The following is a 136,500-nucleotide window of genomic DNA, read 5'->3' as shown; positions in this document are numbered from 1 at the left end:
CGAGAATAATTGACATTCGTATGAAATGTTAAAATTCCATTCATGAAGAATCTAATTCTCCCCAGCCCTTTTTAAGGTTTTGTTTGCAAAACAAAACCTTATTAAAATCGGTTCAATGTCTGTCTGCCTGCCTGTCTTTTTTTTATACGTTGGAAGGTGGAAAGGTTCCAAAACCTACCTCTGGCTTCTGCCATACGGTTATGTGAGACTTTTACTCACTAAAACCACCTCCTTCTCCCTCGCTTACCCCGCGGGACTGCCATTTCGGTATTACATCGCGGGGAAGGATCAGTTATGAACTGCGGTTTCTGTCGTTATTTGTAACTTTCCTCCGAAGCTCCTCCCTCGTCAGCAGATTGTGGATTGCCTTCAGTAATTTTTCCACCGCCCTCCAAGATGTTTCAAAGGCTAGCATGTGGTCTACGATATTTTCGGGTATCAACCGTGTCTCCGCGTCAATTTCCGCCTCCGCTCTGTGTGTGGCGAACCGCGAGCAGTTAAAAACAACATGCTCCGCATCTTCCGGAATCATCACGCATGTCGGGCAATACGGGGAGTCGTGATGCCCGAAGCGATAAAAGTATGCACGGTACCCTCTGTGTCCGCTTAGGAACTGAGTTAGGTTGTAACTAAATTCACCGTGCCTTCGCTTGATCCATTTAGAGACATCTGGAATAATCCTGTGTGTCCAGCGTCCTTTAGGTGAATCATCCCATCTTTTTTGTCATTCCAAAACAGATTCACTTCGTGCCAATTGCCGACGATATGTACAGTACTCGCCGATTGCATATGATGGGTCATAGAGGCTTCGACCCTCGTTCGCCAAGATGTCGATGGAGATCATGCCTGCTATCACTCAAGCTGCTTCATCTGAAGTTGTGTGGTAAGCGCATGACGTTCGCAATGCACTCAATCTATATGGGGCTGCGATTTTTCTTCTGTTTGCTTCCACCTTCAAAGACGATGTCCAGACTGGAGTTGCATAAAGCAAGATGGAGCTAATAACGTTCGAGATCGGGAGCCGACGGCTTTGCCTAGGGCCACCTATATTTGGTAAAATTCTTGCCAATAATGTAGCCACTCCGGACGCCTTGGTTGCTAAATTTTCAAGATGAGACTTGAATTTCAACCATAACTCCTAGGTATGCGACTGAATGATATGTTCGCCAATCCTGATCTTTATCGACGTCTGCTTCTTTCGCTTGGTAATCAAGACTACCTCGGTTTTATGCTCCGCAAGTGTCAAACCAGCTTCCTTCAAGATCTGATTTCAAAAATTGCCTCGTTTGTGAATACCTCGATCTCATCAATGTCTTGTGCCACGATAGTTACTCCGATATCGTCTGCGAGGCGAATGATGTCTGTCTGTCTGTCAAATGCACTTTTCTCAGAAACGGCTATACCGACTGACACGAAATTTAGTGAGAAGGTGGAAACTGTGAATGCCCAGACATGCAGTAAGTGATATCCTTCTACGTTGGATTTAGGGTGGGTCCCCATACATGTAAAAGGGGGGTGTAAACATTTTTTTCACCGAATATAGTCATGTGGGGTATCAAATGAAAGGCCTCGATTAGTACTTTTCGAAGCGGTTTTGAGATTTGTTAGAATGACGGGGAGTGGAAGGGATGGAAAATGATGACTTCTTAAACAACCAAAAAATCTAAAAAAAATCATGAAGGTGCCTCTACATGGTCCCCACAACCTGACCGTCATGGTATCACTCATAGATTTCATCGTTATGTACACTACGGAATCGTCCATCCTCATGTAGGGGGCCAAAAATTTGTCGGAGGATTCTTTTCTCGAAAGCGGCCAAGAGTTCCCACATTTTCTTGCTAAGAAACCAAGTCTCCGAGGAATACATGAGGACTGGCAAGATCATTGTCTTGTATAGTAAGAGCTTTGACCCTACGGTGAGACATTTCGAGCGGAACAGTTTTTATAAGCTGAAATAGGTTTTGTTGTGATTTTCGACCCTAAATAGGATAAATTATTAATGATCTCAAAGTTGTAGTCTCCATCTTTATTTTCCCCGTTTTACCAGTGCTGTTTGATGTTGTTGATTGGTTGGTTTTTGGTGTTGACGTTGCCACCATATATTTTGTCTTTGTCAGCCCAAGATCTCGCGCCAATCGCCGCCTGCTCGATCTGGATGAAAGCAGTTTGTACGTCTTGGGTCGTTCTTCCCATGATGTTGATATCGTCAGCATAGGCTAGTAGTTGGGTGGACTTAAAGAGGATCGTACCCCTTGCATATTTACCTCAGCATCACGGATCTCTTCCTCGAGGGCCAGGTTAAAGAGGACGCATGATAGGGCATCCCCTTGTCTTAGACCGTTGTTGATGTCGAATGGTCTTGAGAGTGATCCTGCTGCTTTTATCTGGCCTCGCACATTGATCAGAGTCAGCCTAGTCAGTCTTATTAATTTCGCCGGGATACCGAATTCTCTCATGGCCGTGTACAGTTTTACCCTGGCCATGCTATCATAGGCGGCTTTAAAGTCGATGAACAGATGGTGCAACTGTTGTCCATATTCCAACAGTTTTTCCATCGCTTGCCGCACAGAGAAAATCTGATCTATTGCTGATTTGCGTGGAGTGAAGCCTCTTTGGTATGGGTCAATGATGTTCTGGGCGTATGTGGCTGGTCGTGAACAGTTTTACTCTGGCTATGCTGTCATAGGCGGGTTTAAAGTCGATGAAAAGATGATGCAACTGACGTCCAAGAGTTTTTCCATCGCTTGCCGCACAGAGAAAATCTGATCTGTTGCTGATTTGCCTGGAGTGAAGTCTCTTTGGTGTGGGGTAATGATGTTCTGAGCGTATGGGGCTATCCTACCTAGCAAGATAGCGGAGAATATCTTATAGAAGGTACGCAGCAATGTGATACCTCTATAATTGCTGCACTATGTGATATCTACCTTTTTATGTATTAGACAGATAATGCCTCTTTCCCAGTCGTCAGGCATTGATTTGCTGTTCCACGCCTTGAGCACAAGTTGATGAAACATTTGGTGTAATTGGTTTCCTCCATATTTAAACGATTCGGCTGTAATTCCATCGGCTCCTGCCGATTTATGATTTTTAAGCCGATGAGTTGCACGGACTGTTTCTCCTATACTTGGTGGTGGCAGTATTTGCTCGTCGTCTTCAGTTGGCGGGACCTCCAACTCGCCGATGTTCTGGTTGTTCAGTAATTCATCAAAATACTCAACCCATCGTTCCAATATGCCCATTCTGTCGGAAATCAGATTTCCCTCTTTGTTTCGGCAGGATGAACATGGAGGTATGTAAGGCTTCATCCTGCTGACTTGTTGATAAAACTTGCACGTCTGGTGCGGTTGCTCCCTATACTTTTCGAGTTCACAGACCTGTTTGTTCTCCCAGGCTTCCTTTTTCCATCTGTGAAGTCGCTTCTCCACTCGATGGAGTTCGTGATAAGGCTCCGCACGTGCCCACGTCCTTTGAGAATGCAACATTACTCGATATGCGGCATTCCTCCGTTCCGTTGCTAGCTTACATTCATCGTCAAACCAGCCGTTCCGATTCTTTTTGCGGCTGGGGCCAAATATGTTTGTGGCCGTATTTATGATAACGTTCTTCAGGTGATTGTGAAGATCATTTGTTGACGCTTCATCTTCAGGATCTCTGTTGACTGCGGTTGTTGCGGCATCCATTTCCTTCTTATAGGTGTTGCGGAGGGCTGTGTTGTGAATTGCTTGAGTGTTAACTCTCACCTGATTGTGAGAGGGGATTCTGGGTGCAGTTGTTATTCAAGCTCGGAGCACCATACCAACGAGATAGCGATCCGAGTCTATATTGGCCCCCCTATATGTTTTGACATTCATCAAGGTTAACAGGTGGTGGCGTTCGATCAACACGTGGTCAATTTGGTTGATAGTGGTTCGGTGTGTAGAGGCCCACGTATGTTTGTGGACCGCTTTCCGCGCAAACCAAGTACTTCCAACAACCATTTCATGTGACACTACTAATTGAATAATCCGCAGTTCGTTATCATTTGTATTTTGATAAGTTGGCTCCCATGCCAACGTATCGCCTGAATACGGGCTCCCACCCTATTTGGCTGTTGAAATCTCCAAGTATGATTTTGACATCATATCTGGGGCAGGCTTCGAGGGTTCATTCTACTGCCTCGTAGAAGGTATCCTTCTCCGACTCTGTAGTCTCCTCTGTAGGGGCGTGAACGTTAATGAGGCTTATATTTCTAAATTTGCCTCGCAAGCGCAGAATGCATAGCGGTTCGCTTATGTTTTCAAAGCCGATAATGGCAGGTCTCATTTTTTGGTTGACTAGGAAACCTACTCTACTACTGGATCGCCGCTATAATATATGGTGTAGCGACTCTTCTCCAGGAAACCAGTCCTTGTCCAACGCAGCTCCTGCAACGCTGTTACATCAACCCTATATTGGGACGGGGTATCGGCTAGCGACTTGGCAGCTCCATCTCTATACAAGGAGCGCACGTTCCATGAGAAAATACGTAAATCGTTATTCCTTCGTCGTTGTGTTATCAGTCCAGTCCGAGGCTCCTGTTGTGGCTTCGTAACTTCGGTTTTTCGTGTCGGGTTCAGCCCTGCCCAACCCCAAACCTGGAGGGTCAGTTGGTACAATTTGTCCCGTTTTTAGGCGCGGGAGATTCGCCTTCATCCTTCTCCGTCTGCAGCTTTTCGTTAAGAAAAAGCTTCTAGCGGTCACCACGTGGCGGTGGAGATCGGGTTTGGTAGTAGCGCTGTTGGTGTTGGTTCAATGTCAATTATTCTCGTTAATTATGACGTCAGCATCTTATTTGTACGGCTTAGGACACTACTATAATGTGCGACTGCTATAACTGACACTAATGGTTGGATTTTCATTAAACTTGGTGTGCAAAATTTAGTACTCCTAGGATGAACTTAAGGGGGGTTTTTCATTATAAGATAAAATTCTAATTTGTATGGAAATAAAACATCAGACGAAATATTTTTTTTTCATTTCACTTTAATTTGTCAAATACTTTTCAAAACTGATTAATTTTTTCATGAATTTGTTGATTTCTTCTTTCTTTCGAAGGTATATAGTCGGCATTTACGGCTTTTACTTTTGAAATCATTTAAATTTTGTGGGAGTCTACATAACAGCAGTTTTATCTTTCGCTATATTTTATTTTTCCATTTTTTTTTTACTCTTGTATTTCAAATATCCAATTATTGGTTTCTAAACACTTGCGACTTGTTTATCCATTGATTCACTTTTACTTTATTCCACTTATACAAAATAATTATTATCAGATATTGTAAAAAAAACGTTTGTCTCACTAAAAACAAAGACGATAATTAAAGAAAAATTAATTACCTAGCAAAGTAGTTCGCATTTAAACAAGTAAATAAGAAATAATAGAACTTTAGTTTCTCATATATCTCGAATACATAAAATCTCTTCTTTTCATAATCATTCTTGCGTATTAGATGAGTGTGTAAACTATGTACAAGCTTATGGTTCTTTAGGGTTTAATTTCTTACTTACGAACTAGCTGCATAGTATTTTAGAGATACTTTCGCTAAACACTAATTACTCTGGACTTAAGTTTAACAGCTACAACTAGTATGCTTAAGTAATATATACAAAAATTAGATTTAATATTTAACCTCTAACTAAAGACGAAAAAGTGCAAAATATATCTTTCTTGTAAAACGGTTCCATGTGGAGAGGGGGGAAACAAAGGAGCAGGAAACACATGAAGTGAGAGAATTATAAAAATTCGTAATTGAATAGTATTGTTTACTTTTTGTGTAGAGTCGTTGACCTCTTTTTTTCATTTTACATTTGTTTTCATTCGGTTTTTCTATGTATTTATATAAAAGGATTGAATATTAATTAAATTTCAGACTTTAGAATTATTTAAATATTTTGTCGTCCAGTTTTATATTCGTTTGAAATTCATTTTCATTAAGATCACTTACAAATTACTTCACAACTTTATTCCATCGACTTAGATCGTAACCCAGATGGGCACAATCCAAATGTCAGTATTTCTGGTTTATTTAATTGTATTTATATTTATTTTACTTTTTAAAGATATTACACTTTTTCGCGCTTCCATTAACACATGGAAAGGCAAATTCATTTCATATTTCAGTGCACATAGTGATTAATGTGCAAAGTTTTAGACAGTATTTTTGGGTATTATGTAGGGTATAACATGTTTAGGTGGATTCATCTTATGGTGCATGCCACACATAACTTTGATGAACCGATGCAGTCATCCTGACAGTATGCGCCGCACTGTTGACAGACTACCATTGCGTTCAGCGAACAAGAGCAGTTCGGGGGAGTATTCTCGCCAGTCACACGTTTGTTGAATGCTTGTTGATTTGAAGGATGATGGTGACGATGCTGGTGTTGCAGCTGATGGGCTGAATTCGTGCTGCTCACATCACCATTGTATGTCAGGCCTGGAATAGGAAAGGCAGTTGTGGTTGTTAATTGCTGATAAATATTGATAGCTATTTAGTTTCTTTGGAGAAAGTAAAAAGCATAACTTATGCCCAAAATCGAATATATGAAAAGCAGCCAAAGGGGGGAGGGGTAAAAGAATTCTGGGTTCCGCGAAGGACTTCCCGAAATGCTCTGCCTTGCGTGTATTACACGAAATTGCAGATAAGCAAGATTGAAAATCCGAAGGCGAGTAACATAATTCAAATAATCAGGATGTGCAAAAATATTAGGACGCCTTGTTCGAGCTCAAATCAGAAGAGTGGTTGACAAAACGGAGCTTATCACCGAAGGTTATTCTAATGGCCAACGGATAGCCACCATTGGGATGAACCCTGGTCAGTTGATGGGTCAAAATTGTTGCGTTTATTACCTCAAAATTAAGCTTAACAATGACGAGTTCATCCGAAAATTCTACATTGTTTGACCAAAGCTCTGGGGGTAATGATCTTTGTTTATTTCCAAACTACGTCGACTCATGCCTTTCAATTGGTAGCCTCGGAAAACCAATAATCAGTCTGGCGGTGAACTAACGTGAGCGGCGACGATGACGATCCGGCATGGGACGGAGTTATGATTGGCAAAGGGTTTGGAGAGGTTACGTTTGAGCTAACACCTGTAGCATTCTTTTCTTTTAATACCTTAGAGAGACGTCTCCTGCTAATGGGTGCCTCCGTCCCGATAACAATTTCATAAGGCTATGTTACCATTACGCAGGCAATGCAGGCTCAGTTAAGATGGACTTGTTACTAGCGCCTGATCCCAGCTCTGGACACAAATTCGCATAAGGATTTGATAATTTGAGGCGACTGCAAATTTTTAGAAGGAACGGAAATACACCACTTCTTGTAACTAAGATAAAATAAACTCCGCCATAGCCGAGGCCAAGCCTGGTTGTGTTCGGAGGAGGGATAGATAGCTTCAGTCTGAATGGCTATAAGTTACCACAGCGTCTCAGGGAGTAGGCGAGGAAAGTGCAGAAACTGCAGAAATTTGAGGTCTGGTATGGATAACCGGCGCGAGTGGTCTGACTTGCTAACTGAGTCGAGCTCCTGTAATAGACAGCATAGCGTCGAAACCGCTAATCATAGGGCGGTTCGACGTCTAGGCGCCAAGATCAGCATTGCTCCGCTTGCTGCAACTGTTTCGTCGCAGTCTGTGACGACCACTTCAGCAGGCTGGCTTACGCGGCGGATGAAATGGACTGAGGATATGAACCTCATTATCATCCGCTTCTACTATGAAATAATGGTGGGGGCGAGTATAACATCATACTGCCCCTTGTTGTATCAGAGATTTATCGAGCGCTTCCCGCAATTCGCGCACGTGACTTTACACCGAGTCGTAGACCAGTACCGTTTCATTATTCGCAGCGACACAATCTCGGCTGCCATCAGGGAACCTGTTCGGCTTGAGATTTTAATACTCGTCAAAACACTGTCCTTCACCGTCCGGCTGAAGTCTCCGCTGAGGTTCGGGACGAACTCCAAAGAGCGCGTATAGAATTTTCGGAAATGGATCCTTTGCATAGACCAGGTATTCCCAGGCTCTGCATCTCCAGCAACTCCGAGAATTCTACCTCAAATCAATGATAAGATTGCATCTCGACTATGTGCTGATATGTCGCTACTGCAACTATAATCACTTGTGTATTGTGGAGCAATTACGGCTGTCAGATTGTACGGTCAGAAGATTCGCTTTCGCGTTATTGATTTGAGTGACTGGAGAGATCCAACATGGAAAATTCGCCTCGAAGCTCAGTGGGACTCACTAAGGCAGAAAGTTGCTAGGATTACACAATTCAGCTCTGGCAATGCAAACGGATCGAGGAAGAGTAAAGTGCAGAGGGTTTACAGGAACGATGCCATTCCCAATGAGACATCCTTGAAATTCTGGATACAATAAAGCAGAAGCTCTCTGTCGTATGCAGTCGGTTGCAAAAGTTACTCTGGACGTGTCCAGAATGCTACTTACGCAAGGAACCAGCGGAGCTTTTTCAGATCACTCAACGAGACAGTACAGTTTTCGGTGCAGGAAGCGAAAGAATATTGGGGTGGAATTGTGGGGTTACCCGCCCAACATACTGAGTATGCTGAGTGGATCGCCAAACTCATTATGCCGCTACGCTTGGCATGGATTTTGCGGATGTTACCGAAAAGGAGGTTCGACGAGTCATAAACACCTCGAAGAAGTGGAGGGACCCAGGTCGGGATTGGGTGCAGAACTTCTGGTATAAAAGGTTCATCAGTATACATGGTCGGTTGGCACACAGTATGAATCAGGTCATGAGTCAGCCGGAGGAATTTCCACCCATCCTCACTGCGGGGATTACCAACCTTATCCCTAAAAAGGACACGATACAGGACCCCGAAGACACGACCGATTACTAGTTTATCAACCTTCTGCAAATTCATAATGTCCAACAACGTTCTGTCCTGAGGAGTAGAAGGGCTGCCGAGTCAGTTCAAGAGGTTGCAAGAAGCAACTCATTATCGACTCGGTAGTTGTAGGACAAGCAACTAGAGGCCAAAGAAACCAATTTAGTAACTATATCGACTATGCCAAGTCTTTCGACAGCGTTTCGCATACCTAGTTAATCGATGTCCTACGTGTTTATCGCATTGATCCGAAACTAATAAAATGTTTGGTGACAGTCATGGAAGCATGGCATACCACCTTATCTGTGCCTTCATCTGAGGGTGCTGCGTCAAATCACGATACAAATTTCATTGCCAACAGTGAGATTGGAACCGCGACCTTCCGTTCGAAAGTCTTTTGCTCTAACCACTCAGCTATCCGGACAACTAAGATACGGGATACCAAACCAATCGAGCAACGTCTAAGCCAGCTACATCGTCAACAGCGCTAAAGAGAATGAGAAGGACGGTGGTTAGAGGCCCTTCCCATCAAGCCGAATGACGGAAGATCTTTCACAGAAGTCTTTCGAGAAATTCACAACAATGCCAAACCAGAAGGGAATAAACCTCAAATCTCTTTGGCGGACTCAAACCGACGGTATATTTTTCGAATTTGAATGAAAGACTGACAAACAAAATATGTTCTGCGAAACAGTCCAGAACATCCTAGGCACGAAAGCAGTAGTTTCCAACCAAGAACCCTACAAAATAGGGGATCTCGACTGTCTCGGGATTAAAGAAAAGGTAGAGGAAGCGATATAAAGGGTTATCCAGATGTTAGCTACCTCAAATTGGAAGTCACATCTGTAGATCCGGAGACATAAAAGTAATCATTGTAACAGTCTCTGAGATGTTCAACTTCTTCACTGCGGGAAAATAAATAATGGGGTAGATGATCTGTAAGATAAGATGAATGCGCAACTTTAAGCGCTGGGCCTAAGACCATAAAGCCGGTGTTTGCATTGTGCTAAATATTGGTAACACTTCGACAATTAGGGCAGGACAGGAGCACTTTGTGAAGATTTGTGCCGCAGAAAAAATGCTGTGTTCGTTGCAAGGATCACGGTCTGTAGATAGAAAATGTGGCTCATTTCTCTAGTTCTGAGCGGTTTCAAAAAGTGAAAAGCCAAGCGCCATGATCACATTCTGTAAGCGATCTGATGGGTAGATGGTACAAGAAAAAAGAGCTGACGTTGCTTTTCAGCAAGTAGTACTGAGACAAGAGTTTATCATCTGGCTGGTCAACTTCCGAGTGTGGAGTTTTAGTCGAGGAGATGGCTACGTTTATGTTCCTTGTACGAATGTGACTTTCTCAGCGTTCACCTCAGAGCGAATGTCCCAGACAGATTTTCGGTGCACACAAATATTACAGATGACACTATCCTTGACGAGCCCTTTGCTGTGCAGTCTTTAATGTCAGTGGAGCAACGATGAAGTGTACTAAGAAAGTCCATGGGCAGTGATCCCCAGTACATTTCCTTCAAGCTGATGTCCGGCAAGTACCTACCAGTTAGGACAAATTTGTCGAAGTTCTCTCAAGAGGGGTTAACGAGCCACAAGACCCGGTACTGAATAGCACAACTACAACTGAAGCTAGTGAACTTAATTATGATACTACTACTGTAGCTTGCGATGCATCGGCGTCCAAAACGAAACTTCGTCATTACATCAAACAGCGTCTAAAACGCAAAGATGGATCCTTAGATCCGCAGAATACAAGAGAGAGTGAAAAAGGAACTCCGTCACGAAGTCAACAGGCAAAAAACACGCTGTTGGTAATAGTTATTCAGATGGCTTGGGTATATATGAATCCAGTAGTAATCCTACTAAAAAATTTGGTGCTCATCAATCACCCTATTCCATGGAGGGAATAAAGATGGAAGAAATCGATAAGGTCGAAGTGCAAGCAGGCAATTTGCAACCTTCTACCGGGAAGATTTCTGCTTTTGACTTTTGATCCTCTCAAGTTGAGATGACCTTCAACAACATAGGTAGGCAAGGATTCGAATACGAATTCAACTATGTCTTCCCAACGTTAAACATATGCCAGAGAAAGTTCTACATGAGACAGTCAAACCCCTCCCTCCAAAGAATAGGAAGAAACTCGATTGGAGGAAGTAGGAGATCCTTTAAAAAACCCCTCTCACTACCTGCAAGATCTGAGATATTAGACCGGCTCTTGGGTGAACACAACCATCCTACAAACTTTTTGCATAGAGCAGTTCTGCCGAGTATGCGCGACAAAAGTTCACGGTTTTTGCAAAAGACACCGACCTCGACAAACTGGTAAAGACCGCCGATTGCATTCCTGATGTCCGAAACTTTCCAAATATATAAGAGGGTCACTGTCCCCAAAACGGGACATAGCGCGTCAGTCACACCTACACATCGTCACTGCCAGTTCGGTGAGTTGTACTGCAGAACTCTCCGGGTCTGCCCGAGAAGCTCGCACTTTTTCTCAATTGTTCTGTGGATCGGCCACTCTGGGATAGGTCTTATTGTAGGGAATAATCAGCAATGGAGTTGTCGCCTTTTATTAATATGGGACCTATCCACTGTCACTTCCGAATTCTCATCAGCACGTCCACAGGCAGCTGGCCTGTGCGCCGGCCAAGTACTTCATACGAGATATTCTCGAGACAGGTGTTAACAAAGGCTTGGAGCTTGAGAGTAACAATGGTTGCCGCTTTCTATTTATATTTTCATATAATACCACAGCGAGAACTTTGGTGTAGAACAATTTTAACTTGATGTTAATGTATCTGCATTTCCTGATTTTATGACAACAGCCAAATCTAGCACCGTTAATACGTCTAGTTACTTCGATACCAAAATAGACAAATTGATCAGCACCCTCAATACTTTGCCCATTGATGCAGGTTGTTGCTATTTATCTTCACTTTGATTTTGTTCACCTTTTTCTCCAAATCTGAATCTAGTCTGATATCAGAGTAGTCGGGGGGTTTATGAAAAGATGCCATTGTCCATTTAAACCCTCCAAGGCTCCGTATGCTGATCATGAAAAGGATTAGTATCGGTGACAGAATATCCTTCCGTCGGAAACTTAAGCCTTAAGTTCCTCAGAAAGTTTACCTCGATGTAGGACGTGACATTTTACACTATCATGTCGCCGTGACAGCAGGAGGCTACAGAGTGGAAAACAGAAGTGTTCTCTGGCGCGAAAGAAAGCACGGAAATGCAGGCAACTATGCAAATGGTTCAACTCTCAGTAGTAGTGAAACTAACCGAGTTGTCCCGCTTTTAGACAGCTCAGCTTCCTGAGAGCTGTTGTTTCAATAATTTCTGGTGGACTTCGGCATAAAACTGGAATGTTTAGGAGTTCTTTACTAAGAACATCGGTTGTTGCGCCGTTGATGACGAATGGTTTACTCCGGCATGATATCGCAAGTTGAGAGGCTGCAAAGTTATTTAAGTTTAGTCCTCACAAAAGCATTGCGTCAACGGATATTCCGAAAGCAGAGCTCATCGTTTCCCCTTACTTTTTCGAGCTCCAAGTAATGGCATTTGGCCTTTGTGATGTAGAACAAGCATTTCAGGCCCAGACATTACCCAATGAGGATTCACTTTGCTTTGCATAAATATACGATCGCTTGGTTATCAGACGCCAGAGGAGCATTACTCCTACTCCTACGAATTATCTCCAAGAATTTGGCTTTCACATTAACGTTACAGCGTGCCTTTGGGGCATAAACTATAATCTACTTTAGTTACCTGCCCGAAGAACACGACCCAAGTCCGCTAGCGAAACGAGTAACATCACTTCTCGGGTTTGAGAAACCAGCTCCCTTGGATCAACTTGGAAGATTTTTGAGAATGGTCCATTTCCATAGACGCAATTCGCAAAATGTAGCATAAACTTAAGTATTTTAACATCAACTGTTGGCAAGACAAAGAAGAAGGATCAAAAATCAAATCTCTTTGACTCCTAAATTCGACCGAGCTTTCTTCGAGACTCAACGATGATAACATTTGGGAATTAATATGCTTTTTCTCGAAAAACTCAAGCGAGACACAAAGATAATTAAGCACCTATGATGTAAGTTTCACGTTAGCTCTAGCACCAGTATACGGGAATTTGCTCCGAAAACCTGCAGAATTTTTAATCAGAAAATATGCCATTACATCTTCATATTTTTCTCGAGAAATTTAGAGAATAAATGAGTCAGTACAGTAGATATAATGCCCTTGGGAATCTAGAGAAAGAGTAATTGAATAATGAAAATGTAAAAAAGGACCTACCATGATTTGTTGTTTTCGTTGTAATAGCATTTAATCCTGAACTAGTTTCAATCACATAAACGTCCTGCACCGCGTCATCATTTGGCATTTCGACATCCACAGACGCCGACGCTGGACGCATTCTTATACTAGTGCTATTATTGTTTAGCAATCCATTCATTCCTTGAATTTGCTGCTACATATACGGAAAAAATATCGAATCACATTTCTATATCAATATTGAAAAAGACCTCAAAAGGGCCATCCGGCTATCTTTCATGACATACTTGACTTTGTGCCGGTGGAGCACTAGAAGCTCTTGGAACTTGGTTATCACTTGTTGCCAAATTGGCGCGTTGTATTAAAACGTATTGTCCAAATTGCTGTTGGGCGGTCGACAACGCCACGGTTGTGGTTTGATGGTGTTGCTGCAGCGGCTGCTGAGATTGGTACTGCTGTTGCACTCGCAACGGCACCGTCGTTGCTGTCGTTGTTCCTGTTTGCGGAACATTGGAAAGATTGGTATCGGTCGTATACAAATGGCGAACTATTGTTGGTGATGAGAATTGTCGATGTACGATTTTCTTACGGGGGAATCCTAGTCGGGGAGCAGTGATGACCTGAAATTAGGAATGTGTTATAAACTGTTGAGACAAATCTAGCAATTAACAAACAGTCAGAGCATCCAACTGGGTGCTTGCAATAGAAGCGAAAGGACACTCATTTCAGTGAAGCTCTGCCACCCTTTTATACTTGACAATAAACGATTTATCTACACAAAGTTGCTACCCTATTTTTCTACCTTAGCACAATTTAACGTTCTTTACCTTATAAACAACTGGCGGATTATTAGCTCCTAAAAGTTGATTTTCTACTTTAAGCGTTGTCGGTGTTGATAAAACCGAATTACTCGTTCCTACTCCCGACGTACTACCGCTATTCGAATTGACAATAAATGGTGGAGGTTTCAACTGTGCTTTCAGCTGATGTCGATTTGGACTGTTCTGTATTACAGCTTGACAGATTTGATAACTTCGTTCGAGATTCACAGCGCCCGGCGGTAAGTTACTTGTTGCACGTCGACCCCTACCATTTGAGCCCACCAATGCATTGAGCGCGTTCACAGACTGAATCGAAGTCGAGGCAACTGTTGTTTGGGTCGAACTAGTTGAGCTAACAGGAATTTTCACTATAGTTGCTTGCGGCCGAGACACTTCCGGCACATTTTCTACTTTGCCGGTTGAAATGACCTTTAGCTGTGTTGAAGGCGACAGCGCTAGACGATATATTGTCGGACTGCTAGATGAAGGTGGCCGTTGTATCGCATGTAGATATTGAGAATCGGATATTGATGAGACCCTAGGTTGTTGGCTCTGCATAATTTCACTAATTTCCATAGTTTGTGACTGAGATTCAAATATTGGAGTTTCAATTTCGGCTAGGTCTTCCGTCGAAGGGTCTATCTCGATGTAAGGCTCAAGGAGAGAATTCGACTCGTCCTGTTGAATTTCTTCGTGTAATATAGGCATAGGCATTGGCGACATCACAACTTCATCGACAGTCGTACTGACAAGCTCCTCATTGTCATCAACGTCTTTGGGTAGTTCAGCTGGTGACAGTGAGCTCTGGTCATCGGCATATACTACGCTCTCCAGCAATGGTGAAGGAGGCAGTGACACTTCGTCAATTAAGATGTTGTCATCTGCCTCTGCTATCAAAGACTCATCAACATCCGGAGGCAACGCCAGCTTGTCATCTTCCACTATCACTTCAGAAATGCTTTGATTACTGCAATCACTTAGTGAGTTTGAATTTGAGTTGCTTGTGAATGTACTGAAGACTTCCATTTCGGCGGCCGTCATAGGAATTTCGCCGTCAGGAATAAGCTGAAAGCGCAATTTTAACTTTCAGCGAGTATTTTCAATATTTAACTTACTAATAAAATTGAGAAAATCAAAGATGACTTTGTTATTATTCTTTTTGTCCTCTCTTGTTACCGGATATCAAGCAATTGAACTTACCTCATCAACCGTATTGCTAACATTATCGACACATGGTGGCTGTTGACTATCTACTTCTTCCCATTCCACCATTTCATTAAGTTTCATGTGTTTGCTTTCCCGATCTTCAGGGCTCGATGCACGTTTTTCCGCTCGTTGTGACCCCGTCGAATTCTCCTCACTCTGACTTGCATCATTAATATCAGCCATGTCCACCTCAATTTCATACAAAACCAAACCATTATCGTCGTGCAAATATTTTAAATCTTCATTTTGACTTTGATCTTTTTCTTGTCCCTGGTCCAGACTGTTTTCAATTTCTGAGGAAATTTCCACCTCCTCAACTTCCGAATCAATTTGCTTAGGAGACGACGTGATCATAACGTCCATAACCGAATCCCTTCCACTTTTACATTCACTTTTTATTGCACTAATATTTACTTGAGAAGGAATTTCCACCGCTTCATCATGAACGGATACGTCGCTCACCTCCAGCCTGTTTTCATCTTCTTGTTGATATTCTTCAATAATTTCCACTGAACTTGTGGACGAGTTCGAACTTGAAATGGTAATTTCGGCCACGTTTGTATCGGGCGATGAGTTTGACATCGAAGAGGCAGTCATTAGGGGTCTGCAAGGACTAAGGCTTGTTCGCGTCGATGAAGATGGGACGTCTGAACATTCAACTATTACGGAAGATCCCGAAGAACCTTGTGATAAAGGCGTTTCTGGTGTAGGTGGGGGAGCCGGGGCGGGTTCGTTCGTTGGTGTTACTACTGAATTCGAAGAATTGATTGTCGTCGACGTCGTCGTCGATGTATGCGTCGCATCGGCTCCACCTATTGTGGGCCGATCATCACTATTACTATCACTACTTATTTTCTTAGACCTATAGCTTTTATCACCCCAAATCGGTTCGAAATGCTTCAACTTCCATGGGTCGAGTTTACTCATTTCCCGTTCAGCCTCTGTTTTTAACTTATTTTGATTTTCCGGGGTCAATTCACCCCCGGCTAGGCGTTCACGCCAATCCAAACATGCCCTAGCGAAAAATTCATTATTGAGAGCGGACGCATTCAACCGAATCTGTGCCGAATCGCCATCAATTGCGGGCGGTCGGTCCACACTAGGCAATAGTTGAACTAAACTATGTTGAAATAGAGGAGGTAGGAGCGAGAACGTTTGCTTGTTCAAGAGCGCTCGGAGATTTGTGCTAACCAAAATCGAGTCTGGTGTTTCTAGGTCGATTTTTCCATTTTTCGTTTGTTCAATTTGTGCAGCTGTCGACATTTTCTTGTTCGAGCGACGGCGTGGTTTCACACTGAATCCCGGTAACGATGCTAAAACCTCTCGCATGGTGGATGCAGGTTTCCGTGGTTTCGCTGCTTGCGTTTGCGACGACGTCTTCGTACTGCTGTCCGAGGTAGGAGAGGTCGTCGTCTTCTCCTTAATGTCCAACGCCAGCGTTTTTGCGTTGATACGAGGAACATGTTGCTGTTTTAATATGCTCAAAGGCGGATTAATATCTAATTTTGGCGGACTTTGAAGACGCAGCAACTCTTCTTCGGCCGCGTCGTCTAACGCTAAAGGATCCCGATCCTCTTCAACCTGAAGCAGAGGTGGCGGTTGATCAATATCGAATATGACATCATCTTCATCGTCATCATCGTTTGAAATGCTCTGCGGATGCAAGGAGTAGTTGTGTATTTGATGATGATGATGGTGGTGGTGATGAATTGAATCGGGTGATGATTGGTAGTCATCGGACGATACAATTTCATGAGTTGCTAGCAGAATGGTATGATCGGATCCACGGTCCGGTGATACATCACAGTCCATTGCAAAGTAAGTTGATTTTGCTAAAATATATAAAAAAAAAGTCAGGTTTTAATATGTATATGGTAGAAATGATTGAAAATTTGAAATCCAACACTTATGCAGTACTTGAGAGAAGACCTTGTTAACTAAAACACACTTTTTGGAAGGGCTGAGGGAGGTAATTCCGGGGGAAGTTTACATAAGTCTACAGACTGCCTCTCCTGGGACGTAAAAATGAATCTCTCAAATCGAACGCTATCCGACGCGCGATAATGGAGACGAAAATGTTGCATTGGGCCATTCAAAATGAAAACATCCTCGATCGATATGGGGTGACATTCATCGTGGAAAAGTTGCAAAAAAGATGTCTTCGATGGTATCATGTAATTCGCGCTGACGAGTACTCACTAGCTAAAATTGGTCTGAGTATCGAAGGCGATAGGAAATAACTAAAAGGCCGACCACTGAATGATGATTTGAAAGCCTCTGTCGAGGAGCCGGTCCTGTTACCGAACCGGACAAAGAAAAATGAAAATGCCCCGAGTAAGTTCCACAAAGATGAATTCGATTCTGTTTGGAAGAACAGTCCGCATTCACATGTGACGGTGGGTTCCCACAAGAGTTGGAACCTCACCGGATGTTATACAATTGAGAATCCCAGTGAAGCGCTGATTCTCATAAGCTGATTGGTATCTTGGATGAGCAGTTCATTGGACTTCCCTTTTGGATCTTGGTCGGTCTGGTTCCTCTATCGTACGAGTACCCTGCAGAAACTCCTTCAGATGTCCCGTAATAACATCAATATTCTCGCATCCCAAAAAAAAAATTATTTGGGACAAAGTTACTGATCACGAATCCCGCACGATTTTTACCAGCGACAAAGAACGAACAAGGCAGGAAACCGGAAGCTGGACGCTATGAAAGGTTTTGTGTATTCCTTTTATAAATACATGTGAGTTTGCATCTGCTCTATTAGTACGTAGCACGTAATATATGCATATATTATGTGAAAATATCCGCTTTCAAGTGATATTAACATTCAAAGTCTTAAATTTGCAAAGAAGCGGCAACTTTGACCGATTATAACTTTGTTAAGAATGGTGAGATTTCCACCAAACTTGACAGGATCATGCTCTATATTATAGCCTATATTGCTGCATTTCATGGTTATTGGATGAACAGAAGGGTGTTTACTAGCTTCATTTGAAAGGATATAGATATGGAGAGTATTTCGGATTCTAGGCACCATATAGTGGCAGCCTCTTGATTTTTTTCAGATTTTTCGGTTGGGTAGTTTCTGAGAATGGATCCGTTAAAAAGATGATAATTTTCGAGTCCCCGTCTCCCATCTTTTCAACAAATCTCAAAACTAAGACCGGCTTCGGGAAGTACTAACCGAGACCTTTCATTGGATACCCGACATGACTATGTTTGGTGAAAAAAAAAATTAAATTCGACGTAAAAGGATGTAACTCACTATATGCGTGAGCGTTCACAGTTCCCATCTTTCCACCAAATTTGGTGACAATCGGTATAACGGTCTCCGAGAAAAAGCGTGTGACGGACGAGCAGACAGACAACCGATTTTAATAAGGTTTTGTTGACTCAGCTGTGAATGAGAATCTGAGTCAAATTAGGGTAATAATCTCGCAGTGCTGACCACATTGCCTCCTCAGTGTACTGTAGTGTATCGTTACGGTTTTGAATGAAGTGCTCTAACACACTTCAAGGCCCTGATCCAATATGGATTGCTTTACACAAAACCTTAAAAAGCGTCGCATTTGTGATAGAGAGAAATATTTAAAGCCTTCAAACCAACCAATACCAATCTGTTTGAAGATGAAGTTCTCTAATGTCTGATATCACAACCACAATGCTCCCATCGAGGGAAAACCCGATATAAATAAAGTCAAATCAACTGAACAACATTTTCGACAGATAGCAAAAAAGAAACTTATTAAATCATTCAATATCTTTGTTTCAAAATCTTTCTAACTTCTCATTCTAGGTGGGCTTTTGTAAGAAGATTCCTCTATTTAGATTTGCTTTTCTGTTCACAACTTTGGCATCGAAGATTGGCGTTTTCACCAGCTTTTAAGGAATTTGTATGAATAATTAGTAAATGATGATAGCCTTTCCATTATGAGGCTATATCTTCACACAAGTATGTGGTTGTCATTGCTCTCGGTTTCTAGGACGGACCCCTCGTCGGTAATTCTAAGGTAGTGATTTCCATTTCATGCATCGGGAGCAACGAAATTGTCGCCACTTTTTTTAATATTCACCTTTCGACTGCGACTTCCAGTTCTTCCGCGATTTACCATCACCACGTTACCGCAGCCAGTTCCTAGAGTACCCTGACGACACGTATTGAGCAACTTGATTTATAAAAATAAAAGCACATTCGATGGCAGTCCAGTGCACATCAATATACTCTAGCACCCTGTTCAAGATATTTGTTATCTGTTTAACAAGATAGTCCTTCCAATGCCGAACTAAGGCCAGATCACAAGAGCGTATGTTGAGCCCAAGCTGTCTGCCCCTCGAGTAGACGCGGATGCAATATGAAAGTGAAGGCAACGAGACTATTAAGTTATATCTCTCGAGACAGAAGTGAGCGGCGTTGATTGTAATATCCTCAATCTGATTAGATATTCTGATGGAAGCCCAAGCGAATCATCGTCTAGTACGATTGGTTCCCAAGTTATAAGCAACTTGACCCGTGGCTTAGCGCCGTTACCTTTTAAGAGAATCTAGCTATCGTTGAAATAATACAACTTGTTGTTTCTTTTTCGTTGGTGTGGGTATTTATTCTTGCAAATACCGATATTTCGGGAACCACTTGTTCCCTTCATCAGTGCAAACAAGTCTTGTTTGCACTGATGAAGGGAACAAGTGGTTCCCGAAATATCGGTATTTGCAAGAATAAATACCCACACCAACGAAAAAGAAACAACAAGTTGTATTATTTCAATTAATTAATCGTTGGAAACACCGTATAATTTCACTCTGAATAGCTATCGTTTTCCGAGAGCAAAATTTGAACGTAATCCCAAATCGTGAGTTATTTAAGACTAAATACGAGAAGTCCCAAAAACAAAATAGATCTCATCCCCTATACAAAGATAAAACTGACCCGTAATTACGGGCTTACAGGGATAGATTATACCAATATCAAAACTAATATTTTTCATTTCAGAAAGAAAAAGTGCCCGGGTCCTTGAACTTGATTGAACCACCAACAAATCTAATGACAAAATCCACAGAACTTCAAAGGTCAGCTGATAAAATTCACATAGAAGGTGATGTTTTTTGGATTAGAACACTATGGTGAAGATCCTACAACTCAGTGTCTAAAATTTCACGCCAAATAAAAGAGAATGGAGTTATACTTTGCTTAACAAGATTTATGTAGCATAGAAAAGAATATTTTTGCGGAGTACGCATCGCATTGGTTCACAACCGATTTCGACACTCTCATCGCAAGAACGAAAACCTAATTCTGAATACAGGAGAGCCTCTGTACATTCCCCCCACCAGATCTAACATATACTTATCTTTTTCTAGCAAGAAATTTCTAAACTATTAAAGTTTCTAGACAACGAAGCAAATAAATTAGGAGCCGGGGACCTCAATGCGCTTGCTAACTGCAACGAGGACCCATTAAACTCATCCAAAGGACGATAACGCAATGACAAACCAACATACTTCAGCTGAAGAAGAGATGGTAGGCTTTCTACGTAAGTGCCAGATGCCACCTTCCAAACTCCTTTTGTAAAAATCACTAGTCTACAAATGATCAAGGATTAAAGCCGAGACGTACCACAATATACAAGTTCACATGAATAGGTCTAAAGTGCTCATTAAATAAATGGATTTACATCCAAATGATGGTGACATCAGCTGAAACCTCTGCTCAGCCTTTAGAGCCACTTCTAACGAAGAAAATTTCGGCTAGTACAAGGTGGGGGCAAAGTAATTACTCTGTTGGAAAACACTATAACCTTTGCAAATAGCGCTAATTGTCAATTCGGTTTTGACATTTGTGAAGTAAACACGCAATGCAGAATACTAATTGATAAGCCAGGAATCGGTTTACTCCGCAAGAACGCGGAATAATTGTTTGCATTTTTTTGCGTAAAAATTCGTTGGTTCTGTTGGTGCAGCGTGAACTTCGTCGTAGATTTCCTGACTGTCCGACACCAACTGGAGAAACACTGCGGCGTTTGGCCTCTCGCCTTGAACAGACTGGGAAAACCCGAGATGTTCCCAAGGCTGGCCGGCCCCAGAGCTCCGGAACATCGGCCAGACGACCTGCCACGCAATTGGGCATTAGGCGGCGGCCCCTACGCAGAATTTTGCTGGAAGATTTGAAGATGTTCTCTTACAAACTGCAGACAGTGCATCAGCTGTTAGCTGTTGACCGCCAAATGCGTCTAACCTACGCTCAAGCCATCCTGAATCTCAAAGAAGAGAAGGAGGATTTTTCATCGAAAATTCTCATGAGCGATGGCAGCAATTATAGAGGTATCACATTGCTGAGTACCATCTATAAGATATTCTCCGCTATCTTGCTAGGCCGGATAGCCCCATACGACCACAACATCATTTACCCATACCAAAGAGGCTTCACTCCAGGCAAATCAACAACAGACCAGAACGGCAAGCGATGGAAAGGCTGTTGGAATACGGCCATCAGTTGCACCATCTTTTCATCGACTTTAAAGCCGCCTATGATAGCATAGCCAGGGTAAAAATTGATAAGACTGACCAGGCTGACTCTGACCAATGTGCGAGGCAAGATAAAAGCAGCAGGATCACTCTCAAGACCGTCCTCTTTAACTCGGCCCTCGAGAAAGTGATCCATGATGCTGAGGTAAATGCAAGAGGTACGATCCTCTTTAAATCCACCCAACTACTGGCCTATGCTGACGATATCAACATCATGGGAAGAACCACCCGAGGCGTACAAACTGCCTTCATACAGATTGAGCAGGCGCCGATTGGCGCGAGATCTTGGGCTGCACATCAATGAAGGCAAGACAAAATATATGGTGGAAACATCAGCACCGAAGACCAACCAACCAACAAGATCAAACCGCACTGGTCAAACGGGAAGAATAAAGATAGGAGAATACAACTTTGAGCCCGTTGATAATTTCTCCTATCTAGGGTCGAAAATCACAACCGATAACAGCTACGATGATGAAATACGCGCACGGTTGTTGGCTGCCAACAAACCTATTTCAGCTTACAAAAACTGTTCCGCTCGAAGCGTCTCACCATAGAATCAAAGCTCGTACTGTGCAAGACAATGATCTTGCCAGTGCTCATGTATTCCTCGGAAACTTGGGTTCTTAGCAAAAAAATTGCAAACTCTTGGCCGCGTTCGAGGGAACAATCCTCCGAAGAATTTTTGCGTCCCTACATGAGGATCGACGATTCCGTAGCCTACTCAACGACGAAATCTATGAGCGATACCATAACCGTCAAGTTGTGGATAAAATCCGGCTCAATAGGTTACGGTGGGTGAGTCACTTAATCCGTATAGATGAGGATGATCCAACCCGGAAAGTTTATAAGGACAATATCTATGGTAGGAAACGAAAACGAGGCAGACCCTGCTGGAGATGGAGCGATGGTGTAGGTCAGGACGCCAGACAGCTTTTAGGGATATCGAATTGGTGGACCTCGTCGAAAAACCAGGACGTCTGCAGTTCGTTATTAAGGCAGTCCTAGACCGGTTACCGGTTGTTGCGCCATTGGTGATGATGATGAGAACCAAGGTTGTTGGTGTTTATTTTTAGACCAATCCTCCTTACTTTCTTCAAATCCAGAGCCAATTGACCAAAGTTCATGATTCGGAGAGAAACTAGGCAGCGCTCACCAACGTAGTCTAGGATGTTCAAGGAACGATATCACATTCCATTACCTACGTCCTCCAACCAGGCAGGAGGAAAATGTAACCGAATACAAAGGCAAATACTATAAAATGGGGTTATGTATGGAGCAGATAATGCCTCGGTGCCAGTCGTCAGACATTGATTCGCTGTCCTACACCTAACATCAGTTGATGAACCGCTTGGTGTAGTTGGTCGCCTCCATATTTAACCGGCTGTAATTTCATCGACTCCTGACGATTTATAATTTATATTTAACCCGATGAATTGCAGGAAATGTTTTTTCCATGCTTGGTGGTGGCAACATTTTTCCGGTATTTTCAGTTGACAGGACTTCCAACTCACTGATATTTTCATTGTTGAGCAGTTCATCGCTCCAAAATCCCTATACGGTTCGTGATTGGATTTCACTCTTTGTCTCTACAGGATGAGCATAGTGGTGTACAAGGTTTTATCCTGTCGAATTGTTGGTAAAACTTCCGCGCCTGATGCGATTGCTCCCTACACTTTCCAAGTTCGTAGACCTCTTGGTCCCAGGCTTCCTTTTGTCTGTGAAGTCGCTTCTCCGCTCGACAGAGTTTGTGATAAGTAGGAATACAACATTATCCGATATGCAGCATTCTTCCGTTCTATTGCTAGCTTACATTCATCGTCGAACCAGCCGTTTCGACTTTTTTGCGGCTGGAACCAAGTATGTTTGTGGCCGTATCATTGATAGCGTTCTTCAGGGGGTTGTAAAGATCATTTATCGATGCTTCGTCTTCAGAAACTCTGTTGACTGGGGTTATTGGTGCATCCATTTTCCCTTTATAAGTGTTACAGGCTGTCTTGTGGATGGCTTCAGTGTTAACTCTCACTTGATTACCAGAGGGGAAACTAGTTAGTGTTGTTATGCGAGCCCGGGGCATCATGTCAACGAGACAGTGACCCGAGTCTATATTCGCCCCCCTATATGTTCTGACATTCATACAGATTGAAAGGTGACGGTGTTCAACACGTGGTGAATTGTTGTGGCAAATTGTTATTACTTTGTCTTTGCCAGATTCATCGTTGTATTATCCGTCCAGTACGAGGCTACTGTTGTGGCTTCGTAACTTCGCTTTTCCGTCCCAGCCCTACCCAACCCCCAACCTGGAGGACCAGTTGGTACAATTTGTCCCGTTTTTAGGCGCGGGAGACTCGCCTTCATCCTTCTTCGTATGCAATTTTTCATTCAGAAAGAACTCCCAGCGATCACCACGTGGAGGTGGAGATAGGGTTTGGTAGTAGAGCTATTGGTATTAGTTCAGCAGGCGTTTCCCAGGTTTCATGCTCCATCGTGGGTACCAACTCACGTTTCGCCCTGAGACCTATACTACCCTTTGACCGTTGCCGGGTTCGTCGTTTTAAATTCCATCCTGTCCGAGGCTCCTTCTGTGGCTTGGTAACTTGGGTTTTCCGTGTAGGGTTGTCAGCCCTGCTCAACCCCCCAGTTGGCACAATTTGTTTCGTTTTTAGGCGCCGGAGACTCACATTCATCCACCTCCGCCTGCATCTTTTCGTTAAGAAAGAGCTCCTAGCGGTCACAATGTGCAGGTGGAGACAGGGTTTGGTTTTATGCCCCTTCATGGGTACCAATCCACGTTTCGCCCTGGGACCTATACTGCCCTTTAAGGCGGGTTCATTGGTGCAAGGAAGACATACTTTCAACCAATCAGCAAGCATAATAGCATATTCCGGGGGAAATAATCTCGAAAGGGACTGCTATTCTAACCGACAGTGCAGCATTGTAAAGCGGCGACTGCACTTATCAGTCGTCGGATCAATAGCTGCAAGACATTTATATACTTCATACAAGAACCGTAGGTTGTTGGTGGGGCAGTCAGGGGCCTAAACTTCCAACATGCTGACCTGTTGTATGCCAATGGAAGCGGTCGACCCCGCACCTGCATGGTAGTCTCCAAAGACTTCCAGGCTAACCTGGTTACCGACCTATGTGATGGCGACACCACATCGGCTAAGCTAACCATAAAAAGTCAACAGGGAGATAAAGAGATACTATGGTGCTCTGCATATTTCCCCTACGACGTAGAAGACGTTCCCAGTGGAACATTCATCAGAGCTATCCAATATGCCAAAAGTAGAGGCATGGGAGTAATAGCAGGATGTGATGTCAACGCTCACCACATATGCTGGGGAAGTTCGAACATCAATGCAAGAGGATCGAAACTACTGGAGTATCTAGTAGGAACCGATTTGCAGATCCTAAATGTGGGTAATGAACCCACTTTCTTCAACGTGGTCAGGCGAGAGGTCATCGACATCACGGTGGCATCTCCTGACATCGCGGCTCTGATCGGAGAGTGGAGAGTATCAAACGATATCACACTCTCGGATCACAAACGCATTGATTTCGTTATGGGCATGGATCCACCTCCGTCCACTCCATTTCGGAATCCGAGGAAGACAGATTGGATAATGTATCAAACAGAATTGAGCGCCCGAGTCACGATCCCTGGGAAGCGCATCAAATCCATTGCTGGAATTGAGAAGACAACCCAGATGATCACAACTAGCATGAGAGAAGCTTTCGAAGAAAGCTGTCCACTCAAGATGCCAAAGAAGGGTAAAACACCATGGTGGAACTCGGATTTGGCAAAACAGAGGAGAACGACAAGGATGCTCCTTAATCGTGCTCTGCAGGGTGAATCAAGCACTAGCTGGAATCGCTATAAAGAGGCACAGAAGGCTCTAAAGAAGAGCATAAGATCCTCTTGGAGAAGCTTTTGCGAAGAGACTAATTCTCTTGAGGCAACCTCAAAGCTGAAGCGGATTCTGGTCAAAGAACGTAGCCATAAACTGGGTTATTTACGTTTATAGAATGGGAAGTACACAGAAAGCGATGAAGAAACGGCAAATCATTTGCTTGAAGTACACTTCCCAGGCAGCATCCAAAATCTAATCTCGGGGCCAACAGGTGCATACAGCCCTCAACCGAGAGACTGGAATCTGGCATGCAAAGTAGTATCACTGGAGCGAGTGAAATGGGCATTTAACTCGTCCCATAGATACAAGTCTGCAGGTCTGGATGGCATCATCCCTGCGCTAGTAATAGAAGGAATGGATGCCCTGGGTCTACACATTCGGCATATATATCGTGCATGCCTAGCACACGCTTATATTCCAATTAAATGGCGGGATGTGAAGGTGTTGTTCATTCCCAAACCAGGAAAACCCACCTACACAGACGCAAAAAGCTTTCGACCGATCAGCCTAACATCCTTTCTGCTAAAAGGACTAGAAAGACTAGTAGATCGGTTCATAAGGGATACATACATTCCTAAATGGCCACTTCACCATAGGCAACACGCCTACCAGAAAGGCAAATCCACGGAGACAGCACTCCATGAACTTACGGCAAAAATTGAAAAGGCGATGTCCGAAAAAGAATACGCCTCAGGCGCATTCATGGACATCGAAGGTGCCTTCAATTATGGCTCATTTGCGGCAATTTGTGATGCGGCAAGACAGCATGGAATCGAACCGCTGCTAATCAGTTGGATCCTTCACATGCTAGAGTGGAGAAAAATCCACATATCGGTCGGCCAGAAGTCTATTGAAGCAGGATGTCTCAGGGGCTCCCCACAGGGAGGGGTTCTCTCTTGATGATGGATACCCTGCTGTGGCTCCTGGAGGACAAAAAAGACTTCGCGCAAGCATTTGCGGACGACCTAGCCGTAATAATTACCGGCAAGTTTGCGGACACAGTATGCGACCGCTTGAAGGCAACACTGCATGAAATCCACAGTTGGTGCCTCCGCAATGGACTCACGGTGAACGCTAGGAAGACTGGACTAGTTATGTTCACTAGGAACGTAAGGTGGGGCAGCTATACGCTACCCACCTTAGCAGGGGCGGAAATCCAGCTGGCACAAACAGTCAAGTACTTAGGCGTACATTTCGACTCCAAGTTAACGTGGAAGCATCATATCCAGGAACAATACCAGAAATCCTGCAGATTGCTCTGGTGCTGTAGGAATGCGATAGGTAAGACCTGGGGACTTTCACCTAAACGGATATATTGGATGTATACATCCATAATAAAACCCATTTTGATGTATGCATGCATCGTCTGGTGGCCAAGACTGAACTTTGCTAACAGCAGGAAGCTACTAACGCAGATTCAGAGACTTGGTTGCCTAAGTATTACTGGAGCAATGAGTACTACGCCGACTGTGGCACTTGAAGCTATCCTAAATTTACCCCCCATTCACTTGGAGGTGAAACGGAAAGCGGCCAACGACGCATATAGGCTGGATACCATTGGGGCGTTGAAAGGCGGCCAATCCAACGGGCATGCGTCTATCTGGAAATTCCTTGAAAAACATCCGGTAGCCCTGGTGCCGACCGATCATATGGTTTCCAGATTCGTCTTTGAAAAGACATATACTGTCGTAATCACCGAAAGAGAAGAATGGTCGACAAGTGGCCATGAGTCTTTTCATATTACAGACATAATAATCTTCACCGACGGGTCAATCACGGAGGATGGATCGGGTGCAGGCGTGTTCTCGGAGAATCCGATTATAGAACTGGCCCGACCTCTCGGAAAAATGACGACCATATTCCAGGCGGAGATATATGCCATTTTATTGGCAGCAGAAGAATGTCTCCTACAAAAATGGAGGGGTCGCACCATTCGAATCTGTTCCGACAGTCGGGCGGCATTATCAGCACTAAATGGCAACAACATATCAAGCCAGTTGGTGTGGAGTTGTCATCAGGTGCTGCTGAAACTTGATCGACTGACCGAAACATTCCTGATGACTGACAGACTGGCTCGCCGAGGGTCTGGATCCACAATGGTGGGGCCAGAACCAGCTCTTGGAATCCGACCATCTACTGTCAAGTCTACTCTGAAGGGTGAAATTGCAAGGATTCACGCAACCGAGTGGAGAAATTTGGGCTCTTGCCGGCAAGCGAAAATCCTTGTGAAGGAGCCTAGGGTCACTAGAGCGGCATTTTTGTTGTCCCTTAAGAAGTGGGACATGAAAACCCTAGTAGGGCTTTTGACGGGACACTGCCCCTTAAACTACCATATGGAAAAGATTGGGGTAGTGGTTTCGGCTGTGTGCAGCCAATGTGAGGAGGAGACAGCCCTGCACTTTTTATGCAGCTGCCCGGCATCCTCAGATCTCAGACGAAGACACCTTGGCAAGGTTTTCTTCAATGAAGAATCTGCACACTCTCTGCCTCTTGAGAATGTTCTCAGATTCGCTAAAGCCTGCGAACACCGTAGGCGGGAAGCCATTGAATAGGCAACTTACGGGTATAGTACAATGGGCCTAATAACGGCCTGAGTGCTCGGAGCTGCGGCTCCCCCCAGTTAACTAAACTAACTAACCGACAGTGCAGCGGCTGTTAAGGCACTTAGGTCCAACCCAGTAAATTTCAAACTGGTATGAGAATGGCTTGACAGACTCAACACGATAGGCTTGCTCAATGTGTCCTGGACGAGCTGGCCAAGAAAGGAGCAGCGTTGCCGCTTTACTTGAAGTTGGACACGGATTACTACCCTAAAAAAACGAAGAGGAATGGCTGAGGGAACTTTACTGGGCAAACTAACCAGAAATGAAACAGTCCAGGGTGCTCAAGGGGCCCGAAAGTGCGCGACAGACACCAAGAAAAGCCTCCGGATTAATCTGTGGACACTCTCTGTAGATTCTGTGGGGAGAGTGATGAAACCTCTACAAATGTTCTGGGGCAGTGTCCAGCACTTGTGCAAAGGAGGTTGGGGCACCGTTGGCAATATGATTAGAGGCTGGTAATTATATCCCAACAATATGAGTTTTTTTATGTTCAAATATTCAATAGTTGGGGCAGCAGCAGTATCCGCCTTTTGTGCAGTCACAAAGTGGACACACTCGCTTCTGGTCGAAGCGTGATGGGAATTTATTTAGAGTTGGTAGAGTTATTTAAGATCTGGAAGGAAATCAAAATTAAAAAGACAACTTACGTGGTAGCATGCAATTCATGAGCCGCACATCTCGTTATTCCACAAGACGGTTCCAATTGTAACTGCAGCTGATGTCCAAATAGTCGCGCTCTGATGAAAAACGGGATCACTATCGGGCATGGATATCGACCAACAGGTCCGAGGAGGGCAACAAGAATATTTCCAGCTGGACAAGCTCCACGATTGAGCTACCACAGTCGATCACCAACAGAATGTCTGGTTGTCCGGATTCACGTCACGGAAAGGGCTCTAGCAGTGCTCGTCGGCGGGGCTACTCGATATTCCACTAGGTACAATTGCACACCGCCAACATCTGAGTGTTTCTCGTTTTACTTTTTGTATTCGCGTTCAGATACTCCACAAAGCAATAATGGTGCACAAGACAAAGCGCCGAGGGAACATTCGCGCGAACAGCAACAAACCCACATTTCCCTGCTACGCGATAGCACATAAATCGTGACTTGTGACGGCGAGCGGTTGATTGTTTTATTTATTCTGCTTCCAGCGGGCACACTCGCCATGCCACCGAGGAAAATTGAGACGATTCTCTTAGCGAATACCTGAACTTGCCGTCGCCGAAAAACCCTTCCTTGTCACGCAGTATTTTCAACTTGAGGCCAGGGTCCGATCGGAATTCGCGCATATTTCCATTGAGGGCCGGAATCCGTTTCACTTTCTGTTTGAATTGCTCCAAACTTTCCGAAGGCTTTTCCCGTGCCGCACGAGAAAGTTTTCCAGGGCTCTGCGGGACAATTGTTCGCGGGTCACAGCCAATCCTTTGTCATTGTTTATGTTCGAGTTCGAATAGTAATCAAATGGGACCGAGTGAGCGGGAGCGAAAGAGAGCGAGCGACCCAGCGAACGTGTGTGCGGACAAGTTTGGGGCTGGTTTGGGGTCCGATGTGGGTGTAGATGTGAGGAAATGTCACTTTTACTCGTGTCCCGACGGGGTCGGCTGAGTGTGGGAACGTCTGAGGTGCGTCGGTGTGAGTATATCTTTTGATCGAATCCAATTTTTTTGTTATTTTGCCGCAAGTAATTTACTTCTTTTTGTAGCCAAGATTTTATCGTTTTTTTCTCATTGCATGACCGGAGAGAATTTTAATTGAATTTATTTCGCTCATTTCGTATGCCGTCTATTCGGTTGCGGACAAAACACACAGAAGGGCCACATGAACTGAATGGACAACTCCGCGATTTCTAAGCAATTTTCCATTGATCGATTATTCAAACATTGCCTGCTTTTTCCATCATAAATCGCCGTGGGTATCACTCAGCCGCGCTGACATTTTATATCAGAAAAGCGAAACTAAACACAGGGTGCAGGAAATCGCCGATTTTAACCAGTGGCCAAGACGTTTTTTACGTCACATCGCGGCAATTTGATTCGATCCCGACTCCACGACATTCCCGGACTTCACTTTTGGGTCGGAACTTTCAAACAATCTTATTCGATGCCCGCTTCAACCGACAGGAAAACTCAAACGGTCAACGTACACTTATTTCATGAGTTACGAGAACACTTCTTGCGAATATGCTTAGGTAAAATTTAGAACACTCTTCATTCTATTTTTATTCGCGTTTCGGATTTTACGACGGAGACATCTGAATTCTGTACGATGGCCATTTTCGAAAATGCGCCGTGAGTTTGATAGTCAGAAGCAGATGGCGTATGGTCAATGCAATGCATATTGGAAATGGAGAAATGAAAGAGTGAAAATATTACTTAATTGACAGGGCTTATTTTGGTACATTAAAATGAGAATATACCAAAAGAATTAATGCTTTAAAATAGCCGAATTTTCATGTAAATTCCATAATTTTCCTCATCTTTACAACATCTCCAGCGCCTCTGCACATCGAACTCTAAACTACAACAATAACAATCATGACATTTGCGCAATTTATATAACTGTCATTGAGACTTGTCATCCTAGTCATTGTTCACTGCTGACTTTTGTGTACAAACAATAGGTGCACGCGTTTCATGCAAATCTCATTAGATATCTGCCTGTGAGTTCCAAGGACAACGTTATCAGTCTGTTTTTGAAAATTTTATCAATTCATTTCGGAAATCAAAACGGATCAATCACATACACTCGATATGAAACCAACACTTGTCGCCGACGAGATGTTCCCCGAGGGAGCCGGCTTCATGGATTTGGAAGAAGTTAGTTTGGTGGGTTTTCACTAACATTTCTAACAAAACAGCATTGCCGGGGTCAATTAGCTTATCTGACGCTGTTGTGCATTGACGTGTACTTCTGGTAATTAACATTTTACATTTCCAGGCGGGTGGTTCGACAGGAATTCTGATGGACTTGGCGACCAATGAAAAACACGTTCATTCGGATTTCTTCAACAGCTTTGAGGATTTGTACGATGAGGAGGAAGAAAATCCACAAAGTGCAGCCCAGCTGAATGCGCAACCGCAGCCACCTCAGCAACAGCAACAACAACAGCCATCGCAAAGCGGTGCCAATTAAAGTAGGAATTTAGTAACGCTCGTGGCTGTCGGTATGAGTCAGACGTCATTTACTTATTTGTAATCAATAAAAGAAATTAAACGAAATGCATTGTGTTCTTGATTCGGATTGCGTCCCAGACCTCTTGTTGCTTTGAAAACAAAGTCTAAATCAGCGAATTATTCGCCTTTTTACATTGTCATGGAAAGTCATTGTTGGTTGCATGCATGCATGCGTTTCCCTTTGTTATAAAAATTCAGTGTTTTCTCCACAATATCTATGCCCTGAGATGAGCCTTGAACTCTTGAAGTATGTTGTTCATGGCATTATACTTATTTTTTTTCTCGAAGGTGGATATCTTCCAAAGACACTGGTATACATGTTTCAGCGTGTGGGATTTTGATCCACTAAAACCACCTCCTAACTCTTGACGTCTTCCCCGCGGACCACCTCGAAGTATTTCGTTGCGGAGTCGACATGGCTTTATCCTCTCGCTTCGCCCATCGATTGCTTTCGAAACCGCGCCTTTCTCGACTCCTCTGGTTCTTTTAACCTGCACTGAATCCGCCCTACCATGTCGTTGACTGCATTCCAGTTCTCCTTCCACGGCATTATACCTACTTCATGTCAACCATTGGAATCACACATCGTTTCTTATCATCAAATATTGGTTTTCTAATTGGACTTGAAACCAACTCCAAACTGACCCTATTGGGGTAGAATCTTATGGATAAAAATTGCTGTTAGGTGACCAGTTTTTCAAGGCTTTATGGAAAGCAAGATCTAATTCAAATCGGTTCACTGTCTGAGTCCGCCGATCTGTCTGTAAATAACAGTTTCCTAAGAAACGGTTGTACCTGTTGATGCGAAATTTTCTAAAAAGTTTGGAACTCCACCATGATTGCCGGTGTTATCTGATTATGGTTCAGATTAAGGTTGCATAATTTGCAAGTCTTCACACGACCTCATCGAAATCGGTTTCGAGAGGGCTAAGAATGATGGAAGATGGAAGAATGGGGAATGATGCAATTCATCACAGAGTGAGACTCACTCGCCTAAGTGTCTCGCCTACGTGGGGGTAGCGGGGTGAAAGTCACGAAGTTGGCGGGGCAATCGAAAGAGTAAAAAAATGCAGAGAGTGATCGGTGAAAAAGAGTTGGATATATTACTTTTTGGCATAATGAGGGATCCTAAGTCCACATTCACTTGAAGTTGGACCGAACCAAATAAAGAGCAACTTACTCTCACGTTTGTTGGTCCACGGACCCCTCGTTTGGGGCGTAGCACCCAAGCATTGAAAAATGGGGACTAACAGTTTCGTCCAGGGCAGAGGCAACATGTCAAACGCTGCCTCACCTCTGCCCTGGGAGCAGCGGGACCGGAAGTGGCGACAGGTGGAAAACGCTCCTTTATCATCATCATCACCAACGACGCAACAACCGTTATCCGTTCTAGGCCTACCTTAATAAGGAACTCCAGACATCCCGATTTTGCGCCGAGGTCCATCAATTCGATGTCCCTAAAAACTGTCTGGCGTCCTGATCTACGCCATCGCTCCATCTCAGGCACGGGCTGCCTCGTCTTCTTTTTCTACCATAGATATTGCCCTTATAGACTTTCCGGGCTGGATCATCTTCACCTCTACGGATTAAGTGACCCCACCCACCGCAACCTGTTGAGCCGGATTTCGTGGTGGTATCGCTCATAGATCGTTATGTAGGCTACGGAATCGTCGATCCTCATGTAGGGGCTAACAATTCTTCGGAGGATTCTTCTCTCGAACGCGGCCAAGAGTTCCCAATTTTTCTTGCTAAAAACCCAAGTTTCCGAGGAATACATAAGGACAGGCGAGATCATTGTCTTGTACAGTAACGTTTCGAGCGGAACAGTTTTTGTAAGCTGAATTAGGCTCTGTTGGCAGCCAACAACCGTGCACAGATTTCATCGTCATAACTGTCATCAGTTGTGATTTACGACCCTAGATAGGAGAAATTATCAACGGTCTCAAAGTTGTATTCTCCTATCGTTATTCTTCCCGTTTGACCAGTGCGGTTCGATGTTGTTGGTTGGTTAGTTTTCGGTGCTGACGTTGCCACAATATATTTTGTCTTGCCTTCATTGATGTGCAGCCCCAGATCTTGCCCCGATCGTCGCCTACTCAATTTGGATGAAGGCAGTTTGTACGTCTTGGGTCGTTCTTCCCATGATGTCGATAGCCAGTAGTTGGGTGGACTTAAAGAGGATCGTAACCCTCGAATCTACCTCAGCATCACGGATCACTTTCTCGAGGGCCAGGTTAAATAGGGCGCATAATAAGGCATCCTTTTTTCGTAGACGGTTGTTGATGTCCATCTCGCCTTGCGATAAAACGATTCCAATTGCATAACTGAACGCATCAGTTGTTAATGTAAATGGCTTGCTAAAGTCTGGGAATGCTAGAACTTCGGCGTCGAGTTCCCTCATTTTTATCTTCTTTTTTTTAGATTGATTGACTTTTACTTGAACATTATCTTCGTGAATTAGTTGTGTTAAGGGCTTTGCAATCTTGTCTCTCACATTGCTTCCAAATTTTTTAGAGTGTCGTCACCTAGAATTCCATCTAACCAGATGAGTCTGGGGAGCACATAGAAATCCAGGATCGTATTGTTCCCTAAATTTTTAAAGAAAAAACCTCTAATTTTTAGTTTGATTGGAGAGCAGCAGAGGAGTGGATCTGGAAGGGTTTTGCTGTGAGTTATGTTCCTTGTGATATCCTTGTCGAAATAAAGTCTTTGTTTGCCCCAGTGTCTATGAGGAACTTTAAAATTTCGCCTATCGGCTATCATCCAAAGCTTCGGGGTCATTTTCATATTCAGATTCGACTGACTGCTCGTTATAGGAGCAAACTTCTACGAGAGGGTGATCGTCGTGGTGCTCACCATATTCATCCGAGGTTTGATGGTTAAAAAGTCTTTGCGATTTTTGGGGTATTGAGTGGGATTATCATTGGGACGCTTGTTCGGTTGGGGATGGAAAGGTCTATTTTGATAGTCAATTTGACGGGTCTGAATGTTTCTATCTATTTCCATGAGGACTGAGGATTTGGGTTGGGTAGGTCTTGATGGAGAGTAGTAAAGCTCGTAAGTACCAGGCAAACTTGGAATGGGAGTTCTTATGTATGTTATACATTCTAACTTGATCAGAGAAATTCCCTTGCCGGTTGCCCATTGGCATTTGATTTCCAGAGTCGTTTCGCCGTGGGTCGAATACTTGGTTAATATAGGCAGATACCGTGTTTTTGAATTTTCGCTGGTGAATGGGCGCATTTCTGAGGTTCAAATTTTGAAGCTCGAGACATGATGCGTAAACTTCGGGTAAAGTTTGGGGTTTTTGAATGAAAAGCATCCGAGCGAGATCTCCGTTTAGCTCACGAACAAAGAAATCAAGGGCCCTGTTAAGGTAATTCTCGGTTAGGGCTGCTACTGCCTCTGGTAAATGGTCTTCGGTTTTTATTTTATTTATCAAAAGTGAAAGTTGATGGTTTACGTTAGCGCAAAATTCATCAACGCTCATATTCCCTTGATACATCGGGTGGAGCTGGTGCTCAAAGGTCCTCACATTCGGCTTATCCGCGTAGTGGAAGGACAAACATGGCTTAATGCTAGACCAGTCCTCGTCAAATATGTTATACGGCACGAGAGATGCGTCCGCAGGACCTCTTATCTTTTATCTAACATGCCTTAGGATGACTTTGAACATGGGTTTGTCTTTTGCAATTTTATAACCCTGCAGTTTGGTCTCAACACCATGAATCCAAGCCACACACAGGATTGCGCTCAAAGGGCTGCAGGTCTCTAACGAAGTCGGAAAGTCTTTTGATCGCACCCAGATCATGCTCCGTTCTAGGACGTGGTAGGGTTACTTGTGGTTGCTGGGTATTTGTTCCCCGTTTTCCTTCCAACAATTTAATTCTTTCTTCGATATTCTTCACTTGCACTGTTTTACTAATATCTAATTCAAGCTGTATTAGTTTTGACTTCAGTTCTTTGATTCAATCGAATTGAGAGCTCACTTGCTCCAGCCTGGTCAACCCTTCTTCTAGGCTCCTAATTTGCTCAATCTGCCCCGGGCGATTGAACGAGTGTATTTCCGACTTCTTCCATATTAAGAGATTAAATTGAGGTGTAAACGTCTGATTGCGATAGCACAAGGGGAAAAGATTTAGGATATTATCCCCACTATTAACTTTAAGGCTTTGGAGCAATGAACAATAGCTTACACCAATCGTAACAATCCCTAAATGATAGCATTTCTTAAGACTAATGGAATTTAACGGTATTTGACTTACAGAAGATTTATTATGTTTGCTGCTACCATGACTGATCTATCGCAGCTTCCTTTTTAACCTGGACCGTTGATTGGTTCAGGTCTACGGGAATATGGCTTCAATATTTCGGCAAAGTGTTTCTTCTCGCTTCTGTTGGATGCACGTATGCCAACATCCTTCAATTGTGCTTCTTCGATGACTTGATAAATTCCTCTTATAAAGATGCACACTTTTTGACGAGTTACGAGTACGTAAATATGTTTGCGGTTTCTTATCATTCATTTGCCCGTAATTAACTTTTTAACGCGGGCGTCATAATTAATACATGGCTAAGGTGGCCCTCAAATATATTAGGATTGTCTTTAATTAAAAAACAAGTCGGGAAACTAGAAGCTTGACGCATCAGGTATAAACGGTTTTGTGTTGCATAATGCAGCCTAATGTAGTTCTCTATTGGCTGATAGCATTGACCTGAGATATTTAAATCGGTCAGTTCTGGGCAGGTTACTGCCATTACCAGAATTCAGCGATTGAAATATCTCGAGTGAATGCTATCAGCCAATGGAGAACTGCGTAATGAAATTGTTTCACGCAATAACGCAACCCAGATGGGGTAACATTCCACAACTGGTGTTCTTTGTGATCGACGTATCAGCGCATATCCCAAATCTAAAATTTACTGCAATGTCGTCCCCCTGCCGCTCTCTATAGTTCTGAGTGTTGGCTGACTATAAAAGACAATGAACGGCGTTTTGCGCTAATGGGAACGAAGTGATACGTTTTGATCACATCCTAAATGAGGATATCCGCGATCGATATGGGGTTGCAACGATCGTGGAAAAACTGCGAATGAGGCGTTTTCGATGGCGTGGTCACGTAATTCGCGTTAACGAGAATTCACTTACCAATATTGGTCTGAACATCGAAGTCAATGGTAAGCGAACAAAAGGCCGATCGAAACAACGGTGACTTGATACGCTGGATGGGTATTTAAAACCCTCGAGATTGCATCTAGATCAGGCATTTGATTGAGCTAAATGGCGAAACCGATCACGACTAGCTGACCCCGCTTGTGAACGAGACAAAGGCTGAAGAAAAAGATGTGAGGAGCGACGAGTGCACGACAGCTTCATGTCACATAGCTAAAAATTCCATTGCCCTCTATTTTTTAGAAAGCGATTTGAATAAATCATTTGATGGAAACCCCTGTAGTGATAATTGTCAAGCTCATATGCTTCACATTCTGAGTTTAATATTATTAGCAAATGCCAAGAATGTAACCTACATCAAATATAAAAAAAGGCTGAGGAGAATTAGACTCTTCTTGAATGAAATTTTAATATTTCACTGGAATGTCAATTATTCTCGTTAATTATGCTGATGCTGATGTTCTTATTCGTATGGCTTAGGATGATGTCAATTCGCACGAAATTGATGTTTGGACTGCTATAATTTTGACGCTAATAGTTGAATATTCATGAAATTTGGCTTATGTATGCACGAGGTTGTCCTCTATGTCGGTGCAGAATTTAGTGCACCTACAACGAACTTAAGGGGAGTTTTTTAGTCAATTTCTAAAAGTTGATAATATACTCTTAGTAAATTTATTTGAGCAGATACCGGAATGGGCCATCTCTCGAAGATTAGATTTCACATAAGTGTTTTACACAAAACCTTAAAAAGGGCTGCAGATAAATAGATTCTTCATAAATGTGACTTTAATATTTCACACGAATGTCAATTATTTCCGGCCTAGATTTCGTCTAAGCACACCACCCTAATTTTTTTCGGATTTTTAGGTTGGGTAGTTTCCGAAAATGAGTCCTGTCTCACTTTAAGTGCGAACATTTTGACTCCTCACTCGGGCACTTTGCAATTCACGACTAAACTAATATCAGTTACGGTATGGTACGGTACTAATCGAGACCTTTCATTTGATACCCTACACGACTATATCCGGTGAAAGATTCGAATCCATCCTTTGCAAGTATGGGGAGCCCCCCTTTAAACCTCACCTAAGTTAAGGCCACTCGCTGTATGCGTGGGATTTCATAGTTCCCATCTGTCCACCAAATTTCGTTCGGATCGGTTTAGCCGGTTTCGAGAAAAGTGGGTGTGACAGACAGGTAGACATTGAATCGATTTTAATAAGGTTTTGTTTTACACAAAACCTTAACAATCGCTCTTTTCAATCAAATGAAACCAACGTAAATTCGATTGCATTTATATATTTTTTAATTCACCTTAAAAATTATAATTAAAAATAATTTCATTTGATTCTTTAATTAAGTACAATATTTTATATGTTCATATATTTGTTTTGTTTTTATATATTTGTGATTATTTTTACTTACAGTTTACTTTGTGTTACAAATTTCTTTTCTATTAAATATTATTCACGTTTCTCCTTCTATCATGAGGAGAATAAATATTATCATATTTACTTCGCTTTCATTCTATTCTCTATAAATCATTTTAAAGTATATTACTACATTTATTTATTTCTAATCACTTAGAATAGTTTTCAGCGCACTTTCGTTCCAGACTTTCCATTTACATACTGAGTAAAGTCTAAATATGTTTATTTCAATTAAAAATAAAAAAAAAACAGAGGCTACCATAATTTTTTATGTTTTTTAATTTTAAATTTGAATGATTTGTTTGGTTTTATTTGTATTTACTAAAAAGTAATAGTTTTACTAGATTATTTGCTTATTCGATATTTTTTGTCTTTTGAATGTATTTGTTAGTTTTAATTCGGTCTAAGTTTAAATATTTATCAAATTTAAATTGTGTAATTTTCTTAAGGAGCAATTGTCTTGGTTTCCTTGCTTTGTGTTATTTTTTCGATTTGTTTCTTTTTAAAATGACATCGAAATGTAGAAAAATGTTCAATATATATTCATAATTATTTGTTTGAAAATTTATTAATTACCACAAATGTTATTGTGTAAATTTAACAGTCTGGTTATGTCTTCGTTTTTCTGTGTATTTTTTAATTTTTGTTGTAATTTTTTTAATTTTATGAATCGATCCAGAGCATATTTTCTATTTGTTTTTTTTTTTTGAAAGAATCTTTTTCAGAATGCATCCACGGCTTTTATTTCATTTGAATTGTATGCATTTTCACGATTGAGTTTTATAATTTGTTGGGATTACAAGTACAAGTACTTTCGTTAAAAAAAAGTTTTGACAAAAATGAATCGTTGTTAAGTTCGAACAGGTAAAATGGTTGATGTACTTTGTGCAAATATTTACGATTAAAGAGGCTTAACTGATTCCTAGAAAATTAAAATTAAAAGAACTTTAGGGCGAATTAATCACTTGTTTCGTGGGAGGCGTACACAAATAAGTGATATGTAAATATCAATCGTTTTATAGGAGTTGTGTGGAGGGCGGGCCACATCTATGTCACCTTCATCATAATTTCCTGGAAAGCTAAAATATTTGTTCGGCTAGATTACGCTACGTATTTGAGCGACCTCTTCAGGCCTTATAGGCAAGTTTAAATATTATGTTCACGGCAAACTGAAATTTCAAAATAGATGAAGTCAAAAATAGAGAAGTCACTGAAAAAATTATAGAAAGATGGGGCATAGCGCTTCCACCATACCTAAGTGCTATCATTACTGCTTCTCTAAGTCTTCCTATCGTCTATCGTTCTGCGCCATGTGCTTCTAGGGTGACCCATTGGCCGGTCCCTCTGAGCAATGGATTGATGGCATAGCTAGTAATGGAGGTGTTCCATTTCCTTCACATGTGACCTATCCACTGCCACTTCCGCCTTGTAATCAGCACGACTATCGGTACCTGGTCCGTACACTGCGCAGTTCTTCGTTTGAGTTTGTGTCGGGCCAGATGACAAGGCGGAAACAGGTATTAACGAAGGCTTGGAGCTAGTACAGAGAGAGAGAGTAAAAGTGTTGATCACTTTCCATGTGTTGCTCCCTTGTAATCGTACAGAGACAACATTGGCGTGGAATAACCTCACCTTCAAACTTGAAATGAAACAGTGAAAGCGCATCTAGTGTTGCTCTTGTTGCTCAGGTACCTCCATAAAACAGAAGCAGAATTTGATTGGGTTACAAAATCACTGAACTTGGAATTGGTTAAACATCAACTTTTCGATCTCTTACCAATTTTTAAAATCCTGATTGAATGTTTGCGTTTTTGTCTCGCTACTGTAAGTTTATCATTTGCATAGTACTAAGTGTGATGATTATGCTCTAATCAGTTCAATTGAAGCTGCTATAGAAAAAAATAAAAACAAGAAAGAAAAGGTTGTGAGGACTCCCTACGCTCCTGGAAGGTTGGCTGTCACAGAAAGTCGACACTGTTTCATTTAGTGATAGATATAGGATTTTTAAAGGTGCTCTATAAAAAGGATACTAAAAATTAGTAGCAATATTCCATGGTAAACATACGTGGGGTCAAAGGGTAGTATAGGTCCCAGGTTGAAATGTGGATTGGTACCCACGATGGAGCATGAAACCTGGGAAATGCCTGCTGAACCAACACCAACAACTCTACTACCAAACCCTATCTCCACTTCCACGTGGTGACCGCTGGGAGCCCTTTCTTAACGAAAAGCTGCAGACGGAGACGGATGAAGGCGAGTCCCCCGTGCCTAAAAACGGGACAAATTATACTAACTGGTCCTCCAGGTTGGGGGTTGGGTAGGGCTGACAACCCTACACGGAAAACAACTTTTTACGAAGCCACAACAGGAGTCTGCTGTTATCGGCTTTGAAAACATAAGCGAACGCTATGCACTCTGTGCTTGCTAAGCAAGGTTAGAGATATAAGCCTCATTAACCTTCACGCCCCTACAGAGGAGACTGCAAAGTCGGAGAAGGATACCTTCTACGAGGCAGTCGAACAAACCCTCGAAGCCTGTCCCAGATATGATATCAAAATCGTACTTGGGGATTTTAACAGCCAAGTAGGGAAGGAACCCATATTCAGGCGATACGTTGGCTCTCATAGCTTACACCAAAATACAAATGATAACGGACTGCGGATTATTCAATTAGCAGTGTCACACGAAATGGTTGTTGGAAGTACCTGGTTTGCGCGCAAAGCGGTCCACAAACATACGTGCGCCTCTCCAGACGGGACCACTTTCAATCAAATTGACCACGTGTTGATCGAATGCCGCCACCTCTCAGCCGTGATGAATGTCAGAACATATAGGGGGGCCAGTATAGACTCGGATCACTATCTCGTTGGCATGGTGCTCCGAGGTCGAATAACAATACCACGTAGAATCCCCTCTGACAATCAGGTGAGAGCGAACACTGAAGCCATCCACAACACAACCCTCCGCGACACTTATAAAAGGGAAATGGATGTCGCAATAACTGCAGCTAACAGAGGACTTGGAGATGAAGCATCAACAAATGATCTTCACAATCACCTGAAGAACGTTATCATGGATACGGCCACAAACATACTTGGTCCCAGCCGCAAAAGGAGTCGGAACGGCTGGTTTGACGATGAATGTAAGCTAGCAACGGAACGGAAGAATGCTGCATACCGAGTAAAGTTGCATTCTCAAAGAACGCGGGCACGCGCAGAGACTTATCACGAACCCCGTCGAGCGGAGAAGCGACTTCACAGATGGAAAAATAAAGCCTGGGAGAGCCGACAAGTCTGTGAACTAGAAAAGTACATTGAGCAACCGCACCAGGCGCGCAAGTTTTACCAAGTCAGCAGGATGAAGCCTTATACACCTCGATTCTCATCCTGCCGAGGCAAAGAAGGAAATCTGATTTCCGACAGAATGGGCATATTGGAACGATGGGTTGAGTACTTTGATGAACTACTGAGCAACCAGAACATCGGAGAGTTGGAGGTCCCTCCAACTGAAGACGACAGACAAATACTGCCATCACCAAGTGCAATTATCGGCTTAAAAATCATAAGTCGCCAGGAGTCGATGGAATTACAACCGAATTAGTTAAATATGGAGGCGACCAATTACACCAAGTGGTTCGTTCATCAACTTGTACTCAAGGTATGGGACAGCGAATCAATGCCTGACGATTGGCAACAAGGCATTATTTGTGTCATACATAAAAAGGGTGATATCAAACAGTGCAGCAATTATAGAGGTATCACGTTGCTGAGTACCATTTATAAGAGATTCTCCTCTATCTTGCTAGGCCGGATAGCCCCATACGCCCAGAACATCATTGGCCCATACCAAAGAGGCGTCACCCCAGGCAAATCAGCAACAGATCAGATTTTCTCTCTGCGCAAGCGATGGAAAAACTGTTGGAATATGGACACCGGTTGCACCATCTATTCGTCGACTTTAAAGCCGCCTCTGATAGCATAGCCAGGGTGAAACTGTACACGGCCATGAGATAATTCGGTATTCTGATGAAACTGATAAGACTGGCTAGGCTGACCCTGACCAATGTGCAAGGCCAGATAAAAACAGCAGGATCACTCTCAAGACAATTCAACATCAACAACGGTCTACGAGAGAGAAGAGAAAGAAGAGAAGAGAAGAGAGAAGAATCCTGCGAAGAATTTTTGGCGCTCTACATGAGGATGGACGATTCCGTAGCCTACATAATGGCGAAATCTATGAGCGATACCATGACCTTCAGGTTGTGGATAAAATCCGGCTCGATAAGTTACGATGGGCGGGTCACTTAATCCGTATAGATGAGGATGATCCAGCCCGGAAAGTCTATAAGGGTAATATCTATGGTAGAAAAAGAAGACAAGGCAGACCTTGTCTGAGATGGAGCGATGGCGTAGGTCAGGACGCCAGACAGCTTTTAGGGATATCGAATTGGTGGACCTCGGCGCAAAACCGGAATGTCTGGAGCTCCTTATTGATGATGATGAAAGAAGCCTTAAAAAAACGCCAAAATTTACAAAAAAAGTTTGACATGGCGCCAAAAATTTAGCTTTTAATTTTTTGTCTGGTTGGAGTAATTGACCTAAAACAAAATAATTCTTTGCGACCCCATCCATAAGAACTCATTTCGTTGTAGTATTGACGAATTGATATGTGATGATGACCTCATGCAATTTGTATAGTGCACGAAATTCATAAAAAATGGTAAAGTTTTACCCCCTATAATTTTGTTAGTAACAGTTGGGTTTTCTTCAAACTTGACCAAATTGTGCATTATGTTCTTCATTACACGCATGCTAAATTTTGTACTTCTGGGATGAACATAAGAGGGGGGGCGGTTAAATTTCTGGAAATATACTATTATTAACTGTATTTGTGCAAATATCGGAACCGGATATATTTTGAGGTCTAGATTTTGTAGAGATGCACCACTGTGATTTTTTTCAGATTTTTCGGTTGGATAGGTTCTGAGAACGAGACCTGTTACACTTTTTGATGGTCATATTTCGAGCCCCCGCTTGCCTATGTTTCACCCGATATCAAATATGGAATCAGTTTCGAAAAGTACCAATTGAGCCCTTTCTTTTGACACCCCACATGGCTACATTCTCTGAAAAAAAAATTGTACCCTCCATTCAAATGCATGGGGAGCCCCCCTTAAACTTAACACAAAATGGCCCACTTACTGCATGTAAAGGGAACACCAGATTACATACTCTCACCAATTTTCATGACAATCGGTGTAGTCGTTTCCGAATAAATCGGGTGTGGCAGACAGACGGACAGAGCAAACAGAAGAAAAATCGCAGCCCCATACCGATTGAGTGCATTGCGAACGTCATGCGCTTACCGTACAACTTTAAATGAATCAGCTTATGTGATAGCCGGCATGATCCCCATCGACATCTTGGCGAACGAGGACCGACGCCTTTATGACCCATCATATGTAATCGGTGAGTCCTATTCCAATCGTCGGCAATTGGCACGAAGTGATTCTATTTTGGAAAGGCAAAAAAGGTGGGATGATTCACCTAAAGGACGCAAGGACACACACCTAACTCAATTCCTAAGCGGACACGGAGGGTAACGTGCATACCTTTATCGCTTCGAGCGTGATGACTCCCCATATTGCCCGACATGAATCCGGAAGAAGCGGAGCATGTTGTTTTTAACTGCCCGCGGTTCCCTGCACACAGAGCGGAGGTGGAAATTGACGCCGAGAAACGGTTGACACCCGAGAATATCGTGGACCGCCTGCTAGCCTCTGAAACATCGTAGAGGGCGATGGAAAAATTAATGAAGGCGATCCACAATCTGCTGAGGAAGGAGGAGCTTCGGAGGAAAGTTACAAATAACGACAGAAGCCGCAGTTCATAACTGATCTTGCCCCACGATGTAATACCGAAATGGCAGTCCCGCGGGGTAAGCGAAGGAGAAGGAGGTGGTTTTAGTGAGTAAAAGTCTCACATAACTGTATGGCAGGAGCCAGCGGTAGGTTTTGAATCTTTCCACCTTCCAACGTATAAAAAAAAAAGACAGACGTGCATGTCCGAGGGTATCTTTCCAGCACCGTGGAAGCGGCAGAAGCTGGTGCTGCTGCCTAAGGCTGGCAAACCGCCAGGGGAACCGTCTTCCTATAGACCCATATGTCTTCTAGACACTGTGGGGAAAATGTTGGAGCAGGTTATTTATAATAGACTGCTTCCAGTCGTCGAGAGCCGAGGGGGCCTTTCAGATAGGCAGTATGGGTTCCGTAAAGCCCGATCAACCATTGATGCCATCAAAATGGTTACTGGCTTGGCCGAAAATGCAATTCACGGAAGGGGCTGTAGCAGCAAATATTGCGTGGTGGTGACCCTGGATGTGAAGAATGCATTCAACTCGGCCAATTGGAACCTTATACGAAAGTCTCTGGCGACGATTGGTGTTCCCACCTACCTTGCCGCTATTATAGATATCTATTTGCATGAGCGAACATTGTGATATAATACCGATGATGGACCCAAGGAGTACGTTGTCTCCGCGGGTGTCCCACAGGGCTCCGTACTGGGCCCACTACTGTGGAACATCATGTACAATGATGTGCTTAACCTTCCGGTTCCGGAGGAGGCCACGGTGGTGGGGTTACGCCGAAGATATAGCACTGGTTGTGGTCGCAAAGCATCTCAAGGATGCTGAGTTGTACTCAAGCGAAGCAATCAGTGTTGTTAATGCTTGGCTAGAGAGTGCCGGACTGGCACTCGCTGAGGAAAAGACGGAAGCGGTCCTCATTACTAAGCACCGCAAAAGGAATTACGCCTGTATTAGAAGAAAACTTAATTTTAAGCAGCACATAGAGCATACTTGTAAAAAAGCATCCACCACGAGTATGGCTCTCGCAAGGATGATGCCGAACGTAGGAGGACCGCGGCATACTTGTAGGCTCCTCATAGCCAGGGTGGTGAGTTCTATCATGCTGTATGCAGTCCCAGTTTGGGGAAACGCGCTGCAGGTTTTAGGCAATGCATATAAACTGAGTACGGTTTACAGAAGAATAGCCTTAAGGGTGTGTTCTGTCTTCAGGACCGTCTCAGACGATGCAGCGTTCGTCGTCAACCGAAATGATGAACATTTTGGGGGAGTCGGGGGTGGTTTTAATGGGTAAAAATCTCACACTCTGGCGTGCCGAGGCCAGTCTTTTGAAGATTTCCACCACCATAAAAAAAAATAAAAAGAAAAAAAAGACAGACAGGCAGACACCAACTCGATTCTAATAAGGTTTTGTTTCACACAAAACCTTAAAAAACAGCCTTCACAATGATATAATTTTTCATTTGCCTTTTTACATGGCAAGTGGTCGGCTTTTCCAGTTCCATATATATCTCCTCACTTCTTTAGGGCATACACACAGTTTTTTGTTTTCTTATTTCATTTCTACTTGATGAAAGGCTCTGCTTCAGTCTCATTATCATTAACACTTGTGTGTATGGTGGGGAGAAGCTACGGCTTCTGAGCACTCAGGCCGTGTTGGCCCATTGTACTCGCTCATTAACACTTACTTGCAAGTGATAACTCTACAGCATCGGGGCAGCATAAACACAAACGTGAACATCCATGACGAACTAGGAATCAAACCCGGAACAACGAGATCGAGGCTCAACCAAATCGACTATGGCCCCGTCACTTCAAACTTCACAAAAGTGTAATCTTCCGCAGGTCTGGCTATATTTGGAACATAAACTCCACAAACGGTGATAAGAACACGTGGTTAGCCGGCTTTGTCTCACCTAGGGGTTTTTGAACCTATTCAAAAGCATATTAATTCCAATCTGAAGATGATTCCTTGCACATGAACATGAGTAGAACAGGAAGGGATAGCTGACCGAATAGTGAAACATTGAGAAGGTTCAGGTTTTATTGTCGACTTACAACAGAGGCTGAAAACCTCTGGATAAAGCAAGGTCATTTCCAAAGAAAAAAGTAATAAAAATATGATTTTTCTTGTAATTTAGAAACTTGCAACTTTTCGCTTCTTTCGAATAAGGCGATGTTGCACAAAGAACCAATATAAGGAAATTATAGATTTATGCATATATTTTGAATGAAATATTTATATCTTTTTGGGCGCATATCCTATGCTGGTTACAAAGAAACTTCCTAAGTTAAAAATTAAAATTAACAAGTACAATTTTATATATAAAAGCCAAAAAGTGTTTTACTTGCATTTGTCTCTGAGAATATTTAGACCATCTTATCAAAATAGCCTTAATTAATCCTTTTTCTATTTTACAATATTTTTTATTCTGTGACTAACGTACTTTCCCATGATCTATATAAATGTCTGAACAAAAAAAAAGAGTGATGAAAACTTCGATATAGAAAAATGCACATCACATTGCATACTTTTTGAGTGGCTTCGAGAAAAAAACAACGCCAAGTTATTGGTGAATGGAGAACAAAAAAATCCATATCGGCCAATTTAGAAAATATAATCACAATACTAGATAACCAAACGTACCTTAAATTCATCCTAACGTTTATATTATATAGACTAAGTGAGTTAACCTTGTTACAATTAAATTTGCGTCACTTTTTGGGCTTTAACTTTGAATTTTCCTAACTGGAAAACATAATTACTTCACAAAACAATACAGTTTAAGGGAGGAACTTCAAAATTGAAATTCACCCGTGTCTATTTATCTTTTACACAGATAAAATACAAAAAACATGTAATAAACACAATTAAGAAATAAAAAAGAACAAATCATTATATTTTACTTTTATGTTCAATTTATATTCTAAATAAAAATTTCATAGATTACAATCTAGTAAGCGACAGAAAATTAAAAATAATATATATTCATATTTATCTTAACCAATTACAATTGCAATTGTAACAATACCAACTCAGTCGTTATTGTTTGTTAATTATACTCTTATTAAACATGTGCGGCGGTGTCGACGTTGAAAATTAATGGCATTAACTGCGCTCGCAAGCGCAAAATGCACTTTTATTCTTCAATCGACATCGCTTGATTCTGATATACAATCATCCTCATCGATAACGCTAACCTGATCCGATGACTGATCCAATGATCGAGACTGCGAGGGATCTAACACTTCTATGTTCGAATCTGAATCCCATTCGTCCATTTCAATATCATCTTCGCCTCGCCCGTACGCTGGGAAGGTAGAAAAAAGTCAAGTTTATAGTTTTTTTAAAGAAGAATTAAGAGGAGATCCCAGTTAGAACTTCGTATATAATTGCGCAAAAGTGTAAAGTTAAATAATTTTCCTTTAAAGATTAGTAAGAGTAAAAGCAAATTCGATGCAAACACTTGAAAATATCTAAGATGTTAGTTATATTGATGCAGTAAGGATTTAATACTCACCCTCAATGTATTTTCCAAAAACTTTTGGCAACAAAGACTTCGCCTTCTCAATATCTTCTTTTGTGCATTGTCCTTTATCAAGACCTAGAAAGAAGAAAAACAAAACCCAACTAAAATAATAACTCTTGAGCATGTATTTGATGAGTATGAATTTGCCGACTTGACTCACTGGTAAGTTATTGGCTTGCTATACGAAACCACAAAAAAATAATTGGAGAATATATTGTTATTACTACTTTGGAAAAGCTACAAGAAATTGCAATTTCTCGTTACTTAACGTTAGAGCAAGAATTTCCAGAATGTACCCAGATGTTCCAAGTTCATTCGTATAATGGAATCATAACCGGTTCGTCGCAAAAAACTTCAAAACTGCACCCTTCCTATCAACGTGGGATTGATGTTGCTAGAAAGGCGCTACACAGGCGCCGCTTCCTTGGAGAAGAACTATTTTACCATATATTACAGCGGTCATTTAATAACCCGTATTCAGACGATACGTCAAATTTTTATATGGTTTTCATTTAGTCTTTAGTGGAGTACAGCGTGTCAACCACAACTGCGCGCCATCGTTCGCGGTTACCTTAAATCAAATTGTCGCTCTCCTTAGTGTTTGACCTATCCACTGCCACTTCCGCCTTTGGATCACATTGCGTACGGGTGCCAGGCCTGTTCGCCGGCTAAGGTCTTAGTTTGTAATAGCATCGGCCAACGTACTGCGATGATACGACGCAGATAGGTGTTGACGAAGGCGTGGAGCTTTTGAATAACAGTGGGGGTTTCACTTTCCATGTGCTATTCCCATATAGCAACACAGAATCTTGATGTTGAAATAATTGCATTTCTAGATTTTAGACCAGCCCGCGGAAGCGGATCTAGCGCTGTTAATGTATCGGATATCATCCAGTTCGGTGCCACCGTCGGCGAAAATCTTGTTTCCTAGATATACAAATTGATCGGCTCCTTCGATGCTCTGTCCATTAATACAGACGGGGAGAGTGCCATAACCCGTCAGACGGAGAATCTTGGTGTTGTTGATATTTATTTTCAGTTCAACTCTATTTGCCTGTCCTTCCAAATCCAGAGCTGTTTGCCCAAGGTCAAGAAAACGGATGGTATCAGCGCAGTCGAGATGTTTGAAGAAAAATGTCACAGTCCATTGGACTCCTCCACGTCCTCCAGACAAAGCAGTATGAATAACGACATCGACAACAAGGAGAAATAATGTTGGTGACAAGATGCCACCCTGGCGGACTCCGATTCGCACCTCAAATTCCTCTGAGATTTTACTTTCATGCCGCACGTGGCATTTTGCGCCATTATATGTCGCTCTGATAGTGTAGCTATTAGTTTCTATTCATTCCTCTCCTGCGTAGAACACTCCCTATTGACACTGTCCAAAGCTTTCTCGAAATCAACGAAAAGCAAGTGAAGCGAAGATCTAAGTCCTATTGCTCCAAAATGATCCATGGGGTGTTAGTTAATGTGGTCAAAGCAAGAGGATTCGGAGCAGAAACCAGCCTGCTCTCTGTTGATTAATGTTGATTATGCGTTCCAAGATTACTTTAGTTATTATCTTTGCGACGTACGCAGATAACACTCCAATTCTTACAAGTTTAAAATTTTCTGGTCGCTAGCCCACAAATTTCTACACCTTTTAGTCGCCTCTTACGACAAGCAAGGAATACTTTTAGTGTATTCTCAAGTTTCAACCCACAGAGCAATTTGGTTAGCCCATCATGAAACGAGGCATTACTAACTTCTGCATGCCTCTCTCAAGTTTGTCGTGAACTGGCTTTATTGCAACTACAGTAGACGCTCGAAATAACGAATACGCGACGGGGACGGAGACTCTAATCTGTGGAAGCGACAGGACATCAGTTGTTGTAAACCTTTGCGTGTTGACCGTGGCGCCAAAAAATGGAATCGGCGATCGAGCAACATTATGCAATAAAGTTTGATGCTAAACTGAAAAAAAATCTCTTGAGGAAACTGACAAAATAATTCGTGAGGCGTCCGGGGAATCTGCTTTGTCCTACTCAAAAGATTCGAGGTGATTAAAGGCCTTAGAAGAGGGCCGGGAAGAGTTTCTCGACGAACAACGCTCTGGGCGACCGTCGATCAGCAAAACTGAAAACAATTATCCAACAATTGTTGGACTCTGCCCGTCGATTGAGTATCAAGATGGTTGCCAATGGATTGGTAAACTGTTATGTTTCGCAATGGTACTGAAGATTTAGCGATGAGGGAAGTGTATGCCAAACTCGTATTCAACGTGTTGTCAGACGACCAAAAGACCAAACTAGCGGAAATTTCAAGTGAACTTTTGCAATGTATTGAATTTGAACCTAATTTCGCGCTGGACTTGGATAACGTCAGCACTGGTGATGAATCCTAGGCTTTTCAATACCACCCAGAAACAAAAGGACAAAGCTCTGAGTGGCACACCGACCAATTCCCCAAATCGTCAAAGGCAAGAATGAATAAATCAAAAGTAAAAAAATTGTTCATTGTCTTTTTCGTAAAGTAGTGGTCCGTAAAGAATTTGTTCCTCAAGGATAGACAGTCAACGCTTCCTGCTATGCGGATGTGCTGGAAGGACTTTGAAAAAGGGTCATCGAGATGTGGAAAAACGTCTCCGTTGCCTTGAAACTCTAACTCCAACGTCAACGCGCCTTGCCACAATGCATTAGTAGTCCGCGAGTTCCTGGCCAAACACTAGGTGTCAACGATGCGCCATCCCCTTATAGTCCTGAGGTCGCTCCAGCAGACTTTTTTCTGTTCCTTTGAATTAAAGCAGCCCTGAAAGCACACTTTCGGTCCATAGAAAAGATCCAATTAGCCGTGACGAAGACTTTGCGGGGGATGGGATTGGCTGAGTCATCCAAAGTCGTGATGTTGCTGTACATATGGTTTGAAAGTTTCGGCTGATACCAATAAGGTGTGTAAAGACTCGAAGAGTTACAGGGTAGTCGCTTATCATCACCATCAATGGCGCAACAACCGGTATCCGGTCTAGGCCTGCCTTAATAAGGAACTCCAAACATCCCGGTTTTGCGCCGAGGTCCACCAATTCGATATCCCTAAAAGCTGTCTGGCGTCCTGACCTACGCCATCGCTCCATCTTAGGCAGGGTCTCGTCTTCTTTTTCTACCATAGATGTTGCCCTTATTGACTTTCCGGGTGGGATAATCCTCATCCATAGGGATTAAGTGACCCGCCTACCGTAACCTATCGAGCCGGATTTTAACCACAACCTGACCGTCATGGTATCGCTCATAGATTTCGTCGTTATGTAAGGCTACGGAATCGTTCATCCTCATGTAGGGGGTCAAAAATTCTTCGGAGGATTCTTCTCTCGAACGCGGCCAAGAGTTCCCAATTTTTCTTGCTAAGAACCCAAGTTTCCGAGGAATACATGAGGACTGGCAAGATCATAGTCTTGTACAGTAAGAGCTTTGACCCTATGGTGAGACATTTCGAGCGGAACAGTTTTTGTAAGCTGAAATAGGCTCTGTTGGCAACCAACAACCGTGCGCGGATTTCATCATCGTAGCTGTTATCGGTTGTGATTTTCAATCCTAGATAGGAGAAATTGTCAACGGTCTCAAAGTTGTATTCTCCTATCCTTATTCTTTTTCGTGTTTGACCAGTGCGGTTTGATGTTGTTGATTGATTCGTCTTCATTGATGTGCAGCCCAAGATCTCGCGCCAAGCGTTGCCTGCTCGATCTGGATAAAGGCAGTTTGTACGTCTCGGGTAGTTCTTCCCATGATGTCGATATCGTCAGCATAGGCCAGTAGTTGGGTGCACTTAAAGAGGATCGTACCTCTTGCATTTACCTCAGCATCACGGATCACTTTCTCGAGGGCCAGGTTAAAGAGGACGCATGATAGCGCATCACCTTGTCGTAGACCGTTGTTGATGTCGAATGGTCTTGAGAGTGATCCTGCTGCTTTTATCTGGCCTCGCACATTGGTCAGGGTTAGCCCAGTCAGTCTTATTAATTTCGTCGGGATACCGAATTTTCTCATGGCCGTGTACAGTTATGCTATCATAGGCGGCTTTAAAGTCTATAAACAGATGGTGCAACTGTTATCATATTCCAACAGTTTTTCCATCGCTTGCCGCAGAGAGAAAATCTGATCTGTCGCTGATTTGCCTGGAGTCGCTTATACCGATGCCAATTAATGATTTCCCGTGCAAATTTCTAAGCTAAGCAACTCAAGGTGAGATTCAATCAGTCCTGAGATTTGCTCACCTAATATTTTGACATTCGCATAAGAACGGATATCATGCCCGACCCGAAAATACTGACGGATGCGAAGTATTAAGTGCTTAGATTTTTGCGTAGCCATCTCTGCTATTCCGAAGATTCATTCTCGGAACTCTCTCATCGATTTATTAGAAACTATGGGTGATGAGGTCGAATCCGTGTTAAAGTTAAAAAATCGGACTTTTTTTTAAGACGTTTAGTCACTGTGGAAGACGTTATCGTAATATCTTCACGGTTACGTGTACCTGTAGCAGGAGCTCCCTGATGGCTGGGCTCTGCAGGGCGAAATTTTGAATACTGGGGCTTGTGTATATTCCGAATCCCACAAATGTAATAAAAGTCTCGGGGCTCATCAAAAGTCTTCGTACGAATGTCCAATCTGTCGACAGCCCCAGTAGGCCAAATTATACTTGTTCTTACGATATTCTGAGATGCACTGTATTCTCACTTCCTCTCTAGATTTAGCAAAATTACCGTAGGAATTGCCAGAATAAGAGGCGTTTCTTTAAGGTTCTCTGGTCCGTTAGTAGAGAATTTCTTTCTGGAAGTTGAGTCTCAGCCGATGACGTAGAAATTGTACCAATGTGTCTTCCCTTTTCTTAAGGAACTCTCGAGTGGTTAGCCTGGCATGATTACGGCTCCGTATCAACCAATCAGTCAGTTATCTAGCGGATCCTTAAACTACTGCGAAGCGAATAGTCTCAAGAAAAGATTTTCACTCTACTCGTTTGGGAGAGTAGCCAATCTCAATACCAACCTCATGATACACTTCTGAAAAGAGTGTGCGCATAGGTGCAGAGCAGCCCGAAACACCCCTATAGGTTTGAAGGCCTGGCTCTTTTGTCACATGCATAAAAATGATATAACGACCGAATTCGTCATGTCCGCACCACATCAACGACTATAATCATGAAGCGACGGAGGCGTTTGTGGTCCCTAGATAGAGTAAAGATCAACCCAACCCATAGAATGTTTCTTTGCGGCCTCGCGAAATTCTCCCTGAAATTTGTGACTCCATATTCTTCACTCACTGCAGAACTCACATTAAATTCCTCCTCCTCCTCAACTGTTCTGGCAGGAGGATGTTAGAGTGGAATCTTAGGGATTCGTCTAAGGTCTGGAAGAGGGGAAGCATCGATTGAGGATGTGATGTGTCGTGGATTTTTCCCCATTGCGACGCTTAGACCACGAGTTTCTAGCTCCACGCGCACGGCTGAGCCGATATTTTTTATTTATTTTTCGAAACTTAGCTTTGCATGCGTTCTTTGCTAGATTTCTGCGTTTCGTTTTCAAGGTTTGATGGCGATCCCAACGCACCGGATCAAGGATGCGTGAAATTGTGTGAACGACACGAGAGGGGCTGAAATGCCTGCCAAATTTGTTGGGATACTTCACGCCGGCCTGTCAGCCACGCAGGAACAGTCCATAGTCCATCCGACCGCCTGTTGAACTGAAAACACCCTCACATTAACTTCCGCTGTGATAGGCGTTGGGACCCAAATTTCATATATTTTTGTGTTTGAGCATGAAATTCTCGTTTTCTGTGTGGCGACCGTCGGCAGGGCGCATTAACGCACACACGAACCGGTTTGCCTTATCTCCTTCCAGGCCGGTCGGACGGCCCAATAGTTTTCAATCGATCACCGACTGCCTGAACAGTCCAAACTGGCACACCAGGCGGATCCCATCTACGTTCCGGGTGCTGATTAACTACGGACTCTTCAGGCGTAACTGACAGGAGTATCGGAACATGGATGATGGGCATTAGTAAAGCTGCGTTCAGGTGCAGGCGGTTTCACGGTCAATTTAATTCTTTTTGGATAACTCGGTCCACACGCTTGACGCTGGTCAATCCCGATGGTCCTTTCTCACCATCATCATCAACCCGTATGCAGTCTAGGCCCACTTTAATAAAGAACTCTAGACATCTCGATTTTGCGATGAGATCAACCGATTTGATATCCCCAAAAGCTATTTAGCGTCTTGGCCTACGCCATCGCTCCATCTCACCCATACAGATTAAGCGACCCGCCCACCGCAACCTATTGAGCTGGATTTGGTCCTTCTCGCCCTCCTGCAATTCATCGAATCATAACAGGTAATTCATTGATCTTACTTGGACGTGACCAATATGTTAACCAAATAAATCAGAAATATGGTCGTTGGTGGTTCTGGCTTTTCTTTTGAGGCGAACAATTCAAGTTCAAAAAATAGGTGACTAGGTTTCTTCAAGGGTAGAGACAATTCATTAGACGCTGCATCATCTCGGCTCTGGTCGATGGTACACTGAGGGCTCGCTCAATTCCAAACAAAAATTAGTGCAGCTTCGGTCGGCTTAGACAAGAATATAATATCTTAATGAAAACTTGCCACGTTAAATAAATCAGAAATATGGCCGTTGATGGTTTTAGACTATCCAAGTTTTATTGAAAAAAGTTTAGGTGTTCGCGAAACCTTACAATCATATGATCAGCTTCCCGATGCGCCTTCAGTTGTATGTTGCAAAATATTCATAGATATCAGTAAAAGCATCTATAGCCTGTAATTAATTCAATAAAAAACCAAATAAAGACCAATAAAATAAAAGGGAAAAATGAAACATCCTTTTGGCAATTTCACTTTAGATCTTAGTTGTGTTGTTATAGCTAGGGTAGACCTCTTCGAAACTGGCCAGTTTCGCCCTTTAAATTTCATTACAAACTAAAGATGAACTGAATTATGTACATGAACAAAATAACAAACACTTACCATGCAGCAAACCCATCCGTTTAAGCACTTCAACATCATCATGAATTTCAAATTTATCATTAAATTTAAAATAATATTCCGATCTGCAAAGAAAGAGATGCCAAACAGTTATTCATCGCATATTCTTCGGCGAAATCCTTCAATGCCTTACTTATCTGTCGAAACACTGCAGTTGATTTTTGTCGTTTTGTGCGTATTTACAATGATGAATGGCAATTGAATCGATGAATTTTGTGTAGGAATGATACCATTTCTTTCTTTCTGTTTATTCCGCTCCACGAGTGATTGAAATGAAATTTGTTGTAATATTAACTCTTTTAGTTCTTGTTTTTTACGTTCGATTCGTTCCCGTTTCTTTTGATTTTCTTTCTTGATATAATCGATTTGCTGTAAGGAGGAATTCGTGGGAAAGATTTGGGGATTAGCATGTGGATATACCAGTATAGATCAAAGGATTTAGAGGCTGATTGAGGATGAACACTTACCTGGACCGAACTCGTTGGTAAGCCAATCCAACGAATTTCTTTCTTATCCTTTAGTATAATATTCATTGCCATTAGAACATTTAAGGCATCATAGACACGACGACGGATATTTTTTTGATCACAATTAGCCGTTTCGGTTGTTTGATTACATGATTGGATTTCCTCGGCCACCAATTCATCGGCGACCTCATTGTACGTTGTTGAGCCTTTTTCTTTGACTTTTTCACAAACCTTCATTGAAAAATGCCGCAGACCTTTACCCACTTTGTCGACTTTTCGTCGTTTTGAACTTTGTACTCCATGTGTGCTTGAGTGACTGTAGAAACAATGAGATAAAATAATGTCATCCTCATTTGTAAAACTTTGTTATAAGGGATTTTTCTTCAGGTCTTTTATGTGAGCACACTATAATCCATCTTCCTTAATTATTAAAATGAGGAAAGTAAATCTACTTACGCTTTTGTTTTTTGTGGCGCATTGTAGTGTTGAATGATGTACTTTTCCTTTGTACCGTCTTCACGTTTTATTGCCTTAAATATCACATTTGGTGAATAGATGATTTTTTCTTGTAAGCAAAATTTTATATACTTACCACTTCCTGAGTTTCATATCGTTGGGGGTTTTGCCGTGTGCCGCTGGTTTGTGTGTTTTTTATATATGAAGAACTGGCCGTAGCATAATTGCCTTGAACTCTACTGTGTGATGTGTAACCACTAACAGACTCCTATTAAATGGGAAATTCCAAGTAAAGTTAGATGGTATCCTTGGCTTATGAGTGCATTTCAGAGAAATGGAAAATTTGTTAAAACGTTTTAAACTTACATTCTGCCGTGAGTACATTTCGGGGCTGGAAGGTCGTTCTTGTTTTATTTCTGATTTGACAATTTTGAGTAGCTGACCTGAAAACGGAAGTAAACACAATTAAGTATAAAATGAAATTTGTGGATATACTGCTTCTGAATTTATTTAACTTGCAATGCTTCAGACCACACTAGATGCTTTCTTAAATGAAATTACAGGAGAATAATTGAAACCTGCTGCCAAGCAAAATAAATTAAAAATTGAATTTTGTGGCAGAGGGTGAATTGAGGCCTTTGGTAAAACGATGGCGCTCAAAACAGAAATACTATTCAAAATGCTTCGCTTCATAAGTGCCAAAAGTCGAGACAGGGGTTTCTCTACATAATACAGGAGTCTTTCACTGCGTAAATTACTAAAGTAACCAGCTGTGCTGCTACCAGTTTTCTTATTAAAAAGTGCAAATTCAGTCGCATATATATCGGATTCTGGACTGTGGATCTACACAGAATACCTCTTTATGTGTTGAATTTATGTATTCTGTCCTAAAAATCGACTTATGAAAGTGCCCATTTAATATCTCAGAACTAGGCTTCTGGAATAGGTGATGCTTTAGGTTAATATAATAATAATAATAATAATCGTTGGCGCAACAATCCATATTGGATCAGGGCCTTGAAGTGTGTTAGAGCACTTCATTCAAGGCCGCAACGGTACACTACAGTAGACTGTAGGAGGCAATGTGGTCAACATTGCGCTCTCCCGGGATTATTACCCATGATTTGACTCAGGTACTCATTCACTGCTGAGTCGACGTCAAATCACGATACAAATCCCACTGCCACCAGCGAGATTTGAACCGCAACCTTCCGTAAGACAGCCTTGTTCTCTTACCACTCAGCTATCCGGGTTAAGGTTTTAAGAATAGACAAACGCTCATAATTCTTCTTTTTCTTCAGCCTTTGTCCCGTTCACAAGCGGGGTCGGCTCGTCATGATCGGCTCTATCGAATGCCTGATCTGGATGCAATCTCGAGGCTTTTAAATCCCTATCCAACGTATCAAGCCACTGTTGTTTCGGCCTGCCTTTTGGCCGTTTACCATCGACTTTGATGTTCAGACCAATCTTGGTAAGTGAATTCTCGTTTGTACGAATTGCGTGACCATACCGTCGAAGATGCCTTTCTCGCACTATCGGTGCAACCCAAAACGATCGCGGATATCCTCATTTCGGATGTGATCAAAACATGTCACACCACTAGTCCAACGTAACATCTTCGTCTCCATTATCGCAAGACACCGTTCATGCCTTTTATAGTCGGCCAACACTCAAAACCATAGAGGGCGACAGGGCGGACGACATTGCGGTAAATTTTAGATTTGAGACGTTCGTTGATACGTCGATCACAAAGAACACCAGTTGTGGAACGCCACTTCAGCCAGGTTGCGTTAATGCATGAAGCAATTTCATAACGCAGTTCTCGATTGGCTGATAGCGTTGACCCGAGGTATTTAAATCGCTTAGTTCTAGGCAGATCACTGCCGCTGACAGTGATTGTGCCTGTTTCATAGGGATCGGTGGTCAAAAATTCAGTTTTAGACAAACGTTCATAATTAATGGACCAAAATTTAATTTGCTGCTGCGTTTTAGTGGCAAGCGGAATTGGATAGTTAAATAATACGGCGAAGGCTGCGTGATCGCCTGACTTCAATATTTTAATCAAGTTTGGTTTCACTTAAGGGGTTTGCCTTGGTGAACTTTTTTTTCAAACAACTCATAGGACTAAGCAAAAATAAAAAGGACCTCTGGAGAGAAACTGATGTCTGACGCATCGGCGGATAGCAAGCTGCTTTCCTTCAGTCAGGAGGCAGTGGTTGTCAATCAAAGTTCAGCGAGTACCAACCGCCTGCTAAAACTAATGACAGGTGGATGAAAGTAAAAGTGAGACCATGGAAGAAATGGAAATCCGCTCGAGAATCAATACTAGAAGCCTCTCCGCATTCTGAACAAGATTACAACCAGTAAGCAAGAGCACGCGACTGCATTGATTAGCGAACACATCCTTTTGCAGCCGAACGTAACCGACTTTATGAGGAAGTCGACCACCCAAGGAAAAGAGAGTTTGCAAGAACACCGAAATCAGATGACTACAGCAAAAACAAACGCTCAACAGCACCCTTACAGCGAGATGCTGAGGCGACACTTACAGTTAGAAGGTAGAGGTGCAAGATAATTGCAGATATTATTTTTTAAGGGTGTTTTATATAGATTTCCATCAGAAACTGAAAATGTGAAGTACGATTTGGAATGCAAAATCTAAAACCTATCGCTTTTTGAAATCGGATAAAGACTTCGAACCAGTTTACACTGCTAATAAGATATTGTAAGAAACAAACTTTGAGGTTTCGAAGCCGACGTAGGTAGGTAGTGCGGAAAGTAGTGTAAATCAACGTACCGCACTCAAAGAACAACTTCGCCGACCTAATGATCTTCAGCAGAGAGAAAAACATTGACGTTGAATTAACAAAGGAACCTAGAGGAAGGGTTGACCATTCAAAGGCTCCAACGTAATACAATTTATCGTGCCGTCCGAAAGATGTCGATTGGGATAGGCCCAAAATCTGCCCCTTTGCCATACTTTTCTTTGCTTCATCCAGCAATCTGAGGGTCTATGATATCAGTTTACTAATTGGTAGAGACCTTTCTTGGATCACAACTGAATAATCTTGAATTTAAATTCAGCCAATTCTAATCCATAGCTTAATAAGGAAGATACGAAAGAGCGGAATCACTTAACAACTTTGTTCGAAAAAGAGAGGATGAAAATGGATCCACAACGAACCAGCATAACATACTCAACGGAAATAGTCCCAGCCTTGCGACGAATCTTGGCAAAGAAGGTATCGAAACAGTAGGATCAAGCAGGATTTACACGCTCAAAGTGCAATTAGGCAATGAAAAAGACCCGAAGAGGAAAGAGAAAAAACGGCATCTACAGGATATCAAAGTGGCTAAACCCAATAAATTGGACCGCTACCCTAGTTTCTTCCTTTGAAAAGAGCCTCAAGAGCACCAATTGAATATAGAAGGGGACATGAAAAGTGCTATTTTCCACGGAAAATTACATGGCTTGAACCAGAATGTGTGAAAGTCCCAGGGCATCAAGGGAAGCCGTGAGGGATTTAGGTACAATATCTATACCTGACAATATGGGAACTACAACCACTTTCTCGAGACGCCAAATTTCTTTGATTTTCCGAGCCAGTGGCTCATGGTTCACTCTTTTCTCCACGTATTTCCGTTCAATGTTACTATTATAAAGGACAGCAACATCAAGAGCATACAGGGAGCGACGCGTTTTGTCAACTAACAGCACGTCAGGCTTGTTGTGTGGTATATGACGATCAATTGCTGGTCCCAATACATGCTGTAAGCAAAACTATCAAGTACTGCTTGCAAATCATACCGGTAAACCTGACATGTTCCCGTGATCAGTCCATGCTTGTATGCAAGGTTTTGATGAATTACCTTACATACATCATGTCTGTTCGTGCATTGGACCGGTGCCATTATAATGCAGCCAGAAATGGGATGATCCAACGTTTCTAAAGCCCAACCACACATTCTGCACTGGTTGTTCTCCACCCACTCTGTCATTATGAGTTTTTTATAAGCTTGGGTAGCAAACATGATTCCTTCCGTCTCAACAAGGAGCTCCCCACCATACAGCCATTTATTCGACAAATCGCTGCCAAAGAGATTTCACGCATTTACCGTGCATTGCCTTCGACTCCCATTCACCGATCCGTTCTTGGTCCGACTTCACCCCACTCAGAGGATTGGAAGATCGATCCTTCAAGTTAAGCGGAGTCAGCCCAGTCTGCCATATAGACAGCTACATGCAAAACTAGGCGCGTAGCGAGTCGACTTGGTGGTGTTGTTGTGTCGGCACGTCAACCACGCCCCTACCCCCGATATGACTAAGTTTCATCCGCTCTACAGCAGAGTTTGGATGATGTATTCGGAGTTTGGACATAGTAGTGGATACCCCTACTCGTACCAGATCGGTTTTCGTCCATGGCAATATTCCGAATGCATAAGCCAGCAAAGGGATAACGAATACATTCAATGTGCTTATTTTATTCTTCCCCGAGAGATGTGATATCAGTACCAGCTTTATACGTCGCAGGAATTCGGACAGCAGACCATCCTTCAGACCACCAACTCGAGCATTATTATTATTAATTAGTTTCTTGATCAGACGTATTATTGGGATTCTACTATATTACATTATGAAGAAATTGGCATTTAATTGAGAGCTTATAAGAAATACGTAGCCGAGAAGTATTGAATTTAATAATTCAAATAAACCTACGGCAATATTGTGCAGTTTTTGATTGTAGCGAAACTAGTTGCTCTTACCAAAGGTATTTATCATTATAGTTCGGAATAAAAATAAATTTTAGTGATCCAACATAAATCAGTCTCAATAAGGGGAAAGACTGAATCCTATACCTATCAATTTGGTTTCGACGCGACAGAAAATAAATACGCCTTTAGTATCCTTCTGTCCCTGGCGCGAAGTAATTAGTATCAGCAAGTTGGAATGATTTCAAACTTTTAGAACACAGAGGCCCTTGTAAGTATAGTATATGGTTGTCATGAACCCCTCTTTCTTTACTGTTCTACGCCATGTAGCTCTAGAGTGACCCAATCGACGGTCGTTCTAAAATAATAATGGGTTCCATTGCTCAACATAATCCGCAGTGGAGTTCCCACTACTTCTCAACATGTAACCTATCCACTGCTACTTATGCCATCTTATCAACACGTCTGCGGGTATCTGGTTCGTACTCCGACGGAGTTCTTTGTTTGAAATTGTCTTGGGCCATAGTGAGAGACATGAGTTGATGAAACCTTGGAACTTTCGAATTGGAGTGGTAGTCCCTTTCTATTGGCTGGTCTCAGATAGTAGAGAAAACAACTCCAATTTGTTGTTTCTCCACAGATTAACTTAAACCCGATCGTGGAAACATCCCATATTGATTTTGGGACGCTCAACTCCTTTGTAACTCAATGGAAGCGAAGGTAAACGACCGTCGGATGATGATTTTTTTTTTGAGGCAGATGTCAAAACATTCATTTTATTACGGACTTTTAGCTGAATATATGACCGACGATGACGAAGTGGTGTCGGTTCAGAAATCCACAATCCTCTCATCGTTGTTATTATAATCATCAAGATAATACCTCATTACATGCTCAAGCAAGTTGTTGCCAGAGCCCACCTAGGCATTTCGATTAGCCATCAATTAGCGCATTCTATTTGGATTTAGGATGCCTCAAGTCTTTAATAAGATTTTAATTTTGGACAAGCTTTGGTATGGGCGGATTTAATTTCAATGTAATTCTACTCATGTTGTGTTTTACGGATAAAAGAAGCTTTTAATATCACATAAAACGGTCACGCTGCTCCCAGGGCAGAGGTAGAATGGCATCAGACGACTTGTTTTTCTTTGGTTTTATGGACAGAATCCCGCTTTCTGGGCGTCTTCATGATTGCTCATGATGCTGCCAAGGATGTGAATGGGTCTCAAGTACTACTCCGCCACAGCTGACACCAGGGGGCGAGAACCACCGTGGCATGATTTTTCATGGAGGCTGACTGGCAGAGGTCAAAACGGACGCGGTATTCACTCTTCTTCCCAGTGATATCTGCCACTGGAAAAAGTGATTCAGCCTGTCTAAGGAAACCATCTTCGGTTTGCCTCCAACGTCTAGCCTGAATCTCATAGCGGCCTTGTTTCGTGTCGGCAGCGACTATATCAGTCCTCACCAGGACGTGGGTGAAGATTTCAACAAGTTTTTCGAGCTGCGAAAAAAGAGCAGATTCAAACTGATTTCTTGATTTGTTCATATTACGGCTGCAACGACAAAGTGCGTAATTCACTCTCGACACAGGGCCTCAGCACATTAGTGTTTCTTGTTCACTCCTTGGTGGAGTATAGTGCATCCACACAGTCAGATTGTACTTCAGTTTCACTATTATCACACTTAACGCAGTGCAAGTTATAAGCTCACCACAGCTAGACAAACACAATATGACACGGATACCCATGATAACTGGGATTCCAACCCAGAGTAGCGATCAATGATCGTGCAAAGAGCCTACAATGTCAAGATGCATAGTGTGGAAGCGCTTTGTTGTCCAAGGGAATACACCTACTTCCTTTTTAAAATTTCTAGCGTGTTTACACTTCTAGCGTCCGAAGAAGTCTCTTCCCCAAGAATTAACGTCCTTGTTCATGAACAGCTAGAAATAGTTGCAAAGGGCTACTCAGCTCGTTGTCCAAATGCCGGCGTAGGCAAGATCGTGCAATGATCGAAATACTTCGTTAGGAAAAGCAGCCAGAATGTACGGTCTAGGTCCCTTTTTAGAGTGGAGAGGAGGGCGACGTGAAGACAAGGAACTCACTAAACGTGTGTTTATTCAAAATCCAGGCTTTGAAGAACTTCTGGGCTACTGCGATTGTCGAAAATTTGACAGCGGCTGGGATGTTGATTTCTGAGAGCTGGGACAAAGCGACTAAGTTGTCTCTACCAAACAAATGTTGAATGTCCATCTGGGAAATGGGCAAACTCCCGTTGCGTGGTAGTCCAAACTGCCGCATGCGCTCTTTCATGGTTATCGGCGTATCCCCCGGACGCGCCATTCGAGCTATTAGTTGTTGACGTAACCGCCGGGCGCGCCCATTGCTCGATGGTGAGAGAGTCAAAGATCCACTCAACTTACGTATAAGATTCCAGCGAATAAAAACAAAAAAAGATAATGGATATTATCTTTTAACAAAGGAAACCTATTTTGCCAACGAAACCGACGAATAGGTCGCCTTAGACTGTCAACTTGTTAGAAAACAGTTAAGGATGAGTGTAAGCTTCTCGGAAAATCTTGGGCTGGAGCCTAAGGCAAAATAATTTCGAAAATCATGTTTGAAACTGTTGGCAAGGAGGTCCAATACCTCCTTAAGTTGCAAATTTCTATTGAATCGTTGAAATAAGCTTAATTCTTCCACGTATTTGTTTCATACTGTAGTCGATGAGCAAATTGTGTTGAAATGATTCGATACACATTTAAGAGACTAACTGAATTAGAGTTTTGGGTAGGTAGGGTAGGTATCAGTGACCGCTCCGAGGAGCCCAATTAGCGCTTTGGTGCACCGTTTTGATGCCACAAACTCGTAAGACCGTGACTGTTGTTATGGGAGCAGGGAGGCAGAGTCCAGTCAGCTCGGATCTTCAGAGCCAGCCCGTAGCATTCACGAAGGAAAGCAGCTCTCTGAGGTCCCCAAAGAATGGTTTACCCAGTGTCCGTAGCCTGACTCTAGCCACAGCTGGGCAATCGTAGGGAAAGTGCATGAGGGTTTCCCTTCCTTCTCCGCAACTTCGGCAATGCGAGTTGTAGGGTATGCCAAGCCTAGCGGCATGGTCCCCTATGGGCCAGAGCCCCGTGCAGACCGCCGTAATCTTGAATGTTATAAGCGGGCCAAATTCTCCTTGACTTGGCACAGCTTGTAAGCCTTCGCCATCTCAGGCCCGCGGCTGCTAGGTAGTGCGAGTAGACTCGGCCCCCGACAGCCGCCAGCGGGAAACCGACTGTATTCGCCGAAGGACTACCAAGAGCAGAGCCTTGCCTGACCAATCCGTCCGCCCGCTCATTCCCCCCATTGTTCCTATGCCCGGGAACACAGAAGAGAGTAACCTTGAGTGTGCCGTCCAGACGGTTCAGCGCGTCTCTGCACTGCCCCAACAGCCGGGACGACGCTCAGTACAAGGCCTTGATGGCCGCTTGGCTGTCGGTCAGAATGGCTATGTTACGCTTGGGACTCGAATCACGCTCCAGCCATCGACAGTACTTCCGCTTGGAATACACTGGCGAAACCTGGGAGACCATACGACTTGGATACACCGTGTGTAATCGAGAAAACCCTCGCACCGACTTCATAGGCCATCTTTGATCCATCCGTAAAGAATACTATGTCATAGTCTTGCAACACGCCGCCGGTCTTCCACTTTTCCCTGGTTGGAAGGTCCACAGCAAAGTTTCCCGCGAAGTTCAGCTTGCATGTGACATAGCCGGTGGGGGATGCCCAGATTTCCCGAGGTATTTCATCTAGGATGTTGCTGTGGCCGTAGCACATATTTAATGTGGAGGTCTAGGGGGAGGAGATGCAGGAGTACATTGAGAGCATCTGCCGGGCAGGACTGCAGAGTCCCAGTAGCACCCACGGTTCTTTGAATCCTATTAAGCTTCGTTCTATTGTATTTTTTCTTCAAAGCCTGCCACCATCCAATAGAGCAGTACGTTAGGATCGAACGCACTACAGCGGTGTACATCCAGAGAACCATCCTCGGCCGGAGACCCCATTTCTTTGCAGGGGTTCTCTTGCAGGCATTGAAGGCTATACAGGCTTCTTAACCCTCAGTTCTATGTTCAACCTCCAATTTAGCTTAGGATTACACTCAGATACTTTACATTAGAGGAAAGAACCGATCTTTGTTCATTCAGCCGTGGTAGATGGAATTCAGGTATCCTTGGCTTGGTGGTGAATAGCATCAGTTACGTTTTGGTTGGATTAGAGTTTGATTCGCCTTCTTATCTTAGGAATTACAGATTACTGAACATAAATTGTGTCATAACCAAAAGTAACGCCTTTATGTGCAACCGTATTTACGCCAGTAATAAAAGCTTCATTCACTCCTTGGATTACCGGCAATCATGAACGACCTGCCTTAAACATTATTTGCACTATTAATCCTAATTGGATGGGAAATCCCTTGAATTATAAAATCGATCAAGGTCAAAGGCTATAGTGAGCACCTGAGTTGACCTACATACCGTCTTCCATTCAGGTCAAGTCCATGAACTTCAGTCACAAAACCAAGCATTCCCTACCCAAAAACGGCTAAACCCCCTTAAAGTTCTAAAAATGACTCCAATTTCTGTTAAACCAACAAATTCCACGTAGATAAATTCGCCAATTTCACCTGCCCTTCGGAGACATTGTGCCGATGACTTTTGGCGGTTCTATGCAAATGCCTCACCGCAGCCACCAAATATTGCGTCTTATTTCACGTGGCCTTTGAGCCGGGCCAAAACAGGGAACCCGACACTAATTCAGAGTCCTCGTCCCAGAAATTAACCGGAAGCAACCAGAAAATACCCAGACCTCCCATAAAGTCCCCTACTTGCGTTTTGAAGGTTATATCTGCTTGCAAGTTGGCATTCCGCCGTAGACGGTGGAACCAATGTAAATACTGCATCAGCGATCAAATTTCCCACCAACGCACAATTTGGTCTGGATTTAGGTCGTGCGGAGCGTATTTCTCAGGTGTCCTGGACTTGGGGAAAGTTGGCGCGGAATTCGCGCCCAGTCCAAGAATGACTCGGGCACCCTCCGCTGAGATGCAGATGCCATTAGGGCAGTTTCGTTGGCATTCCGCAACCCCGACATTGTACGCGTTCCGGCTGCGAATAGGCCCGGCTCCCAATTTCTACAATCACCACCCCCGTGCAGAGCACTCCAAGCTTCACTATTGGCCCAGCCGGACGACAATTTCCGAATTTGCGAGCTAAAAATTTCTGCCTGATTTGCAACTCGTGTGGCGATACGCGCCTCGAAAAATTACAAACTTACCAGACGAATTTTGATATAGGTAATCACATTCATTCGTCATCTGTGACATTGTCCGAAGCTAATATACTAATAAGAAACTTGCAATGGTAATCTTGCGAACCGGATACCTTCCCTAAGATGCACATAAACCGCCAAAATTCACCCGGAAAAATTTCTTGACACCACGGCGTAAACTCAAAATGGCGAGTTCCAAATGGCCTCGCAAGCACTTGCAAGCACTTTTTTATCAATGATTTTTACGATCTTGTCACAAATTAAATTCCATTTGAACTATACCACTCGACGCGTAAACCTTTGAGGTTTCGTATGCGCTAATTTTCAAGTTGATAGGTGTACGCGTTACGCGATACGTGCCACTTAAAATCGAGGCATTTAGTGCAAATTTTCGATTTTAGTTGATGCTGATGGAGGAACTCGGCGCGGTAATTCGGACGACAGCTGATTCTTTTGGGAGCGCGCCATTCTCCGCTACACAACACATCAAAAATCGGCGGTGAAGTTAGGCGTAGGAGCAGAAAAGTGACGTTCAGGTGGCGTGCAGGAGGGCTAATTCGGCCGGATGTGCGGAAAACGGTTGGGCGGAAGTGGCAAAAAGGACGAATTTTCAGAAAAGTTGTTTTGCGAAAATTAGAGTGAATTAGTTTCAATGCAGGTCGAAATCTGAACTGAATGCGAGAAATTGTGAGATTGTGACGGTGCTGATTTTTCATTCATGTAACTACCCTTAAACGTATAATTACAATTCCCACCTCACAAAGTTTTCATATTTTCTAGATTGAATGCGATTTTTGTTTAATTTAAATTTAATCAGAATTAGAAAATTATTTTCACGATGCGAAAAACGTATAAAATATTTTAGTGTATGAAGGAAGGACGGAAGAGGATAGGGAGATGCCCTGTTAAATTATTGCAGTGATCATCCTCCCATAAAAAATGATGGCGCCCCAAAAGAGCACTATTTTCATGTCATAACGATAGGGGGGATAAAAAGGGTATGCAGGAGGAAAAAGCCCTAGCCTTTCTCCTCCAGGGGTAGGGTTGGCAAATCCAACTTTACCATGATGTCGAAACAGTTTCCATAGCTTTTTAAAGGGCTCGCGATTATTCAGCGGAATCTAAGAAAGGAGTCCTCCCGCCTTCATACCCTCCTTTTCCTTACAGGGAAGAGATTACAAAGTAAACCATACCGTTTTAACATGAAAATAGCCCCACTTTGAGGCGCCAGGTTTTTACGGGGGTGACTGTCGCAATTCTTTAACGGGTTGAGAAAGGAGGGACCTTTCTCTTCCTTCTACATATCTTCCCTATCTTAACCTTACTCTGTGAGGGCGCAGGGTAGGGTTATAAATTCGAAGTTTTCCATGGTGAATAAAAAAACAAACTCAACTTTAAAAGGGCATACCTTTTTAAGGGGTCGTGATCGCCACTAGTTTGCATCGGGGTTTAGGAGGGGACCTCCTCCTTCCTGCGGTTGGCAATTTCCTCCTAAGAGTTCCTGACAAGTTTGCACTTATCTTGTTCTGTACCACATAGTTCTAGAGTGCAATGGCGCATAATGAGGATAAGCTAGAGGCCTTGTTTTCGGAACCAAGCTAAAGGGAGACCGAACATCCTGGCTGACGTGTCCACATCTTCCCTTGAAGGAAGGCAGTCTTAAAAATATAATGCGGTGCTATGTATCTTCTCCATATTTGCAGTAGCTACAGAGGAAATTGTGGACATTTTTAGGATAATCGGGGATAACAAAGCCCTTAGTATAAGTTTAAGATTAGCAATGTTAGTTTATCATCATATTTAAGATATTTGTGTCGAGGACGTAGGAGAGATTATAGGGGGCAGGGAACCGAGGGCAGAGGACAGAAGATAGGGGACAGATGGGAGAGAACAGAGGACAAAGGACAGAGGACAGAGGACAGAGGAAAGAGGACAGAGGACAGAGGACAGAGGACAGAGGGCAGAGGATAGAGGACAGAGGACAGAGGACAGAGGACAGAGGACAGAGAACAGAGGACAGAGGACAGAGGACAGAGGACAGAGGACAGAGGACAGAGGACAGAGGACAGAGGACAGAGGACAGAGGACAGAGGACAGAGGACAGAGGACAGAGGACAGAGGACAGAGGACAGAGGACAGAAGACAGAAGACAGAAGACAGAAGACAGAAGATAGAAGACACAAGACAGAAGACAGAGGGCTGAGGACAGACGACATGGAACCCTGGGAGAAGTAAAAATTGGTTTTGTTTTTAAGGCCTACACCACAGCCGGAAGAACTATCATTATACCAACCTACCTGCCTTATAAGCGCCATAGGGAAAATGTCGGAGAAGGACATTTACAATAAATATAGTCAATCTAAGCGAAAATATGGTTTTTTTTAAGTCGATTCTATCCTATCTCTGCAGCTACGGCAATGCAAATTGTATCATCATCATCAACGGCGCAACAACCGGTATCCGGTCTAGGCCTGCCTTAATAAGGAACTCCAGACATCCCGGTTTTGCGCCGAGGTCCACCAATTCGATATCCCTAAAAGCTGTCTGGCGTCCTGGCCCACGCCATCGCTTCATCTTAGGCAGGGTCTGTCTCGTCTTCTTTTCCTACCATAGATATTGCCCTTATAGACTTTCCGGGTGGGATCATCTTCATCCATACGGATTAAGTGACCCGCCCACCGTAACCTATTGAGCCGGATTTTATCCACAACCGGACGGTCATGGTATCGCTCATAGATTTCGTCATTGTGTAGGCTACGGAATCGTCCATCCTCATGTAGGGGGCCAAAAATTCTTCGGAGGATTCTTCTCTCGAACGCGGCCAAGAGTTCGCAATTTTTCTTGCTAAGAACCCAAGTTTCCGAGGAATACATGAGGACTGGCAAGATCATAGTCTTGTACAGTAAGAGCTTTGACCCTATGGTGAGACGTTTCGAGCGGAACAGTCTTTGTAAGCTGAAATAGGCTCTGTTGGCTGACAACAACCGTGCGCGGATTTCATCATCGTAGTTGTTATCGGTTGTGATTTTCGACCCTAGATAGGAGAAATTGTCAACGGTCTCAAAGTTGTATTCCCCTATCCTTATTCTTGTTCGTGCTTGTGTTTGACCAGTGCGGTTTGATGTTGTTGGTTGATTCAATGCAAATTGTATGATATTCTAAATTTGGTGGCATGGTCCTCTATAGGCCAGTGCTCTTCCGATCGGGTCTTGTTATAGGCGGGCCAAACTCTCAGGTGGTAATCGCAATCTGAGTTGCGCGGCTGCTAAGTAATGCGAGTAGATTTCCCCCTTAATAGCAAGCGGGACACAAATTGAGCTCCCCGCGGGATTACCAAGAGCAGATCTCGCCATGTAAATCTGGTAACCCGCTCATTCTTATCCATATATGACCGGGAATTCAAAGAAGTTCAGCGCGTTCCTGAATTGTTACACCAGCCTGGAGGATGTCGCCACTGAGTGTACGTCCTTCATGGTCTCTTGAGTATCGATTAGAAGGGCTATAAAACGCTTAGGGATCATCCTCCAGCTATCGATAGGCTTCCAATATCGCTAGTACACCCACTTAGAATATACTGGAATATACGTCACCGGTTTTCCACTCTGCAGAGGAAACCATCCTTGGCTGGAGACCCCACTTCCTTGCAAAGGTCCTCTTGTAGGCATTGAAAGCTATATAGGCCTTCCTAACACTCAGTTCCATGTTCAATTTTCAATTTAACTTAGGATCCAGGATTACACCTTGGAATTCCCGTACCTTCGCTTTGATGGGGAATAACATCCATTTCGTTTTGATTCAATTTATGCCGAGTCCGCATCTTGCGGTCCACAGGTCATGGTTTCACCCATAACCGAGGGAAACATCCCTCAAAGTAATATCATCCAGTCGTCGGCATATGCCCCCACCTTTGTCCCACTTCCGTCCAATATACGGCGAATTTTGGTCCATCACTATCAATCAGAGCACCAGAGAGATGGCGTACCACTGCTCACAGCTCAGATTGGGTTATCCTGGTTATTAGCATGGATATTATTCAATGGGTAAAACTCCTCTACAATCCTATACTAGTTAAGGCTTCCTTGATGGTGTTGGTGTTAATGTTGTGCTTTTGCTCTCTGTGGATTCCCTTTTGAGGTAGGCGTGCTAGAAGTTGGAGAAGTGCGTTTACTCTATAATCGTCTTTAAGTGGATTATGAGGACGTGCTCTAGGGTCTTCTCCACGAGAAGGGTGACGCTGATTGGTCAAAAATCCTTCGTAGATTCATAGTCCGTCTGCCCGCTTTCGGTATGAAAATTACGCGCCTCCAGGAGTGTGGCGCATATCCAAAAGACATGCAATTCCACAGTTACAAGCAGAGCTCTGAGTCACAGTCCTGCTCGCTGCCGGGGAAGTGCGTCTTAACCAGCAGCTCCAGGGTTTCACCAGAAGAGTCCGTCCAGGAAAAAAAAATTACTGAGTCTCGCAGATTTGCTGATGCTTTTGTGACAATTTCTTCTTGCTGTATTTAGCAGGGCACGAGACTTTTAATGCGGTTCCGAATACCTTTGCCAGCACCCCGACCTTTGACTCCAGTTTGTCTGCCGTGTCAATCTTACCAACTTATACACTGGAAAGCTTGTTCCTTACAACTTGACCAAACTTTCTTCAGTCGGTCCTCCTGGAGTCGCTGAAAGGGTTGGAATGTGATCTAAACTGAAAAGGATCCAACTGTGATGTGAGGAGCATCCAACAGTGTGTGTCGGTTAGTAGAGTGATATCAAGGGCCTTCTCCCAACCGTCACAGTTTTCCGAGCCGGGGAAATGGAAGGTTGGTGTACTGCTTCTGTTACCCAGCGAAAGATTTGTGTTAATAATAAATTCAAAGAGAGACTCAACGTTTTCATTGATTTCCGAGCTACCCCAAAGCATATGTCGTTTGCAGCTTATCCACAGGTTGGCCTTCCTTGCTGCGATGATGGACGTCAAATATTGAAGTTCTGTTGGCCGAGCCGATCAGTTGTGAGCCATATAAGCCAAGGAGATATACATGTTTTCTGGTCTCGCCTCCAATTTGATCATGATTAGGTCACTGGCACCTGACGAGGATATATACTCTAGGTCTGCCCCTATCAGTGTCACTAGTGCTGTAAAATAAATTTTAATATTTGATTTGGTTGATTTGGAGCCGATGCAAGGTATTAGTGCGAAGTCGATGTCCTGCTCTAGGAGGAAGACCAGCAGATTAGTTGAAGTGCATACCGATTGCTGTAGATTTATCTGTTTGTGTAGGGAGTTCGTAAGTCCCCGTCGAACGGTCGATCTTCATCTCTTCCAACAGCTCGTTGGCAGCATCGACTGCATCCAGGTTGTTATTCAATTAACACTTTCACATTTGCGATCCTGACTCCGAATCGCATTTTATAATCAGTGTCTCCGGGCACTCTCCGTTTAAGCGGAGCAGAAAAGGTAGGATGGTTTCCTGGAGTTCCTCCTCCTTGATAATAAAATAGTTGTCCATGGGAATCCTGGGATTTTGAAGGTGCAAGGATTGGACCAGTTTTATCCATCGGATCTGCGGCAAACAGGCGCTTCCGACCGGTCTCCTAGGACACGTAAATGACTCGTGGCCATGTCGCTGAAGAGTTTCGCAGTTCGCGCCTCGTCGGCCGACTGTTACTGTTTACCTATCTGCAGAGATTGCTTGATGATGTGAGTCACTTCACGAAAGTGTCATTGATACCATGCTCTTTGGCAGCATCACAAGGTTTTCGATAAGGCGCACAGTCAAAAGTAACTTCAATGTGCACAAGCACCCCAATTGTCTTTTAGAGTTGCGTCCTTTATCTTGGAAACCATGCAGTGGGGAGCAGATTCACAGGGGTTTCCTTTAGGCTTTCACTGAACGAGTAGGACCTTCTTAGTGCTTTCTCGCTAACTTAACGTTCAAACAGTCTCTTCAGACGTTTCGGGGCAAATAAGGCTAAGTTAATTTGTCTGGAGCTTTTTGAATTTGAATAGTTATATTTTTCGCAGGCTTTTTTATGAAGACTACCCTGACATTTCTGGCAGAAGTCTTCATACTGGCATCGAGCTAGTTCCGTTCATGTCTCTCGTCTTCTGCCAATGTATGTTCGATCTTCCTGTGCAGATCCATAGAAGCAAAATCAAAGACGATTGACGCTTCCAGTTTAGCGCGTTAGTTAGCAAAACAGAAAATGAAATCAGTGGGAAATCCATTCAGCTAAAAGAACACGAATAAAACGTGAGAATGCGAGTAGCGTGCAGACCACAACTGATTTGGAAGCGTCTCAATAGCTCAGGATGAACTGCGAAAACCAAATTCAATTTTTGTTCTTTGTTTTAATCTTGCCTTTAATTTAATTTAATATTTTTAGCCTTTTTTAAGATTACATAAGTTTAATTAAAACAAAGCACCGAAACCGATCAAGAAGACACGTCTGCTTACACCGCCGCGGTTGGAACACAAGAGACCGACTTATTTCCATGCGGTCCTTACTGTCCCAACCAACGGCATATTTTTCGCCGCTAATTCTCCACTCCCCCGGTGCGTTCGGAAAATGAGTGAGTGGAGAGTTCGCCATCTACCCGTCCGCATCCGCAACATTCGAAATAAATTTCGAATGCCGTAGATCCTGCCGCGCCACATCACTCCGCCCCTAGACGAAACCTAGGGGGTTTCGGCGACGGATCCCCGAACTTCGTTCGCCGTTAATCCACAAAGCGGACACGACGCTGCTTCGGGGCGCACACGGGTTTCAGCCTGGACAAAGAGACCGCCTTTTTGTGACCACCGATCTCGAGCTGGAAGAAATGCTCTCCCCTCTCGAGAACGCGGTACGGGCCCTCATATGGAGGCTGCAGCGGCTTCCGGACGGCATCCGTCTTGATCAGCACGTGCGTGCATGTGTCCAGTTCCTTGGGCGAACAAGCAGGTATGGACGAGTGTCGAGTGGGTGGTGGCGCTTTGATGCGTCGGAGATTGTCCCTCAGCAGACGCACCAACCCCGACTCCGTGAGACCCGATCTCTTGTCGAAGACCGGATCGCTTGGGAGTCTTGGGTTCTCCCCGTATACCAGCTCCGCGGGGCTGGCAGCAAATTCCTCTCGGCGGGTTGTACGAAGGCCGAGTAGGACGAGAGGCAAGACTTGAGTCCAGGACGGGTCGTCGCGTGCCATAATGGCGGCTTTCAGCGTCCGGTGCCAACGTTTTAGCATCCCATTGGACTGCGGGTGGTATGCAGTAGTCCGCTGGCGTTTAAAACCCAGGAGAAAAGGGTGGACTCAAATTGCATTCCCTGGTCAGTGATGACCACTGCAGGGACGCCAAAGCGAGGTATCCACTCTCGGCAGAGGGCTTCGCCACAAGATTGCGCCGTAATGTCCTTCAGAGGTATTGCCTCAGGCCACCGCGTGAACCTGTCGATGATTGTGAGGCAATACTTGTAACCGTGCGAGTCTCGCAAAGGCCCTATTATGTCGAGGTGTATGGTGTGGAAACGCTTGGTAGTGCGGGGGAATGAGCCCACTTCTTTCCTTACATGCCTGGAGACTTTACACTTCTGGCATGCGATGCACTCTCTGGCCCAGGAATTGATATCCTTGTTCATGGAGGGCCAGAAGTATTTTCCGGTGACTAACCGGTTTGTTGTCCTGATGCCGGGGTGCGCCAAGTCGTGAACTGCGTGGAACACTTCCTTGCGAAATGTGGCCGGAATGTATGGCCGAGGTCCCTTTTCCGAGTCTTCGCAGCAGAGCGAGAGGTTTGAGCCGAAGATGGGCAACTCCCGAAATTTGTATTTGGGGTTGGACTTGAGGCTCTGAAGTGCTGCGTCATCCACTTGCGCTTTGGCAATAGCCGAGAAATCGAGTGAGGTGGGGATGTTAACTTCGGAGACACGAGACAAAGCGTCAGCAACAATGTTGTCCTTCCCGGACACGTGCTGGATGTTTGACGTGAACTGGCTTATGAAGCTCAGGTGTCGAAGCTGACGAGGGGACGCTTTGTCGGGCTTCTGTTTCAAAGCAAACGTGAGAGGCTTATGGTCCGTGAACACTGTGAACGGCCTGCCTTTTCATTTTCCATTTTCATTCTCCAAATAAAAATGACGCTCTACAATTTGATTCCCTTTGGGATCAACAGAAGATTTAGGGATTGTCTTCTCGAACTCCAATATCGAGCACTAATCTCGAGAAGTTCGCCGTAGTGTGCCTCATCGCAAAAGGGATTTTTTTATTGCGCTGGTCAGGGAAACGGAAGATGCTGTAATGTCCTGTGAGGGACGTTGATGATCGTTTCCTCATCTAGCTGAAGGGTTGGATGGAACACTTCATTACGGTTATTAACGGTATCATATCCGGGGAATTCGGCCTCTTGTGGATGAGATGGCTGGTCACTGTAACACTCGGATACGAATTATTTCTCCAAACAGATTGGAAATTATCTCACCCATCAATCCACTCAAACGGAGGAAATCCGGTGGGCTTGACAGCCTCCAAGCAAGGTTATTTATTGCTTCACCTGCAATTTCTCAAAGATCTGCTACTTACATTCGTATGGATATCCTGGGAATCCAAGACTTTTCCCAGAGAGTGGATTCTACAATTGGTGGGGTGTCTGGTGGCTTCCTGTCATCGCAAAGATAATAGGAAAAATAATCTTGGAAGTCATCAAAGAACACGTCAAAAACTTGATCGACAGAGAGTAGGCTTGTTTCCACTGTGGATCCTCCTACATTGCTACTAATAGCTATTGTCAGGAGCACATATTATGGTATAATATGTCACGTACTGCACCAAGGTAAAGTCTCAGATGAGTTAGTGGTCCAAAGTGGAGTCCGTGAGGGTTGCGGCTTGTCACCAATATTATTTCTTATCTTCAACGTTCCTCATGCTGGCTTGTCTGAAGGACGTGGAGGGGTTCAGTAAACAATGGCATTTTTCTTCAAGTACTTCGACTACGCTGATGACATCTGTTTGCTTTCTCATCGGGACCTTGGACAAATGGCTCTGGATTTGGAAAGTGAGGCAAGTTAAGTTGGATTGAACTGGAACATCAACAAAATCAAAGTTTTCAGTCTGACGGGTTATCGCACTCTTCCTATCTGCATTAATCGGCAGAGCATCGAAGGTGTTGATCAATTTGTATATCTAGGGAGTGAACTGGTTGCTGCCCGTCATATTACCGCTTTTGATGTCTTGTCTGTGGTAAAATCTGGAAAAGCAATTATTTAACATCAATATCAAATTAAGACTCTTTTGTGCCAGTGCCTTTTCTGTGTTGCTATATGGGAGTAGCACATGGAATGGGACCCCCAGTCAACGCTTGTCTGCGACGTTTCTTCGGGGTACGCTGGCCTGATTCTATTCCGTATAAAGAACATGGTCGGCGCGTAGGCCAGTTGTGTGTGTGTGTGTGTGTATGATGGGGGAGAAGCTACAGCTTCTGAGCACTTAGGCCGTGTTGGCCGATTGTACTCGCCTCCCCCGTCTAACGGAATATTCCGGATTCGTTAACGTATCGCAGAATTTCCGTTAGTGGATGTGATGCTACCCGTCGCAATTGGAGAACATCGGCACCAAAGATCTGATGCCTGATGTGTCCATAGGCGGGGCATTCACATAGGAAATGCTCCGTGGATTCCGCTTCCTCATTACAGGAGGGACACGTATCATCTTCGGTAATTCCTATTCTGAACATATGCCCAGCTAGTGAATTATGGCCTGTCAGAATGCCCACAATACACCTGCAAGTCCTCCTGCTTTTCGGCAGGATAAACTTTGCGGTACGTATGTTCGGTTCTGGCAGGAAAAGCTTGGTTTTTGGTTTTTGGCAACAGATTTAGCCAATGCTACTGATACTCCAATTGCTGGCTCCGGTCCCGGCATAGGGGAGATTGACCCCTCTTTCGCTAAAGCGTCCGAGATTTCATTTCCCTCTATGCCACAGTGACCAGGTACCCAGAGTAGTTCCACCGTATTGAATCTAGACATAGAGTTTAAACGGTTTCTACATTCCTGAACGATTTTCGAGGTGATCAAAGGACTGCTCAATTCCCTCAATGCAGCTTGACTGTTACTGCAGATTGCGATGCGCTTGCCCTTCAATCGCCCAGTTTGCCACCCTTAGGATCGCATAAACTTCGGCTTGAAAAACCGTTGCATATTGTCCCAAAGGAAAAGCCCACTTCTCGTTTTTATTCGAGAGGTAGACTCCGGCTCCAGAACCCTCTTCTGTTTTTGAGCCATCGGTGTAGAAGACTTCCGTATATCCCGCCACGCATTCCTCTGGGTCTTCCCAGTCCTCTCTACGCTTCAGGGTAACTTCATATCTTCTACCAAACAGATGTATGGGGACACGAGAGTCGGATGGCATTGTAAGAACTGGATTCAGCCCTCCCAATAACTCTTCCAATGCTCTGTGCCCCCCACATCCGTTGTTTTCCCATAGATCTAATCGAATTAGCCTATGAGCTGCTCCCATTGCAGTGCTTTGAATAAATATATCCAGGGGCTGCAAATTGAGTAGTGTATTCAGAGCTGCGCCGGATGTCGTGCACATGGCACCAGTGATACCCAGACACACAGTTCTTTGCAGTGCGGCTAGTTTACGGTGAAATCCTTTTTGTCTCACCTTAACCCACCACACTACGGATGCACATAAGTCAGTTACTCGTGGACGATATGATCGAAAGGCGGTTATGGCAATGGATAGGTCAGATATTAAGAAGGCGCGACAATAGCGTTATTGGCTACACCAGTCAGTGAAACCCACTCTCCCAATATGGCCGACGAATGGGTCATCTCAAGAACACTTGACGCAGAACAGTAGAGGAAAATTGTGGGCATCGCGGGAAGGAGTTGAAGCGGTTTTCAGTGGACCGGAAACAATAGTGTGTAGGTGTGGTTGACACGCTATACCGCACCAAGGAGTAAATAGCTAAAATATATCTACGGTTTAATGATATGGTTGAATTTCAATCTTGAGGCATTGTATGGCAATTGGTTCTGAGAAACCTTTCACTCTTTTGGTCTAATTCGAACCCCAAGCTGACACCGTCCATATCTGTGGATGCCTTTCCTGGCCCTCATGAACCCTGCTCTTCAGCATCCGAGATCAATGCTCGGGTTCTGTTCCTCAAGCATGCGAATAAAGTCCCCCGTCTTTTTTCAGGGACTCTGTTCGGCTCAGCTTCACATTCACAATGATGAACTTAGGCCGGCCGCGAGGACTTATTGTTGAAATCGCTTGCTGGGGCTAAGATACGCAGCGCTATATAGGGGCTCATTCGAGATGTTATCTTACCTAGATTGGCTCAAGGCAGAAAAGATATTAAATCACAACAATAATTCATTTTTCCTTCGCTTTTGTTTTTTCGAGTTCTGTATATCTACTAAGCTTCTCCGATGAAATATTATGCACCAATAAGGAATATGTTATGATCATTGAGGAAAATTTAATATCAAAAGTTCGTGGCTTTCTAACAATTTGTCGATTTTATAAAAAAAACCCGCTTAACTTAATATTCACCGATAGCAGAGATATGTCCCCAATAACTCATTTCCTGCCGCTTGCAAGATCGTTAGAATCATCATTAAAGATTCTTTGCAAAGTTTCTGGGAAGTTCGGAGCAGTGGACCTCATTGCATTTGAGTGCACAATTGCCAATTAGACCTATCATGAATATATCTCTCATTACGAACAGCACTTATGAGGCACAATTTTCTACCAACTAACAGTCTCCTAAATAGCACGTATGTTACGTGGATGTGAAACTATTATCACAGATAACGATCTGAGACTACTGGCTTTATGGATGCAGTACTAACGATAGTATCAGTCAGTAAAACAGCGTACTGGTCATCCCAACTCCCAAAAGGTGTGCAAGTTTGGAGGGGTTTGTAACCGGTTCAAAAGTTTTGAAGTGTGTATTCATTGATAGTAGATTCAGCGCAGTCATAATGCTTCAAGTACGAGTTTATAACGTATTTAACCATGTTCTTGACACAAATTGAAATAGTTCGGATTCAGACTCGATACTCGTCCCGTCATCAAATAAAAATGAGATAAACCCGATTTCCGCTAAGGGGTTGAAATTGTCCAGTCCTTGCTTTAAGACCCTAAAGATAACTACAGGCAACGGAAAGTATCTTACGAAAAGTGGTGAAATCTATACGATTTTTTTCTCCATAGCTTTCGTAATCGAACCAATACGATTTATTGAAATTTATTATCTGTTGTGAAACAATGCAAACAGTCCCCAAAAGTGCCGTATAAGCGTCAGTTCAGTGAACATTGTTGAATAAAACGTGATTAAAAGTGCAACATAAATCGGCTTTAAAAAGTAACAGACATGGCTATTACCGTGAATGCGCCAAGTGTTTTCCCGCAAGTTTTAGCAGCTGCTTTAGGTGAATAGTTTGTGATAACACACTATTACTGTTTGGAATTATGGTTGATGCTAGACTAAACTATTTATACTTTAAATTGAAGATTGTATCAATTTAGCTCTCAGTTCAAGGTGCCTGCATTATTTCGACTTCCTTTACCGGAAGTATTATAATTTGTCGGAAAAACGTCTTAGCGACGATTGATAGTTTTGGTTATATACCCACCAAATTTCTCACTTTCCTTTGCTTCTCTGGATTTTATTGGGGTTTACTTTACTAATATCTTTAAAATTGAATATTGCAATAATTTCCTCTAATAGCTGTCGATATCAGCATGAATAGTGAGTCACTACAGGAGCATCCTACAAGTGCTTACTGCGCCAATATCTCTTTATAATTCAAGTTGTCTTTGCGAAATCGATAAGGAATATCTTATCATGAATGGCTAATTTTGTTAGATGTCTTGTTTGGATGGAGAGACGTGTGCTGGAGTGACGACCTCCGTAGAAGCGTTGACCATTTCCTGATAAACAACGACAGTAATGTACAACTATTTAACAAAGTTTCAGTGTTAAAAAAGAATTTTGCTCGGCTCTTCCAGTTCATCGGAAGCTCTTTCATTTTAGGAGGTGACTTTAACGTAAATAAATTGGAAAACCGGAAGCTAGACGGTTGAGGTAGAAAAGGCTTTGTGTTTCCCTATGTGAGGAACGATGAATACACGACAGTTCCGCGTGTACATAGTTAAATATTCAACAGTGCGTTATCTTTTAAAGATCCAGTTACACAAAAAAAAAATCTGGAGAGCACTGTATTGATAATAGCCAACCTCATGCGCTTCACACTAAGAGTTTAATATGATTAGCAAATGTGAAGAGCTTAACCTGCAGCAGATATAAACAAGTCGGGAAGCCGAAAGTTGGACACTTCAGGTATGAAAGGTTTTGTTTATAAAGACATTCGGGTGGGCATTTGTCCCATTAGTACTTAGCACGTAATATATCCCCACTTTACGTGAGAATATCCACATTCAGTCTTGAATTTCTAAAGAAGCGAACTTTGACCGATTATAATTTTGTTAGTCATGGTGCGATTCCCACCAAACTTGGTAAGATCATGCTCTATGTTATCATCATCACCAACGGCGTAACAACCGGTATCCAGTCTAGGCCTGCCTTAATAAGGAACTCCAGACATCCCGGTTTTACGCCGAGGTCCACCAATTCGATATCTCTAAAACCTGTCTGGCATCCTGACCTACGTCATCGCTTCATCTCAGGCACGGTCTGCCTCGTCTTCTTTTCTACCATAGATATTGCCCTTATAGACTTTCCAGGCTGGATCATCCTCATCCATACGGATTAAGTGACCCGCCCACCGTAACCTATTCAGCGGGATTTTATTCACAACTTGACGGTCATGGAATCGCTCATAGATTTCGTCATTATGTAGGCTACGGAATTGTCCATCCTTATGTAGGGGGCCAAAAATTCTTCAGAGGATTCTCCTGTCGAACGCGGCCAAGATTTCGCAATTTTTTTTGCTAGGAACCCAAGCCTCCGAGGAATACATGAGGACTGGCAAAATCATTGTCTTGTACATTAAAATCTTTGACCCTATGGTGAGACGTTTCGAGTGGAACAGTTTTTGTAAGTTGAAATAGGCTCTGTTGGCTGCCAACAACCGTGCGCGGATTTCATCATCGTAGCTGTTATCGGTTGTGATTTTCGATCCTAGATAGGAGAAATTATCAACGGTCTCAAAGTGGTATTCTCCTATTTTTATTCTTCCCGTTTGACCAGTGCGGTTTGATGTTGTTGGTTGATTGGTTTTTGGTGCTGACGTTGCCACCATATATTTTGTCTTGCCTTCATTGATGTACAGCCCAAGATCTCGCGCCGTCTGCTCGATCTGGATGAAGGCAGTTTGTACGTCTCGAATGGTTCTTCTCATGATGTCGATATCGTCAGCATAGGCCAGTAGTTGGGTGGACATAAAGAGGATCGTACCTCTTGCATTTATCTCAGCATCACGGATCACTTTCTCCAGGGCCAGTTAAAGAGGACGCGTGATAGGGCATCCCCTTGTCGCAGATCGTTGTTGATGTCGAATGGTCTTGTGAATGATCCTGCTGCTTATATCTGGCCTCGCACATTGGTCAGGGTCAGCCTAGTCAGTCTTATCAATTTCGTTCTTTGGGATACCGAATTCTCCATGGCCGTGTACAGTTTTACCCTGGCTATGCTTCATAGGCAGCTTTGAAAAGATGATGTCCCCAATGTCCCCATTTCAACGGTTGTTCCATCGCTTGCCGCAGAAAGAAAATCTGATCTGTTGCTGATTTGCCTGGAGTGAAGCCTCTTTGGTATGGGCCAATGATGTTCTAGCCTAGCAAGATAGCGGAGAATATCTTATAGATGATACTCAGCAACATGATACCTCTATAATTGCTGCACTGTATGATATCTCCCTTTTTATGTATGAGACAGATAATGTCTCGTTGCCAGTCGTCAGGGATTGATTCGCTGTCCCATACCTTGAGCACAAGTTGATGAACCAGTACCTCGGGTTGACTCTTGACTGAAAAATGAGCTTTTCTGAGCAAATCCAAGCAGCAGCTAACAAGGCTGCGGCTGGAGTTTCGGCGTTAAGTAGGCTAACGGCAAACATTGGGGGTGCTACGTCTAGTAAGCGACGTCTCCTGATGAGCTCAACGCAGTCTGTCCTGCTCTACGGCGCAAAGGTATGGGTTGGCGCTCTTAAAAAGAAGGTATATCGTAAACGCCTCGCGCAAGTACAGAGACGCCGAGCTTTACGGGTGGCGCCTGCGTACCGCACTGTCCCTGAACCGGCCGTGATGGTGATCGCGGGAGTTATCCCCGTTGGGGGTTCCTTGAACTGACAGTTCCCTTTCTCCTCTCCTCTCCCGTTGGTGAAAGGAATTCCGTGATTTGAAGGCTCCGCAAAGCGGGAGAGTTCGGGGACTAGCCGGAAGTATAATAATTTGACAAACGGTTCCAAGCTAGCTCTCTGACGATGGGGAGGTGTTTAGTTGGTAATCCGACGACGTACCGAATCGGGAGTCCAACACTGTGTGCGTAAATGCATTCACCTACCCTACCCCCAAAAAAAAAAGTTGATGAACCACTTGGTGTAATTGGTCGCCTCCATATTTAATCAATTCAGCTGTAATTCCATCGGCTCCTGGCGACTTATGATTTTTAAGCGGATGAATTGCATGCACTGTTTCTCCTATACTTGGTGGTGGCAGTATTTGTCCGTTATTTTCAGTTGGCGGGACCTCCAACTCTCCGATGTTCTGGTTGTTCAGTAGTTCATCAAAATACTCAACCCATCGCTTCAATATGCCCATTCTGTTGGAAATCAGATAACCCCCCTCCCCCCATCGAGGGGTGTAAGGCTTCATCCTGCTGACTTGTTGATAAAACTTGCGCGCTTTTTGTGGTTACTCCCTGTACTTTTCGAGTTTATAGACTTGTTGGTTCTCCCAGGCTTCCTTGTTCTGTCTGTGAAGTCGCTTCTCCGCTCGATGGACTTCGTGATAAGTCTCCGTGCGTGCCCGCGTCCTTTGAGAATGCAACATTACTCGGCATGCAGCATTCTTTCGTTCCGTTGCTAGATTACATTCATCGTCAAACCAGCCGTTCGGACTCTTTTTGCGGCTGGGGCCAAGTATGTTTGTTGCCGTATTTATGATAACGTTCTTCAGGTGATTGTGAAGATCATTTGTTGATGCTTCATCTCCAGGTCCTCAGTTGACTGCGGTTATTGCGGCATACATTTCGCTCTTATAGGTATTGCGGAGGGCTGTGTTGTGGATGGCTTCAGTGTTAACTCTCACCTGATTGTCAGAGGGGATTGTAGGTGGTGTTGTTTTTCGAGCTCGGAGCACCATGCTAACGAGATAATGATCCGAGTCTATATGGGTCTCCTTATATGTTCTGACATTCATCAAGGCTGAGAAGTGGCGGCGTTCGATCAACACGTGGTCAATTTTGTTGAAAGTGGTCCCGTCTGGAGAGGCCCACGAATGTTTGTGGACTGCTTTCTACGCAAACCAGGTACTTCCAACAACCATTTCGTGTGGCAATGCTAATTGAATAATGCGCAGTCCGTTATCATTTGTATTTTGGTGTAGGCTATGACAGTCAACGTATCGCCTGAATACAGGCTCCGTCCGATAACAGCAGGTTTCATTTTTTGCTCTGTGTTATACCCTAGATTTTTGCAAAATATCATGGTTTTCGGAGACTAGGCACCGTATAGTGGGAGCCTCTTGGTTTTTTCAGAATTTTGGAATGGGTAGTTTCTGAAAATCCGTTCGTTGATGAAATGACCACTTTCGACCCCTCGAACTCTCTACCTTTCCAACAAATGTAGAAACACACGGCTTCGGAAAGTGTTAACTTAGACCTTTCATCTGATACCTCACATGGATATATTTGATGAAAAAAATGTACACCCCCCCCCCTCCTTTTGCATTTATAGGTACCCCCCTTGAATTAAATGTAGAATTATGTAACTCACTGTATGAGTGAGCGTTCAAGTTCCCACCTTTCCACCAAATTTGGTGCGAATCGCTACGACCGTCTTCGCGAAAAATGCGTGTGATGAACGGGCAGACAGACAGACAGATGGACGATCAGGTATTGATTGTGGCAAAGGCTGTACCGGGCTCAGTAAAGAAGAAGACTGCATGCAAGCGACGAGAGAATTGATGCAGTCCTAAAAAATGGTTCAGGGTTCAAAATTGCCTGAAGGATCTGAGTGTAATTATGCGGTGTTTCTAATGATTAATTATCTGAAATAATAAAAAACTTGTTGTTTTTTTTTCGTTGGTGTGGATATTTATTCTTGCAAAAACCGATATTTCGGGAACCACTTGTTCCCTTCATCAGTGCAAACAAGTCCTGTCGGAATTGGCCAGAGTCTGTATGCCAGTGCTAACTTGTTACCACCTGAATCTGTGAAAGAAAAGCCGAGGGTCCCAGGAAGCAGTAACGGAGGGAGTGCAACGCTTGGACCCCAAATCGGCTCCACAAATGAAATTCCGGGAAATGGGAGCAAATGTTTGGATAACCGTGAAGCCAAGGAAGCAGGCAAAAGCAAGGATTCGTTATAGAAAGCAGAGGTGACCTCTCTTACGCTGCGATTCTGCGGAAGGTCAAAGAAGATCCGACGCTAAACTCCAACTGTCGGAGACCTGTAGCGGAATAGGCGACAATAAAACTTCGAGGGGGTATTTCCTGCAGCAAGGAATTGGCAGAAGCTGGTGCTGCTACCTAAGGCTTGTTAACCCCCACCTGAGCCAGGGTCAGTATCTTTTGAAGATTTCCAGCTCCTAAAAAGGATAAAGATTTTGGCGACAGTCATGAAAAGGTGGCAGAACACTTTCCCTGTGCGTTCGTCTGAAGGTACCAACACTCCAGAGTCCACCCGCATACGGAGGGGCGTCTTTCAGACGAACACAAACATTCATGACGAACTACGATTCGCACCCTTCTTATTACAATCTAATGCTAAATGTATACCAAAGAAAACGCATTTTATCTTCAACGTTTAGCTAACACGCTACACCATACACTTATGTCAATTTTGATTTAACTATTGTTTTCAGCAAGCCTATCAGCTTTCATGGGAGGAGCAGCATATGGCTGGTCATCTCCCGTTGGAGTAAAACTAACCTCAAACCAAACAGAAACTCCTTTAGGCACTAGCATTAGTCCCGAATCTGATGAGTATGCATGGATATCATCATTAATGATCGCAGGAGTTTTATTGTGTAAGTATAATAATTTCCCGTGATTTATTCCATTAATTAAATTGCAACACTTTCAGAATATTAATGAAATATTTTTATTTTTCAATTCAGCGCCATTGCTGACAACACATTTACCTGATAGAATTGGGAGAAAGTGGACTTTACTATTCAGTTCCATTTTTTTCTTGGTAGCCGACATATTGTTCATATTTGCCTACGAGGTTTGGATTATGTATATCGGCCGAATCCTGCAAGTAATTATGAATCCCTATATATTGGATTATATCCAGTCACGATAATAATGTATACGTAAATTATATTTAAAATCCAATTCTGCAGGGTTGTGGAGCAGGATTTATAATAACAACTTTACCTTTATACCTTGGGGAGATAACTACAGATAACACACGGGGACCATTAGGAACATTTTTTTCACTCTTTTTAACAGGTATTTATCCCATTATATTCCCCATTTTTTCTTTTAGACTTCTGGTGGCAATAACTAAAATTAAGGAAGGCAACAAATGGGTAACATATGAAAAGATATCATCCGTAATAGTAACATGGAAGAAAACATATTTGATCAGACTAGAATTTTTTTTTCAAAACTTCATTTATTGTATCTTCCACTTCTTGCAGAACGAACGGTATGTAATCGAATCTTATTAACTAAAAAAACAAAACAAATTCCTCTCTACCGGTTGGGATTTATGATTATTGAAAGGCTACCTTTTACCTTCGTGGAAATTCTCCATGTCATTAGCCGGTTTTTTCAAATGAAATTTGAAGGGACTTGAAAGCATCCTCAGGGCTATTGTGAGAGGATCGCTCGTGGTGATAGGGGGGTCAAAGGGTAGTATAGGTCCCAGGGCGAAACGTGGATTAGTATCCACGATGGAGCATAAACCCTGGGAAACGCCTGCTGAACCAACACCAACAGTTCTACTACCAAACCCTATCTCCACCTCCACGTGGTGACCGCTGGGAGTTCTTCCTTAACGAAAAGCTGCAGACGGAGAAGGATAAAGGCGAGTCTTCCGCGCCTAAAAACGGGATAAATTGTACCGACTGGTCCTCCAGTTGGGGGTTCGGTAGGGCTGACAACCCTACACGGAAAACTAACGTTACGAAGCCCCAGAAGGAGCCTCGGACAGGATGGATTTTACAACGACGAACCCGTCAACGAAAACGGAATAACGATTGCACATTTTCTCAAGGAACGTGCACTCCCTGTACAGACCAAATGCTGCCCAGCAACTAGCCAATATCCTATTCTAATATAAGGGTGATGTGATAGCGTTAGAAGAGATGCGCTAGAAAGGAACTAGTTTCTTGGAGAAGAGCCACCACACCATATATTATAGCGGCCATCCAGTAAATCATGTGCTCGGAGTAGGTTTCTTAGTCAGCTGAAAAATGAAATCCACTATTATCGGCTTTGAAAACATAAGCAAACGGCTATGCACTCTGCGTTTGCGAGGCAAATTTAGAAATATAAGCCTCATAAACGTTCACGCCCCTTCAGAGGAGACCGCAGAGTCGGAGAAGGATACCTTCTACGAGGCAGTACAACGAATCCTCGAAGCCTGTCCCAGGTATGATATCAGAATCATACTTGGGGATTTTACAAGCCAAATAGGGACAGAGCCCGTATTCAGGCGATAAATTGGATCCAATAGCTTATATCAAAATACAAATGATAATGGACTGCGGATTATTCAATTAGTAGTGTCACACGAAATGGTTGTTGGAAGTACCTGGTTGGCGTAGAAAGCGGTCTACAAACAAACGTGGGCCTCCCCAGACGGGACCACTTTCAACCAAATTGACCACGCATGATTGAACGCCGCCACCACTAAGCCTTGATGAATGTCAGATCATATAAGGGGGCCAATATAGACTCAGATCACTATTTCGTTCGCATGGTGCCCCAAGTTCGAAAAACAACACCACCTACAATCCCCTCTGACAATCAGGTAAGAGTTAACACTAAAGCCGTCCACAACGCAGCGCTCCACAACACCTATAAGGGGAAATGGATAACGCAATAACTGCAGTCAACAGAGTTCCTGGAGATGAAGCATCAACAAATGATCTTCACAACCAGTTGAAGAACGTTATCATAAATACGGCCACAAACATAATTGTCCCCAGCCGCACAAAGAGTCGTAGCGGCTGGTTCAACAATGAATGTAAGCTAGCAACGGAATGGAAAAATGCCGAATGCCGAGTATTGGTGAATTCTCAAAACATGCGGGCACGCGAAGGGACTTATCACGAAGTCCGTCGAGCGAAGAAGCCACTTCACAGACGGAAAAAGGAAGCCTGGGAGAACCAACAAGTCTGTGAACTAGAAAAGTACAGGGAGCAACCAGGCGCACAAGTTCTACCAACAAGTCAGCAGGATGAAGCCTTATACACCTCGATGTTCATCCTGCCGAGACAATGAGGGAAATCTGATTTCCCACAGAATGGGCATATTGGAGTGATGGGTTGAGTATTTTGATGAACTGCTCAACAACAAAAATATCGGAGAGTTGGAGGTCACACGAACTGAAGACGACGGACAACTGCTACAGCCACCACCAAGTGTAAAAGAAACAGTCCGTGCAATTCATCGGCTAAAAACCACAAATCGCCAGGAGCCGATGGAATTACAGCCGAATTGGTTAAATGTGGAGACGACCAATTACACAAAGTGGTTCATCAACTAGTGCTCAAGGTGTGGGACAACGAATCAATGCCTGATGACTGGCAAAGAAGCATGATCTGCCTTACACATTAAAAGGGAGATATCACACAGTGCAGCAATTATAGAGGTATCACGTTGCTGAGTACCATCTATAAGATATTCTCCACTATCTTACTAGGCCGGATAGCCCCATATGCCCAGAACATCATTGCCCCATAACAAAGAGATTTCACTCCAGGTAAATCAGCAACAGATCAGGTTTTCTCTCTGCGGCAAGCGATGGAAAAACTGTTGGAATATGGACGTCATTTGCACCATCTATTCATCGACTTTAAAGCCGCCTATGATAGCATAGCCAGGGTAAAACTGTACACGGCCATGAGAGAATTCGGTATCCAACAAAATTGATAAGACTGACTAGGCTGACAACGACCAATGTGCGAGGCCAGATAAAAGCAGCAGGATCATTCTCAAGACCATTCGACATCAACAACGGTCTACGACAAGGGGATGCCCTATCATGGGTCCTCTTTAATCTGGCCTTGGAAAAGTGATCTGTGGTGCGGGGGTAAATGTGAGAAGCACGATCCTCCACGATCAAGTCCACATAACTACTGGCCTATGCTGAGAATATTGATATCATGGAAAGAACAAGATGCCTTAATCCAGATCGAGAAGGCGGCGCGAGATATTAGGGGCTATGGTAGAAAATGTAGACAAGGCAGACCCTGCATGAGATGGAACGATGGCGTAGGCCACGATGCCAGACTGCTTAAGGGATATCAAATTAGGGGACCTCGGCGCAAAATCGGGATATCTGGAGTTCCTTATTAAGGCAGGCCTAGACCGGATACCGGTTGTTGTGCCGCTGATGATGAAGAATCGCCGTTTCGCCCGCGAACGTAGGTGCATGGTAGGGCAAAAGTAATCGATTCATTGGAAAACGTTATAACTTTTGCAAATGATGCCAATTGTCAATTCGGTTTTGACATTTGTGAAGAAAACAATAGCAGAATACAAATCGACAAGCCATGAATCGGTTTACTCGGCAAAAATGCGGAGTCATTGTTTCTATTTTTTGCGCAATAATTCGTCGGCTGTGTTGACGCAGCGTGAATGCAGATTTCCTGGCCGTCCTCCTCATGAATAGATTGGGACCACACGAGATGTTCCCAAGGCTAGCCGGCTCCGGAGCAACCGTTCTGCTGATAATATCGCTGCTGTTGCCCAAAATGTCGAAGAAGAGCCCGGAACATCGACCACACGCAATTCTCATTAGCTGGCGGTCCCCACGCAGAATTTTAGTGGAAGATTTAAAGATGTTCCCGTACAAAGTGTAGACAGTGCATCAGTTGTTAGCTGTCGACCGCCAAATGCGTTTAATCTACGCTCAAGCCATCTTAAATCTCAACGAAGAGGAGGACGATTTTGCATCGAAAAAGCCGTTACGTGAATAAAAAAAATAATCGTTTCTGGGAGACCGAAATTCCATGTACCCACGAGGAACTAGTTCACCCACTCAAAGTTACTGAGTAGTGTGTTGTTTACACTGGAGGAGTCATCGGGCCATTTTTCTTTGAGGACCCCGAGGACGAAACGACGACTGTAGATGGCGTGCGCTACAGAGCCACGATTACCAAATTTTTCTTCCTCAATTGGATGAATTGGGATTGGAGGTGTGTGTGGTGTGGTTCCAACAGGACGGTGCAATGGAGCACGCTGTTCGAGCCACTACCAATATTTTTAAGGAAGCACTTCCGGGTCACTTAATCTCTCATTTTGGTGATTTGGCGATTTTGAATACTGGGGGAGCTTATAAGGAATGGAAGAGTCCAGAGTGCAGAGCCTTGAACTAAAGCGCTCGTATGGTCGTTTGAATTTCACTAAGAAGGAAACTTTAGGATCAAAATAAGAAGACAGACTTTTTGTTGATTATTTGGGCAGGTTAGTTTTAACTTTTGTTGCAGAGATGCCGAAGGTTGCGAATAGGTCGCTTCTAATATTGTCCTCCTGTTAACTAGTGAAGACCTTCTACCATTTCCAGCCATTTCCTCAGTAGCTACCCTTACCACTAAGTCATTCCACCTCCTGTCAGCATATGTTGTGGCTCTAAATAGGTGGCTAAAGAAGATCAGATCATTCGAGTAATATTGTAGATTATCTAGTTTAACTGGAGCGTTTTTCCGTTTCGAGAGTTATTTTATTATCTTAAACATTTGCGGAGCAACTTTTTATAATCTTCGGCGCTTCTTCTTCTTTTTCTTCAGCCTTTGTCCCGTTCACAAGCGGGGTTGGCTCGTCATGACAGGTTTCGCCATTTGGTTCTATCAAATGCCTGATGGGGATGCAATCGCGAGGATTTTAAATCCCCATCCAGCGTATCAAGCCCACCGTTGTTTCGACCTGCCTTTTGTTCGCTTACCATTGACTTCGATGTTCAGACCAATATTGGTAACTGAATTCTAGTTAGCGCAAATTACGCGACCATACCATCGAAGACGCCTCTATCGCAATTTTTCCATGATCGGTGCAACTCCATATTTATCGCGGATATCCTCATTTCAGATGTGATCAAAACCTGTGACGCCACTAGTCCAACGTAACATCTTCGTCTCTGATAGCTCTAACTGATAAGAGTTTAATTCATCAATTACTCCGACTACGGGCAAACTCTCCTGACGTTGAGTGAGCCTATTGCTATCCCTAACTAATACCAGGATTGAGGAGGAAAGAGAGCTATACTTATAACACTTGACCCGCTTTCTTAGAGCGTGTCTTTCAATAATGTGTGCCAGGAACGAGTTGAAATGAACCTCATACGTATCTATTTCCCTATTCGAGTGAATTTGTCCATTGGTGAACCCAGAGACTTGCGGAAGCCTCTATTGATAGCGACCTAGTGTACGAATCCTAAAAGGTCTCAAAGATTTATGTCGAGGATCAATAGAAAAGGTTTTCTCAATTTTAGAGGGCAGTAAGGCATGACGGTCTGATAGATTTGCCACGGGGGAACAGAGAGTTACTACTTCCGCTATATAAGAAGAAAACAAGAAACAGTCAAGGAAGAATGAACCATGAGGGGCGATGGAACTCCTGCATTAATAATATTCATATTTAGAAAAGGATCCGATTGGAACCAATTGAAAAACGCTATCCCATTTGATTAATTGGATAAGTCTCCTCAGGAGAAATGCTCTGCACATAGGCCTTTTCTTAGTAAAGAGGCATCAAATTCAGACGATATATCTTATAGCTCAGAAAACGGGGTATGAGGTGATTACTTAGACCACTTGGGAAGTTTGGCGCTCCGATTAGCATTCTTAGCAAGCTCCGACTTGTTAGGGGGAGTTTAGTTGAAATCAGGATGTTGTTAAATACCAAGTCCTTCGATGGAACTGGGTGCGATATTACTTTATATTTGGCTTATATGGTCATACCCCCTGTTTCATGCTTTGTTGTATCTTTGTCCCACAATGTGTGTTGCTACTGCAGATCTTATATGTTCACTGCAATTGTTTTTCCGCATCCGGCTTCTGCGATATGCTGCAAAACTTAGGTTTGGCTCATTCTTTTAATTGTTCTACATACATCATGCCGCACTTCGAGCAAGTGATTCTATATATTTTGAATCCTTGTCCTTATTAACTTCTGTTTCTGTTGTGTGCATATGTTACTGACATTCATTTGTTCCTATGATGACTAGGTCCTTGAATGAGGGGTTGTCTACTTGATTCTTCACTTTCCCGGAGGCATGGTGCTTTTCAATGATATATCGACATTGACCGCTTACTTAAACTCAAAACATAGTGCTGCGGAGAGCATCATCGCCGCTTTGTTCGCCACTTCACTATGTTTTGAGCCTTAAGGAGCAAGGATGATTGGAAAAGGGTCACCGATCAAACGATGGCGACTAACCTCTCGGGTCATCAAAGTATTTCTATTTGTATTGACTGGTAACACTTTGACGGTTTGGTATCTCGTTTCTGTTGAAACTTGTACCGAGCTCCTTTGCTAATAAATAGTGACAAATCCTCCTTTATTTGTCTGTAAAATTGTCTAGCCAAGCAAATATTAATATTACGAACGTCTTAAATCTGAAATTTACCGCAATGTCGTCCGTCCTGTCGCTCTCTATGGTTCTGAGTGTTGGCCAACTAGAAAAGACAATGAACGACGTCTTGCGGTAATGGAAACAAAGATGTTACGTTGGACTAGTGGCGTCACACGTTTTCATCGCATCCGAAATGAGGATCTCCGCGATCGTTATGGGGTTGCATCGATCGTGGAAAAGTTGCGAGAGAGGTGTCTTCGATGGTATGGTCATGTAATTCGTGCTAATGAGAATTCACTTGCCAAGATTGGTCTGAAAATCGGAGTCGATGGTAAACGACCAAAAGGCAGGCCGAAACATCGGCGGCTTGATACGCTGGATGGGGATTTAAAAGCTTCAAGATTGCATTCAGATCAGGCATTCGATAGAGCCAAATGGCGAGACCGATCACGACGAGCCGACCCCGCTTGTGAACGGGGAAAAGGCTGAAGAAGAAGAAGAAGAAGGCAGCTACCCTTGCTACTCAAAAATACTAAAGTTTTTTCTTGATATAATATTCATTAACAACCCAATAAAGGCTTCCCTTTTTATTTTTTTCCACAGGTGGTATCCTGTTCTCCTACGCTGTTGGAGCATACACATCTTATTACGTGCTACAATACGCATGTCTAGCTCTACCAATTATTTTCACTGGAACTTTCGTTTTCATGCCTGAAAGTCCTTTCTATTTGATTGCTAAGGGAAGAAAGGATGACGCAATAAAATCACTCCAATTCTTCCGACGGCAACCTGCAGATAAATTTGAAGAGGATATCAAAGTGATGCAAGAACTCCATGAAGAAGCAGCACAACGGAAGACATCAATTTGGGCTATTATCAAAAACAAAGGAAACTTAAAAGCATTCCTTATATGTTGGGGATTAATATCTTTTCAACAGTTAACTGGCCTTCAAGCAGTTTTATTTAATACTCAGATAATTCTGGAAAAAGCAAATGCTGGCGTTGATTCCGGTCTAGGAGCTGTTATCACAGGATCATTCCAGTTGGTGATCAGTATCTTTACACCTTTAATAACGGATAACTTCAAGCGGAAGACTATTCTTCTATATTCGACAGCTATCGCGACATTAGGATTGGTAAGTTTTAGTATAGAAATATAGATACGATGAATTATTCAATTAATAAAAATTCGTGATTGCGGTAAAGAAAATATCTATTTTCAAAAATATAAATATAAATCTGTCACTTGCAAACGATAGTTTAAGACCAAAAATAACATTTTGAGAACAATACTATTAAAAGTTTGATAATTATTCAAACTGATAGAAACTAAGGCTTAACAACTTCATAAATTTCATAGAATAGTCTGTGAAGCCACTTTCTGGTGTTATGAAATATAGTCGAAACTGGGTGCTTGAGCCGAGAGCATCTTCGTCAAATCGAAGTGACAACCTCCTCCTGTCAAGCGAGCCAAGCAGCCATTAGTAAACAAACTTTGATTACTGTGTAATTGTGTTGTAGTTACTGTTTTCAATAAAGATTTGTGGAATTATATACGTCATTCGAACAAGGAATTACAATGGACTCGGGTGCATCCTTAATCAATAACTACTTTTTGGGACGATGATGACAACCTTACCTGTCTATAAGTGCTTGACGGTTTCTCGATGCACTAAACGGCAACTCTCATTCCCTGTGGAAGATGAGCAGATTACGACATGATAGAACAAAACAATAAACTGAAGGCAGTAACAGTGGCACCGTTGGTAACCGAAGCAACTGTCTCAAGTATGTGTCTGGTCTAAAATATCACCTAACCATAATTACGTCACCGAAGAAACGCATGAACCACAGTAGCCGCCCAAGATACCGGCCAATATCCTCCAGAAAATACGTACGCAGCATTAAAAACACGTCTAACGGAATTTCCGGAATCAAACAAAAAGAGGCTCGAACGGATGTTTAACAAGGTCCAGCTAGGAAGCAAATGGTCTTCACAACTCTTCCATGAGATGAATAGTTTAGCTGAATACGAAGGACCTCCTGAAGGTAAAATGGCGCGCCTTGCTCCTGACCCAACCATAGACTAGTTTAGAAATGCATATAGAACATTTGTTACAAGTAGCAGACAAGATCGTCGATATTTCGGAACTCGGAAGCAGTGCTGACCATTCAAAACAGATCAACAGATTTTCTAGAGGGGGATTTGAAACTCCCATCAATGGTATCAACTTTTTGGTCCACTTAAGGTTGCTTTCAGATTTGAAACGAGCTGATTGACGAGGTAGCCACCTGAGCAGTGCTCAGAGAAATCAAGGGAGCAGCAACAGACACTCAATCTCGGTGATCATACCGCTGCAAAGGAGCCATAGTAACAGACAAGCGCAGATGCTCGCTGAGAAGTGCAGCCATCTATTCTAAAGGCTGAGAACCCAACCTTCAGTCTCATTATCACTACAGGGACTCTAGTTTTCTCAAAATTGCCCCAACTTGTCGAAGGAAAACTTAATGCATCCAAAACTGATTTTCGCGAGATGTTAAATCGCTTACCCACGACGTATGGGTAAGTGAAGTTCAAGAAAAGTTTACAAGGAACCAGAGGGATATCCATTACATCGAGCCATAGACTCGTAGTCACATCTGTATGACAGACGTATCTACTCTACCATCGACCTGCTCGGAGCATATTTTCAAATGTTAGATGCAGAGGAAGCCATTAGGAAAGCAGCTACCACGGCATCGTTCGGACATAGTTTCTAGGCATACCGCTAGGATGCAAACAAATTCAGACCAGTTACTGTTTGAGATCTCAGCCGATTCCTGGGAACTACCAACTACCCCATACAGGAGAAGGATAAGCCGCACTCGAAAGGCACATCAAAAACTGAAAAAAAAACGAAATCGTGGGGGGCTTGAACTCACTGGTGCTTTTGAGACGTCTAAAAAAATTTCCAGTCTATGCTACATCAAACAGCTTGCTCCGTCAAGACGTCAAACGGGTCCTTGCCATTTGACTATTGATGGCAAAAGCAGACTATTAGGTATCTTTTCAAGCAAGCAAAAAACCTACAGTATATGCAATAGGGAAAAAGAGTCACCACGCCAAATCACCATGCTTACAACCATCTCTGCAAAAACTGCGTCCAACGCCGTTTTAAGTTTGGTACAACTTATCAGGCGCGAAACATCAAAAGCCTTAGAGTTCATATCCCTCCTCCTCCCTCCGTTTTCGGTAAATATCCCATCTTTCTTCTTCAGACAGACAGAGGATAGTTCCCTATTTTTGCCTATAGCTTTGTATAGCCTTGATGCTTCTGTGATTTGTTCAATCCTTTCACAGAATTCCCTGATGCTGTTTCGCGTTCGTGTTACTACACGTCGTCAGTGCGTTTTTGCACCTGAGTCAGCCCCCAGTTTTTTCGCCTGGTTGAAGGGTTTTCGGAAATCTTTCATCATTCTGGCTAGATTCCTGTTCAACCAGGGTGCATCTCTTGATGACGTGACTGTCTTAGCAGGGCAGCTGTGTAAACGGAAACTTTGTTGAAAACTTCTACCACTCTCTCCAGTTCCGGTTCGTTCCTGATACTACTGCCCACCTATAAATGAGCTATGTCGTTTTAAAGGTGTCTTATATACGAGTCCCAATCTGTTCTCTTGGGATTCCTTACTTTTCCTTTCGCTACCGATTTTCCCTCCATGTTGGGCCTTATTATTCTGTTATTGCGCATCTCGGCATCATCGACAGCTTGTCTGTCCGATGCTATCCACTTCTTGACAAACCTATTCAAAGGATTATCTCCTAGAGTTATGATGGGTGTTGGCATCGCTGCTGAGAAGGTAGCCCATTCCTTTTGCATAACTTCAACTGTTCAAAGACTAATTTTAGTGGAGTCTAGCTATTGTCTCCTTGGAAGTAGCCCGAACGGCTGCCTCGTGGGTTCTATTTCCTACTTCCAATGAAACTTGGATAGCCACAAGGTCTTCAGACAAAAACTCTGAATGACATATATATTTTAAATTGCATTTAAGGATGATGTAAGTGCTTGGTCTTTTCGCAAGAGGAATCCGATCATCCTCTTACAAACCACGAAGTTGGCCCCGATACATTGAGGGTTCTTCTAATCCCCCCCCCCCCTTTGTGTTCATGCACAGGAATGGTGCCAACTCTGTAATTGATGTGACAGATACGGCATTTAGTTGCCGCTGAGGATCTGTCATTTACACCGATCGTGAGGAGCCTGCCTTTGCACTGCACCTTGCTTCTAAAGACTCTCCACAACCGTGTGGTAAGATATTGTTACGTACGCTACACCTGTGACCACACGTGGGGTGCCAGCGCTGTTACGATGAGAGTAAGGTGTTGCATTACCTTAGCACCAACATGGTTACCAAGGCTGTCAACTGACCAAACTCCCTTAACAGGTTTGTCAGTCGTGAATACCGATTGAGCGAGATAATATGAGGAACCGAACGGCGCGTGCTGTAGCTAACCCGATTGCTAGCAGTTCGGCGAGATGAAGGCCGAGGTTCTTCGTTCGCAAATATTACCTCCCTGTCAGGGCACACAGATTTTATCCCGTGCCTTGACCCAATAGTCAAAAAAAACTAAACCTACCCAGAGTAAACTACTCTAATTGAGACGTGAATTGATAACACCGAAAATTTCAATTCCAAAAGAGCTAAATTGCCAAACTACCTAATAAGGGAGGGGAAATAATTACAAAAAAAACCTAACGGGCGCGGGAAGAACGGCGAAAGATTAGCTCTGAGCCGATTCTGGCATCTGCGCGACGAGTGGTCTTTCTTTCCTTTTCATGATGACATGGTGGCCCCCAATAAACAATTCAACATGATGGATCCCTAATAAAGAATTCAACAACCAATAAAAAAAAATTACTGAGAAAGTTCCCAGTTTTTTGCTGTCCTCCTTCCCCTCTACCAGAAAAAGTCCGTCACATAAAAAAAACTCTCATGAAGAAGGAAATCAACTGCCACCCACTGACCTACTAGAATAATTAACTCATCGTTTTGTGAAGCATCTGATCCGAATCGCAAACCTAAGTCCCTCCCAGATTAAGTGATGTGACGGACGACTACCCTTCCAACTTCAACTAGTCCGGTTGAAAATCAAAGCTGCGATCCAAACCACAAATAATTTGAGCTAACTCCTCGGCAAACATTTAAAAGGTGTGAGCTCCTCAGCTTCGGATGGACAAGTAAATGGACAAGGTCCATTCTACTTCTTTCTAGATCCTCCACTCAGGCACTTTGGCAATACTTTCAGCTGGCTATGCAGAGGAATCTGTTGACGAGCCCTGTTTTGAGCGTCAAGCTCGAACTTACAAGAGGATGTTCACTTGGTGTACAAAATCCTCCTAAGTTCGTTTAGGCATCAGAGTATTCGCAAGCGAAGGAAGCTCTGATACATCTACTAACAAACCCGGCGGGTGTGAACCCCAAAAGATAGCGAGAATGCTACCAGCCAGTTGCTACTTACGTAACAATCTTTATTCAAAGCAATTAAGAGGTCCAAGGGGTCCTCCATTTACATCCTTGCGGCTTTGGGAAGTTAGAGTATCACCATGGTATACCATGCCCGCCTCCGTCGCGGAGTCTAACGGTATGATGTGTATAGAAAGCCTTGAAAAACGCACCCCTTTGAGTATGGTATTAGATAAACTGTCGTCTGAAATCTCGCACGGTTTCTGGGGGCTAGCAATTATTATCGCCGTCTATTTCACCATGCGGCAGAAGCACAACCCAGCACCAAAGGCTCAAAAATCAGACATAATCGAAGTCGTGTGGGATCCTAAACTCCTCGCTAGACCAGCCAGATCCTGCTATTTAGACGCGAAGTTGGTTCTTACAACACCGTCGACAGCATTCGAAAACTCATTCGAACGGATCATTGACGGCAAAAGCAGGCTCTATGATCTCAAAAACTTCTTCTCAGAAGAACTTATATATCCTGGAGGGTCGATTCATCAAAAACAATGACGAGAAGAGTCGCAATGCCAATTCAATTAACTAGACTACATAAGCCAATTTTGTACAATTGGCCCCATCTCGACGATACAACTTTAAGCCATGCACACAAATCTTCAAAGCAGTACCCTCTATCAAACTTTCGTTAACTGGTTTGTATAATGTTGTCAGGCGCATTGATGATAAACACTACAACCTTCGAGATGGACGGGAAAAACAAGAACCGTCTCAGTAGATTAACTTCAGGCAGTCTTTCTTTTCAACGACTAGATTCCTAATACACTAGAAACTGAGCCATGGGTAACATTAATTAAGAGTTACTTTCAATTTTGCCAATTTGAAATAGCATCGATATCGTCGACTATCTTTACTGTATCAAAGAAGAACAAGATAGCTTTTTCCTATTAAGAATGTTAAGCGACGAGCAGCCATTGGAGATTAACTTTGATTACTGTATAATTGTGTGGTGGTTACTGTTTTCAATAAAGGCTTGTGGAATCCTAAACCCTCGATGATCAGAAGAAACACAACTCACTATTCACGGGTGCCACAGAAATATTATATGTTAAATCTAATATAAACATGTATATTCCTATATATGTACACGTAAACTGACCTGAATGAAACTATATTGTTGTTGGGCACCTTACGAGATGATAAAGCGGGTGATAATGGAATTAAATATTTACCCTTATAGATGATGAGGTGCATCTTAGATAAATATAGTAATTGCTCCCGTAGTAAAATTAGAGAGCTCCGAACGTTGGTAAACTAACTTCATTCAATATAATGTTTGGATTCCCGTAAATTAATTGCATTCAATATAATATCTGGTTTTCGGAACTATGCAATATGTATACATATATAATTTTAAATAATGCATATATTTGTTGTAAATTCATAATCCGGTCAGATGAGTACTTAATGTGCAAACGCAAAGATAGTAATTCAGGATTTGGGTAGCGCGTTTTGTATTATATCTTTACGCTTGTCTGTTGCCGGTATTAATGAGTACTTTTATGTTTATTCGTTTATTATTATTGGCCTTTGCGTAGATACTCGTAGACTTATGATTAATAAATAAAGCTTAAATGGAATTTACCGCTCTCATTTCATTTCAGTTGAGCTTGGGAACGTTTTTCTACTTGGACGCAACAAATGTGGATACCTCGTCTATTTCTTGGCTTCCGCTTGTATCGCTTATTGTTTTCATGACCTTCACAACGATTGGATTCACACCTATACCTTTTGTGATAATCGGCGAAATTTTTTCCGAGGATATAAAATTCATAGCATCAGCAGTGCTAGCTGTAAATGGAGCGATTATAACATTTATACTTACCAGATTTTATCCAGCTATGGAAACGATAGGAGACTACTTTCCATTTTGGCTTTTTGCCGGTTTATCTGTTCTCGCTTGTGTTTTTGTTTGTACTGTTGTTTTTGAGACCAAAGGTTTAAGTTTGAAAGAAATTCAAGATAAACTGAATGGTCGTTAGTATGAAAATAAATGTATAATTTGAAAAATAATTTTATATTAAATATTTTCATTTAATTTTGAAAAGTTTGATATTTTCTCAAATAACATATAATAAAAATGAAGTATTTTAAATACATGATAAGACTGGTCCTAAAAATATTGATCGACTGACAAACGAACATGCGAATGATTCAGTCCCAAAAATGTTTGTAAATTTATCAAAATCACTTTATTTAAGTTAAATTTAGTTATCACAAGCCATGCAACTCAGCCCGAAGACAGAGGAGGAGTTCGGTGTAGCATACCTCAACGTCAGATCCACAAGTTCGTACTTACCCGGACTACTGTGAATGCAGAACTTGGGCGTCCTAAAGAACACGTGCAAACTTTACCACCGTAACGCAGCAAGCTATAGGGGTTTCCGTGTCAACAATTTCCTAGTGTCATTGATTCACCAGCCTCAATACAGTCTTGACATATTAGCCGTTCCAAGTTATCCAACTAGCGTTGTGGTGCGCCGTTTTGATGCCACAAATTCCTAAGACCATGACTGCTGCGATAAGAGCGAGGAGGCGGGGTCCAGCCGTCTCAGATCTTCAGAGCCAGTTCGTATCATTCACAAACGAAGTCAACTCTCCCAACTGCAGCTAGAGATCTCTGTGATCCTCAAAGAATGGTTTACCTAGTGTCGGCAACCTGGCTCTAGCTAGAGCTGGACAATCGGAGAAAAAGTTCCTAAGGATTTCTCCCTAGCTTCGGCAATGCGAATTGTAGGGTATGCTGATGCTGAGGACATGGTTGCCTATAGGCCAATGCCCCGTGCAAACCGCCGTAATTTTATATACATTTGCATGTGTCTGGCACGAGAGCTCTTACGGTTTTGTTATGCGCGGCCATAATCCTCTTTGACTTGGCACAGCTGGTGAACCTTCACCATCTGAGGTCCGCGGCGGTAGTGCGAATAGATTCCACCTGGCCAGTCCGTCAGTCCGCTCATTCCACTCTATATTCCTATGTCGGGAGACCCAGAGGAGGGTCACTTTGAGCGAGCTGCTCAAACTGTTCAGTGCGTTTCTGCGTTGCCTCATCATCCTGGAGTACAAGGCTTTAATAGCCGCTTGGCTGTCGGTCAGAATGGCTATGTTACGTTTGGGACTCAGATCATACCCCAGCCATTGACAAGTTTCTAGTATCGTATACATACTCTACATTGGAGGAAAAACCCAACCATTTTAGTTGGATTTATGCCGAGTCTGCATCTTGCGGCCCATATGCACACCTTTCTTAACGCTCCTCCCACGATGTCACTCATAATGGGGGTCAACATCCCTCGCATCAATATCACCCCGGTTCTGTTTAATATATATAAAATATGTCATGACACACTCACATTTTTTGTCTTCGGGATTCCGGGAGGTGCTATAATGTCTTCTAGGCTTTGGGACAATGATTTTTTCTATACTACTTTAGCCTAGCACGTTGCCTCGCTTACTCTTCATCATGACGATCTTGGCCATTTCTTTGTCATCAAAATTCACTTGTTGGCGATATATCATGAACTATTTGCTGCCATTAATTCCCCCTGCAGTTATGGTTATTGGTTGTAACCCGGTCTAACACAAGTCAGACCCATTTTGAATCACCCTCTGATCGTTTATAATTCAATTTTACATCCTCAAGTAATTCCGGACAGTCGCCATCCCCTTACGCAGACAGTATTCTCTTACGTCTCCTGTATTATCAGGAATGTACCGTAATGACTTCGAAGTAACAAAATTGGGTGTTGTGATGCGAGCATTACGGAGTCTAGATGCTTCTCTTTCGTGATTTCATCGACGTCAATCCTCTAGACTAATTTGAGTATGGAAGTCGATTCTCCGCATATCTTTCGGGAGGTATCCGGCTTTTTATCTCCATAGCGAAACAAAGAGTGGTGGTCATAATTTTTGCCAGCTTAAAAAAACTTGAAAATTACTATAAAAAATCAAAGACGTTAATGATACTAATAGAATTGATGACCTCCTTAGTGATATCTCTATCTGGCAGTCATTGCGAGCCTTTTAACCACGGTTCCATCTCCGACTTAACGTGGCCCTAAGTTCAGGAATATCCACTAAGCATTTTCAACTGTACAAAACCAAAACTATGGCTGTATTGCACTAGTAACACACCGCATGAGCTCTGGTACAAGCGTGGCGCCTTGTAGCTTCAAGTTTGGAAGGGTGAATTTTCTTTTAAAGAGTTAATACGAGACCGCTTATAAAGTGGGGATAAAAACACGTTTTCGTAAACATCTGCTGTCGTGCTATAGATGACCTGGGCCTTGTGAGTTGGAGCTGAAGAATTCACTCAAAGTTTTCGCTGCTTGTCGTAAACAACGACTAAAAGAGATAAAAAGTTGTGGACTAGCAACCTCCAAATTTCGAAATTTTACTGTTACCAAAATGTCAACTACGCCTCGTATAGAAACTGACCTCACGCCGAAGACCTTTGGCTATCAAAGATGGACTATGTGTGGTTTCTGGAAGGTGCGCACGATACTCATAACGGTATCAAAGGTCCCCAGAATGCTTGCTTTTTCCAACTCGTGCAAGAATTTCAATGGCACAAGCTGGAAATTCTGGGCCTAAGCGAAGACTGTGAAGAGTACTCCTCTCCCTCTTGAAGCATTGAACTTTTGTACTCTGGAAAACCAAGCGGTAGTAAATGTGAATCTGATGTTGAACTGTTATAAATGGCTACCGCAAGGTGCGCTTTCATCACTTGGGAGCCGGTTTTTGATAGGATTCTGGCTGCAAGCTTCCGGTTCTGGTTAAGGAGCGGGAGGCTTCCTAAAGTTGACATTGTGATCGTGATGGGTGATTTAAATGCCGAGGTAGGCTTTGACAAAACCTTGTGATGTCTACAAAACATTTGTAGAGTTCAAGCACGCTTACGACGGCATAAATCGTTCAGACGGGCAGCCCCTATTCCTTTATAATTTAGCATTCGATCATGTAGTCTGGAGGCTCGACATCGACACTACTGAGACAAGAGACTCTCAACTCACCACCTACCGTTCTTTCGGTCGGCCTTTTGGTTGTTCCCCATCCAATTGTATATCTAGGCCAAGAAGACTAAATCCAGGGAGTGAAGTGTCTAGGGAGCACGGAATGTCATTGCGTATCCGTGGGGTAGCGACGAAGTAGCTAACTGGCCACCGGTCCTTGTGGTTCCGTTTCATGTGACAAACCAGAAAGCTGTGTGCTCACAACCACGTGGCTGAACACGAATGGACGCTTCACATACACATACACCGGGGTCGGCGACTCAGAACCCTGTTTTATTCAGATACAGTTTGAGATCGTTTGCCTTTTCACCTGTGGAGAAGAAGATCACACGCAATGACGATGTACTCGTTGGTAGGCATGTTATAGGCCTTTAACACAAGTAGTTGAGAGACAGCATCTTTCTCGGGATTGGGTTGACCTGTCTTTGGTGTATATACGGTGAAGAAATAAACTGTGCGATCAGGTGAAAGAACAGTGAGTTTTATCAGTTGGTCATCAAATGGCTTGATTTTTATGGTGGTCGCGGAAGTTGTCGATGGTGACAATGCCGACGCCATATTAAATGCGGCGGCTACTAAAGTGCAGCTGCCAATGTGCCTGTTTTGAAGGGCTCTTGCAAGTTCTTTCACTTTCTCAGTGAGAGTACCAATATTTAGCGTGCAGATAGGGATTTGTGCTGCTCGGACTACTGAATGCCTTTGAAGGGAAGGTCCTACGCAGAATATTGAAAGTAGCTCCCTTGTGAAATGAGTAGTGCATTAAGTACAACAATGAATGGATGACGAGTTCAAGGGGCAAATTAACGGAAGAGGACCAGTCGGAAAATCAAAGAAAAGCTGGACAGACGCAGTCAACGCCGCTGGTATAATATTTGGTGTAAGAAATTGGAGGAAGGGGTCACTGAACCAGCATAGCTGGAACCAAATGTTGAAAGAGGCTAAGACCCAAAACGGGCTGTACCACATTGGCTTTCAAATTCCTTGTTTTGGAGCATAAGTGCACTTGGTTTTTCGTGAAATTTTCAAGTAGACTATTAAGGCTGCACTCGTTCCCAATATTTCTATTCAGGGTGTGCATGTATGTATTTTGAACCTTGCATCTGGAAAAATATACTCAGATTAAGTTGAAATTAATGTCAATGTTTTTTTTACAGTTGGTATATAAAAAAGGTTGGTTGAAAAAAGAACTAGGTTTTTTTCCTTATCCTGTAAATATTTTTATTTTTTCTCGCATACAACCGTTTGGGAGACCAATGCTAGTACCTAATTAGTTAACCTATCTTAAGCTACCCCTATTTATATCGAAGCTTCTTAGCTCTACTGATTACGTTATAATTAATTTACTGGTCCTACCCATATCTCCCACATCTTTTTATTTTTATTACCTGCGGCATAGCTTTTTCACCAGGTTCGTTGCACAGTTTCCTTCGTTGTGATTTAGGGTTACCTGTCTTCCTTCGTTGATGAAGTATATGCTTTCTGCTGCATCTAAGAGATGGGGTTTCCGCACCCGCTTTATAACATCCACATTGTCCATCGTTAGAACATGTCCCTCTTCCACCATATGCCTCGCAACCATAGACTTGATGTTTCGAGGATCGTCGCTTTTTCGTTTGTTGTACTCTCTTATGTGTTCCTCGAATCGAGTGGTCACTAGTCTTTTAGTCTGCCCAATATATACTTTTTCACATTCTGGACAGTTGACCTTATAGATTCCATTCATCTCTTCTTTTTTCAATTTGTCTTTGGTTGAACCTAGCTTAGTCCTCAGTTGTCTGTTAACGCTTGTGCTTACTGTTTCGATGTTGTTTTTTGAGAGCATATTCCTTATTTTGTCCGTTAGCGATGAAAATGTAATGCTCGCTCTGATAGGAGCATTATCCCTTTTTTGTTGTTTGTAGAGTGTTGTGAGTTGGTCCCTATTTATTCTATTTTGCTTTTTACGTAATATTCTGTCTATTTTCCCCCTACTATATCCATTTTTCACCGCTGTGTCTTTTATGTAAGTTATCTCTTTTTTGAATCGCTCTTCTGTCAATGGTGTCACTAGCAACCTATGTATCATACTGTAGTAAGCCGCCATTTTCTGTCCATATGTGTGTTTCGATGTCCTTGGTATGGTTCGCTGGGTGTGAGTTTACTTTCTGTATATGCCAAACTCGAGATTATTGTTGTTTCTTATTATTGTTAGGTCCAAAAACGCTATCCGTTGGTCATCTTCCTTTTCCATTGTGAAATTTATGTTGCGGTGTATGTCATTTATTGCTTCCAGTGTTTTGTCGATGTCTTCATTTGGGATTATAAGCAATATGTCGTCTACGTAACGTGCCCAAAATTTTGGCATTTCATGAAGATTTCGCTTATCAAGGGGGATAACGGGTTCCTCATTGCAGTTCCTGAGGTGGTTTTGTAGAATTAGTCTCTGCAGACAAAGTAGTTCTCATTCATGCAGAGAGCTGCTAATTTCGTGTAGACTTTCGCCTTTTCCCTCTCGTTCATTTCCACGCATTGTTCCGTTAGCCAATCCTCGAGTTTCCAAATAAGTTCGTTGGTTGGTATGCTCGGATATAAGGCTTTTATATCGAATGATACCAGACAATCGCTTTCCTCCAGGTTTTTGTGTGCAACAAGTTTCTCCACTAGTTCCATGCTGTTTTTTACTGAATACTTGCTGTGATAATTTCCGATGGTGCTTATTTCTTTCATAAGCCACTTTGCAATTTTATAGGTTGGAGAGTTGGTGTCCGCTATGATCTCTCGTTCTCATTCCCTTGCTTGTGGATTTTTGGCTGGATCCTTATTCTCGGTAAAGACGGGTTTGGTATCCTCAAGTTTGCAATGTTTCCTAGTATTTTCCTGCTTTCGTTGAGCGCCTTTTCTACCCTTTTTATGGATTCGGGGAGGGGATTGTTTCTCAACTTGAACAAATTTCCATTTTTCAGTTTTTCTTCTAGGGCACTGTTGTATTCGGTCTTATCTATTATTACAATCGCGTTTCCTTTGTCGGCTTTCGTGTAGAAAACATCCTTTTCTCTTAATTTCTTAACTATCGGGTCATATCGATATGTTTTTCCACTTGTTGTTCTCTTGTCTAGAATGAACCCCACTTCTTTACGAACGATTTCCTTTGATTCGGAGTCTAGATGTCGAATGGCTCCTTCTACGTCGATGACCACGTCTTCAATTTAGGGCTTTGTATCGATCCCGAAATTGAGTCCGTTATTGAGTAGTTGCAGCTCGCGTGTTGTAAATCTTTGCGACGATTTGTTGATGACAAAGTTTGGTATTTGTTGGACCTCTAGGGGGGAGGCTTGTCTCATGGGTGGTGGCTTTATCTTTATTCTGTATAATTTTTTGATGAGCAAATCCCGTTTTCGCCTTTTTTCACATTTGAATGCTCTATCCAGTTTAAATATCTTTGGTTCTAGCCTCAAGTGTGCATTGTAGGCAACTAGGTTGAATTTGTCCAATTTTTTGTACTTTTGATCGATACTATCTTTCATAAGCAATCGCTCTATTTTGGTTGTCTGTTTTTTTGCGTTATATAATCCTGGGTGTAGTTTTACCCGGTGTGATGGCGGTGTGCGATTCTCTTTTAAACATTTTTTCAGGAACCTAATATCTTCGATTATCGCCGCAATATTTTTCTTCGCCTTTAAGAGTTGATTAAACACGGACGTAGACTTGGTTGTCCATACTAAGTTGAAATTAATGTCCATGTTTTTTTTTTACAGTTGGCATATAAGTTGAAAAAAGAACTAGATTTTTTCCTTATGCTGTAAATATTTGTTTTTTACAGGATAAGGAAAATAACCTAGTTCTTCTTTCAACTTATTCATATTGATATACTACAGGGTGCGGCAGCATAACTTCCTTTTTTAAAATGCGCGCCACTCAGTTAGTTGATGTCATAGCGGAGCGCTAGTGGTCTCGTTCAAAAGGGGATACTGTAAAGTTTTGTCCCGACATGGTTCAGTCGCCATCATGCGTTGGAATAGTGAGGAGCGTGCCTTTGCCGTTGAGGTTTACTTTTCAAGCGGATGTTCGGTTATTGTAACACAGCGTGCATTTCGGAATCGCTTTAATTTAGCCCCGTTGGCTCCCGTCCCAGACCGCAAACCAATTGTTGCAGACAAACTGAAATTGCGACAAAAGGAAGAACTGGAGTCCCTCGGCCCGTTAGATCACCTGAGAACATTGAAGCAGTGAGAGCGTCACGGCGTTCTGCGCGCAAACACGCATCTGCCCTTGGACTATCCGATCGTTCTGTGAGAAGCATTCTTCGTGATGATCTTCATTTTCATCCCTATAAGATGGCGATAGTGCAGGAACTTTCAGAACGTGACTTCAATTCTCGGATGAACACGTGTGAGCTTCTTCTTGATGTCGTTCCCGAGGGTGCTATTGTTTTTTTTAGCGATGAAGCCCATTTTCATTTGTGTGGGTCGGTTAACAAACAAAACATGCGCTACTGGGCTGACACCAACCCTCGAGAATTGCATCAAAAGCCTTTGCATTCACCCAAAGTCACAGTGTGGTGTGCAATTTCCTCAGCTGGAATTATTGGTCCCTGGTTCTTGGTTTTTTGAGGAAAATGAGGTTACAGTGACAGTGAATTCGGACCGGTATGTAAACATGGTACAGAATTTTCTTTCCCACGGCTAGAAAATTTGGATTTGGGGGGCACTTGGTTCCAACAAGACGGTGCAACAGGACACACTTCAAGAGCATCGATGGCTGTTTTGAGGGAACACTTTCCAGAGCGCCTTATCTCAATTAGAGGCGATTTGGAATGGCCGGCACGCTCTCCCGATCTGTCTCCTTGTCATTTTTTTCTATGGGGTTTTTTGAAATCCCGTGTTTATGTGAACCGTCCAAGAACCCTACAAGATTTGAAGACCAATATCCAAGAAGAAATTGCCAACATAACACCTGCTATGCTAACAAGAGTCATGACAAACGCCAGAAATCAGTTTACGCAATGTATGGAGAATGGGGGACGTCACCTAACAGATTTGATCTTCAAAACAATGTAAATAAAAACTTTAGACATGTACCTACATTATAAAAAATAAATAAATATTTTCCGATGCATACAATAGTTTTTATTGAGTTTTGAAAAAAGGAAGTTATGCTGCCGCACCCTGTATATTGAGTCAGTCAAGAGTCAAATAAGTGGGAGGTCCTGAAATATAAACACGTCGCATCAATTTTTCTAATATAGTATAATTATCTTGATGATACCTAACATATGAGGAGGAGATATATCTTTTCACAATCTTTAGGAAATGAAAAAATCAATATATTTTAGAATTTTAGTTTTATTTTTCATAGATATTACATGGCCATGTTATTTCGTATTCTTTGCTTTTATTTAATATCAAATATTTCAATTTATCCAAGCCGCTAAATTTACCCGGCAATAAGAAGTGAGAATGGTACCTCTTAAATTTAAGCTATGATACACCTTACAATAAGAATTACTCATTACTCATATTGGAAAATACTGTTTACTTTACTAAAGTCGACTTGAATAATAAAAATTATTATAGATATATACATCCATAGCTCGATAGCAAATCTTAAATACAAACATATATTTCCTTGGCTAACTTAAAACGTGTATTTACATCAATTAAAGTATTCTTAAACCTAAATAATATGAGAATAAGGACTAATTGAGATACATTCGCACACAGATTCATTTAGTGAAATATAAAATATAAATCTATAAGATTATAGTTTCCTTATGTAACTATAACTATTGTCTTAGTTATATATTTTTTTTTCAAACATAAACGAATTTTTCAATTATGAATAATAAAATACATAAAATTTGTAAGAATTGAGTTATGCAAACGGATCATGGTTTTAGATTGTTTTCGTGAATGAGGGGTGGGAGTGTGTAATAGATTATACAATTCTTATGCAGAATGTTCTTAGCATTAAATAATATCAGCTAAAATCTGTTTAATTGGAAATATCAAACTAGCCCATCCGTCATGACCGGAGGGGAAGATAACTAAAACTACAGTTTTAATTAATCAGTACGTACTTTCCGACATCTGTACGCTTAAATTCCTACCTAAACTCCATTCCAAAAGAAAGTACATTTACGAGAAAGGCACTTTCATCTGATGATCATAAATAAAACTTTAATAGCATTGTTTTAATTACCTTTACCGTTTACCGTTCTGCTTCTGGTCTGAATTTCGTGCCTAACAGGGCACGTTGTGGATGTTCAAAAAATAAAAGGGTAGAGCTAAAACTCACATTGAAAAGTGACGAAAAGCTACCCTGCGGAGGTGCCTATCAACACGTGACTGCATACCGTTATGTTAGCCAGTCTAGAAAAGTGGACGGGATTCCCAGCGCCTTATCCTCATAATCTGTGAAAAGGCAAATAAATAAAAAATAGATATAAAAGATGAGACAAATAGACAAGACCGACCACGGGCCGTCAAACCTTGCCCATTTGTTTTCATTAATTTGAAACTGGTAATACGGTCCCTTTTCGCTCGCATTGTTGCTGTTCTGAGAAAAATAGATACGTTAATAAATGAGGAATATTTCGTGACAGGAAACCTGTGTGATTATTTTGAAGATAATAAAATATGAAAATTTCATAGTGACCCAAACTTAAAGTATACTCGTACGCTTAGCTTTCTTGTTCTAAAGCGCATCAAATTTTATTTATTTATTTATTTGTAAGTTTGAAGCTCCCGCCAAACTTGAACATTTAAAGCTTGCGCCAAATTTGTTCAATGAATCATGCTCGTGAGAACGTTAGTTGCCGATTGAAACTAATCGAGTAGTGACACTCGTAGACGGAATATGAAGTTGCATATCGCTTATTGTAATCTATAAATTTTCTGTTGTTGACATTAGTGTAGATTTAGGTGTTTAAGGAATAATGATCATTATTTGTTATTTTGTTATTGTTATGTAAAAACATTTATTTTAATTACAGTTGATCACTACATCTCACGTGTTTAATTTTATTAACCTAACCTCAGATATTCTCCTACTCAATATTTTTATGTTTCTAAAATTGGAACTTACATATACACTAATGATCAAAAAAAAGTGACCACCTACCTGGTGTCGAAAGAGTGTCAAATATTGCCGCCGCATGTAATATTTCGGGGTTTTTCGTAATTTTGCAATGAAGCAGGTATAAAAAGGGACATCAGAACATCAAAGGACAAACCACATCAGACCCCGGAAGTGTAAGAAGTGTAATATACACAAGTTGAAGATCAGTAAGTGAAAGTGTTTTCAAGTGAAGAATATATGTAGTGATAAAAGGAAAATAAATAAATGCGTAGTGACACAAAACAGTATATACATTAAAAGAAGGAAGTACTGATAGTGATTGAAATCCAAAGAGTGAAAGAAAGCCAGGAAAGCAAGGATCGTGAACGCACACAGGAATACACACACCAAAAGGACGTAAAATTGAAAGCAAAGAACAAAGTCAAAAGGAAAAAGTAAAGACAATCGGTGCATCAAAGTTAGGAGAAGAGCTGCTGCGCACAACAGCAAATACGGGCTTGGGGACAGGATGTCCGCCAAGAGGTGTAAGATGATACACCCCGAGGAGATGTCATCGGAAGAAGAAGGCAGCTCCCCAGAGATGCAAGTAATAAACGCGACCCTCCTCGAAAAAATCGAGGGGCTAAAGCAAGAAAAGGCTGCGATGGTCCAGCAGCTGGACTGTCAGCTAAAAATTATAAAGCGGCTAGAGGATCGCTTGGCATCCCTCGAAGGGAGGATGCCAATCGCAACGTCGGAGCAGCAGCAACGACAACATCATCGTGAACAACATCAACATGAACAACAACAACACGAGCAACAACTGAAGGAGCAACAACAGAAGGGGCAACAACAGAAGGAGCAACAACAGAAGGATCAACAACATCATCAAGATGGAGAGATGTGCGTCGTCATCCAAGAAGAGGAAGGCGACGAGTTCAACTTCGTCCAGCGAAGGAAAAAGAGAAACAGAGAAAAGGTGAGTGTAAGTAGAGTTAATGCCCCTCCGGCAAGCCCTCAGGCACCCTCCCCCCAGGTTACCCGCCCAAAAAAGGCAAAAATTCCGCCCATCACTGGGTATAAAATTAATGTTCCTCAATTCTTGAGGATATTAAAAGAGAAAGGGTTAAAAGCAACCCTAAAAAATACGAGGGCCGATAGGACCCTCATTTTTGCTCAAAGTCTTGAGGATCATGCAGCGATCTTCAACCTTATTAAGGAAAAGGGACTGCATGCCACGACCAGTACTCCTCCGGCTTTAAGGACTCAGTCCTTGGTCATCCGTGGTCTTCATAGAGAGACTGAGCCGGCTGACATAATGCGCGAACTCAACGAAGAGTATCCGCACCTAAAATTGAAAAGTGTCTCAAATCTAGTCACACGAGCCGACAAACTGGCCCACAGCCTGAACCCGGCACTTCCATTGAAGTCGCAATCGGGGCTGTTCATGGCTACTTTCGAGCCAGAACAAGATCTAAACGAAGCATTTAAGGTGAAATATATCCTTCACCAGAAAATTTCGCTTGAGAAAGTCAAGCCGTTTCAAGAAGTGCAGTGCTACAACTGCCAAAACTTCGGGCATATCGCCATCAATTGCTCCATCGTACACCGGTGCGTGAGGTGCACGAAAACCCATGTGCGAGGGGAATGCTCAAATCCCACCGCAGACAAACCAACTTGCTGCAATTGCGGCCAGGCCGGACACCCCGCCAACTATCGCGGATGCCCGGCATACAAGGACATGGTTGCCAGAAGGGAAGCTGGCAGGGCGAAAAAAAATGCCGAGACCATAAATGCCAAACAGGCGGTGACTCAGATGTCACAAAGCTTGGCCAAACCGGGCGTTTCTTACGCTCAAGCAGCTAGGAATACTCTCCCTAGAGCTGCAGCCCCCCAAACTCCTCTTACCCAAACAACTAGGAACACTATTCCTAGAACTACAGCCCCTCAAGTCCCTCAAGGCAATAAATTGGCCTTCCAAAACTTGGTCGAAACTATCGCGTCGGCCCAAACAAATGAACAGCGACAATTAGCCGCTATCCAACTTTTGATGAGTTTATGGAGTTAAAAGTCGTCACATTTAACTCCGCGTCCTTGGTCTCACACGCCCAACGTGCCACCGCACAAGAGTTGGTCGATTCCCTGAAAGCAGACTTCTTCTGTGTTTCAGAGACACATTTAAAAAGCAGGCACAACGTTAATTTTACCGGATATAACATTATCCGGGACGACACCAACAGCGGTTCCGCCCTTTTAGTCAGAAAAGACTATGCATATGAGGAAGTCTCCATCAAAAACCTGCAGACCTGTTCCGCGGCAGCGGCCTTAGTTAAAACTAACGACAATAGACGCATCTTAATAGCTGCAGTCTACATAAAATGTAACTCTCCCTCTGAACAACTGGGCCAAGACTTACAAATCTTGAGCGATCTCCAGTCTAAATCTAAATACCTAATTTTTGGTGGGGACTTTAACTCACGGCACACTTCCTGGGGCGATTTGGCAAAAAACCGAAATGGGGTTGCCCTCGAAAAATGGATCCATAATCAAAGTCCATTAAACCAGCTTGAGATGATCTTGCCAGACACACCCACAAGGCCTGCAAGTCAGTCAATACTTGACTATTTTCTAATGTCCGCAGACGCCACTCTCACACTGCAGGTGTTAACGTGCAAAACTTTACCAGGGATGTCTGATCACTTCGCAGTTGAACTTATACTTTCCCTAAACTCTCAACTGCAAAAGCGAGTACCCAGCGCAATAAGATCATTCGCCCATACTAACTGGGATAAATTCAGGGCAGAATTGGCACCACAGCTAAACCTGAAAAAGATCACTGTCTCGCAAAATCTAACGGACAAAGAAATCGATGAGGCCATCATTTTGGCTACTGATGCCATCAACTCTGCTACACGCAGAAACACAAAGCTCCTGAAAATCGATGAGATTCAGTTCAATAAACTGCCGCACGAGATAATGAAACACCTGAAAGTCAGAAAAATCTGGCACAGAAATCTCAAGCGAATTTTCCACAAAAATGGCAACAGAGCTAACACGGAATATAAAGTGTTAATTTCGCGGATTAACTGCCTTAGTACATTAATCCGTCAAATGGTGGAACAATTCCGTAGCAAGGAACTCACTCGCAAGCTAGCAGATGTGAAACCCGGATCTAATATGTTTGTACATATAAATAGGCTGACAGGCCGCAACAGATCCAAAAACTTCGTTCTTACCAAGAACAATGAAAACATCGGCAGTGACGCTAGGAAAGCTCAAATACTCGCGGAGTCTTTCCTAAATCAACTAAACTCTCCTTCACCTAGTAACAACCGAGCCGTCAGTTCGATTGTAGACACGACAATCAAAGACTTTCTTCATGAGCATTCACTCAAATTAACTACCTTCTCCACCTTTAACCCATCCTGTAAACCAAATGACCCAAAAACCTTTTTGAGCTTATCACAGCTCGCAGCCATCACTAAAAGCCTTAACGGCAAAAAATCAACTGGACCAGATGACATAGCAAATATTGTCATCAAAAACCTCCCTAGGGCATCAATGAAGTTCCTGCTTGCAGTCTTCAACAACTGCATCAATAATGGTTACTTTCCCACTACTTGGAAAGTAGCAAAGATAATCGCCATTAAAAAAAAAGGCGGCTCCCACGAACCACAAAACTTCAGGCCCGTCTCTCTCCTCTCCAACTTGGGCAAGCTCTTCGAAAAAGTATGGACAGTGGGATTAGTCCAACATTGCGATCGGAAAAACATTATTCTGAACCATCAATTCGGGTTCCGGACTAAGCACGGGACCCAACACGCACTAAGCTACCTTCACGATTCAGTGAGTAGCAGACTTAACGTCAATAACAAGCCCACAGTAGTGTGTGCATTAGACCTCGAAAAGGCATTTGATTCCGTGTGGGTCAACGGACTTATCTTCAAATTAATCAGCCTTGATTTCCCTATCCCGGTAATCAGACTTATAATAAGTTTCTTCGAAGATAGGCATTTTTACGTCAGCGTGAGAAATGATTATTCCGATCTCCTACCGGTCACTTCTGGAGTACCGCAGGGATCCATTTCAGGACCTACACTCTACAACATTTTCACGGCCGACGCTCCAATCCCAGAGAGCGGCACAGAACTATTACAGTTCGCTGACGACACGCTTATCTTCTCGTCGAGCCTCCGACCCGGTAAGGCAGCTAATGCTATTGAGAAATACTTAACAGATCTCTGCAAGTACTACCAGACCTGGGGGATAAAAATCAACGAGGCTAAAACACAGGTTATTACTCTTCGGAGAAAATCCAGATACTTGGGATCTAGATCTATCCACAGAAAAGCTAAACGCTTAAAGCTACGCATCGGGAATACCGTAGTAAACAGTTCACAACAAATGAAATACCTGGGAATGCTATTTCATGAACACCTACGATTCGACCCCCACCTTAATCTTGTTCTCAGCAAAGCACGCGGTGCACTAAGTAAAATCTACTCTATTCTTCGTAAAAGAGTAGGACTTTGCACTCAATCTAAGCTGACCCTATACAAAGTCCTCATAAGACCGATTCTTTGCTACGGAGCCCCTACATGGATCTCTTGCTCGACCAAAGCTATGAAGAAGTGCGAGTCCTTCGAGCGCAAAATTTTGAGACACTGCGTCGGCTTGTCGTACAATTGGAAAACCAAGAAGTGCGGCCGCAATGCCGAAGTGTACAGGCGAGCAAAAGTTAAACCTCTTCGAGAGTTCGCTCTCAACCTGTTAGAAAGATTCTTCGAAAGAACGGAGAATCACCCGAATCCACTCATGAGGCAACTTTATCTGGAGGGTAACTCCACCCCATTGGCCACATTCTTAAGGCCTTGCCAAATTGTGAGCTCTGCATTAAAACCCGCCATTGTCTCTCTCTTCGACACTCCTTGCCTGGTAGGGGTGCACAGAGGTTAAGCGCGAAATTGTGAGCGCTATAAAAACATTAGTTATAAGAATTAGATTTAAGTATTATTTATTAGATTAGATTAAGTCAGAATAAGTAAGTAAATAAGCCTTCTCGCGCTCTAGGTGCAGGCGCAGTTTTTTTCAAATATATGTCCAGTTTTTTTTAATCATGAATTGTCAAGATCTATGTGTAAAGTAAATACACAGTAAAAAGTAATGTCAGAGAAGGTCGGGCAGGCCAAACAATGTAATAGCCACCCGTTTTTTTTTTTTTAAATATTTAATTATGACACATAAGCTACATTTAGGCTAGTAATAAGAAACAAACGATATGTATTTAATGTAAGTCACTGGTTTTTAAATAAATGATTAAAAAAAAAAAAAAAAAAAATCAAAGGACATCAGTTCCTAACAAACAGACGAAGTGCAAGGATACAAAATTTAGAAATAGTGAAAAATCATTCAAAGGTGGAAATAATGCTTGAAATACATTTTTAATAATTTGTCGAATTAAAATGTCTCCAAAACAGCGGTAAGTAATTATTATCATTAACTTAGTAGAAAAGGATAATCAGAAAAAACTCATCAAAAATTGGGCTTGCCTCAAGGACTTTTCACAAGGATAATCCTGGTAGAGTCCTGGTGTAGGAAAGAGCAGTCGACATCGTGAATTTATAATTAGTGAAATAAGAAGAGCTACATAAGTTACTTTAAAATTATAACTTTTATTAAAAAATTAAAACCTTTTTTTTGGATTCCTAACTCCGCAACAATCTGCGGAAGCTACAATCAGCAGTAGTCTGCCGTTGGTCTAAATGACACAGGAATTGCTCAGGAAAGATATCGCTGTATAGCAATTATCTATCCTTAAGGAAAGCAAATAACCAAGTGTGTCGAGCCTAGGGGCTCTAGTTCTTTTATACGATTCTTACTTACATTCTAACATATGTTAATTCCTTATTTTCTATGCACTAACCAATCAAATTCCTTTAATTACTTACTTGCAATTTTCTTGACCTATTGGGTCTGTACATAACAATATATGATTGTGACGTCATAACTTTCTCTTTCTTTCAATTTACCAATCTATAAACATACGGGTCGTGCTGGTCATATGACTGTATGTATTTCTTATGCATAGTCATGTAGCTATGTGTATGGGTGATGTATGCATAGCATGTTGGGACTCAAGTGGATCTTATTTCATGGCGGTAGATACAAAGTGAACTCTTATGAGGAAATATGGGTCGGTTAATGACTGATTGTTATTGTTTACATATTTTTAATTGGAAATTTGTGTGAGGTCGGGTAAGTTGTCTATCGTTTCGTATTACTAATGAATTAAATTTATCGTTTGGGATGATATCACTACACTGGAAGCAAGCGGAGAAATCAGTTTGAAGATTAAAAATTCATATATTTGACTTATTTTCAAAAAATCATTTTGTTTGAAAAGAAACTCAAGAAAAGTGTATACATTTTTTCTACAGGCAATTAACGGAGGAAGAAAAAGGACGCATCGTAGGACTAAGCGAGTCTGGAAAATCACAACGCGAAATCGTGAGAATTTTTAAAAAATCGGATGTCGAAGTTTCGAGAAGCGGCGTGCAGCAAGTTTTGCGACGTAAACAAGCAAGCGGCAGTGTAGCACATAAGAAAGGCTCCGGAAGACCACGAAAAATGAATAGCAGAGACACGAGAGCGTTGGAACAACACGCGCTGAGGAATCGGAAATCGTCGATCGCACAAATATCTAAAGATTTTGTGCCAGCCAGCGGAAACTTAGTAAGTCGCCACACGATTTCACGCCGTTTGAAAGATGTTGGCATTCGCAGTCGGCGCTGTCGAAAAGTTCCGGCTCTTAAACCGAGGCACAAAGCTGCAAGATTGGTTTGGGCCAAAGACCATCGAAACACCGACTGGACTAAAATCATTTGGTCGGACGAATCAAGATTTTGCCTTCGATCGGACAGGCCGCAACGCTGTCTTCGTAGGTCAGGCGAGGAATACAGTGAGGATTGCATCCAGGAAACGCAGAAAGGCAACCCTGGAATAATGGTATGGGGCTGTTTTTCCTCAAAAACAGTAGGTGTACTGCACCGGGTACCAGTGAATACAAAAATCAACTCAGCTGAATATAAAAATATTTTAGAAACATCACTGGTACCAAGTCTAGCGAGGTTCAGAACACCTCGCCTATTAACTTTCCAACAAGATAATGCACCATGCCATAAGACAAGGCTCATATCCGATTGGTTGGCCCAAAAACATATAAGGACTCTTGATTGGCCTGCTCAAAGCCCTGATTTAAATCCCATCGAAAATATATGGGACCATATTGATCGTGAGATTCACGACAAGACAATTAACAACTTAAACGAGCTATGGGAAGCTGTTTTTGGGTGCCTGGAATAGAATCTCCGAAGAGTATTTAGAAGTACTAATTAATTCTATGCCAAACAGAATTGATAATGTTATTAAAAATAAAGGAGGACATACCTCTTATTAATAATAAAAAATTTGTTTTTTATTTATAAATAGCCTTTACACTTCCTACCATAGTATTTGTAAAACAGATATTTGAAATTGTTATCAATTGGGGAGAAACTAGGATTCAAGGAAAAAGTTTGGGCGGCCACTTTTTTTTGATCATTAGTGTATATAATAAGATATTTGTAAATAGCGACCCAGACCAATTACTTTGTCATGAATAAAGTAGCTCTTTCTACCCCAAAAATGCTTAGAAACAACTTTGATTTTTAGCACCGTCCAATTCCTCCTGAACTCAACAATCCATTTTCATTTGAACAATTCCAACTTTAATTTATTAATAACTGTCGAATGGGGCAACTGAAAATTGACCAGGCAAATCGTTCGTCAACCCTTATAAACTTGCCCAATTTATTTATTGTTGGATGCAGGCAAAGTGATTGGTCTTTGTTGGATGAATGCTGCCTGTGATGCAATGCAAATGGTTGTAGTGGTTGCTTTTGCTGTGATTACGTTGAATTTTGAAGTTCAAGGTCGGGGTCAACAAGAGTAGGAACTAGCAGAACCAGGATCGGCTGCTGGAGGCTGGCCGCAGATTAGCTGGAGAGAGCAGAGGAGAACGATTATGGTTTTTGAAGAGGAAAGTGATTAGAGGAATCATTTTGGTTTTTTTTAGGAAAAAGAAGGTGGCGATGCTAGATTTTTGAGCGAAAAAGATGGTGTACTAGCTGCGGCTTTGTGACGGGAACGGAATTTCGTTCGGCTTTTTAATTAATTTGCTTAAATAATGCATTCTATAGTGTGCAAGTTATCACCTTTAGATTCTATGCTTTCCCATATAAACAATTGCTACTTGATCGCGGTCAGCCTGAAGGTTTTCTCGCGCACTCACCTTTGTCGCCCTTCATATTACATATATTAAATTCGGTAGCCAGGTTACCTTTAAATTGCTGAAGTTGTGTCTGTGCATCTTCCCGTCGCATTCCAAATTTAGTATAAATTAAGCTGTAAAACTTAGGATTAATGTTCAGTTGTAATTCACTTGGTAATGAATAAAAATTTTTCCAGAAAGTTAAAGCGCAAGAGGGAGGATCCACGACAGATCACAATCCCGATCATCGCTTCTTCTGCCTCAGACCGTAATTGAGGCGCGCCCACTGAGGTTCTCACCCTTCCTTGACATCTTCAGGCCATTTTTTTAGAGGATTGCCCTGCTAAATGTTTTGCGGGATCAAGGAGGGAGAGAGAGGGAGGATTAGTTAAAATAACTTATTGAAAAAAAACGCCACAAATCGCAAGTTCTAGCAATCACTTTTTGATCGAATCACCCACTTTGTTTCTCGGAAGGCATTCAGGAAATAATGATATTCACGAGATGTTATGTCGCTGAGCAACTGCCTTTTTTTCTCACTTCTGAAAACCGGATCCGCCTTCGTAGAATTTAAGAAAATCGCAACAACCGTAAGTCGACCCACAAACTTTCTGAATCACGGGCAAATGGTGTGTTTGAGAAGTCTCCTAATGGAGCGCAGATCGCACCCAAGTCCAGCCCAGTATTCAACTTGGCGCGCTTACTTCTTGGGAGCGATTGAGTCCTGGCCCTTGTAGATATTTATTGCTTCGGCGAATACTGCTGTAGAAGTAATAAATTGTAGAAAAAGAGTTACGTTCTTACCCATGAATGAACAAAAAATAAAACACTTCTTTCTCCTTTCACTAGCACGTTTATTTATCATTAACTACATCTACACTTAATACTCGAAGGGAATTCCGAAAAAGAAGCACTCCGCAAAAGAACTGCAATGAACAACTCCGCAACAGTACACCGAACAAAGACTACTCTACTAAAAAAAAACTCCTGCGTTAATAATATTCCAATCCGATAAAAAGACTCCACCGTCAATAATACAACACACCTGACTTCCGTACGTTTCCGCGTTGCTGCGGAACTTAAGTTTGTTTGAAAAAGTCCAATCAAACAAAAACTGCACACACAACAGTCAACCGTTGGCCGAGGTCGTCAGAATATTCCCATATGTTATGGTGCTGGTGACGACATCGCCCAGTAGCAAGCCGGAACACGGAATCGCTTGCATTTTGCACATTAGCACATGTGCATGTTGTACGTTAGCACATGGGCAAGGTTGCTGTTGGTTATTGTGATATTGGATCAGTCAGCAACGTACGCTGACCTTGCAGCAATCACTACCGATGATTGCTGACGCTGTTGATGTGAACTTACGCGATCGATTGCTTGTGGGAAATCGCTTAAACATGGTGTTTTTTTTAAGGTGGCTGTGCCCGGAATATTTATTTCTGGAATTATGTAACCGCCGATGGCACCTATTACCTGGCCACAGGAGCACGGGCCACCAACTCCAAAACACAGCTATTCGTTAACGCGACGGGAATGAGAATTCCTTTCCTAGCGAAGCGGTGGGACCACAGATAGGATGGCAATATGTTCATCCCTGAACACTTGCCGTGGTTGCTAATTTGGATCTTAAGTTTTTTACTATGCCGCGAGAATACGGCATGCAGATATAAACATTTATTTCTGTTTTCCATTTTCTTTTATACAATTTCTTAAACCTAAAATAACTCTAAATCTACCAACAACAATATTTGACCTAATTGGTTCGAAAGTAATTCAACACCAAATTACTTCGAACACTGCACTTAGTATTAATTCTCATGAGGCTCACTGGCTAGAGTCGAATTAAGATCCACCGCGAATTTCTTCACAGTTGGTGGAAGCACCTCACGAACACTTGAGAAATCGCACTAACTCGCACTGCGCGCTGCTCCCGTCTTTGTTTCCTCCTTCAATTCCGCTTTCCTCGTATTTTTTGTTTTATAAACGCATAGCGAAATATTAAAATCTTGCTCGAGACGTTCAATTTGTGCACGCAATCCTTTCGAAACTTCCTAACATTTGCCCAAAGTCTGCAATCACAGAACCAGCATTTCCAACAGTAGATGTCTATGATTTCCGACTTGCAGCGTATATCGCACAGCACAGCTAATGAAAAGGATAATCTCAAAAATATCCTCTCGTCGAATTTACCAACACTAAGACAATGTTGTTCGTAGGAGTTATCCAATGACTTTCCCCAGATTTCCAAATTGTCCGTTTTAAATTAAATCCTTAAAACAAAAACCTGCCAAAGTGTTTCCTCGTCAACTCAGGCACCTGGACTTCATAAGTCAGTTCACCTCTGATATCTAACGTGTCTGGAAAAAATAACGTAGTTGCTGACGCTTTGTCACGAACTGAAGAGGTCAAGATCCCCGCCACAATTGGCTTCCCGATAATCGCGGAGACACAGAAAGGCGACGAGGTTCTTCAGAGCCTGAGGAGTAACCCTAAATGCACTTTCAAGTAGTTCCCTATTTTCGACTCGATATCTACATTATACAGCGAAACCTCAGAAAAGAGACCAAGGCCATACATTGCGTCCGCTTTCCACAAGCGAGCACTTTACACTGTTCACGATTTGGCGTACTCAGGCATCCGGACAACGAACCGGTTAGTCACAGCGAATTATTTCTTGCCGTCCATGAACAAGGATATTAATTCTTGGGCCAGACAGTGGATCGTATGTCAGAAGTGTAAAACTTCGAGGCATGTGAGAAAAGAAATAGGTGTGTTCCCTAGGTCCACCAAGCGCTTCCACACCATCCACCTCGACTTAATTGGCCCATTGCGAGACTCGCACGGTTTCAGGTATTGCCTCACAATTATCGATAAGTTCACGCGGTTGCCTGAGGCGATTTCCCTAAAAGACATTATGGCACTATCATGTGCCGAGGCCCTCTGTCGAGAGTGGATTCCACGCTTTATTGTGCCGGCGATCATCATTATTGACCAGAGAATGCAGTTTGGATCCTCTTTTTTCTCGAAGTTAGGCAAACTCCTAGGCTTTAAACACAACCGGACAACTGCCTATCACCATCAGTCCAATGCGATGCTCGAAAAATGGCATAGGATGCTAAAGGCCGCTATAATGGCCTACGGATACCCAACCGCGAGGAGTTTGCTGAAAGCCCCGGGAAACTTGTATACGGGGAGAACCATAGACCCAGTGTTCGACGTGCGATCGAGCCTAAATCCAACCGATCTGTTGCGTCTGCTCGGAGACGAAATGAGCCGGATCACACCACGACCACCCGCCAACCATGTAAAAAATGTTGCCAGCGCGATTTTAAGTGGTGCACACATGGCTTGGTAAGGACTGACGTACCCCGGAAGTCATTGCAACCAAAATACGACGGACCTTACAAAGTTCTTGAGTCAGGTCAGCACCACTTTACCCTCGACGTTGGAGGCGCGACCAAGAAGGTCTCAATAGCTCGCCTGAAACCCTTCCGGGAGTCTGGTTCAATTTGCCGTACTGAGGGAGTTACGCCTCAGACTTTCGCTGAAAACTCTTGGTTGGGAGTGGAGTGCTGTAGAGGCCTGTGTAATAAAATCTGCAGCGGAGTACTAGAGATCTGACCACGAGTCTTTCTTCTAACTGCAGTTGCTAAGGGAGACGGACCGGAATTTCGGAATTCGATTAATTGTGACAAGTTAGAACATTTTGAGTTAGATTTTACGAATTTCCTGTGTAAAACAATTGAGATAGAACACAAATAAAATTAATACCAATATTAAAAGTGAAGTAACTTTAATACCTCTGTGGCGGCACATCGGAGGTGTGAACCTAGACGCCAATATGAAATCGCCTCCGCCGCTGCATTCAATGGCATCAGAAGCCGCTGACGGACTGACATAAGACTGGGGTGACAAATCTCAGGAATTACAGGCTGTCAACAGTCTCGCAACAAGAGTTCACGTCCCCCCGACCGGCGAAAAACGAATAGTAGACAAGGTTACGTTCATTTTAGGTTTTGGTTTTAGGTATCAACAAAAATATAAATAAACGTTAAAAAAGAGGAAGAGCTGAACGTTTGAAAAATAGACTCTAAAGTTGAGTGTTTGAATAATAGACACTGAACCTCCATCTGAGTTCCCTCCCTTGGCTCCAACTACACGATTGTAAGCATAATAACCGTAATCATAATCATGCAATCATATGAAATTATGAGTAGTGCTGTTTGCGCTTTACATATTACCTTAGCATGGCGAGTTAACCTATTAATTAAACAAATTGATGGATTGCTTGCATTGCAAACAACAAAGGAACTTAAACTGGTTTGCTTGTTAGTTGAAATTGTGTTTTCGTGCAAATTGACAAACGGAAAATAAATGTCTCTACTCATTTCAGACATCAGACAGATAAATGTCTGTCTCGGGTAAAAGTTTGTTCCAGACAAACTAAGCTTCCTATTGTGCCAGACAAAAAACTGTGCTTGTGGTAATTAAATGTCTGTGTCTGCCTCTCATATCACACACCCAAATGTCTGTGTCTACCTCGGCCAACAGACAGCTGTCAATGGCTGAATAAGACAAATGTTTCGATTTGGATTGTACTTTGCGTCCTACATAGTACATACATATAAACAATTGCCACTTACGAAATACGCATATTGTTACAATCGAAATAAATACAAATAAAATAGAGGCGCAACACAGGCAGTGAGCTGTGGACTCTGTGGAAACTTTACGTTCCACACGTTCGTTCCTTGCTTCAAGTCAGTACCAATATTCGAAGTATATAGATAGCCTCTTGCCTGGCTATTTCGAGCTTTTTTTTGTAAAACCTTAGCAATTAGTAGTGGTTGTACTTTGCTTGCCCCTTGCAGGGATGTGCTTTCATGCGTACTTTGGGTGACGGTGGTGAAGTCCTCAATATAAAGGCTCTCTAACTGTAATTAGCCTGTAATTATACTTTTGTCTTGTAGGGTATAAATCGAACCCATATTGAAAGAGGCATTTTCACTTTTTGGAAAACGACAACTCATTTTCTGCAATTGCATTTCGTAGAAAGGAAATCATTTACGTTAAATAGGGATTGGAGTGGATAGAGTCACTCCCGGGGTATAAGAGCCATAATTCCTCTTCTTTGTTTTCCCCATAGGGAGCCCTAAAAGCATTTCCGGCGTCCGTGTGCATGGACGGTGCACGGCCATCCCCTCTCAGTTGCCACGATACGAGCCGAAGGAGGTCCACGGGAGTAGTAGATCAGACACCAGACGGAGGGCAATTACTCCTTGGAAGTATCGGCTCCATATTCAACTATGGCCCCCAGTAACGGAGGTATGTACAAGGGTTTCGTAGCGGTCAAGAGGAGGATGGAAGGTCACGACGCGGCTGGAACGGCAGGCACTCTTCCTGGTTTAGGAGTAGGCTAGTCGTGAGGAGGGCCGGCGGGAACTTAAGGAACGGCAGAGGTTCGAGCAATTGGAGTACCGGCAACGGAAAAAGAGAAAGTGGTAGCCATGGCATCGAAAAACAATTTTTGTCAACGGAAATTGTTTTTCGGTGTCAGTCAGGAATGAGTCAGAACAGAGAGGGGAGTTTGTGGAAAGCTGTAAAAAGCTTAAATTTGTCTGTTGGTTCAATATATAGTTCTTATTGACTTTTCTGTAACAGTGATCGTTTTGATTAACATTAATGTAATCAAATAAATGGATCGGATGAATAATTATTTATTGTAAGAAACCTAAGCTAACAAAAATACCTACTTCAAGCGGATAGCCCGCAGATAGGATGGCACCATCTTAAACGCTAGTCATTCAAGATTTACTGTGGTTACCCCTAACGTCTAAACTTCGCAAAGGAGAGTTTCGCATAGAGTGGGGCGAAAGATTCAATATCCTAGTCAAACTTTCTTTATACTTTCAATTTTTTATGCTTAGATTGACTGGCTCTATAAACGAGGGTATGCCTTCTGTTCAAATCTCCCGCTTATCATCTCATCGCGACAGTACCCTGCATGCGTTAGTGCTGACTGTGTGTGTAAATTTACAGCGGTTCTCTATCAACATCACCGCTTGAAGTCTATAATATCATTTTTGAAGCGCACTTAGCTCTTTTTACTTTTTTTTTCTTTTTCGTTATCTTTGTTCTCATCGTGCTTTGCGCGGATAATAAAATTAATCTTTCGTTTTGTTGTTATCATTTCGTTCTTACCCAACCGTGAGTTTGGTTGACTGTCGAAAAAAGTGTGGTCCCGGTATTTTCTAAGAACGCGTTTTTCATACATTGTTTTTGAAGCGTTCCTTGAACACCTTCACCGTCCAGTTGGATTTATTGGCACGCGTTCATCGCGTCCACCGATACCCGAATCAATTCCGAAGGTTACCAAGAGATCCTGCGCCATAACTGCTGTATTTGAGGCGCTTTTGATCGGCTTACCTATTTTTTATGCATGAAAACGCAGCGATTCGTGTATTGCGGCCTACTAAACACTTACTTGCCGGTAATAAAGTACTTATTCTAGATTGACCTTCATGTTATTTGTCTTATGATTTATATTATACATTTCGCATGATTTGCAAAATGATGCGTACAAAAAAAATGTATGGAACTGTTCAAATCTCCCGCTTCTCATCAAAGTCAAAATGTATTTCAAGCGGCAATTCACCAGGAAATTTTACAGCGGTTCTCTTTCTATATCTCCGCTTGACGTCTATCAGATCATTTTTCACGCGCAAATCGCTGTTTACTGTTTTCTCGTTTTCGTTTTTGTTTTCTTTCTTCTCATCCTGCTTTGTGCGGGCAATAAAAATAATCAAAATTAATCTTTGTTTTTTTCTTGATATCAATTCGTTCTCACCCAACCGTGAATTTGGTTGAATGTCGAAAGAAGTCCGATCCCAGTATTTTCAAAGAATGGATTTTTCGAACATTGTATTTGAAGCGTTTCTCGAACAGGAACCATTGCGATCATGAAGATACGCATATGTTGCTTGCCAACAAAAAGAGAATTGCATATGCCTCCGCCTTTATTTATCCCATGCGAAACGATGCATAAAAAAATACATTGGACTAAGATACTGCGATCATGAAGATGTGTTACTCGTGAACAAGAAAAAATACGCATGCATATGCCTTGATTTATCCGGTGCAGTTTTATATTTTTATGTTCCCTGAAATTAATTACCCAGCATCTGCGAATGTAAACTCCCTACAATTTCATTTGTCTTTTGATTTATTGCAATATTTCGCATGAAAAAATGCACGGTACCAAGAAATTGCGATAATGAAGATTTGTTGCTTGTGAACATTATGATTTGATTTATCCAGTATAGTTTGATCTTTTATTTTTTTGACTCCTTAAAGAATACGTATAAATAGTGCAAATTTCAAGTGGAAAATCCGCAGAAATTTTGAAACGATCAGGAAGGAAGGTAGCAGTGGGGTAAGAGCCTTTCGTAAAATTTATTTAACAATTATTAACGGTTTCTAACTTTATTTCAGATTCAAACCAATAATAAAATAGAGAAACAGTACCGTTGGCTTATTAGCTAAGGTATTTAAATGATAATGGGCACTTCGGCTCTTTCAAAATAAAAAAAAAAAATATATATATTTATATAGATGAGTCTCGAACAAGCGCCAAAAGACAAAACTGCTGGCCCCAAGTCAATTTCCATTAAGGAGTACCGGGTAAGGAACCTGCAAAAGCCTCCAACGCAACCAGCTGCTTTTGCAGAGGCTAAGGAGAAGCCCCTTCGAGCCGGTCTTCACCATAGAATAAGGCGTGAGCTGGCTGATTTGTACAGAGTCGCAGCCATTGCCGAAAAGGGAAATAAAGTAGAAATTCTAAAGAAAATCAACAAACTAAAAGAAGAGAGACGATTACATCGGTCTCTCAAAAAAAATGCCCAGCTTTCAAAAAAAAGGAAATTAAAATAACTAGTTCTATTGCTCTGGATTTTCTAACTTGTACAGATTATTGTGTAGATTAGGAGAAACACAAATAAAAGAAGCATACAGTAAAATAAAATTTTCTAAAAATATCTTTCACTTTTAATTCAAATCAGCTCTTGCAAAATTCTGTTGCTTTGGGTAAAGAGTTTTGCTTTGAGGTTATGAACACTGCTCCCAGGGCAGAGGTGAGGCAGCGTCTGAAGAGTTGCCTCTGCCCTGGACGAAACCGTTTGTCCTATAATTTTTGTAATGCTTGGGTGCCATGCCCCAAACGAGGGATCCGCGGACCAAAGAGACGTGGGAGTAAGTTGCTCTCCATTTGGTCCGGTCCAACAAGTGGTTGTGGACTTAGGATCCCTCACTTATCCTAAACTGTTATTAGTTACTTGGAGAAACAAAAAGAGTCAATAACAGTGGAAGAAAAGAATTCATTTTTCAAGTTCTTCTTAAATGTTCCAGGGAGTTTAAAATAAATCAGGATAACGTAGTTTTTCATAAATTTTTCAAAATTATAGATGTGTAGCGCAGCAGGATTCGCGGCATTCGAAATTTATTTCCAATGTTGCGAATACGAGCGGATAGATGGCGCACCGAACTCTCCACGTTTTTTTTAGAACTCGCCACAGGAGTGGAGAGCTAGCGGTGCCGTTGGTTGGGGGCAGAAGAACCGCATGGAGACGAACCCGTCTTCTGCCAACTGTGACCGCGAACAGTACAAAATACGCACGACGTCTCCTTATACAAAAATTTAAAGTTGAAATAAAATTAATAGTATTTGAATTGAAATAGAATTAATAGGTAAATACCTAAAGATGAGTGTGTAAAATTGTCAGATTGTTCAACTATAAGCAATAGTACAAATAGACCAGCAGCTTCCACTTCATCGATATGTGTTGCTACTACTGTTACCAATACGCGCAGTAATAACAATAATCAACATTATCAAGTCGGTTCAGGATTAAAAGAAAAAATCGAAATAATTTCAAGAAAAGTGACAAACTTCAAGAAATTTAATCTGAGGGGGTTAAAATGGTTTTCCGACTGAATGAGTTGAAAGATCCTGAGGAAAATATTTTGGAAGGTCTTAGAAATACCTTTTACGAATGCTGATATTTCGAAAAAAATTCTTAAAAGCTCAAACCTCGACCCTGTCAGTAGTTGGAATCTTGCTCATGTTTTCCTGACTTAAACCTAATAGAAAATCAATTGGATGTCATGGTTCAGAACATTTAGACGAAAGCAACCTATTGTGGAACACCAAAATAGAAAGGGGAAAAGGAGATTCAAGCCTAAAGGGAAATTTATCGTTGTCGATTTTTTCCGCAAAAAAAATTGACGAAAACGGCAAAAGTGAGAGGAATTGACAGCTTTTCAAAAATTGAAATTACACATCTTATTCTATATAAAATTAGCTACAAATCATATACAAAAAAAACCCTAAAAACTTTGAGCACGTGTAAAGGATACAAAGTGACTATAAAGTGATTATACAAAGTGGCCCAGGAAGGGCGAGCTATTATACATAAGAAGTAAATAGTTGAATACAGTTGTTTACGAGAATCAACTAATGGCCAACGAGGTCTCGCTCTTGCGCTCCCTCCAACTCCCTTGGGGTTTCGTGAAGGTGAAATCATGATGCGAATAAGATGGCGCAGCCAAGTAAAGGGTTAAAGAATCCTCGACAATCGTCATAATAAAAATAGATTGGTAATATCCGTAAAGTCATTTTCGGCAACGAGGCACTTTTGTAATTTAATTGAGCCTGCAAGTTAAAATGAAACAATATTAATGTAGGCCATGGTCGCGTAAAATGCGCATAATAGCACGAGGCTTGTATTCAATTTTGTTATGCAATCGTGTATGCAACGAAAAGTGCAACAACCAAACTAAATAATGTTCAGGCCGACCATGGTCAATAGCTACTTCTGTTGTTAGTTACGGAGTAAGGTCAGTGCAAGTTTTTGTTATGAAATTACTTGCACTGGCTTCCGGACGCAAAATTGCTCGCGCAATAGGTGAAGTGATGCGTGTAGTGAATTTGGAACCGCCTCGCGCGCAGACACAATTCTTCACCTAGACCTAAGGCAGGCGAAGCATTTAACGTAAATAGTGTAATAGAAAATAAGATCTTAAATAAAGTGGAAAAGAAGAAGCTTAAGTGTTTTCTTTTTTCGGACGTGAGAAGTGGGAAGTGATTTGGAATTGAGGAGCCGAGGAAGTGTGGCGCGACAGGATTCGCGGCATTCGAAATTTATTTTAATGTTAATGTACATGCCCATAACGCTTCCACCAAGCGTTCCCTTATTTGCACGAAGGAACATCCCTGGTGCGAGATTTGACAACTTCACACAGGACATACACATTACGAACTGAGACCTAGTCCCCATATCGGCCCAAAGCCGCAATCGATAGGTTGTGAGAGCCCGTTTTCATCTTTCATCTTCGGGGAGCTCAACGGTTGTACAAGTCATCTCTGGCAGACAAGGAACATTCAGTTTCCTCCTTTTTGTAAATAATACCATTGTGGTTTTATTTAGAGTTATCGAAAGTGCATGCCTAAAACATCAACTGTCAATCAAATCAACGCACGTTGTGTATTTCTACACATCGTTCTGAAATCTCAACCAACAACTAACACAGCGAAGTGTTCCGAATAAGCTTGAGCTTAAGTAGTGAGCCGATCAACATACTATGCAGAAGTGGAGTGGGGTCAGCACCCAATTCAGCACACTTCAATCTGCGCGTTAGTATAGCATAGATCCACTTAATTAAAGTTTCATCAACTCCATGATCTCTAGCGGCATCACAGGCCTTTTGGAAAGGCACTTAGTCAAACGCCTCTGCAGTGTTCATGCAAACTCTCATCGTGTATTCGCCTTTCAGAGTTGCATCCTCTATCCTTTAAACCAAAGAACGAAGAGCAGACTCACTGGAATTTCCACATTGTTAAACATATTAGTTTCCATACAGTGGTTGCGACCTTAGCGCCTCCTCGCGAATGTGATGCTTCACCGGCCTATCTAGACATTTCAGCGAAAATGATGTTAAGCTAGTTTGTCTGAAGTTCTTTGGATTATTCAAATCCATCTTTCCCAGGCTTAGGTATAAAAGCTACCTTAACTTTCTGCCAAAAGATAGACACATAACCCAGAACAAGACATTCTCGAGAAATAATTCTTAGAAGTTGTTCTAAATGCTCTATACCGTCTGGTCTGGTGCTTTCAAATGTTCAAATGATTGTATGGACAGCAACTCTGTGGTGTCTCAATTCCCCTTGCAATACTTTCGTCTTGAAAGGTTTGCATGTACCGGTTTCCTCCCTCTCACTTTTGTCATCTGTTTTCTCGGGTAGTGTACCTTCAAGGGAGTCTGCACAGACTCAACTCTGAAGTTCGTGAAAGTTCCATCTAGTTTCATAAGAGAGTCCAACTTGGCCGAATGATCCTTTTTGAAGTCAGTCTCCCTACCTCTTTCCAGTTCCTCACAGTATACTCTCAAGAAGTCCGGTTTCGAACGTTTTACGAGCCTCGTAAATTCATGCCGTATATTCCGATAGTTTAATCTGTCTTCATTTTTATTGCATTTTACAAGCATAATTCACGTTGGTTTCTTGAGACTTTGCAGCTGTCGGTTCCACCATTAAACGTTTTCCCACTTTGTCCATCTTTTATTACGAACTGCTCGCCTCCAATAATCGGACCGAATTGTAAGTAACGGTGATCTGAGAGTGAGATTTCATCTAGCAGTCGCCTGTATTTAATCAATTCTAACAACTTTGTAATGAAGACTTTTCGGTCGATTACTTCACTTCTTTTTGGCTCCTCGAACGTAGAGGCACATCCTGAACACATCCAGCTGAACTGATAAAGTCAAACAGCTTCTTTCCTGTAGGATTAAATTTACTGCTTCCCCCATTAATATGCTGAGCGTTCGCATCACAACCTATTATGAGCTCAAGGTACTTGATTCTGCATAATCTATCAGATTCCTTAGTACTTACGTGGGCGGAAGACACAAAGAATCGTAAGATAAAGTAGTAGAAGTTGCCATTAACCTGGTATTGTAAGTTTGCCGCATCTAGGTCCTGGGGATAGAATTATACCAAAATGGTTGTCTCGAACAATTTTGACATCAGGATGTAGGCTCCCGATCACGAGAATTTCTCGTCGAAGAATATCCTAGTTCCCTTTACAGATCCAATACCACGGATTGCCTCTTATACCAGAAATATTTAAGGACCGTCATGTAAGTTTGCCAGTCTTGTTTCCAGTAATTAGGAAAGGGCTTTGGCATGCTGCATTTTGCTTTGACTGACCTTTATATTTGTAGGCGTAAGTGTAGTCTAATGTCAAAACCGCTGGTAACTGAAGAATCTGCTGTGTCCAATGTGGATCTCACCGGAGTTATAACAACGGACAGATGACGTCACCGGCGCTCTCCATTCAGTTTAGACCTCGCCACAGGACTGGTGAGCAGAGTGCCATGAAGGGACGGCAGAATGTCATTTTTTGAAAAAAAAAAATAATTGCTGACTTCTGTCTACGACTTTTGAAACTGCCCCAGGACACGACTACGGCTCCTAACTAATTATTAATTTTAAAAGTATATTAATTGATCGCCACCGCTGTCGCCACAGACACCGCAGCCCCAGACGCCATCACCGCTGCCCCAGCCGAACGTCATCATCACAGACACCAATATCACCGCCGCAGCCACCGCTATCGCAGCAGGATCCGAAGGCCCCGCCACCATCGCCGCCTCCTTAGCAGACGCCGCAGTTGTAAGATTATGTGAAATTCTGTTTCACTTCAAGTGTGATTGGTAAAAATAAAATTTAAATCACTGCAAGAGACGGCGTCGAGGTGTTTGCCGAATCTTTCATCGATGGATCTCTTTTCACCTGCTTTCCGCTCTTTTGGCGAGCTTTCGTATTTCTTGTTGGTCTGCGCATCAAGCGTTCACTTTGGAGTACGTCGTTGGCGTTTCTTTTTTTTCACTCGTGCGGACATTTGAAGGTGTGGCCTGCCGTGTCAAATAGGGCTTCAGCTGAAATCGGTATTACTGCGGCTTCCTTCCCACAAATTCGCGGTTGACGACAAAGACGCGGCAGGTCCATCAGGCTGTCACTTCCCTTGCCGTGCGCGTCCCTCCGTTTTGGCGGCGGAACCCGGAACTGTGGTTCGTGGATTTGGAAGCATAATTCCAGATGTCCGGGATCACAACGGATACGACCCGCTTCTATCACGTGGTGGTCGGCCTAGACGAGGAGTCCATCGTGCTGGTGTCCGACGTAGTGAAATCGGCTTCGTACTCGCTGCTGAAGACCGAATTGATCAGGCGCCTGTCAGTAAGTCGGAAAAACTAGATCATTTACTGGCAGGTGTTACACATATTAAATATACACATGTAACTAACAACATAACGTAATGTAAATTTGCACCAAAAATATACTCTCACAATCGTTTGCAATTAAACACGCGTCGCAACCTTTGCATTAACTTTGTCCCACGGTCGTTCACATTACGGCGAGATATGATACTCGCCAGCGGAAACCGCTAAACATTTGCAAACGATGCGTTTTATAGCACTTGTCCCTTAAATCCAGACTTGAACCTCTCCTCCTCCCTACCAACGAAACAGTTTCCAACGACACTATAGGCTGGACAGTTCGTCAGTACACTGAAGTAATTCAGCAAGTATGTGACGAGCTGATACCATCTCGGTCCCTCAACTACCGCAACCTTATTTCTCTCTCGGACGATATCCTCGAGGATATCAGATACAAGCGTACCCTGAGGCGGAGGTTATTTAGGAATAGATACTCTCCGCAATCCTCTCCACTCCGCAACGAAATCCTTTCCCTTGACAGGTCAATCCGCAATAGAATTTTAACCCTTTACACCAACCACCTCCACAAGCGCCTCTCCAACATTGAGCTGAACCATGATACCTTCAGGGAACTCAGAAAAACTTGTCCTCGTCTAGGCAAGTCCTCCCAACAAACAATCATCCTCCCACAGAACATCTCAACTCCCGAAAAGGTGAACATTCTAGCCGACCACCTCCTTCAAGCGCACCATTGCACCCTCCACATTCGCGATCAACACTTCAAAAATGTTGTTAGCGAAACCATAGAAAAACTCCAATCCATACCCACATTCCACCAACCCAGTCCCAACCTAAACCTCTTCGCCCAACTCCTCATCTACCCCGATGAACATGATAATGTTTCTCCCATCCACTTTGTCAACCCAAGTTCAGTGGAAGCCGCAATCGCAGCCTCCAAGAACAAAAAATCAGTGGGTCTCGACAAAATCCCCTCCATAGTTTTGAAAAAGTGCGCCCCCAACATTTCCACCACACTCTCCTCGATAATTAACCACTGCATCCTCAACGCACACTTCCCCACCGAATGGAAAAATGTTCGCATAGTTCCTGTCCCAAAAAAGAACCTTAATCCACTTAATCCTGATAGCTACAGGCCTATCTCCATCCTTTCTTTATCCCCGGGTTCCAATTCGCCAACCGAACTAAACACTCGATTGAGCACGCACTGCTTGTCCTCAAGACTGATATCCTACTGGGTATCAATCGGAGGACACCCACCGTAGCCTGTCTCCTTGACCTAAGGAAAGCTTTCGACTCCGTATGGCAATACGGACTCACGTACAAGCTTTCCGAAATCCTCAACTTCCACCCGCACCTTTGTAAGTTAATTCTTAGCTTTCTAGATGGGCGGAAATCCTCAGTCAACATCCAGCAGCACCTTTCCTCGTCCTATACTTGCCCCGCCGGCATTCCCCAAGGTTCAGTACCGTCTGCAACCCTTTTCTCTCTGTTTACCGCAGACATCCCCAAACCACCTCCACACCCGTGTCCCATCCAGATCCTCCAATACGCGGATGACCTAATCATATACACGGCCACCAAAGACATCTCCCGTAGTGAAGCGCGTCTGAATGCTTATTTGGACGAACTTTACCACTATTTCACCAGTTGGAAACTTTCCCTAAATCCCGACAAGTGTGAGACCATCGTCTTCCATGGAGACATGAGAATGACACCGATGATGTGGAGTGACACCAGATCATTATCACTCACAATCAACGACCAGCCCATTCCCACTGTTAAAGAAGTCACCTACCTCGGGATGACAATGAACTCCCGCCTCTCCCACGTACCTCACATAACGAAGGCACTAGGCCGTGCAACTGGTGCCTTCCGGTCCCTGTATCCTATCCTTAAATACAACATCCCGACTCCAAAAAAGGTTAAGCTGTTTTGCTATAAACAGCTCATCCGCCCACTCCTCATCTTCGGCTTCATTTTCTGGTCCGACTGCTCCCCATCCCAAATGGAGCGACTCCGCCTCAGAGAGCGCAGGATCTTTCGACACTGCGCCAACATCTTTAAGAACGAGGACCGCTCCAAGTACATTTCCAACCAGATCCCCTATGAATCCTGCCAAACCCCACGCATCGACGCCTTCCTTGCTCGTCTTGCCCTCAACTTCCTGGCCAAGTGCCAAGCCCATCCCAATCCTCTTGTCGCCAATGCCATGCAGATCAAGATCGTTGAAGATAACCTTCTCCGGACTCATCTGTTTCCCCAGATCCTCCTTTCCCTCCAGTCACAGAACTGTCTGTTCGATCCCCTAGGCAGAGTAGTCTTCTACATGGGCAACTTCTCCGACTCCCAATTTTTTTAACCTTCCCATCATTAGCACCCCTCCCAGCTTTTAATTCCCATTCCTCCCCCGCACCTCACCCATCCTATTCCCTCCCACCCCCACCCCATTTTTATATATGCTCAACGAGTGGAGGTTTTTTTCCAACTTTTCCTCCAAAATGCAATGTAAATATTTTCTTCACATAATCTGTTAGTAATAAGTTAGGTTAAGCGTTATGTTATACCTTAGATTAAGTTTAACTGTTAAGGTAGTCCCTAAGTTAGTTATAAGCATATTGTCATCAAATCTAGTAAATAAAAAAAAAATTGTTGTTTTTTATAGCACTTGTGGGAATTCAGGTGTAGTGAAATGTGAGCAAAGCTGAAGTAGTATTTTTTGGGCAAAATTATTAAAAATTCGATTCATTTTGCTTAGAATATAATCAGAATAAGTTTTTTTAAGAAATATAACACATTGTACACTATTTAACGCTTTATCTAGAGTATAATGTAATGGCTTGATTGTAAACAACGATGGTAATGAACTCGCGGTAAAATGTATTGAACAAAATCAGCTAAAAATGCATTGCATGAGAAATTGGTTGACATAGCGTTTTTTTTTTTTGTAATATTCGCACCTATGGTTTCTTAGTCTACTAAGAATTTTACCTGTAAGCAAAAATTGTGTATATAATAAGTGTTCAAATGCAATAAAATTTCAATATGGTTCAAGCACACAAGCCTTTAATTTGTTTGAAGCTTAGGTGAGACTGCCTAAGCACTTGGCCATATTCAGTTTGATTTTTTAGAAAAGTCAACATTTTCTAGTCCGTCGAGCCGGATACTGAACGAGTTGGAGAAATTGTTCTCTACCGCAATCTTTGCGCTCAATATTTTCCACCGTGTAAATTGAACAAATCAATTTGGTACAAAAGAGTGGCAAGACTCCGGTGCTAGAGAGCTTAACTGTACCCATCCGTCAGTATCTTTCTAGATTCGTGACGTGATAAGATGACTAAGGAGGTGATCTTAGTACAGCGGGATAATTTCGCCAGTCTGAACAGACTGAGCCGAAATCATTTGAAGGACAGCAGGGAGAGGCATTCCCTTGGCTATTTCCAAGCCAGAACACAACGACTGGAGGAACTGTGGCAGGCTTGCCAGGAACGACATGGAGCAGTCCTGGATGACCTTTCAGGAGATTCCAGTAAACAGAAGTCCTACTTGGAAGAGTATGAGAGCGCCGAAGAGACGTATTTGGATTTGTTCAATCGTTTCAAGTCGGGCTTGGCGGCATACCATCACGCAAGTTACGAACAGCATCGGTTCAGCGGCGACGAACCGGGTACAATTGGAAAGATTCACTATCCCGAAGTTTGATGGGAAATACAGTCAGTGGCGCATGTTCAATTCGTTAATTCACTGCAACGAGACGCTGTCTGCGGTTGAAAAGGTGCAGTACTTGAAAACTCATGTTCAAGGTGATGCTGCAAGAGTCATTCAACATCTGGATGTGAACAACGAAAATTACGAGGCAGCAAGACACGATATGAGACGAGAACTATATGACAATAAGCGAGCCATGGCATGGAATTACTTGCGCAAGTTCCACAACTTGCCAATGGCAAAGGAAGTTTCTTATTCGTCTATCAAACGAGTAATGGACGCCACCGCAGAGTTCATCGCTAATATGAACAGTATCGGCGTCAACACTGAACATTGGGACTTATTGGTCATTTTCGAAACAACTCAGAAATTGGACCAACAATCTCGACGATTATGGGAAGCATCACTGCGCGACATCACGACAAAGGCATGCGGCATTTGCACTAAGGACCACTACGTGAATCAGTGCGACAAGTTCAGAGAGATGAACGAGCAACAACGGAAGAATGAAGCAAGGAAACAAAACTTGTGCTTTAACTGCTTGAGGAAGGGACATGGCGTCAACCAATGCCCCTCGAATGGCAGGTGCCGCACATTTTGAGTGTTGAGTTCTCGGACAAAACGGAGCAAGAAAGAAAAGAACCTCCAATTCTATTTTTGTACTAAATATTATATTTTAGTTTTAATAAACATTATAAAATATATCCTTTTTTTATATTTTCATTCAATTGACCTATCGGTCCATATAACATTGGTGGCAGCGGTGGGATACCGCAACGAAAAAAATTAGCAGCCAGCTAAGGGGACGACATCCCGCAGAGCGGTATCCTGGATTCGGACCTTGCAAATTGAGGAAAAATTAGGATATTGAAGTGTGGATAGAGTGGAGTGTTTGTACATAGACAATTAACGAAGACATCGTTATCAACCATCGCTATTGAATCGATTCATCCATCAGGAATCCCAGCACGAAGGGAACCGGTACAGCTATTATAGGAGTGCGTGCAGTTAAAGGAGGATTTACATTTGAGGATTAGCATGGATTTGAGGATTCGTCTAATGTGAGTCGATTTTTCATTATTTCACTATTTCATATCTCTCATTACATATATATTAGACATTAAGTTCGGAAAAGTGTAATCACAAAAACGAGTTAATTAACATAATTGATAATTGTATTGTTGCGTTAATGACAAGAACGGCACTTTGCTTACCAACTGTCGAGCCGCAACGGATAGATAATACTTCGAGCAGATTTCAACTGAAGAATTTGCTCATCCTCCACTTCCACAATCATTGCCGACATTTGGACCAGCTCCACCAGTCAGCGCAACTGAAGTCGAGGAGACAACAGGAGAGGCAACAAGACCTGACAACATCGCATCTGAGCTCTGGAAAGCGAAGAGCTGGGACCCAACACTGTGGCTCAGTGAATTCTTAAACCGGGTTATTCAGGAAAGAAGAACACCATCTGACTGGCAAGAAAGTACCACTGTTCCAATATTGAAAAAGAAAGGTAGCCCAGCAGAATGTTCAAATTACCGTCCGATCCGGTTACTTTATCATACCATGAAGATTTCTGAACGCATTCTTGACAACCGTATTCGCGAAATCGTTGAAATAACCGTGAATCAAGCCGGATTTGTCAAGAACTGCGGAACTACTGACGCAATACACGCTGCGCGGTTATTCATGGAGAAACACTGTGAGAAGCATGGCCCTCTTTACATTGCCTTTCTGGATCTAGAGAAAGCGTTTGACCGTGTACCACACGAGCTCATCTGGTATGCTTTACGACCACACTTCGTGCCAGAAGAACTCGTGCGCTGGGTTCAATTACTCTACCACGATCCGAAAAGTAAAGTTCGAAGTATGGCGGGTGTATCAAAACCGCTTCGTGTCTCTGTTGGTGTTCATCAAGGAAGCGCCCTCTCACCACTCCTCTTTGTTCTTGTTATGAACACCGTCACACGGGATATCCAACGTCCAGCGCCCTACACACTGCTTTATACAGATTATGTTTTCCTAGCATCTGATAGCAAAAATGATCTCGAGCAACTTGTTCAAAAATGGAATGATCGCCTCATGCAACACGGTCTCAGATTGAATTTAAACAAAACTGAACTCTTGACAACCGATCCCAATGAAACAGGCACAATCACTGTCAGCGGCAGTGATCTGTCCAGAACTGAGCGATTTAAATACCTCGGGTCAACGCTATCAGCCAATGGAGAACTGCGTTATGAAATTGCTTCACGCATTAACGCAACCTGGATGAAGTGGCGTTCCACAACTGGTGTTCTTTGTGATCGACGTATCAACGAACGTCTCAAATCTAAAATTTACCGCAATGTCGTCCGTCCAGTCGCTCTCTATGGTTCTGAGTGTTGGCCGACTATAAAAGACAATGAACGGCATCTAGCGGTAATGGAGGCGAAGATGCTACGTTGGACTAGTGGCGTCACACGTTTAGATCACATCCGAAATGAGGATATCCGCGATCGTTATGGGGTTGCATCGATCGTGGAAGAGTTGCGAGAGAGGCGTCTTCGATGGTATGGTCACGCAATTCGTGCAAATGAGAATTCACTTGCCAAGATTGGTCTGAACATCGAAGTTGATGGTAAACGACCAAAAGGCAGACCTAAACAACGGTAGCTTGATACGCTGGATGGGGATTTGAAAGCCTCGAGATTGCACCTAGATCAGGCATTCGATAGAGCCAAATGGCGAAGCCGATCAGGACGAGCCGACCCCACTTGTGAACGGGACAACGGCTGAAGAAAAAGAGAAAAAGAAGATTGTGATCATAATCAACATAAGTGTGAACTGTGTCCAATGTCGGTAAAATTTCCCGTGAAATTAAGTGGGGAATACGCGAAACTTACTGAAGAAGAGATTATTGAGGTGTCGAGTGAAGATTTGTTAATTGAGGTAAACGGAGTTTTCGTGACTTACGACGAATTCGTCCGGATTAGATATTCCGATATAACAAGGAATCAATCGGTAAATTCGAGTGTGATCAATAATTCCATTCTCGAAAACTCGAGCGTGATGGCACTGAGTTTTTCCGATTTAAAGGCATTTATCCCTGTGTTTGATGGTCGAGCTGAGGATGCTTTTAACTTCGTATATAGCTGCTCGCAAGCTATGGAGTTGGCATCCGAGGCTCAAGCAACCATATTATTTAAATATATCCAGACACAGAGGAGAGGAAATGACCAAATCATAATCTTGAACAAAAATTTCGTTAATTGGGAAAATTTGAAAAAGAAACTTAAGGAAGTTTATAAAGAGTCACACTCGCCTGTTCAGCTCCATCGAGAGTTAATATCGTTGAAACAAGACGCGAG

The 136,500-nt window shown here is 42.8% G+C and overlaps 4 protein-coding genes across 8 annotated transcripts; 2 read left to right on the top strand and 2 right to left on the bottom strand.

Annotated features, from left to right (window-relative positions):
* Positions 1 to 4,983: 4,983 nt before the first annotated feature.
* On the bottom strand, positions 4,984 to 30,561 carry LOC119653799 (polycomb protein Asx-like). Of its 2 annotated transcripts, none has more exons than XM_038058814.1 (6): positions 28,865 to 30,561; positions 15,173 to 17,010; positions 13,979 to 15,037; positions 13,439 to 13,771; positions 13,173 to 13,344; positions 4,984 to 6,455 (listed from the first exon to the last, which is right to left on the bottom strand). In XM_038058814.1, exons 1-6 carry the CDS (start codon positions 28,881 to 28,883, stop codon positions 6,217 to 6,219), a joined length of 3,660 nt encoding a protein of 1,219 aa, XP_037914742.1. In that variant the 5' UTR covers positions 28,884 to 30,561; the 3' UTR covers positions 4,984 to 6,216. The 2 variants fall into 2 exon arrangements, with proteins under 2 accessions (XP_037914742.1, XP_037914741.1); XM_038058813.1 differs by having other exon boundaries at positions 13,173 to 13,347; positions 28,865 to 30,558.
* Positions 30,562 to 30,770: 209 nt separating this feature from the next.
* Positions 30,771 to 31,436, top strand: LOC119653800 (COP9 signalosome complex subunit 9). Of its 2 annotated transcripts, none has more exons than XM_038058816.1 (2): positions 30,771 to 31,034; positions 31,156 to 31,436. In XM_038058816.1, the coding sequence occupies exons 1-2, from the start codon at positions 30,969 to 30,971 to the stop codon at positions 31,348 to 31,350; spliced, it is 261 nt and encodes an 86-aa protein (XP_037914744.1). In that variant the 5' UTR covers positions 30,771 to 30,968; the 3' UTR covers positions 31,351 to 31,436. The 2 variants fall into 2 exon arrangements, with proteins under 2 accessions (XP_037914744.1, XP_037914743.1); XM_038058815.1 differs by having other exon boundaries at positions 30,778 to 31,043.
* Positions 31,437 to 45,972: 14,536 nt separating this feature from the next.
* On the bottom strand, positions 45,973 to 65,858 carry LOC119655446 (transcription factor Dp). 3 transcript variants are annotated; one of them, XM_038061343.1, is made up of 9 exons: positions 65,462 to 65,858; positions 55,709 to 55,785; positions 55,479 to 55,610; positions 55,343 to 55,416; positions 54,887 to 55,202; positions 54,553 to 54,788; positions 54,402 to 54,484; positions 47,381 to 47,464; positions 45,973 to 47,170 (listed from the first exon to the last, which is right to left on the bottom strand). In XM_038061343.1, the coding sequence occupies exons 1-9, from the start codon at positions 65,502 to 65,504 to the stop codon at positions 47,007 to 47,009; spliced, it is 1,209 nt and encodes a 402-aa protein (XP_037917271.1). In that variant the 5' UTR covers positions 65,505 to 65,858; the 3' UTR covers positions 45,973 to 47,006. The 3 variants fall into 3 exon arrangements, with proteins under 3 accessions (XP_037917271.1, XP_037917270.1, XP_037917272.1); XM_038061342.1 differs by having other exon boundaries at positions 65,380 to 65,857; XM_038061344.1 differs by having other exon boundaries at positions 65,487 to 65,857.
* Positions 65,859 to 77,203: 11,345 nt separating this feature from the next.
* On the top strand, positions 77,204 to 97,801 carry LOC119655993 (facilitated trehalose transporter Tret1-like). Its single transcript, XM_038062230.1, has 6 exons — positions 77,204 to 77,782; positions 83,400 to 83,564; positions 83,655 to 83,797; positions 83,883 to 83,991; positions 90,890 to 91,422; positions 97,393 to 97,801. The coding sequence occupies exons 1-6, from the start codon at positions 77,725 to 77,727 to the stop codon at positions 97,768 to 97,770; spliced, it is 1,386 nt and encodes a 461-aa protein (XP_037918158.1). The 5' UTR covers positions 77,204 to 77,724; the 3' UTR covers positions 97,771 to 97,801.
* The last annotated feature ends 38,699 nt before the right edge of the window (positions 97,802 to 136,500 follow it).

Source organism: Hermetia illucens, chromosome 4, assembly GCF_905115235.1.
Source record: "Hermetia illucens chromosome 4, iHerIll2.2.curated.20191125, whole genome shotgun sequence".
Classification (NCBI taxonomy): domain Eukaryota; kingdom Metazoa; phylum Arthropoda; class Insecta; order Diptera; family Stratiomyidae; genus Hermetia; species Hermetia illucens.
The sequence above is the reverse complement of the archived record's forward strand: the minus strand, read 5'-3'. Positions and strand labels throughout refer to the sequence as shown.

Excerpts from the sequence above, each read along its gene's own strand:
- LOC119653799 (XM_038058813.1), bottom strand. Across the intron at positions 13,772-13,978 it reads ATCCGCCAGTTGTTTATAAG|GTCATCACTGCTCCCCGACT; the intron begins GTAAAGAACGTT and ends TCCTAATTTCAG. Across the intron at positions 6,456-13,172 it reads AACGAAAACAACAAATCATG|GCCTGACATACAATGGTGAT; the intron begins GTAGGTCCTTTT and ends TTCCTATTCCAG.
- LOC119653800 (XM_038058815.1), top strand. The coding sequence starts at position 30,969 with ATGAAACCAACACTTGTCGCCGACGAGATGTTCCCCGAGGGAGCCGGC. Across the intron at positions 31,044-31,155 it reads ATTTGGAAGAAGTTAGTTTG|GCGGGTGGTTCGACAGGAAT; the intron begins GTGGGTTTTCAC and ends TTACATTTCCAG.
- LOC119655446 (XM_038061342.1), bottom strand. The coding sequence starts at position 65,428 with ATGTCACAGATGACGAATGAATGTGATTACCTATATCAAAATTCGTCT. Across the intron at positions 54,789-54,886 it reads TACCAACGAGTTCGGTCCAG|CAAATCGATTATATCAAGAA; the intron begins GTAAGTGTTCAT and ends TCCTCCTTACAG. Across the intron at positions 47,465-54,401 it reads ACGGATGGGTTTGCTGCATG|GTCTTGATAAAGGACAATGC; the intron begins GTAAGTGTTTGT and ends TCTTCTTTCTAG.
- LOC119655993 (XM_038062230.1), top strand. The coding sequence starts at position 77,725 with ATGGCTATTACCGTGAATGCGCCAAGTGTTTTCCCGCAAGTTTTAGCA. Across the intron at positions 77,783-83,399 it reads AGTTTTAGCAGCTGCTTTAG|CAAGCCTATCAGCTTTCATG; the intron begins GTGAATAGTTTG and ends TATTGTTTTCAG. Across the intron at positions 83,565-83,654 it reads GATCGCAGGAGTTTTATTGT|CGCCATTGCTGACAACACAT; the intron begins GTAAGTATAATA and ends TTTTCAATTCAG.